General features: G+C 35.9%; 1 protein-coding gene across 1 annotated transcript; it reads left to right on the top strand.

The window, feature by feature from the left end:
- Window positions 1–14,119: 14,119 nt before the first annotated feature.
- On the top strand, window positions 14,120–89,525 carry LOC145666977 (zinc metalloproteinase-disintegrin-like 4a). The gene is made up of 15 exons (XM_081734637.1): window positions 14,120–14,285; window positions 21,239–21,314; window positions 27,150–27,232; window positions 32,360–32,472; window positions 33,839–33,891; window positions 51,852–52,016; window positions 54,573–54,742; window positions 59,733–59,942; window positions 61,821–61,919; window positions 63,739–63,898; window positions 64,601–64,741; window positions 68,503–68,678; window positions 77,268–77,445; window positions 81,081–81,270; window positions 85,442–89,525. Exons 4-15 carry the CDS (start codon window positions 32,385–32,387, stop codon window positions 86,323–86,325), a joined length of 2,514 nt encoding a protein of 837 aa, XP_081590763.1. The 5' UTR covers window positions 14,120–14,285; window positions 21,239–21,314; window positions 27,150–27,232; window positions 32,360–32,384; the 3' UTR covers window positions 86,326–89,525.
- Window positions 89,526–135,521: the final 45,996 nt, after the last annotated feature.

Below are 135,521 nucleotides of genomic sequence, written 5' to 3'. Positions count from 1 at the left end.
ATCATGTAGGGTGTCTTTCTATATAAATTTTGACCTGACAAATCGATTCCTGTTGTCCATTTTCACCTACGATGAATCGTTTAGGAGATATGAGCATTTAAAATTATTATACGGAAAAAATCTTAGTCTTTTTGCATCAGCGCCACCTATATAGCAACACATGTCAGTATCATGCATGCTTTTGTGCAGTTAGCATCAAATCGTATCGGGTTAGTGTTATTTGTACAACCGGCATTGTCTCATACGTTTACCGACAAAAATATTTTGTCGTTTCCCGTCTTTTTTTTCCGCCATATTTTAGTTGTTCGTATGTGCTTCAAACATCAAACAAAACAATTTATCCTAGGTAAGTATCAACATTTTAACATTTCTATACTTTACATGTACTTTTTAGTACACATCATAACATTATAATGTAGCTTTACATAGGCATATCTGATAAATCCATTTCTATTATTTCAATTGACACATATTTTTTAAAGAATATACGCCACTGATATTAACAACCAAATTATTCGTTTTCGTTCATTTGGTATTCCTTTTCTCATGGGTTACAACAACTTTTGCAGTTTTCACGTTCCTTCTTTCCTTGTAAATTCCATTCCATTCAGCTAACAATAAAAAAAGGGCCTCAAGCATCATTCAGGTTAACCTTACCCCTCTCACGCACACCAATACATGTATGTGTGTGCTTCTCGTATTCTTTCTCTGTCTCTTTCCCTCTCTTGCTGTTTGCGTCAAACTACAAGCATAAAATCCTCCCGCCCCTCTCTTCTCCTCTCACGCACCCAACGCATTTATGCATCCTTCCACACATTCTCTTTCTCTCTCTCCCTCTCTTGCTCTTTCCGCCAAACTACTACAAGCAAAAACTCCCCTCGTGCCTCTATTGCTGTTTCCTTCCTCCCTCCCGCCACACCTACCACTCCGGTCCCTAGCCTGCACTCAGCGTTTATGCATGCTTCCAGCATTTCCTCCCTCTCTCGCTCTCTTATGCTAGGTAACCTGTCTGTCCAAGTTGGGCTTCTTGCTGTTTTAAATATCCACAAAATACACAGCATTTCTGGTTTCCGTATTTCAATCTTCACAAACAAGTCTCAATGTCTTTTCATTCATAACAAGGGTTCTATTTGACATTTATCCGAAAAAATGTACGTAAGATTTCCTTTTTTTTAACTATAATACATATTCAGTGAAGTCTTGTACACATAATGATTTTTTGATTTATCATTTCAGTTTATTTTTATGCCATATTTTTCAAATTAATCTATTAAAATGCAGCAATCGATGAAATATGGAAATAATCGCTAAACTGTGAAACATAAAAATCCCATGGAAATTATGAATTATATATCAAAATTTTAAGTAAATTTTGCAGTTAGAAACAAAGTTGGTCTCGATCTTCATTGCTCCTTCAATCAAGATCAAAATACGTTACCAATACATATGTTATAAAGCTTCAATAGTGTTTTTAAGGGGGACAAACAAAATTATTTTAAAAAACGGGTAGCAGAAAAGAGGTGAATTTTATTTATCTTTCTTGTTCTTAATATTATTATTATTTTCATTGCATATAAAACTAACTAACTAAGTCTATGACCTATGGAACCCAGAGGTTCACACAAGCTCTTCACTAACTTTTATCTATACCCAATTGTATACAGTTTCTACTTTGCCTATCCTATTTCTACAAAATTCATCTTAATATTTTCCTCCCATTTGTGCATAGGTCTTCCTAACGATCGTTTTCCTATAAGTTTACCAGTCAAGACTTTGAAAGCGTTCCATTAAATCAATATGAACTGTTCACCTAACCCTCCTAGACTTGATAACCCTAACAATGTTGGGTAATCGTATAAACTATGTAGTTCCTCAATATCAAGCTTTTGCCAATCCCCATTCTCATTTCTCTTGGGTCCAAATATTTTTCCTAGGATTCTGTTCTCAAATACTTCCCTCAGAGTAAGAGATCATGTGTGACAACAATTTGAATGCATATAGTTTACGAAAAATTGTCTTTTTTTTCTTCATATGAATATAAAAGGAAAAAGTAGAAGGAAAGCAATGGATAGGAAGAATAAGATAAGCATAATTTTTTAAAAAAAAACAGACGAGTCAAAATTATTTTCCAAGTCTGTCAAATGTATAATAATAATAATAATAATAATAATAATAATAATAATAATAATAATAATAATAATAATAATAATAATAATAATAATAATAATAATAAATATTTAGATAGCTGAGCTGGATTCCAGCTTGCACTACCTAAAATTTGTCTTTTATTCATGCATTTTGTAATTTAATCAAGTTCAAAAAGCATCTTTAGTCAGCAATTGGAAATTATATTTTCAGCAGTCTTCTTAAATAATACTTTTGATAAAGTGGATACTTTCAAATATTTAGGATCAATATTAACAGACGAAAATCATATTCACGAAGAAATTAAATGTCGACTAAAAGCAGGGAATTCGTGTTACTATTCGGTTCAAAATCTCTTGTCGTCGCGAATTCTGTCGAGGAATTTGAAGCTTAAAATATATAAAACGATAATCATGCCTGTTGTTCTGTATGGTTGCGAAACATGGTCGCTTACTCTGAGGGAAGAACATAGACTGAAAGTATTTGAGAACAGGATCCTGAGGAGAATATTCGGACCCAAGAGGAACGAGAATGGGGAATGGCGGAAGCTTCATAACGAGGAACTACATAGTTTATACGGTTTACCCAACATTGTTAGGGTCGTCAAGTCTAGGAGGCTTAGGTGGGCGGGTCATGTAGCTAGAATGGAAGAAAGTAGAAACGCTTTCAAAGTCTTGACTGGTAGACCCATAGGAAAACGACCATTAGGAAGACCTAGGCGCAGATGGGAGGATAATATTAAGATGGATCTCGCAGAGATAGGAATACAAAGTAGAAACTGGATCCAATTAGCTAAGGATAGAAGTCAGTGGAGAGCTTTTGTGAACGCGGCACTGAACCTCCGGGTTCCATAGGCCATAGAGTTAGTTAGTTAGTTAGCAGTCTTCTTGTTATAAGGTTTCTATAGACTTTTTCCCTGTAATTTTAACACCAAAACAATCTTAAATCCCTGTGAAACTAATATTCTTCGCTGGGTCTTTCATAAAAAAAATATATACAATACCTTACTCCAGTCCATTTGTTAACTGCAGTCTTTTTAGAATCCACCGGAAAACTGAAAGAAAAACCATAAAAAATGTGGTCGCTATAAAGCCTTCCAACAACCCAAACAACCAAGTAACCTTAAAACCTGATTTTTCTCAGTTCAAATTACCTAAAGTAATGATATTGGAATTAATAAAACACACAACTTATAATGTCTAATCTAAATTTCTTTTTTTTCCTTTTTATTTCTTATATTTACATTTTTTTCTTTGTGTTTTTTTTTTACATTTTTCGTTTCTTTAATTTTAATTTTTCCACCGCCTCCACTCTTTTTACAGCTAGTATTATCAGTTTTGTTGTTTCCTCATCTAACAGAAACAATTCCCACAGATCATTTTCTTCTTTTTTCATTTTTTTTCTTTTTTCTTCTTCTCTGCCCTTTCTTTTTTTGAAATTAGTTTCTTCATTTTCAACTGTGAACATCATCATCTCATCTAATTCTTTAAATGTAGAAAAAACATCAAATGAAGTCGACGGTCGTGATCCCTCCATTCTGCAAAAAACAAAAATAACAATTATAAATATCAAATAATACTATAAAATTTCACAGGTTATATTTAAACATACGTGCTGTTAAAAATATATTAAAATAAGTATCACCTTATTTTTTTATGTCTCTCAATAATTCATTGAATCAATTATATAACAATCAATAACAATTCACTGTTCTATTCTCAAAATAAATATCTAGTGTACATTGAATACTCAATTATTAGTCTTATAGTTATTTGTTTAGCGCCTATAATTTGATCTGTCAAAGTTATTTCATTATTTACATATCAGTTCTTAAAACTTGGATCTTCAATACAAATAATGACTCTAATTATTTTTTATTTGTTCTCTTTTAAGCAAGCTGCTATTATTTATTTATTTATTTTCCATCAGTAAAAACTCTGGGGATCTAAGTTCCCTAAATCATGTTTATAACGCAATTCACCTATATTTCCAACAAAAGTAATATTTCATTCCTTCAATCATAAACAAACTAATTTTTTTCTACAATTTTTATCTTACTTTTAAAAAGTAACCTACATATAAGTGTCTACAAGACCTTAAAAATCACCAGTTTAAAACATATTCTAACAAAATTACTTTGTAACCCTCCCAACAAAAAATTTGTATGTTTGTCTTTGCCTACATATTCAAAATATCAAATAACGTATGTCCTTATTACCATTGTATGAACATATTCGTATCATTTATATGAAATTCTACAAAAATTAAGCAAGAGTTTTTTCTAGGAAACAATACTAACAAGACAATATTCAGTTATCATTACGTTTTTATTTTACTTTTCCTACACAAATCCTAAAGTAATTTCCTCTAGTACATTTGCTTCATAATTCTGTTTTTTGCTTAAGTTATCATCATCGATATTTTACCTTTATTACCAGGTCACTTGCCACAGCTAACAAGCTTGTATGCTCCACGATCCTCCGCTAACCTTTTCGTCTTCGCGTATAATCTTTGTTTTAATATCACTCATTAATTGTAGTCTTCTTCGCCCCCTCCCTTTCTTTCCTCTCAACATACCCTCTACGACATTCCTTAACAAGAGATTTGGTTAAGTAATCTTATAATAAACAATAATATGTTCGTTAACTTTTCAAAATTCTTCCGTTTCCTTCCACATCCTTAATGATCATCTCCTTTTACCCTAACGCGCATTACCGTGCAATATAAAATGCTAAGTGCCATAAAAACAATTTAATATTTTCAATAAATCAATATAAGAAAACAAAATTCAGTTTTCCTAAAAACTACTGTTGTTCATAAGCTCCTACATGGCTATGCGGTTAGCGTACGCGCATTTCGCATGGGTAACCAGCGTTCGGTTCCCGGGGCAAACTCATGTGGTTCCCATTGCACGTAAAGTTGTAGCTCCACGTCTCATATTGCCTCGCTGCTCAAAGGTACGCTAAACTCATAATCAACTTAACCCGAGTAAAATCTTCTTTATACCCACATTTTAAATACGGTCATTTGATTTTTTCTATACTTATATTTCAATAATATAATTCATGAATTTACTTTCAGTCTGACTAAATATTTTAGCCCCCCAATGCTTTTATGTTTCCTGTATTTTTATTTTTTTATTCTTTCGGACATAAGGGTAGTTACATAAAGCTATGCTAGAGGTATAACGCAATATATATATATATTCCAAAAATAATAATAATATTTAAGTCGCAAGCACACTCCCTCAAATAGTAATATTCCCAATAAAAAGTCCATATAGGTATTAATTTCAATTAAATTTAGGCATTAAAACATTTCTCTGCACGTTATTAGTTGAATCCATACTAATATTACACATGCAGGGTTTTCCCAATTCTTTAGCTAACAAATATAATTAGTTTTAAGACATAATAAATTACTAATAATTCAATTATCTCTTTTGCAAAATAATTATGATATACACTTGCACCTACATTACCAATTTTCATGTCATAAATGTTGGTGAGTGTTTCCAATATTAAAAAACTGTCATCGCCAAACTACTACATAATAACAGTGTGTTTAAATCCATGGCACTATTACGTAACCTTCTATCTACACGCAAAAATATATGGCAAACTACACTTTTCCAATTAAGATAGCGGTGCCTTAAACGTAAAACAATTCAGTTCAATTCATCACATTCACTCAACTAATTTCAATTCCACATTATCTTACATAACATTGCTTTTGTTTTTTCCAATTCATGAATTAACTAAAAGTATAAATTTATATCCTCTTTCTAATAATAAATTCCAATATTTATTAACGCCATGTTGCAGTACCTTAATACTATAATGCGCGCCTCCGGTGCTTGAAATCTCTCATACAATCCCAATCCGCAACAACTCAAATTTATGCTGCGCAAACACCATATGTGTAAGTTTTGTCGGGGTTCTCCCGCTTCCTCCCACTTTCTATATACTTTTTCAAGAGCTTTTTGCATAAAACAAAACAATATAAAAAATTCATTACTCATTATCATCATCATCATCTCCTTTAGCCTAACAGAAATACACAGCAAAGGTGTGCGCCCTACTTACTAGGTCACTGTAAAAAGGCATGTAAGTACTGCCATATCACATCTTCTTGTTTCGTATACACTATACAAAACCACCGTAAGCGTGGGTTTTCTTGCTATTCTTCCCTTTCCTCCCACTATCTCATTCCACCATTTCATCCATCTCACATTATTACCCTTTAGCCTAACCCGCATAAGCGTAAAACGTCAAACTTAAAAATTTTATTTTCTATAGCATTTATAAACTTTTATCTTTGCTTTCCTTTCGTTATGTTCGAACGGTACCTCAATGTTATAACGCTCACCTCTGGTGCATGCAATCCCTCCTTCAATTTCCCGCAAATTAACTTTCTGTTAAAACAACATTCTGTTAGTGGATTTTCCCGTTTTCTCCCACTATCTCATTCCAACAATTGTTGAGTTATTATTTATTTACATTAATTATGCGTTACTCTTAGCCTAACTGGTATAACCGTGGGACGTTAAACTTAAAAATTTCATTTTCTATCTTTCCATCGTTTCCTCCTTTCCTCTACATATGTTTCAACGGTACCTCAGTGCTATAACGTTCACTTCTAGTGTCTAAGGTATCTAATTCAATCCCTAGACATGTAACTTTTTAGTGGACAACATAAGGTCCATGGGTTGTTTCACGTATTTCTATTTCCTACCACACTCTCATTCCACCGATTTTTCCATGATCATTCATTTGCCTTAATCACCCGTCACTCTTAGCCTAAAGGGCATAATCGTGGTACGATAAACTGAAATATTCCATTTTCTATGGTATTTATAAGCTTTTATTTTTCCATCGTTTCCTGGTTTCCTCTCAATAAAACTAGGCTACACATACTATACTCAAAATGTTCGCAACTAAAACTAATCTTTTCCAAAAAGTCAATTAAACATAATAAGCTCCGCAGCTTTCCTCTCTTAAGTTTAAAAATAAATAAAATAATTTATTTCTTACCTCAAATCTCGAAATTCCTTTCAAAACGCTGTCAAAAAATCGATCCAGGAAAAAATCTAAAACAAAAATAAAAAAAATAATTTAGTATAAATTCAACACCTCCTTCACAAACACACAATATCATTCTCTATATAGCATATATATATATATATATATATATATATATATATATATATATATATATATATATTAAAAGTTTAATAAAAATTACTTGGGTGGTTTACAATTAAGTTCTATGCTATTATATAAATTTAAAAATTAATTCCACCATCAGATTTTCAATATTTCTCATTTATTTTTCTTAAAAGTCAATAAATAAAAATAAGCTCATGTTACAATTTACATTAAAAATGATATTATATTCTCACTTCAATTATCTATAAAAGTTAAGTTCTTTCCTTATTTCTTTATAGAATAAATATATAAAAAACAAAATTCAACTTACCTTCCAAATATAGATATTTTCTATCAGCTAAAAACTCCTTTCCTTAACTATCACACGCAAACGTAGTATCACCGAGTAAACTCTAAATACAAATAAGCGCGTTCTCCAAAACAATATATTTATATTTTTTCACAAATAAAAGAGTCAAACTAACGCCAAACATTTTACGCTTTCTTTTTTTTTTCAAATCTTAGCGTCCCCCTGCAAACACTTACATCCAATTACTGTATGTCTTAAAGCAATTTTTTCTCTGTAAAAGGCAAAATTCTTTTAAAAGGATGCCCCCTACAACTTCCCTTCAATACAACAGAAAATTTACGCAAGTATCTCTCTACAAACAATAAATTCTCACATAAAAGAAACTCTTTCCCTTAAATACAGCTTGTAGCGTCTAGATACTTCACAATAGCCAAAAAAATACAATACACTTTTGTAGGTTCTGCAAAACGAAAACGAAACCAAAGGTTTGCCTTTTTCAGTTTTATTATCTTATTCACCACTGGAAGAGCTCTTTTCCGTCTCTCTCTGTAAGTATGGCACCATACACTGACATTTTTAAAACTAAAAATCTAACTTACATTCCAATACAGCATACTCCTTCAATACTAAGGTGTTTAGCTTTCGTTCTTGAAGTCTCAGCTTCAATCACAGTTTACACCACATACATATTTTAATATACACCCAATATAATCATGTTCTTTCACTAATATATTACATATTTATACTTTACGTTATACAATAATCCATCTAGGGTACCAAAGGTTCAATCCCCGAGCCAATCAATTCAACTTTATGGTAAACAAAGACCGTGTTCGTGGGTTTTCTCGCAATTGTCCCATTTCCACCATTTCATTCATCACTTATTATCGTTGTCTCCTTCACCCTAGCCGTACACATATCAAAGGTATGTACCCTAACTAGTACATCAGTGTAAAAAAAAAACATCTAAGTACTCTCATCATGCATTTTCTCGCAATTCTTCCGTTTCCTCTCACTTTCTCATTTTACCATTTTTACTCATCCTCTCCCTTAGCCTAACCAAAATAACCATGCATCGTAAACTCAAATATTTCATTTTCAATATTCCAACTACAAAAATATAAGTTTGTAATCATCCGTATTATTACCTTATTATTCACTAGGTCCATGTCTCATATAGCTTCGCTGTTGAAACCAAATGCAAAACTACCATCAAGTCAAGTCAAAATCCATTCAGATCATATTGTGTTCCTTCGAATTCTCAAAGTATTTATGATTCTTCCCAAACAATATTAATCCCATTATTACATCACTAATAAAATATTTATCATTAATGTTTCACACATCCATGGTTCAATCCTCAGCTCACACCATATATATATATATATATATATATATATATATATATATATATATTCTCACATTTTTAATCTATTTTTTTCTCAACTATAATATATTATCGAACCAATCTTGTCTCTTCTCATCTGCATCTTTTCAACTATTTGGCATAAAAATTCAACTAAATTAAAACTTCAAACAAATCTATAACCCCAAAATATCTATATTTCTATTGCAAATATTATCTTATTTTCCACGTAAGTTTCTCACACTCCTTTTCAAAACTACAAAAATCCATTCATGATAGTATCCCTAACTTCAACAATACTTTTTTTTCTTTTTTTTTCTCCCTCTGTTAAACCATTGACATAATAGCAATCTCACTCACAACCTGTCTGTTTTCGCCCTTTCGTTTTTTCACAAAAACAAGTACAAAGCTATTCTTTAAAGTTAACTAGAATCTTTTCCAGAAAAATGGCTTTTTTCTTTCTTTTCTTTTTTCATTCTATCGGAGTAGAAAACATTTTTCTCTCTAACAAGTCAGAAAAATCTTTTTTTTCTAAAAAGAGTTACGTTCAACTCGAAATTACAGGAGGTCTCAACCGTCAACAATAAATGTCACATACGTTTTCTCAAATAACTTTCTACATCCTAACAACTTAAAAGATCTTTTTTTTTCAACTATTTCAATTCTTTCTTTCTTTTCTAAAAAGAATTAGACATACAGGTGAGTCGCAACCAACATGACATTTTCTCATCTGCACAAAAAAAAAAAGTTTCGTTTTCTATTGTAGTAATTTTCACTCTACATGCCAAATTCCTTAACTATTCCCACGTTAATTTAAACTGGTCCTTTGCTCAAAAGGACACTACACTTCCCCTATGCAATTATATGCCCCGTCTCTCACTATGGGGCAATGTAACACGTAACATTTTCAAGGTATTTCTAAAAATCTCTGTTCTCAAAATAATGAGCGGTACCTCTCCATAGGGTGCAAGTTACAGTCCCAATTAAACAAAATCTTTTTACTCCATGGGCAGTACAGTTCGCTCCCCACCTCCAAAAAACCTGGACCACCCAAAAATTACAGCACACCTGTGTCTATGTTTCTTTCGTTACTCCCTATCAATGGGTTCTCTTTCTCCTACACCTTCCATCTTAGACAGTCAATATCTTTTAACAATTGTTCTTTATCCAGAGTTTCCCATGTTTCTAAAAGTCATTTCACATGTTTTTTTCTCACCTCCTACGGTTAGACTATTTTCAAACATCCATATCTCACATTAAATTGACAGCTCCTTCTTTCCTTAATTGACACAATGATTAAATTACGAGACAGCTCCAAAAGAAGCATCTGCTACGATTACAATGGTGTTTGTCGGCAATCCATTGTTTTCTAAGAACACCCACGTTGGATAGATTCAGCCCCTAGACTACTCGCGCACGACACAGAATTCGACAAACTACAAGAGAACTTTATATCTTCTTTTGATATCATTAATCACCTCGGAAGTATGTGCACATCTTTGAAGTTCACCCTGTGTATATATTGTAACGTACCACGTGCTTGTGTTTATAAACACCTAATATACGTATATATGTATGCATTATTTATGTTATATAAATTATATATTTTCCCAATGAAGGCTTATTTTGAAGAAAATGCATAGAATAGGCAACATTAGGCACTAAAGCAATTATTTAGGCAGTAAAGGTCGAAATAGGCAAAATAGGCAAAATAAAACTGGCTTTAATCGAAACTATAACCCCCTATACAAACTTTAAAACGTTATTTTTGATCATATCTTTAATGTTAAAGAATAGGCATTTTGCCTAACATCCGGTCTCTAGTCATGACATTTGGATGCACGGCAACAAAGTTATTATGTTTCAACTGTCAGTGTGTTGTGTACATCGGTCGGAAAATGAGTTTCAAACAACGAGCTGCAATTGAGTTTTGTGTTAAACTGGGTAAAACTTTTAGTGAAACGCACCAAATGCTACAAAATGCATATGATGATGAGTGTCTATCCCGTACGCAAGTTTACGAGTGGTTCAGGCGATTCAAATCGGGTAGAGAGACGCTGGATGATGACGAAAGATCAGGCCGTCCCAGAACCGGATTATCGGAAGAAAACATCGAAAAAGTCCGTGAATTCATCAAACATAACAAAAAATCGTCGGTGAAAGTTATTGAAATGGAATTAGGCGTTCCTCAAACAACCGCATACCACATTTTGACCGAAGATTTGGGCTTTAAGAAGGTTAATTCGCGGTTTGTACCACACAAACTCACCGAAGACCAAAAAGTTGATCGAATTGCGCATTGCAAAGACATCGTTAAAAGTGCTCGGCAGGATCGAAACTTCTTGAAATCGATTGTAACTGGTGACGAGACGTGGTGTTTTGAATATGAGCCCGAAACAAAGCGGCAAAGTGCTGAATGGAGAGCGCCGGATGAAGGAACACCCAAAAAAAGTCGCTTGGTGAAGTCAAAAGTTAAGGTGATGCTGATTTGTTTTTACGATTCAAAAGGAATTATCCACAAAGAATTTGTTCAGCCCGGCCAGACAGTCACTGGAGAGTTTTACTTAGGCGTCATGAAGCGTTTGCTGGCAAGAATTCGTCGTATTCGGCCCGAATATTGCGAAATCGGCAGTTGGACTCTTTTGGACGATAATGCACCATCACATCGTTCGCGACTTGTAACTGAATTTTTGGTCAAAAATCACATTATTCGGTTGCATCATCCGCCCTATTCACCAGATCTCGCTCCGTGCGATTTCTATCTGTTCCCGAAACTGCATTTGGCGATGAAAGGAAAATGGCACGCATCGATTGATGCCATTGAGAAGGCGACGACCGCCGTCCTAAAGACCATTCCAATAAAGGACATGGAGAAGTCGTTTGACAACTTGTTGGAGCGTGCAAATATGTGTATCGATGCAGAAGGGGAATACATTGATTAATAAAAATGATTTATTCCAAAATGTACATTGCTTTTTTATTTTTTTTAAAACGTTCGGTTTCTTTTGGAATGGAGGGTGTATTTACTGAGGTTTCTCGCTAAAGCGCTTCTTTACAGTCGAGCAGCCAAGCAGTAATATGTATAGAAAACTTTCTTGACGGTTGGAGGTTTTCTGTACATATTGCTGCGTACATGTACAGTGTTTTTTTTTTCTGTTCATTGTAAGTCTTGGGTGAACTAATTCGTAGTACCAATAAACGTACATATAAAGTGACTACTACCTACAGCTTTTTATTTTCTCACTATATCCATTATATAGAGCACTTTTTTTTTTTTTGTTAACGGGGAACCTATCTTTAATGCGAAATGTTTGCAAAGTACCGTTTGATACCGTTAAAGACAAGTTTTACTGTATATTTACCCTGTCTATTTGTTTCTCTCTCTCTCTCTCTCTCTCTCTCTCTCTCTCTCTCTCTGTGTGTGTGTGTGTGTGTGTGTGTGTGTGTGTGTGTGTGTGTGTGTGTGTGTGTTTGTCATGAGACAAAAAAAATCTCAAAAGCTAATTGTTAGATCACCATAAATTGAATCGAATTCGTTAATCGAGGTGATCCATCCACCGGAAGTGGTAGTAATCAACCATTTACTGCTGAACATTGTTCGAATCACTATACAGTTGAACACCGTTGCATACTTGTGGACAAGTTTGCACTGCATTTCATGGAGTTCGTCACTTAACGATCTGCGTTGATGGTTTCATCTTGCCTGAGAAAGACTCATGAGTCACTCTTACTATAGACTGCCATACCAGCAATGGCACTTTTAATGTGAAGTGAGAATCCGATGTAGGGAACCTTCCCGGATATTATTTACAGGTTATATACTTCGGACGGCAGACGGCATCAACTGACGTCACACACATTAGTACAACTTTTTTCAACTTACCAATTGCACGATGAGGCTGAACGACAGTTATATGGTGTATGGCTAACTCGTCTTCAATGTCACTTTTCCGAGGGTGTCTGCTTCCATACTGTTCCTGACGAACTCATACGAGCATGCCATTTGTCGGTACCTACGAGACTTCTTTTGCAATGCTGTGTCACCGGCTCGAAATTTGACAAACCAACAGCGAAAGTTGTGCTTATTCGTTGTTCTTGACCCAAATGGACTGTTAATATTTTTGCAGCTTGCAGTACAGAATGGCACAGTAAAGTAGTCTTTCTGTCAGTTTTGTGTTGTCCATGGTGTACTTTCATACGACCATGTTCAACAACGCACTACCTCCTGACTGTCTGAGTACACCAGCCTGTTTGCTGGACGTGTACAAAGTATCTTTGCCAATTGAGTGTTTTTCATGGTGTACTTTCATACGACCGTGTTCAACAATGCACTACCTCCTGACTGTCTGAGTACACCAGCCTGTTTGCTGGACGTGTACAAAGTATCTTTGCCAATTGAGTGTTTTTCATGGTGTACTTTCATACGACCGTGTTCAACAACGCACTACCTCCTGACTGTCTGAGTACACCAGCCTGTTTGCTGGACGTGTACAAAGTATCTTTGCCAATTGAGTGTTTTTCATGGTGTACTTTCATACGACCGTGTTCAACAATGCACTACCTCCTGACTGTCTGAGTACACCAGCCTGTTTGCTGGACGTGTACAAAGTATCTTTGCCAATTGAGTGTTTTTCATGGTGTACTTTCATACGACCGTGTTCAACAATGCACTACCTCCTGACTGTCTGAGTACACCAGCCTGTTTGCTGGACGTGTACAAAGTATCTTTGCCAAATGAGTGTTTTTCATGGTGTACTTTCATACGACCGTGTTCAACAACGCACTACCTCCTGACTGTCTGAGTATACCAGCCTGTTTGCTGGACGTGTACAAAGTATCTTTGCCAATTGAGTGTTTTTCATGGTGTACTTTCATACGACCGTGTTCAACAATGCACTACCTCCTGACTGTCTGAGTACACCAGCCTGTTTGCTGGACGTGTACAAAGTATCTTTACCAATTGAGTGTTTTTCATGGTGTACTTTCATACGACCGTGTTCAACAATGCACTACCTCCTGACTGTCTGAGTACACCAGCCTGTTTGCTGGACGTGTTCAAATTTTTGCAACGTTAGGTATAAGGCTTTTCTCCATTCCTCTGATATGTTGGAGAGATGAGACTCCCACCAGACGTCAATACGGACATTAAATTCGCACCAACCTATTACATTTAAGCAATTTATAAATTCTAGTCAAGTGTTACTGTCCCATATTTCTAAACGTGTTGTTTCTTTTTCCAGGGCACGTGGCTTCATGATTTAACTGTGCTGTTTGATTCGAATGGAAAAGAATTTGTTGTTGATCTTCAGTTAAATAGGTGAGATAAGCAAGTGTTAAAGGATGATCCCTTAGGCCTTACTTACTCTATTTGTATTTGTAATAAAACAAGGTATTAGTATATTCATAGATATTTACAAAAAAAAAAGAAAAAGAAAGAAAAAGAAAAGGAAAGAAAAAAATCCTGTCAATTGCAACGTATTGCCTTTGTAGAAGCAATAGAGGAAATGTGATAAGGGGGGAAATACAAATTACTCAAACTAACTGTACCAAGGTATAATCTAGGTCATAATGCGATAATTTCTTAGTTTCTGAGCGTAATCAAAACTGAAGTTTGATATTTCCCAACTAATCACTTTATTGTATTAAGTGATTTCAGATATAATGATAGTTTTAACAGGAAAAATCTATTATTATTATTATTATTATTATTATTATTATTATTATTATTATTATTAAAGTATTCTACCTTCTGGCAGGTCCTGGGAGTAATGATTTTTTTTTTAAATTATAAATTTGGGCCTGAAAATGTTTCTTTCACGTTTTCCGATCTTCAGCTTCCTCTTTTAGCTCCCAATATTTTCATCTATTTTTCAAATCATCAATCAGCTGTATTCTTCTTCTTCCTATTCCTCGCTTTCCTTCCATCTTTCCTTCTATGGCGGTATAAAGAAGACAATTTCTTCGCAAGATATGTCCAATCGAATTGGCCTTTCTACGAAAGATGTTGGCAAGAAACGTCCTCTTCTCTCCTATCCGTTTTAAACATCTTCGTTTGTTACTCTTTCAGTCCATGTTTCTTTGCCATATTCCACCAACACCACATTTTAAAGCTCTCTAAGTATTTCTTTTCTAACTTCCGTAATGTCCAAGTCAGTGAACCATAAAGTCCAATACTCCATATATAGCACTTGACCAACTTCTTACTAAGTCCAATATTCAGCCTCCTTGTTAAGAGTGATCGATCTTTTCTTATTGAATGCTTCTTTCGCTATGGTTATTCTTTACTTAATCTCTTTGATGCAGTAAGCGACTTTCGTCACTATATATATATATATATATATATATATATATATATATATATATATATATATATATATATACCGACTTTTGAAAAGAGCTAAAAAAAAGTAGAAAACAATTTGAAAAGCTCTGAAAAGCATAAAATAATTTTTAAAAGCGCCAAGAAGTTAATACAATCAATAAAAAATTAAATATGTGCCAATTCAAACAAATTATTGTCTAATATAAAATCATACTTTTAATAGTAATTTTATTAGTCATTAATTTGATTAGCTTGACACAGACTTCAAATTCTTTTATTGATATACATAAAAGTAACCAAAAAAGCTCTGTCGCTTTTTGTGAAGGTTTCTGTTCAATTGGCCCTCACACCGTGAATTGAATATAAATGGAGATAAGGCGAAGGTAAGTTGTTTGTGTGGGTATATCCAATATACTACCTGGTTGTGGCAGTTCAGTTACACCGTGAACTTGCGTAAGGACAGAGTGAACATGGGACCTCCACAGAGCGTCATAAGGGCGTGTACGCTGTACGAGTTCAAACTGGGGTCAAACGCCGCTGTAGTGGGCCGGAAGATATGCCAGGCCTTTGGTGAGAGTGTAGTGACTACGCGGACAGTACAACGGCGGTTTAACAAGTTTAAGGACGGTGACGAAACACTCGAAGACGCATTATGTGAAGGAAGACCAACACATCCGCATGCAGCAATTGAGGCGAACAGTGGACAGACATGTGAGGAACTTAATTTATAATAAAGAATACAGACAGCCTTGTAAGAAAGTTATGTTTAATTTAGGTGAGGAACTAAGATTACCATTCAGTGTATGAGTGGAGAAACCAGTCGGCAGCACCACAATTAACTTGGGAAGCACTACAAGTTGGGTCGTTGGGTCCCACATGATTTGACTCCGGGCCACAAGGCTACTCGAGTAGACACCTGTGTTTCTTTGCTGTCTCGTCTGAGGAAGGAGCCATTTCTGGACAGGGTGCTGACATGTGGGTCCTGTACGAAGCTTCACGGCACCGTCATCATTGGTTACCATCCCATGAACCGGTTCCAAAACAGCCGAAATCAGCACTGCACCAGAATAAGGTTCTCTTGTGTATTTAGTAGACTGCTCGCGGCATCGTGTATCAAGAACTGCTACCAGCTGGTCAGAACATCAATGCAACTGTGTACTGTCAGCAAATGAACCGTGGTCAAGAAAAACTCAAAACTCTGGAGCCAGCACTTTTGAACCGCAAAGAGGTCCTGCTGTTAAAGGACAACGCTAAACCCCATGTAGCTAGGGACACCATTCTACGCCTTGGATGGGAAACACTATTGCATCCGCCATACTCCTCGGACATTGCACCGTCCGATTATAACCGGTTCCATTAGTTGGACAATCACCTTAGAGGACGCCAGTTCAAATCGCTAGTAGAGGTGCAAAATTGCGAAATGTACTTCATACCTTCTTCGCTTCACGGTCCATCAAGTTCTACCGCGATGGAATCCATGGCCTTCCAGAACGTTAGCAGATCGTCGATGCTTATGGGGACTATGTTTGATCTTCCAGGTACGTCTTAGGTGACATATCGATGTTCGAAGGTGGTGGGTGAAAAAGCGATACAACTTTCCTGGTTATCTTCATAATAATAACTTTTAGAGATTTTTTTTGAAGTCAGTTAATAATTTTTAAATAAAAGTTCGTATTTTCTGGGTTTTATAGCTTTTTGAAAGCTTTTAATATCCTAACTATATATAAAACTACATGAACTGACATAAAATAAAAGGGTACTTCCGATTGAAGTAGAAAGTTGAAATTTGGCATGATTATAGCTTTCCAGGACTAACCCACAGGAAAATTGCCAAAAATGAATATTTTTAATTGTTAGGAGGGTCTAAAAGGGGAATGAAGAAATTCCCATGTTATTTAAATGGGCTTTTCTTGGGATACAAAATCTTACCTTTTAGATAGTTCAAATACGAAAATAAACTTAAAATTTGGTAGAATTATGGGTTTAAGAAGTGCGAGGCCGTAGGTTGAGTAAGCGCGGGGGCTAGGGGTGACCCCCCAGCTGCGCCAAAATTCAGGAAATGTTAAGAGCAAATAATCGAAATTTACTCTTCATGCAAAGGCTGATACGTAAGAGATGCGAGGCCGTAGACAAGCAGTCGTGGGAGTCTGGCCATAGGTTAGTTTTACAATATAAAAAACTACATGAACTGACATAAAATAAAAAGGTACTTCCAGCTGACGTGGAAACTTCAAACTTGGCAGGATTGTGGTTTCCGGGACTAATCCACAGGAAAATTGCCAAAAGTGAATATTTTTAATTTTAGGGGGTCTAAAGGGGGGATGAAGAAATTCCCCGTGTTATTTAAATGGACCTTGTTTTTGGACTATAATCTCATATCTTAGGTGCTTGGAATTGGAATAAAACTTGAAATTCGGTATGCTTGTACGTTTTTGTTACCATTACCTAAATAAATCACTAAAAATAAAAATAAAAAGTCCAACTTTAGAGTGGTTTTACGGGGAACTGAAAAATCTTTCCCATGTTACTTATATGGGACACTTTTTACATCCCAAAATTAATGGGCACTTCCTGTAGGGTTACAACGACTAAATTTGACATGGTTGTAGGTTTTCGGGACTGGGGCAATCCAAATGAAATCGACCAATTTCCAGATCAAGGGTTGCTGACAAAATTTATTTATTTTTTATTTTTTTTTTACCTAAGATTGTACCACATCCAGGGAGTCGTAAACGGATATTCATTTATTTTTTAGCCGCGCAGGTTTATTTGTAGCGGCCATTTTGTATAGGCGCGTGTGCGTAATTTGCACTTTTCAGAGGATTCTGTTAAATGCTGTAACTTCTTAGGTTTTAAATATAATGAGTTCAAACCAAAACCACATGAAAGATAATGGAATGAACAACATTCTGTGTCCTGTGGACACTTGGGACGTACTTTATAGAACGTCGGTGCAAAAAGCTCTGAACATTGATGTTGGAAACCTAAAAATGTTCGTTTTGGAATGTATATTTTGAAACGAAATAAATGATTCAAATTCAATTTTTTGTCTACATAGAGACTAGATAATAGACAACGTCATAAACAAGTTTCAGATTTGAGAACCGTATATTTGATTTTTTTGAAAACTTCTAAACACTGCGAATTTTCGAAAATTGTGTATTTTCACCATCAAATATCTCAAGGAAGGACGCTTATGAAAAATCTCAAATTTGCACAAAATAGACTGAAATATTTATTTGTAAAATATGAACAAAATCACGTGAGTAATTTTTGAGAAAATCGTCCGAAAAAGTTCACCCCCAAGAGTAAACCACCCCTCCTCGATTTTTCCATAGATATACCGCAGTATAGGGTTGTTATTGAAAATTTGATTTTTGATGATCGTTAGAGCCATTTTTTAAAAAAGAAAATCGCAAATTATGATTTTCATCCTTCAGTAAACTACCCCTAATTTTAGGGGTAGGAAGAAAATTTTTAAAAAAAACTGGAGAACTATGTACAGAAAAATTTTAAGTTTAAAATTTGGTATCAATACGTTGAACGGTATGATCTCTAGGCAATTGTATATCAAGACGAACAGACGGACATATTTCGAAATATCACTTTTTCGTTATGTACAGGCCATGAAACGTTGTAAATTCATTGCAATCTTGAATATTTTTCTCCACCACCATACTTTCTTCTCTCATTTCGTCGCTCGAAAGTAAAAACTCATCAAAATGGTTAACCTATGTTGAAGTAATAGTTTTACATTACATTCAATTATATTACAATACCTCGAGATGTCTGGAGGGAGACGATACCACAAGAGGGCACCCGCCCTCATGTCCCCTCTAGCGCCACTTGTATATTGAATCACAAAGATATTTAAAAGAAGAGGAGCGCGAATCAAAAGATCTGTTCTTGTCAGCAACCTGTATATCTTCTGAGGTACACCTGTTTCGTTACTTGAATTGTTACTTACACTCTTGATAGTAAATGCTTAATTTCCTTAAATATGCTATCAGCAATAGAAATGCCTGAATACTTACATGTTACTGAAATCTCAATAGTAAGTGAAAATTACAGAAATGTATATGCATCTTTTCTATTTACATACAACAAGTACAAATAACTTTTCATGAAGTTAAATTATGAATTATGGGTGTTACATTTGAAATATTTAGGAATAAAACAATCTGTCAAGGAGGAAGACCTCTTGCATAATGAACTTGTCAAATGTCCTTCACCATATAAGTGTAAAATGAAAAGGTAAAACTTACAATTCGAATAATGAGGATTCTGGCAAGATGTTGACCATGGCAAATGCTTCGAACTTTTGGGGAATTAACGAGACCCTAGATATTCTAATCGTTTACGAAGTTTGATCAAGTCTGACTTTTTGTTTACTTTTTGATTGGTTTATGCATTTTCCAGTTTTGACATTTCATCTGTATGTTTTCCACTTTTACTATCTGTTTTCACTTCCTTGAAAGTGAACTTGCTTATTTTTTTTTTTGGGGGGGGGGATCTAATACTTTTATATTATATTTACAATAATCTAAAAATTTTAATATACATAGATTTTACTAAATTATATCACACACCAACAAACGAATCATTTGGAAATACATACAATTTCATCAATGCTTAATTCGCAATATACGTTATACAGTATATAAGAAAATCGAGGTGTTAGAGCGATTTATGTAAAACAGGTTGAACAGATAAGCAAACTTGGCAGATGGGAGCAAGGGCGCCGATCCTGAGGGGCCTAGGGGGCCCGGCCCCCCAAGCTCATGTGGGCCCCTCATTGTATTTACAAATTTACAAAATTTGACATAATTTGAATGCAATTTGTCTTAAAATCCTCATATATGCTTTCTGCATCTGAATGGACCCCCTCAAATTTACAGACAAATCGGCGCCCTTGGATGGGAGAAATCAACATTATTTTCAAATTGTACGAAAGAAAGCAGTCTTCTGTAGCTTAACACCTGAGTTATAAAATTCCTGTGCGCAAGGTTACAAAATAGAAACATGCGTATGGAATAATCCCATAAACAAAAACCTAAGTGTACTTTTTAAGTTACACTGGGCGTTAAGAAGTTAAAATAAGACCGAGCGGAGTGCCGGTTACGTCTGTGCTAGGTAACTTCCTCCAGGTTCACTCGGTCGAAGTGTAGGCTTCTCTTGGAATGTTAGGCAACCAGCAGTTCACTTTTCTACCGCGGGTTGCCGGGTTATCTGTTCTCAAATGATTAATTTCTTAACCCATGGGCAGATAATAATCTAACTTTTATGATCAATTATTACTGCCCATAATAAGAGTTTCATTAAAGTGAAAGATACTAACCAGGCCGCGCCAAGGACTGTCTTACAAAATTCCATCAAAATTGATTCAATTGTTTTGGGATGGTGAGCACGAAATACTGAAAACGTGAAATTACTGGGCATCCTGTATCGTAAACTGTATGTATATGCCTGTTATGCTACTACCTTCCGATCGACTAATTACAAAAGAAACCAAGCTTTATTGAATTATAATTACTACAAATATTTTCTTAGAACTACAGGTACAGAGTATCTCAAAAGTTTGGAATCATATAGATATTTTATAGCACATGTTGAAAATTATCCCGTATTAAGCATAATTTACAGATTCAGCAGTCGATTCTATTCCATTATTGGTTAATAATGTAAGCATAGAACTTTTGACAAGCTTAAGTAATTCTGGATAAGAGCTAAAATTAAGTTACTCATTGTGATTTCAGACTTTAAGAATACTTTGCTGATAGTTCACTATTATTATTCTGAACTTTAGATTTAGGTTAAATTTTATTATAAATGTGAGCTGATATAAGATTTACATGCTGATGATAAATTTAAAAGAAAGTAGGTCATTATACGGTCATTATTTATATATTATGTAGAGTACAATCCCTTACACAATTAATTATTTATAGGGATCTTATTACGAAGACTTATTTTGAAAAATTTCAACTGAATGGGAAAGATGTTATCAACAAACCTATAGATAAGGTAAGTTTATTTTTTTAGTAGAATAGACACGAGCAGTGTTCGTACTTTAAGGGAAATTCCCTAATCTAGGAAAATTTTGTAGGTAAATTTAGCAAAAAGCGACTTTTAGATAATACATGTAAATCTAGGGACATTCTTGCGCTGACATTGACCAATATAAATGCTTATTTTTTTCTTTCTGCTTCAGAAATAAACTAATACAATACCAATAGTGTGTGGGGGTTCAAAGTAGGGATGACCACATTTTCCGGAAAAACGGAAAATATATTTTCCGGAAACCGGAAAATTGAAAACGGAAAATTTTCCAGAAAAACGGAAACGGAAAATTTTCCGGAAAACGGAAAAATTTTCGGAAAATTGGAAGACGGAAAATGTGATTTCCGGAAACCGGAAAACTCTTTTGCCGGAAATGGCCATCCCTAGTTCAAAGTAGCATAATTTGCACCCATTGTTGGCTGGGTATATTTGTGTGTGAAAAAAGTGAAGGAAAAGGTCGAGGGAAATTTTCTTCAGGAAACCTACAAACACTGGACACGAGTGCTATTACACAGAGTCTTAAAGCCTTAATCATACGCACATCAGAATGGGGACTCAGTGATAGATACAGTAGGTTCCTGGTTTGATCCCAATCTTATAACTTTGTGGTTAAGAATATTGTGTGCGTGAGTTCTCAAGATTTTCCCTCCGACAATGTTCACCAACTCTTTACTACCATTTCATCATTAATCATTCAGTCCCTTTAGCCGGGACATAAAAACTAAGTATTTCAATCAAGGGTCCGCAGATTCCAAACCTCCCCTCCAACTTCGTAACTCGTCAGGCATTTGTTCACTTTCTTAATAAAATATACTTAGATGTAGCCTAAATATTTGGTCTGACACTTACTTTGTACTCTTACTTTTTTTATAAAAACAATTTAGTTCTATTAGTTTTTTTTTTCTGGGAGTAAAGGTAACAATAGTTAATTTTTTTCGCACGTAGAATAACAACAGTTGAATACTACATGGGCGTAATGTCTTGTAGTATTGGACTCACAACCCTTAAAGAAAGAAAGAAAAAAAAACACCGTCTAACGAAAATTTCTCGGTGTGTGCCTCATTTCAATTCTTTGAACATATCTGATAAATGTCTACAAAAATTTTACTTCATTTAGTATCGTCCTCAAGATCATTATCACATTATACGAGGTGTGGCAATAAATAACGAGACTGGTGTCATAAATGTGATGTATTGCAAAGAAAGTTACCATTGACTGTTATCCCCTTCAATATACTCCTCTTCCCTATCTATACACCACTGCATACGTGCCTTCCATTGTTCAAAGCAACTGTAGGTCATCAGATGTCACACTGTTCAACAACTCTGCCGTTTTTCGTTTCACCTCTTCCACAGACTAAAAATGTGTTCCCTTCAATGCACTTTTCACTTTTGGAAATAGATAAAAGTCACAGGGAGCTAGGTCTGGGGAATACGGAGGATGGTCGAGCATAAGAATGCGCTTGGCTGCTAAAAGCTGCTTCACAGAAAGGCTATTATGGGCAGGCGCATTGTCTTGGTGGAGGATCCATGCATCGTTCTTCCACAAATCCGATCTCTTCTTCCTTATTCTTTTCCTCAGCTTGATTAGGACTTCTTTGTAGTAGGTCTGATTCACCGTTTGACCCTGAGGCACCCATTCAGTCATGATGATACCCCTGATATCGAAAAAAACGATGAGCATTGCCTTCACTTTCGACTTGCTCATTCGTGCTTTTTTCATTCTTGGCGATGTGGAAGTCTTCCAGTGCATGGATTAATGCTTAGTTTCGGGGTCATACTGGAAAATCCGTTTCATCACATGTGATGACACGTGTTAGCAAGTCTGGTTCTGCTTTGAGTCGCTCCATGACGTCAAAGGAAATGGTCTTTCGAATGTCTTTTTGCTCCTGAGAGAGGTTTTTCGGGACAACTTTTTGCACAAACTTTTGTCATGCAAAATCTGTCTTACTGTCTCTTTGTTAATGTTCATCATGTCTGCGATCATCCGAATGCTCAGACGTCTGTCTTTCCGCACAAGTTCATTATTATTATTATTATTATTATTATTATTATTATTATTATTATTATTATTTTTTTTTTTTTAACATTTTCGTCCGTTCTTGAACTCAAAGGGCGACCAGGTCGTTCATCATCTTCAACCTCCTCCCTATCTTCTGAAAATCGTTTGTGTTATTCGAAAACTCGCGCACGTGACATAGCATTATCAGCATACACCTCTTTTAACATTGCACAACATGCCATCGGTGTTTTGTTTAATTTCACCAGAAATTTGATGTTAATGCGCTGCTCAACTTTACTGTTCACCATGATTCCGGCACTACTTCTACAGAATACTGTCCTCTTCATGCAAGCCTGCAAAGAAAAGAAAAGCTTTCAGAATCATGAAACAAACAGTGGCTTCTCATGAAGATTCAATATCAACAACACATCATTAGCTACCTCCCTCCCCCCGACGATCCTGTGCGACAGGAGGTGGGCAGTTTCGTTATTGAATTGCCACACCGCGTATATTTAGCTCTTGTAACATATTACTAGCTTCTCTCTCTGAATAGTATATTATTTGATTTCCCTTTTAAGTTTAATTTTTCATTTAAATTAATAGGTAGAGTGTTTGTTGTAGTTAATGATACTTTCAGACCATTGACATTAAAAATATTGCCCACACAACAATACCTGTAAATATGCTCTGTATGTACAGTATGTGATAACGGTAATTTAAAGTAAAAGCCAAAGAATTAACAAAAGTTATTCATTTACTATACATGCTAAGTGTTGCTTTGTTCTACACAAATGTAGTGGGAATCATCTATTATAGAGCATTTCCACGTCTAAAAATACGTAAATAATAGTATGAATAAAACGACCTTACTTTAGAACCAATAATTTATGTATCTGTATTTATTGGAGTACTTAGTTTTCCTTTTACTCTAAAATAATTTCAATGTTTATCATTTTACTTCCATTTTACATATTCTTTGGGCTATAAGAAGGTATAAAAGTTAAACGAAAGATTTATCTCATTTTTATCCGAAACATACAACATACTCGTGTAACAGGATACTTTAGCTTGTTATACTGTAGAAATCTAAAAGTCGAATGATTACTGGGTGGGTTTTCCAAAATAAAGTCTATGCTCGAGAGGTTTTGCTGAAATCCATATTAATATAACTAGTGAGGAATGTTTCAGCAATATGGGATAAGAAACACAAACAGCATCATAATAGGTACGTTTAAAATAGAGGATAGAAGAAAATAGCAACTGAAATGGGGATGTCAGATAAGTTATTCATATTTATTTGAGAATTATACTGTAGCTTATTATTGAACTGAGCGAAGCGAAGCTCTTATACTCGGGTTAGCCGTTTGTTATATATGACAGTGGCGGTTACATGGGGGGGGACTTTCGGGTTAAAGTCCGTAAATTGTGGAATTTCTAAAGGAAAAAAGAAGCTACTGTTAATCATATCTATGCTTAAAAACTCCAAGGCTCCCACCATTTCCGGGATTTATAAGAAAAAGTTTTATTGTAAGTTCGTTACTGATATAAGGTAAAGAAATACCTGTAAAGACAGGCACGTATCCATAGGAAGGAAACGTCGAATACTGGAATTGAAGTAACGAAACTTCACTTGTTGAAGTTAATACCTCCTCCACCTCGAAACCTGAAGACATATTTTTTATTATTATTATTTTATTTTACTGGGAAATGATTTCTCGCCTGAGTGGTGAAAGAGAGCATTTCTTCACAGAAAATTGAAAAAAGGTAAAAGTGTTTGATTTATTGATAGAGATGAACAAGAGATGAGACTCAAATATTTTTGCGAAACAAGAGACGATACTTTAGCATTTCTCTTGTCTCGTCTTTGCGTCCATCCCTATTTATAAACTTTGATCCTTTCAATTTCAAAATGTGGTTTCGCAGTGATTTTTATGCAATAATTTCACACGCGTCACAATAAGGTTTCTCCTCAAACTGAGAACTTACAGTGAGGGTGCAACCTCCTCGCTATGTGCGCCCTTCATGCATCCATCTAGACATAGACACCGAGATAGCGATCGCGACTTCAACCTCAACCTCGATCGCAAGGTATCTCCGGTATGTCTTTACCCTAACACACAGAGACAAATAAAACAACCGATGTGGCCTCGCCCCTTTGGTTCGAGCATTCTGGGGCTCAATTCCCGATGGGGATAACCGGTAGAAAAGGTGTAGCAGCTTTTTCAGGCCAGCCATCCCGAGTGAGACCTGTCCTGAATTTCTTCACTCACACAATGCAAAGGCCGGGATGGCACCTAAGATACAGATCCCAGACCGCTTCTTTCCTGTGTTTCTTCTCCTTTTCTCAGATAGTGTGCTTACCGAAGACATCATTCCTTGTACAGATGGCTGAAATGCCCAGAAATACGTATAAATAAATTAATCTAAAATAGAAACAACAGACGAATGACGGAAGTAAATAATTTTCTCTTGTACTTCTTTATCGACTATACTAAGATTTTAATTGCAAGTTAAGGATTGGAACGAACTTCCTGTTGTATCAGCGGTTTAACATTGCAATGTGATATCAGTCTAGGAAGCGTAGAAAGTTTCCTATAGTCTATTTCCGGCTTTTCAACATCCTGTACACTTTATCCTAATCATGCAATGTTAATTTATTACTTGGTGCAAATAAATAAATAAATAAGCCTTCTTTTTTTGTTTTTAATGGATATGAGCTTCCTCGGATTCCATATTCCTATAGATGCACGGATAACATACCCTTACTGCTGAAAAGAGGCTTTTAAATTCCAACTAATCCGTATTGTTCCATCACTAATCGGCAAAATAAAACTTCTTTCGCTCCCATCAGTCAAATTGGATGTTTCTTATAGATTTTGCCCTGCTGAGTTCAAATCAGAAAACCATTTTCTTCCAATTCGTACCATTTTTTCAGCAGGAGTATTTTATTTTGTACTTGTCCACAACAAAAACGAGAATTTCATTTCATATAATTTGCACGATGTCAGTATATTTTGAACCAGAGATACGCATAACATGTTACAATAGCATAGAAAGTAAAACGAAATCACTTATCAGAAGTCACCCGGCCTTCCTGCTCTTCTAGTAATAATCAGTGGATATCTCGTGTGTCACTATCCAGCAGAAGTCTGCCAACATGCTCTCACTCCATTTTCCACTCTAAGACTTTTCCATATTTGCAATTTTGTGATGAAACATTATAGTTTGTCCCAAGAAGTAAAGGTAACAATACAGGAAGAAAACTTCAGTGACATATTACACCTCATTGCTCAATATGTTGTAATTAATCCGTTCAAAATATTAAGTGATTTCTGATTACCTAGAAAATTATTGCACAAATCTTACGTAGAAATTTAATAATAATCTATGGATCTAAGATGTGCTACTAAGGGTAATCATTGCTGATTCATCTAACAGGAATGAAATAAAGGTAACTCTTGTCCTAGTTAGGTACTTTCTACCAATGGGGGGAAGAGGGGCATAAAGTCAACCTGCGACCAAAGTATTCCGCTTCAGAAGATGTATCTCCCTTGTAAGTGGCCTGATTTGGAATAGCAGAAATATGATAATCCTGTTTATATGTATATGTATAATGTATCAAATGCATATTAAAGAACACATATTGCTATCTTGATGGTCTTTGTACATTACTGTTACGTGTAATATAAATATAATTACTGTAATTTTACAAACTTTAGTATTTATTTTATGCATTACTGATACTATAGTACAAACAAAAATTGAAAATATTTTTGGTTTTATTTTGTTCTCTGTAGGATGTTGATTTGTGTTACTACCATGGAAGACTTCGTGGAATTCCAGACTCTTGGGCTGCAGTATCTACCTGCAATGGACTCAGGTGAGTTTGGTAGCTTTAGCTTTATGTATACACACAGATAATGTAGAAAATAAATACCAACATATAGTTATTAACAAAATAAACTCTTATTTTGTGTTACGCATAGTAATACGCTCTACTAAAGACAGCAGAATCAAGCGAAACGTAAATGGGCTCGTCTTTAAAAGCAGGATTAAGAATGTTTAAATATATTCGTCTAGATGTTTATGTAACCCATAACTCTAAAATGTTTTGAGGTTTACATATTAGCGTGGTTTTGATATTTGCATTTCTAGACCTAGTAACCATGAATCCCCAATTTTGCCTCACGACGTTGGGTGGAACCGAAACTTAGGAAACACCGGCCAGGAATCGAAACCTGGGACCACGCGGACTGAGTCCAACGTTCAACAACTAGACTATGGAGTTCCCTGAATTCCAATCACGGATCTAAATTTATTTCATTCACAATTTTTTGGTTCTACATCATTTGAAAGGACATCCGCAGCAATGCACACAACTAAATACGAGTTTGCGTTTGGCCAAAAACAATTATAAATGAAGCATAACCCGTAATGGGATAGGTAGGAATTTTAAAGTTACCTTTAGTTAAGTTTAGTTTAGTAGATGTATTTGACTAGGTCCTCTAAACAATAACATGGATCTTTGCCATGACCACTGACAGTAAAAATCCATGTATAATGAGCATTCCTCCTAGTTCATATAAATAGTACCAGTTTTTGAAATATTGTCCATCTCCGTCCGAGATATATGTCACATTAGTAGGAATAATATTAGTATGAGATTAATCTAATTTACAATTTATCAATGGCTAGTAATGCATGAGAAGTCATAACAAAAATCCTTGGATATAACAGAAAAACTCTAAATATAACCATATACGTAGGCCACGCATGTAAAATGGAAATTTGATAGTGATACCAATGGTGTGATTGGATTTTACTTTGAATCTCAGGTGGCCAATCACGTTTACCAGTCTGTTGTACATAAACAGTTGAAGTTCAAAATGCACTAATAATGATTTTATGGTCTATTGTATTAATAAACGTAAAAATAATAAGAGAAGTACCGAACCTTTCTACAATCTTGTACCACATCAATATCGTATCAAAGAAGCTATCGTACTTACAGGTTGGAAGTTGGAAACAAATTTGTGTCCGCAAAATATTCATGCTGCCTTAGGCCGAAATTCAAATTAGTACCATATTTCCAATTGCTATCGTAATAAAATAACCAAAATACTACCGATTTCTATAATTTGCTGAAATACATTCTCTGAAAATTTGGACATATTTGAAACTGGAGTTTTGTGTTAATAAATTTTCAAAATGGCAGTTGTTTTTATTTAAAAACTTGAGATAGATTTTTTTTAAAAAAAATACAGATGATCAAAGAGCTCTTTAAAACATGCATGATCATAATGTCTTTCCACCAGAACTTGTTCCATTTTTATATCTCTGCTGTTGTTGTTTATATTAACGGAAAATAATTTATATGCGTGGTTACATACCTGTCAGAGGCTGAATCTTCCCCCTCCTTGTACTCAGTGGCGGACCTAGAAGGTAAAAACTGGGGGGCAGCCAGTACCCAGATTATAATAGGTATATATAAACTTTCAAAAATATATAAATAATAGCTTAAATTATTTTGTCATTGAAAAAACTGGGGGGTTTAGGCCCTCCCGGCCCTGGCCTAGATCCGCCTTCCAATGCCTACTTTTCTAAACTATTTTGGGAGTATTTACGTATGAATGAGAGGATTTACGTATGTTATGCGGACTAAAATCTGTGAAACTCGATGGATACCAGTTTGATGATTTGAAACAGAAATAACCAGTAACCGTACTCTTTCTCTCTCTCTCTCTCTCTCTCTGCTTTTTTCTTCCCTTCTAAGAGAAGTATCAAAACATGATGAACCACGTATCTAATTATTTTTAACTGTGAAGTCCATATATCAAAATTCATGTATGTACTCTTCAGTGATTCCAAGATATGGATATTTTACTATAATGATTGCCCTCTTATTTCTTCCTATTTCTCATCGAATTTCCAAAAATCCTTCCATAGTAATACCTTACGTTACAAATCCTACACACTGTCAAAATCTCATGTTTCTAGTTAAGCACTTTCGCCGCGGCATTGATCAGTCACTCACTCACTCAGGACTTCTTTTATACATAAAGATTCCTACAATAGTTCTTCACTAAAACTATATTAAACATGCACTGAAATGTCAAAAGTCATGGGATAGCGTAGACAACTTGATAGCCCAGGAACGCCGCGGAAAAACGGTCGAACGGCGTAAAGCAATTTCAGTGCTGTCAGTTGGACTTTTATATACAATGAAATGTCGTGTATTGTAGTGATGACAACCCGACGGGAATTATCGGAATTCAGGTGCGGGATGATAGTGGTGCTAGACGAATGGGGGTATGCAACTTCGCAAGTCGTCCTGACATTGAATTTTTCTCAATCCACAGAGCCAAAGATGGACCGTTGGAGGTATTACGACCTATCAGGAACAACACAGTGTCCGCCCATATGTGCTGAATGATTGCGACTGGTACGACTGGAAAAACATACAAGTAACAGTGCGTAAACTAACAGCACTAATCAATGCAGGGCGCCCAGCAATGTGTCTCAGTGATCAAAGCAGTGAAATTTGATCTCCATGGAATACCACAGACGTAGACCGACACGAGTGCAACTACTATCTGCTGATCACCTGCAGCTGCGACTCACGTGAACTTGGGAAGCCGTGAATTAGACTCAGATGATTGGCAACATGAAACGTGATTAGATGAGACACGCTTCTAGTTGGTACGCAGTGGGACGGTGGGGTTTTATTGTGGCGCAGATCCCATAAGGCTGTGGACCGAAATTGTCAACGAGGCACTGCCCAAGCTGACGATGGTTTCGTAATGGTTCAGGGCGTCTTTACATGGCATGGTTTGGATCCTCTGGTCCGCTTAAACCAAACACTGACTGATCATCGCTATATTCAGCTACTTGGTGACCATTCCTACTACTGACTGCTTGTACTCTGCTAACATTGGAACTTTCCATGATGACAATGAGCCATATCACCGAGCCGCAGTGGTGCGCAATTGGTTTTAGGATAATTCTTGCCACTTCCAACACAAGATTTGTTCCTATAGATCCTCGGACATGAACCTTATCGAGCACATGGGGCAGGCACGTAGTCAAGGGGGGGTCCGGACCTCCCTTCGAGATCAGAAATGAAAAAATTAAGGAAGGATAAAACAAAATGAAATGACAAAAAGAAGGATCAGCGTTAAAAATTAAAAAGAAAACTACAGGAAGCTTTTGCTTACTCTTTCTTATGAGGAGATCTGTATTACTTGCATTATGGTGGCGAGGTAAGTGAGGTATTCTGGAAGAGTCAGGGAATTTGAAATTTCAAGAAAAGTTATGGAATTCTCAGAATTCCTGCTACTAGTCAGGGAGATTTCAAGCTTTCGAAAGCATAAGTGCCGTTGTGTAACAGCGTGGACATTTTTAATCATAACTTTTCGTCATCGCATCCTTGCAGTATCAAACATGTTATTTCAAGGACAATATTCTGTTGCTCCTTTAACCTGTCATTTGGAACCGACAGTAGTAGACGGAATAATAAAACAAAAAATTATGTTGAAAGAAAGTTCTGTTAGCATTTGATTCAACAGAGAAAGGAACGCATATATTGTAAAACTAGTTGAATATACACATGCTTCGCACAGGGGCTGTATTTGGAAGTCATCGCCTGTGGGAGTATCACCATTGATTTCAGCGACCGCGAAAATATGAATTCGACACTAATAGCTCAAGTGGTAGAGCGTTGGCTTCGCATTCGGGAGGTCGTGGCTTCGAATCCCGCTGCCTACCATCCTGACTGAGGTTTTTCAGGGTTTCCCTCAGTTCTACCAGGCAAATGCCGGGATGGCACCTACTAAACAGGCCCTGGATGATACCTTCCCAAATCCTTTCCATTGTTAATGTTGTTGGATATCCAATATAAAATAGCCTCTGAGCTGTATCTGGTGATTGTTAAATAAATAAATATCTGTCATTTTCTACTACTTTTACATGTCCCGGTAAACGCCCCTCTGAAACCCCCTGGTTCGAATTTCGACAAAAACGTTTAACTCTGGTCTGGAGCCTGGACCAAGGTATTCGTGACTAAAATTTGGTAACTCTCGGTCAATTTCTCTGGTTCCCAAGCCGGTTCCGGCAAACGCCCCCTGAGACCCCACTGTTTCGAAATTTAAAAAAAAAACGCTTCGTCTTGATCTGGGGCTTGGGCCAAGGTACCCCTGACCAAAATTTGGTAACTCTCAGACCACTCGTCTGGTCCCCAGGCCACACACAGACAGACAGACAGACAAACACACTCTTTATTTTATTTATATTAGAGGATAGTTTACAAGACAGTATTCAGTATGTACTTTTTATAATAATTGAGGTCATAACGAAAGGAAAATTGTTATATTTGAATAACAGGAGAAGGACGTAAATATTGCAAAATCTTTTTCAATACTTTTTTTTTTATTTTGCTCGAAATTTATTCATAGTTTGTTATTAAAATACTTGCCAATATATCCTCATTTTATTGTCCTAACAAACCAATATATGTTGATAGTAAAGTAGTTTAGATTGATCGAGCTCCTGGACCTTCAGAATTTCGTCACTTCTCCCCCCTCCCCGTTACGAAATCCTGGCTAAACGAACCAATATATGTTCCAGTAAAATAGTTTAGAGTGATCGAGCCCCTTTTGTGATGACCACAGTATTTCATGTCACGGACTCCCCCCCCCCCTTCACGAAATCCTGGGTACGTGCCTGCATGGGGGATACTATAGAACGGGCCAGCACTACACTAACAACCACTGAATTATGGACGCCAATAAAGGCTGCATTGCCACAGATTCCTCCAGTGAACTACTACCAATTTGTCGCATCCCTGTCAAGTCAAGTTGCTGCACTTCTCCATGCTCGAGAAGGACCAACACGTTATTAGGTAGGCATCCCATGACTTTTGGCACTTCAATGTATAAGGTAATATTTACTTATTATCGCATGTTATAATTATTAAATATGAGAAATACCATAACTATTTCTTATCTTTCAGTGGGATTATATTTGATGGCGATGAGATGTATTATTTGGAAAGAGCAAGCCACACAGAAGATGGATCTCATTTCTTTTATAAGCATTCAGATTTGAACACCAGCTACATGTGTGGTAAGAAATAGTTTAGCTATTTTAAACAACAGTTTTAATACGTTGTATACTTAATAAGTTGTATTTATATCATAAAATCATTTTATGCTTTATTACAAACGGGAAGAGCACAGTGTTTTAGTTATCTTAATGACAGGCTATAGCCTAATTGTCTTGACATTTTCACTATGATAAAAAATTTACATTTTATGGAACAAAAGATTACAGGAAGTTATTTTTTATTCATAAATGAAGAGTTTGTTCTCCTTCCTATTGGTTATCCATGCTGCTAGCCAGTCAGCCTGAATGTTTCTGTGGATAATCGTATCAGACAAAGATCATATCCGGTTGCAATGACGTGAACAGACATCGGGAGAGATAGCTGAAATTCAGTTTAAATGTAGAGAAGACTATGTATATTCTATATTCGAAAAGCAAATTGTCCTAAAATGGATGAAACATAACCAAAAATAGCATGAAACATTAAAATCAATTAAAAACAAATATTTCCTCCACTTATCTCAAAAACCAAAAGAGGAAGATGCCTGAAAATCAGCTTAAATGTAGAGGAAACTATGTGGATTCTATATTCGATAAGCAAATTGTCCTAAAATGGATGAAACATAACCAAAAATAGCACGAAACATTAAAATCAATTAAAAACAAATATTTCCTCCACTTATCTCAAAAACCAAAAGAGGGAGATGGCTAAAATTCAGCTTAAATATACAACAGACTATGTAGATCCTGCATTCAAAAAATAAATTGTCCTAAAATGAATGGAACATAGTCAAAGAAAATCACGAAACATGAACAATAAAGTCAATGGTAAATCAACGAAAGAAAATGAAGTCGTTGACATATGTCCAAGATTATAATAAGTGGATGACTAATTGAAAGCTTATTACAAGGGCATAATGAAGAGCTTTAAAATGATGAATAGCACGTAAGGTAAATATGAATAGAACATTATGAAAAGCCAAGTTGTTTGTGTAAAATCAATAATAATGATGGTCTTCGAATTACACAAGGCGCGATGGTTACGTGCTTGTAATATCTCACATCTTGATTTGGAATTTCGATTTAGTACACAACGTAACTTTTGACCTGATCCACGCGACACAGTCTGGTGCTTACGGCAAACTAGATAGGCCTTTTGAGATGTAGTACTTCATAAAATGATCAGGGTTTAATGCTTCTGTAATGATGAAAAATAATGGAAATGTTAGAGTACTTTTATGTCCTATAACAACAAATTTTACCATTAGGGAAAGCTGAAGGAATAGAAATAAGGCTTAAGAGATAAAAAGTGTTCAGCCTATATATTTTGTTATAGAGCCACGTAACTTAAAATTCTAAATGCTACTCTTTCCTGGTTTATTTTCAGGAAATTCAGAACATGGCTTTTTATCAGAGAGGACGTTTAAGAAAATTAAAAGGGTAAGTACAACTAAAAACTAACTGCTAAAAATTAAGTATGAAATACTATATATTAATAAGTAATTTCCAACATTTTAAAGCGGCAACTTCTGGTATTAAGAGAATTGTTTTACATGTATAGTAACATCATTAATGCTGTGTAAACTACTACTAATAAATAATACTGAACTAGTTCTTTTATGGATATTTTTATTTCTTAGATTTAAGATGACTTTATTGCAGTAAACCAAAATCGTATTTCTGTTTTAGACGATACTGTAAAAAGAATCCCTATACTATAAACCCAGAAATCCTATTGAAGTCTTGCTTATATAACCCTATCTTACTCATCTTTTTGGCGAAGATATATTAAGATATGATTGTCAACTGATATACACGTACTCTTGTAGGGGACATTGCGATACAGTTCCTTCCATAATAATCGTTAAAAAAATAGCAAATGTCATATGAATAACGGAAAGTTTACCAATTACTAACAAATTGAATGTCATATTTCTTGTAAAAAGTTTAACAGGCTTTGGAGCTATCCTAGCTAGTCTACATTATGTGCCAGTATTGAAATTATATCTATTTGATTGATAGGGATGTTTCCGAAGTTCTTGGAGTGTCGCTGAATAATATCATAATCGACCATTGCTGAAATATGATAACACAAGGCTACTGTAATAAAAATCTAAGACAAAGTTTAAAAAAAATACAAGTATATATTTTATAAAAAAAATACTCTGTTAAAGGAAAAAAAACTCTGAAATTGCAAATATCATTTTTGTACTGTTATTTTGTGACAATTTAAAAATGTGAATATTAGGTAATGGAAATCTAAATGTAACAAAAGAATTTTTAGTGTCGGGCGATTACGTATCCTCTCGTGTCAGTGGACCTCAGGGTTCAAAATGATGCAATTTATCAAATATAAAAAGGTACACTAGAGGACAGAGGGCATATTAGGACTCAAAACAAAAACTCCCAATAATCGTAACTCGAAGAATGGGTGGACGACGGAGAACTGGACTCAAATCCTGTTTAATGTAAGTTGTATTTTTCATTCACAAAACACTGTTACTTTTGGTGGCCCAAGCTTTTAGTTTTGGTTTCCTGCAATAAAGTTAAGCCTCAAAATTAATGGCTATCTCTTTTTATATGTAATCATTAAATTGATTTTTGTAACTGCCTGTAAATAAAACATTGCACTTTGGCAAAGGGGAGAATAAAAACACTTGTCTGTCTGAGTTGGTCCTCCCCGATAAACACCACCTTTACGAAGACACTTATGTGTCGGGTGGGGAGGATTGCGTGTTACAGTGAAATTTAGAGCTGTGTCGGTGGTAGTTCACTATCAGAAGGGCCACCCCTACCGAATTGGTCTAAATGGAGTAGCCACACGAAGAATGTTCTGGGAGAAGGCAGCAGTTCTCCAGTAGCCAAGTTGGCGGAAATCATAGTGATTGGTACGGCAACTTGGACATTAGTCCCAGGCGTGGTCAGAGTGACTTTAACGGCTGGGATACTGCGGGGTGGAAGGCAACGGGAAACCACCACTCTATTTTCCCTAGTTTGCCGGCAGCAAAAAGAGAACATATGAACAATGGTCTTTCGCAGGTCAAAATGTAGTTCCGGAGGTAAAATATCCCCCCATTCGGATCTCCGGGAGGGGAATGGCTTGGGAAGGACTATTGGACGAGAAAGTAATAATGGGGGGAAGACAAACAGAGAAAGAAAGACAAGGAAGAGCAAAAGGTTTAGGATAGGGACATGGAACGTACGTACTATGTTACAGGGAGGAAAATTAGAAAATCTTAAAGAAGAAATGAAACAAAATAATTTAGATTTGGTAGGAGTTTGTGAAGTTAGATGGGAAGGTAATGGGGTATTGAACAGCGAAGGATATAGAATGTTTTACTCAGGTAATGAAAAGGGCGGTCATAATGGCGTAGGAATAATTCTTGGAAAGCGCTTAAAGGAGAAGGTAGTGAAAGTAGAGTTTATTGATGATAGAGTTATGATGTTAAGACTTAAAGGGAAAACGAAGGATCTAGTGGTGATACAGACATATGCACCGACGACTTCGCATGCAAATGAAAAATGAAATGAAATCTTTGAGTTTTACGTCCCACGGTTATGTCGGTTAGGCTAAAGGAGACGGTGATTATGAGAGATAAGTGAAATGGTGGAATGAAGAAAGTGGGAGGAAACGGGAAACCCCGAGAAAACCCACGAGCACGGTGTTTGTCCACCACAAAGTTCACTTGGCGGGGGCTGGGATCGAACCCGGGACCCCAAGCACCAGAGGTGAACGCTCTACCACTGAGCCACCGCGCCCCCTCGCATGCAAATGAAGAAGTAGAGGAAAATTATGAGAAAATAGAAGAAATTATAGATAGGGAGAAGAAGGGTGCATGCATAATTCTAATGGGAGATTTCAATGCAGTTGTGGGAGAAAAACAGGAAGGTAGTATCGTAGGCAAATATGGTTTAGGCGAAAAAAATGAAAGGGGAGAGGGACTGGTAAATTTCTGTAGACAGAATTCACTAGTAATTGGGAACACTTGCTTCAATCAGCACAAGAGAAGAAGATATACATGGAAATCACCAATAGACGGCGGAAGATATCAGATAGACTATGTTATGATTCAGGACAGGTATCGGAATAGCTTAAAGAACGCGAAGACCCTTCCCGGGGCTGATATTTTCTCTGATCATAATCTTGTGCTGGCCGAAGTAGACTTCAACTGAAAAATGTACGCAGAAGAAAAGTAGGTAACAAAGTGTTGAATACTGAAAAGTTGAAAAATGAGGAAATAAGAAATCTTTTCGCTGAAAAATTCGAAGAAAAATGTTCAAACGAGGAACGGATAGGCGCAGGTAGTAACGCACGGTGGGAACATATTAAGCGTTGCTTACAGCAGGCTGCAGAAGAAGCAGTAGGTTACCACGAACACAAAACTGCTAAGAAACCATGGGTTACAGAGCAGATGTTGCAGAAAATGAGGGAGAGGAAGATGTGGAAACAGGTTGATACAGAAGAGGGCAGAAAGATGTACAGAAAGTTAAATAATGAATTACGAAGAGAAACAGACAGAGCGAGGGAAGAGTTTTACAAAAGAAAATGCGAGGACATAGAAGAATTAGAAAGAGTTGGGAAATATGAGGAAATGTACTCCCATGCGCAAAAAATATTGCGCGTATACTGTAACTCACGATTTTTCGCAATTATTCCATTTTCCTTATGTTTATGGGTAAAATTTAGTTATTAGTATGTGGAGATAATAGAAAGCAATCCATCTAAGGTAGAGATGCAAGGGCTCGGAAAAAAACCGGCTTTTTTGGAAAAAAAACTCGGTTTTTTCTGCTTTGCTTTTTTGCTTCGGAAATTTTGGGCTTTTTTCAAAATACTGCTTTAAATTGATAAAACAGACTTTGTATCGCTTCTCTATAACACAAAAAATCATTTAATTAGTGGTTGATGCTGATAATAATATAAAACATCGAAAATTAGCTATGAATTTCGAAAAAATATTTCAAACAATTTTTCTTCAACATATTTACATTATGAATTCCACAGGATTAACCAATGCATATAATAAGAATTTTTTAACCTCCTATATACAAAAGTAAGCAGAGTTGGCAAGAACCGTGGTTGTTTTTGAAAATACCAAAAACCCGTTTTTGGGGGGATGTTTAAACCAGGCTTTTTTGACTTAGATTTTTTGCTTTATGTATTTATATTACATATTCACAGAAATAGCCTAAGTTTGTTTCGCCTTGATGTTATTATGCAACAGCGGGGTTATGCCGGAAGAACTCCCATAAGCTTAAAGAAGTGCGGTCAGTAAATTTCTTAAGTTGAGAATCTCCCGCCCTAGCCATTGGGAAAATCCCGTCATTACTTGAAATGGAAGACAATAACGGGAAAATCCTGTTATTGCTTTGCATGTAAAATTTAAAGGTCAACGTACCATAATCAGTACGCTAAAACTGAGGTATTAAATTACAAATTTAGTACCGGTACGTAGATATCATTGAAAGTCCAATCCAAGCTAATGTTGGAAGCTACGTAGGCAATCGATAAATTTTGCCAATTTCTATCAATATATTTAAGCAATATTGGCTTCTTTATAAAACAACACGCATTTAGGCATGTAGAAATATACAATTTGGTTTGTTTCGTATATTTAGGCTTAACATCCTTACGAAATACCGAGGTTATCAAGGAGAAGACTTTCGCTTAAACTGACATCCGAACCGCTACTTGGGTTACGCATGAAAGAAGGATTGTGGTTCGACCGAGAATTGAACATGGGACACCTTGATTAAAAGGTGAAAGGGAAATAAAACTATTGCAGGTAGTTTGATATCTGGAAACGTTACCATGAAGTTCACACGATTCGCATTTTTCATTCTTTTTATTTTTGTGGTTTAAACCAGTTATTAAAAAAAAAGTTGGTGTAAATCAACCAACCCTAAAAAGTAAACACTTCTTTTTAAAGAATACACAAATAACTAGCAAAATAGTATGTAGTATTTTTACTTCAAAATATTCCATACCCTCTTTTTGAAACAAAATAAAATTAAAATAAAACATAAGAGAAATACTTAGATTTATATGATACACTTAAAGGCTGCACATCTAGAGCTTTTGGTTCTGTATATTCTTGAAATTCTACAGTTAAGTTTTATAGAACCACCATCACAGTTTACCCAATCCTCAAGTTTTCTGAATTTTTAACAAGAGGGATTCAACATATCATTACGGAACTCCCCCCCTTCCCCCCAAAAAAAAGACTACGGAATATATTTAAGTTAAGCTAAATACAACTGCACAACAAACATGACTGAGTGATTAGCTTTTGCGCTTCTATCGGGAAGTCCGGGATTCAACCAGCATTCGACCATTCTGACAAAGCTTTTCTTCATTCCATCTGTGAATGTAGAAATAGTGCGTGTACTGTGAGTTGGGCGACTTCCTTTTTTATTGTTTTTAAATCGTTATTATTACTAATTACCAGCAGTGACGGTTTTGCGAAGGTTAGGGGGGCGGTCTTTCGGACTGAAGCCCGTTCCCCAAAGTTACGGAATGTCTGCAACAAACGAAATATCTATTATTTATGCCTTTACTCATAAACTTTAAGCTCCCGTCAAATAAAAATTACGAGTGTTTAAAAAAACTAAACATTAGTAAGAAACCCTTCCCAAAATACTTTTCTAAATCCGCCACTGATTCTCAGTATAAAATGATTTTTAAAGTTGTATCCGGAAAATTATTGCTAAACATATAAACGAAACGAAATATTAGTTATGCCTGTATTCATAAACTTCAAGCACTTCCCAAATAAAATTAGGACTTTTTAGGAAACGAAACAATCAGAAAAAACCCTCCTAAAGTACTTTTCTAAATCCGCTACTGATTATTTGTATAAATTGGTATTCAAGGTTGTGTCCGGAAAATTATTGCTAAATCACTTCACAGCTACAGTATAACAGAAATGTGGAAGTACGGTTTGACGGATATGTTGAAAAACGTACGCTTTGACGAATAAATAGAAAAAACGGGCAAGTTTAACTTTTGCGCTAGAAGCTAGAGTACTAAAAGCTCTTAGAAATGAAACACGGATGACAAACTAGAGAAGAAAAAAGATGTCGATAACTCAAAAGTTAAAATAAAGTTAAATAGCCTCTAAAATTACCCTCAAATACTACATTCTTCATGTTAGCTTTAATTCGTAAAACATGTGCTCCATCCATCTTGATGGTGAATTTCAGAGCGAAATATCACATTCAGGTCATGGAATTTTTATCTAACTATAGAATATACTATAAGAAAGCTATTTAGATAGAAAAATCATGAAGTTGAAAAAAGCCAAAATTTCCAAAATTCTCGTTTTTTTCCCAAAAAAGCCGGCTTTTTATGTGAAAAAAACCATCGATTCAAAAAAGCCGGCTTTTTTGCATCTCTAATCTAAGGAGATATTTCCAAAAAATATAATAAAATAATAAAAATATAAGCAAAAAACAAAATTATGTTCGGTTTTGTGTATACTGGCAATAATGTTTTCGAGGGATTTTTTGCAGTAGCACAGCACGATTGCAGAGGGAATAACTTTAGTTGAATCAAGGAACTGGAAAGTGGACTAATATATTGCATTTATTGGCTTAAATCTAGGGTGTAAATTGTCTACCAAATATAAATTAGCTTCTGTAACCAAGATGTTATACGGAAGTATAGAAACAAAGAGAAAAACTGTTGTCTTAAGTTTGGAAGTGACATGCTCTATAGCCATGAGCATTTATTTGTTAAGAAAAGGACAGGCAACAAAAGGTAGTCTGTGTGGTCAAGTGGGTAGAGTGGCGGACTAGTAATTCTTATATTGTTTTGACACCAGATCGAATCCCATGCGATCCCATCCAATTTTTTCTTTAAAAAACATTGTAGAAAGTGTATAATTTTTATGTTAATAAGAACCGAAACAATATAATAATGAAATAACTTTTTGTTTTTTCTGATGACGTATTTATTTAGAATTAGTGTATGCTGTTGTATAGCTTCTTTTATCATCCTCTTTTCTTGAAAAAAAAAAAAAAATTGTCTCCAATAAAGTATGAAAAATATATATAGACAGAAACAGACATCTTAGTATCAAACGTGATTAATCGTGATGAATTAAACAAGTTTCCCGTTGTTAAAAAAGAAAACTATAGAAAATTATTGAATTTGGTCTTTAGGTTTTTAGCATGCTATATATATTCTTTATAAGACTATACTTTATAAGGGAAGATGTGCGATCATACCCACAAATTTAGCTAGTGAGTGAAAGATGTTTTCGGCACAAATATTTTACAGGTTTAGGTGCATGAAACACCAATACGCCATGGTCTCGACCTTCGTTTATTCCACATTATTATCCGACATATCATAGCAGGTAAAAAGCAGCATCAATTGGCAAGAAGAACTGCAAGTTGTGGTCTGTTTTCGATGCTCCGGACTCGATCGCCTAGCACGCCCGTCTATACCATGACTCATACGTCTATCATTCAGTGCAGGCACGTATCCAGCTTTTCTTTTCGGAGGGGGCCCAACACGAATTCTCGTAAGCATGTAATTCTAATGTTTCAAAAATATCAATAATAATAATAATAATAATAATAATAATAATAATAATAATAATGCAACAGTTCTGTATTTCTCTTAAACGTTTCTTACTTTTCATTTATGAACCGGTCAAACTGCATTGTAACACAAACGAAATCAAAAAATATTTTCTAGAGACATGTAAGGAAAACTGTCTGCTACGTATATCACATAAAAAAATAGCAAATGGCTATGAGTGTATCGTTCTAATACAGTAATGTTATAAACAAAACGGAAACGAAATTATAATCCCATTTAAAAGTGTGCTTTAATTCCACCTGGTTTCAATGGCATTACGGTATATTCTTACAAGTAACACTCCGATTTTGATAAAATTTGGCAGGTAGATACTACACATAAAATAAACGAATACATGTTTCTTTTTTTCTGCGGAAAAACGATTTTAGGGGGCAAAAGCCCCCACCCAAAATTTTGAACATTGACGCCCGAAAGACAAAAACAAGTGGACCAAAGTGAACGAAATTGTGCACAGATATGGCAGACGTAAAATGAAGGAATACGTGTTTTGTATTTTCCTGGAAAAAACGGTTAGGTGGGGCACAGACTCCTCCAAACCTTTGATCACGAAATATCAAAAGTGCTAGTAACAATATGTCAGATGTGTGTAAAGGACGAAGAATTCCAACGACACTTTGTGTATATACGATACGCAAAAACTAAACGAATTCCTTTTTTTTTTTTTATTTTCTGGTGAAAAAATGGCTTTTGGGGGCAAAAGCCTCCATCCAAAATTTTGAATGTTGATGCCCGAAAGGCAAGAAAAAGTGAATCTAAATGAAAGAAATTGTGCCCAAATATTGTAGACGTAAAATGAGGGAATACGGGTTTTGTATTTTCCTGGAAAAAAGAAAAGAAAAACGTTTGGGTGGGACACAGACCCCTCCAAAACTTTGATCGTGAAATATCAAAAGTGCTAATAACAGTATGTCAGAAGTGCCCAAATTTACATGAAGAATTGGAACGACACATTGTGTAGGGACAATACACAAAAAACAAACGAATACGGTTTTTTTCTGCGAAAAAATGGTTTTAGAGGGAAGAATTCCCCACCCAAAATTTTGAAATTTAAGGCCAAAAAGGCAACAAGAAGTGCACCGAATTGGATGAAATCGTGCACACATATTCTAGACGTAAATTGAGGTAATTGTGTTTCGTATTTTCCTGAAAAAAAAAAAAAAAAAAAAAAAAAAAAAACGGTTGAGTGGGGCACGGATCTTCTTAGTTGGTTATTACGAAATATCAAAAGTGCAAATAAGTATACGTCAGAAGTTCCTAAAAGTATGGAGAATTGCAACGAAACTTCGTATAGGGACAATTTGCAAAACAATAAATGAAATGTGTTTTAATTTGTACGGAAAAACAGTGTTGGAGCCTAGAGCCACTCCGAAAAAAAAAATATTACCGTAAAAGTGCAGGAAGGAGTGGACCGAAGCAAATGAAATTGTGTGTAGATATTGTATAGACTGTATGTAAAATAAGGACTTTCGTGTTTTTAAGATGTCCCTATCAATTTTGGCACATCAACAGCAAACAGGAAATTAATCGGCACGTGTTTTTGTTTATGCGGAAAATCATTGTAAGGGTTAAAGTTGCCTCGTGAAATACTATAAAATACGCTATGCTGTTTGTGATTGTTGTTGATCTGCCAAATTTGAATAAATCTGATGGAGACACTTGTGAAACAGGAGAGGCTTTATTTATCATATCCAATATCTATAGACAATTTCATTGGCTTCGGTCCACTCCTTCCGACACTCAACACCACGGTCTACTCAACAGTATTTTTCTTTTCAGGAAAATACGAAACACGTATTCCCTCATCTTACCTCTACAACATTTGTGAACAATTTCATTCAGTTCGGTCGATTTCTTCTTCCCTTTCGGGCGTCAAATTTCAAAATTCTGGGTAGGACCTTTTGCCCCCTAAGACCGTTTTTTTTTTTTCACAGGAAATAAAAAAAGCCGAATTTGTTTATTTTTTGCTTATTGTCCTAACACAAAGTTTTGTTCCAATTCTTCATGTAAATTTGGGCACTTCTGACATACTGTTATTAGCACCTTTGTTATTTCATGATCAAAGGTTTGGAGGAGTCTGTGCCCCACCTAACAGTTTTTTCCAGGAAAATACGAAACCCGTATTCCCTCATTTTTCGTCTAAAATATCTATGCACAATTTCATTCACTTCGGTTCACTTTTTCTTACCTTTCAGGTGTCAACTTTCAAAATTTTGGGTGGGGGCTTTTTCCCCTAGAACAGTTTTTCCGCAGAAAATAAACAAAAACCGTATTCGTTTATTTTTTGCGTATTGTTCATACACAAAGTGTCGTTGCAATTCTTCATGTCCTTTACACATATCTTACATGTTACTAGCACTTTTGATATTTCATGATCAAAGGTTTGGAGGTGTCTGTGCCCCACCTAACCGTTTTTTCCAGGAAAATACAAAATACGTATTCCCTAATTTTACGTCTGCAATATCTGTGCACAATTTCGTTCGCTTTGGTCCACTTGTTTTTGCCTTTCGGGCGTCAACTTTCAAAATTTTGGGTGAGGGCTTTTGCCCCCTAAAACCGTTTTTCCGCAAAAAATAAAAAAGCACTTATTTGTTTACTTTATGTGTAGTATCTACCTGCCAAATTATATCAAAATCGGAGTGTTACACTGGGGAAGTGTTACTTGTTAGAATTATAACAACAACGCATTGCCCACAGTTTGAACACTGACTCAAAGTAATCTGATATAAAAGAACCTCAAAAGGAAAAATGTAGGTTTATTAAAAAGTGTTTGAGGTTTGGAAAGGGACAGCTTCCAGGACCTCACGCTGGATACGTCCCTGAGTCAATGCATTATATTTGTTTCTTGCAAAACATGATTATTAGATGAGTAATATGTAAAATTATATCATAGTTTGACTTTTAATAGGTCTTTCCTTAACACACCCATATTATCCGGCATTCTGCCTGTCTGTTTTATGTCGGATAAACGAAACTCTACTGTATTTCCAAAGATAGCATATACACAGGGGCTAGCGGTCTGCACGGGCCGGAATTTTTAGAACGGACCCTGCCCGTCCCCTTTAATTTATAATCTATAGGCATTAGCGGATTAAGGGCGGAGCCAATGGAGCCCAGGCTTCGGGACCCCAAGCTCAGAGGGCTCTTTAAAATCCCTCTGTTTAACAGTAAAATATAGTAATCAACTTATATTATAGGCTCCAGACCAATGCTAATTTTTTTCCGCTCGTTACGCTCGCGGTATCGCTAGATTTAAGTCTTTCCATCAGCAGCATTTAACTGTTAATAATGAATGCAATTATTTAATTGTTAATAATGGATTTAACTAAACTAATTATTGTAAACTTGGAGCACATTCAAATATTACAGCATAGTTCTCGGCTGTGGAAGGCTGCAAAGAAAATTTATGCACTGGAACTATTCTTAACATAGGGCCCCCTTAAAATAGTCGGCTCTAGGTCCCCAAAAGCCTTAATCCGCCCATGTCTATAAGCAATATTTCACGAAAAGCATGTATTTTTTAACAAATGTGTTTGTCATCAAGTTTTCATAAAGTAGTCCCTTTCTACTTTAAGCTATTTCAGAGGCCACGGTGTTTCAGTGGTAGAGCGTTCTCCTCTTGTGCATGGAGTCCTTGGTTCGATCTATGCTCGCGCCAAGTGAACCTTGTGCTGGACACTGTGTGCGTGAGTTTTCTCGGGGTTCTCCCGTTTTATCCCACTTTCTTCATTCGACCATTTCATTCATTTCTTATCATCACTGTCTCCTTTAGCCTAGCCGGCATAACGTGGGACGTAAAACTTAAAGGTTTCATTTCAAATCATTTCAATCAAAAAACAGTTGTAGGAAGTATGTCATTTCGAATAAAACAAACTACTATATACAATTCTGAGTATATTATTCTTTTATGAAATTCTCGCGAACCTTATTTCTAAATCGAAGGGTAAGAAGACTAAATTCACTCTCTTATTGTTATAGATCCATTTCAATTGAAGCAGTTGGAATAGTTGGAAAAAATTAAAAAGCCATACCCTATATTCCAGTGTGGCACAATTGGTATAACGCGGCACACTGGTGTGTCTAGCAAAGTGAACAGTGTGACGCAAACTGTTTCCTATTATTTGCAAGAATATTTGTCGAGTTTCTGTTATTTATTATTATTATTATTATTATTATTATTATTATTATTATTATTATCAACGATTCTTCCATGGACAGCTGTCTGTATACGGTTAAGCAACCACAAGTATCACATTGAGGGATAATGCAAAAGTCTATTTGCTTGTATATTCTATCGGGAATAACTGCATCCGTCTAGAAAGCTAGGACTAACAACAAAGGGATCCGATGTTCTGACCGCACACCGCCCCAAATCGTGAGTGCTACAAGTTCTCTTCTACGCCTTAGCACAATAAGGGCTGTTGCGTTAAGGGAGAGAGAGAAACAACTTAATTCCATTGCAGTTATATGCTTATTAAATGTTAACTTATGTTTATAAATTATGTAAATGATCGTATCGTTTTCTGTTTATTATTATTATTATTATTATTATTATTATTATACATTTCTTAATAGGTTGATTGCCACGTGTATGGAATTCCATACACACGGCTCTCCTGTGCAGCAGAACGTGATGATTTTCCATACGCAAACAATGTAGATATTCCAAGTTTGTTGTGTTCGTTTTATAGGTGTGTATGTAATTAGATACATATGGCGTAGAAATCAAAATTTAATATCCATGCCACGTATATGCAAAACCATACACAAAGAAATTTATGAACAAAGACATTGAGTTTCAGTTTATCGTCTCGTTCAGCAACGAAGCTATATGAGACTTCGGCCTACTGATTAACGTGGACTCTAAACCACGTGAGCTCTCGCCGGGAATCGAAGCCGTGTCTTCCACGCCAAAGGCGCATGCGCTAACCGCATATCCACTAAGGAGCTCATGAACAGAGACATTTATGGGCTAAAACAAAGGCGAAAACAAAGATGTGTGATGTGATTTTGAGTTTATCGTCTCTTTCAGCAGCGAGGCTATATGAGACGTGGACCTACTGATTAAAGTGGAATCTGAACCACCTGAGCTCCCGCCGGCTGAAAACAAAGAATGTTCATTTCAATGCAAACCTATGTAGGCCTACGGACTTCAATATTCGCCCTCAAACGAAAGTGAAGACTATCCATGATTCGCAGTATTAAACTCTCTCTCACCTCTGTATTCTCCTAACATGTCTCCCAGCGATTACGACATTTTTTGGCGTCTCAATCACTTCTTATGTTAGTAGGATAGCTTTACCTAGAGGCCACTGATTAACCTGGCATTGTATTTTTCACTTTTTTACCTTTGGAATTGACAATCATCGTTTGGACATTTCAGTCGCACCTACCTAATATTAACAATGTTTCTACGATAATTTCGTAACATTGTATTATTTCTTTGTTGATTAGCTTGGTTAGGCTTATTTAAACACTTTTTTTCTTTGCACCGACGTGTAACATCTCTTGGACGAAAATACACTAGCTCTCACTGGAAATCAAATCCAGAACCAATGCACTTGAACCATTTGACCACAACAAGGCACATTTAAAAAGAGGTTTCGATTTTGTTCGGAAAATTGTGATTAGGTGTAACATTAAAAATACATTTAAGAAAGGGTACGGAGCAAACGCACTGTACTTTCTCGCTTGAATTTCTTACACTGACTCGTGTTAGGCTGCAACTATTATTGAAATATTTATTTGGGAAATTGCGAATAAAATAATATTTTGGAAAACTTTGCTAGAAGAAACTTCAGGCCCAAAAATAAAGTACCCATTGGTCATATTTTGGTTAGAAATAACTTGATCCATATATTGGAATTATTAAGGATATAATTGTATGCGAACTATAAGCAAAAGCGTCTGAGTAATTTCTGAGAAAATCATGAAAAAAGTCACCCCAAGAATAAATTATCCTTTGTGGATCTTTTCAGGACAAACAAGCTATGCTATATTGTTAGTGTTTTCATAAAACATTTATTTATGAAATACGAACACAATCGCCTGAGTCGTTCTTGAGAAAATCGCAGGGTAAAACTTACTGTCAAAAGTATTATACCACTTCTAGATTTTCCGGATGAGGGAATTATACCATATAGCTAGGTTATTTATGTAACATGTATTTATAAAATATGAACAACAAACATCTCCTGAGTTGTTTTTAGGAAGGTCATCGTTAAAAGCTTACCCCCAAAGGTAAACTCTTCTATCTGTAATTTTGACAGTATATCGAATAATTTTTAAGCAAATCGTCGGGAAAAATTTCACTGTCAAAGTAAACTCTCTCTTTCGGATTTTTCTTTTTGGAACAAGCGAGTTATGCATATTGTAAGAGTGTTACAGACAATATTTTTACTGAAATTAGAAGAAATTTGTCTCAGTTATTACTGAGAAAATTGTCAAAAAAAATTCCACCCTTGAGAAAACCACTTCTTCTGTATGTTAACGGAATAAACGATTTATGCTGTATCTTAGTTTATTAATGAAACATTTCTTTACGAAATATGAACAAAATTGCCTGAGGCATTAATGGGAAAACCATCGGGGGAAAGCTCACCCTAAGAGTAAACTACTCCTTCGAACGAGTTGTCATATTGTTAGGTTATTAATAATACGTTTATTTATGAAATGTGGTTGAGAAAATTGTGGAAAAAGAACGCATACCATACAGTAAATTACACCATATATATTTTCTCAGAAAAAATATTCATATACGGTGGATATTTGTTAATAAAATATATATTTATAAAAAGTAAATAAAATCGTCACAGCTTTTTTTCTTGAGAAAATTGAATTATTTTAAATTTTAATCCTTCAGTAAATTACCCTTACTTTTAGGTGTCGAAGGATATAAAATTCGAAAGATAGTATGTTATTAAAACGTTATGTCTAGAATTCGGTCCAGATACGTTGAACAGTATGGCCTCTATTTGAGTGCATGTAAAAGCGTGACGAACCGAGAGACGAATAGATGGACAGACATCGAAAAATATTTTTTTCGATATGTAGGAGCATTGTAGCTTGAATTCATTGAAATCTGGTATTCGGTTTTTATAACTATCACCACACTTTCTTCTTTCGTCGCTCGACTGTGAAAACGAATAGGCCTATACCGACACGTAAGGTGATAATTTGTAATCCCAAAAATTTAATTTGTTATGTTTAATGTGTTGTCACGCTAGAAAAAAAAAGCTTATGCATGTTACATCATTTTATTATCAGTTTTTCACGCTACTGTATAATTCGGTATGATTATAATTAATACCCATGGCATCTTTTGGAAGCATTCGTGTTCCTCACAAATAGAGCTGTTAATTTAGTTTTGTTTAAAGAAAGCATCCTTTATTTCCTTACACAGACTTATGATTGCATTTGTTGCATTTGTGGATATGAAACAAAAGGAGAGAGAGAGAGAGTCAATACTCTAAAAAGAAACACACACACTGAAACACTAGAACAGTAATTTAACATCAGCTTTTTTTTTTCTTCATGACAACGAGCTATCGCTGTGACTGTGTTCGCCACGCTGTGTGTAAGGCAGCAGGTCGCGCATGTTTTGTTTTTTTACTGTTCCTGACTCACAGACACTCGCAGTGAGTTGAAGTTACTTCTGCTGACGGAGAGGGAATGATTAAGCATATCATACCATAAACTGAAAACAATCGCTATTAGTAATAATACACTAATTCTAAATAAATACGTCATCAGAAAAAACAAAAAGTTATTTCATTATTATATTGTTTCGGTTCTTATTAACATAAAAATTATACACTTTCTACAATGTTTTTTAAAGAAAAAATTGGATGGGATCGCATGGGATTCGATCTGGTGTCAAAACAATATAAGAATTACTAGTCCGCCACTCTACCCACTTGACCACACAGACTACCTTTTGTTGCCTGTCTTTTTCTTAACAAATAAATGCTCATGGCTATAGAGCATGTCACTTCCAAACTTAAGACAACAGTTTTTCTCTTTGTTTCTATACTTCCGTATAACATCTTGGTTACAGAAGCTAATTTATATTTGGTAGACAATTTACACCCTAGATTTAAGCCAATAAATGCAATATATTAGTCCACTTTCCAGTTCCTTGATTCAACTAAAGTTATTCCCTCTGCAATCGTGCTGTGCTACTGCAAAAAATCCCTCGAAAACATTATTGCCAGTATACACAAAGCCGAACATAATTTTGTTTTTTGCTTATATTTTTATTATTTTATTATATTTTTTGGAAATATCTCCTTAGATGGATTGCTTTCTATTATCTACACATACTAATAACTGAATTTCACCCATAAACATAAGGAAAATGGAATAATTGCGAAAAATCGTGAGTTACAGTATACGCGCAATATTTTTTGCGCATGGGAGTACAAGGAGGTGAAATCTATTGAATTTCGGAGGAAACAAGGGGGTATTATGATGGCAGTAGAAAATAAGAATGGGAAGGTAGTCAGCGAGAAAAATGAGGTCATAGGAAGGTGGAAAGAATACGTTGAAGACTTATATGAGAGTAGGGATAGACCGTGTAGCATAAATGTTGAAGTGGAAAATGAAGTAGGCGAGGATGATAAAGGATTTAGTATTCTTCGGGGTGAGTTTGAAAAGGCTATATCCGAGATTAAGAATGGAAAGGCAACAGGAATAGATAACATACCAATCGAATTCATTAAAAATATAGGAGACAAGGGAAAGAAAGAATTGTGGCGACTATGCAATGAAATATATGAAACAGGAGAATGGCCAAGAGACTTTCTGAAAACGATCATGATACCGATGGCTAAGAAATCAAACCCAAAGAGATGTGAGGATTATAGAACTATTAGTCTCATATCTCATGCAGCTAAAATTCTGCTCCGAATACTGAACAGAAGGTTATATGGAAGAACGAATAAAGATGTTGAGGAAGAGCAGTTCGGGTTCAGAAGAGGCAAGGGCACAAGAGATGCTATTGGATTATTAAGGGTGATCGGTGAAAGATTTATAGAAAAAGGGAAAGAGGTGTATGTTGTATTTATTGATCTAGAAAAGGCTTTTGACCGCGTGAATTGGGAATTGTTGTTGGGAGTTCTAACAAAGATAGGGTTGGAATGGAAAGATAGAAGACTCATAAGAAACTTATACATGAACCAACAAGTAAGTGTTAGGATAGGGGAAGAACTGACGGAAGAGAGTGCAATTGGAAGGGGAGTTCGACAGGGATGCTGCCTCTCGCCAACACTATTTAATGTCTATCTAGAAGAGATAGTGAAAAAGAGCCTACATGATGGTGATGACATTTCGGTAGGAGGTAGAATGATTAGATGTATAAGATTTGCAGACGATATGGCGCTTGTTGCACAATCTGAAAAGAAAATCAATAAAATGTTAGAAAAAATGAGGAAGGGCTTTGAAGAATATGGGATGAAAATAAATGTTAGAAAGACAAAAGCCATGGTGATTGGAACGAAGGGGTCTGTGTCAAATATAAAAGTAGGAGGGGAGAAAATAGAACAAGTGAATAGTTTTCGATACCTGGGTAGTATTCTTAGTAATGACATGAAATGCGAACGTGAAATAAAAGCAAGGATAGGAATGGCGAAAGAAGCCTTTAAAAGAAAGAAAAGTCTGTTTTTTGGGACCTTGAACAAAGAGTTTAGAAAAAGACTCATAAAATGCTTCGTGTGGAGTGTTGTACTGTATGGGGCGGAAACGTGGACATTACGTAAAGGTGACGAAAATCGACTGGAAGCCTTCGAAATGTGGGTGTGGAGAAGAATGGAAAGAATTAGTTGGGTCGAGCGGAAAACGAATGAGAGAGTGTTAGAAATGGTGGGTGAGAAAAGAACACTTTTAGATATTATTAGGAAGAGGAAGAGAAATTGGTTGGGACATTGTCTAAGAAGAGATTGTATCATGAGGGACGTCCTAGAGGGTATGGTGGCGGGAAAGAGAGGGAGGGGGCGAAGGAGACTACAATTAATGGATGATATTAAAACAGAAAGATCATACACGAAGACGAAAAGGTTAGCGGAGGACCGTGGAGCATTGAAGCTTCTCAGCTGCGGCAAGTGACCTGCCAATAAAAGCAGAATACCTATGATGATGATAATTCGTTTTAAATACCATCCAATAACTTAGTAACATTCATCCTCTCAATAAAATCTCGCCACTATATTACCGCATTATTTAAACACTACATACCGCTCGCCGAGTGAAGGGTTTTCACAGACCAGCACTGGGAACTAATTACTTCCACATGCATTTTATTCCTCTGATCTACCTCACTGCGATTATCATTTCTTTCGAGAACCGAAGGAATGTCTGCGTAGTGTACGAATTCAGAACTTAAATTATATAAGTCACGCAGTAGATCAGTGGATAGATTAAGTTCTCAAAAAATTGTTTGAAAATGTCTTGAAAATTTTAGTAACCCACTGGAAGAAATTGTTATATTGAAAAACTACGATGTAACTTAGATAGTGATAAATAAAATTTTAAATTTTAAACGAAAAATCTCAGAACTTTCGAAAAATTTCTCTCTCATTCTGATTCCTAATACTTCCATTCTAGGATCTATTGGGAACAAGAAAGTATTTTGGAAATTCTAATTTATTCTACTTGATCTAAATAAACAGTACTACTAAGTTGCTCTTACAAATAATTTAATTATCATTATTGCATTATGATCTACAAGCACGAATTAAATACTTAAATTAAGAAATTACTGAAAAAAATACTATAAAAATGATTTCGTTTTGTCTTATTTTAGAAGAAGCGTAGCTCTGAAGTGATTGGAGGTCCACATAAAGTGAACAAAGATTCACGTTTCGTGGAACTACTTCTAGTGATTGATAACACAATATACCATGACATGGGGAGAAATTTGGAGGCAGTCTATCAGTTTTCCAAAAATATTGTTAATATAGTCAATGCCGTAAGTACGTTTACATTATTTTTCAGTTGACTTTCTTTTCTTTTTCTTTCTTTTTGTGTATTAGAACATCAGGAAAGTTAACAAACAGGAGACAACTAGACAGTTGCTTATATTAAAGGTGTAAATGTTTTAGAATTTACAGTTCAGCAAAGGTCATCTGGAATATATTACTATTAATACTATTACTTCCCTTCAGGTTTTTACATATTCTCATTTTTACAGAGGCTCGGTAAATCCTTGGGGTATATAGACACAAGGATAGAACAAGAAACAATTCAATCCCTACCAAGAAACCGCCTAATAGTTAGGTAAACACCCTTCAAACTACACCACTATATTATTATTAAGTATTCTGCTTTTTTGAGGTCGTGGGACTAATGAGTTTCTTTCCTTTTCTTTTTTTTTCAGTTTAGGGTTGGGCCTGTAAACGTTTCTTCCACGTTTCTCGATCTTCAGCTTCCACTTTCAAGTCCCAATATTTTCTTATCTTTTTCAAATCATCGATCAGTTGTGTTCTTCTTCTCCCTACTCCTCGCTTTCTTTCCATCTTTCCTTCTTTGGCGGTTTGAAGAAGACAATTTCTTCGCAAGATGTGTCCAATCCAATTGACCTTCCTACGAAGGATGCCGTCGAGAAGTGTCCTCTTCTCTCCTATTCGTTTTAAAACATCTTCGTGTGTTACTCTTTCTCTCCATTTTATCTTCTCCATCTTTCTCCAACACCACATTTCGAAACTCTCTAAATATTTCTTCTCTAACTCCCGTAATATCCAAGTCTCTGAACCATACAGTCCAATACTCCAGATATAGCACTCAACTAACTTCTTCCTTAGTTTAATATTAAGGCTATTCGTATAATTACCAACAAAACAGGGGCGGCTTGTCCGAGAAGCCACATCGGTAAAAACTGACGTTTATTGATTCAGACTAAGAGGAAATAAGTTTGCCTAATCCTCTAATTCTTGTATATAACAACTAAATCATTAGATAACTTTTATCTTACCTTATTTTGGAGCGATAAAATATTATACTGTACTGATGTGACTCCTTCACGAGCCGCCTCTGCTAGCAAATAAAATTATCATACAGGAAAACGTAATCAAAATTGATGTTTTCTTAAAGATTTGATTTTGAGTTTGGTGTCCTTTTCAACAGCGAGGCTAAATTGAGACGTGGTCCAACAACTTAACTTGGGAAACTTGGTATCCGCACCACATGAACTCTAGCCGAGAATCGAACCCAAGTGTTTTCTTAAAGAACTAACGATCCTCCCACTGATAAAAAAGTGCCCATGCTTGCATAGGTTTCTAATTGCGATTTTCATACTATTAAGAATGCTGAATCCAGTGCAACGATTTTAAAAGATATTTATCCATGTGGAATTATTCTCTTGTTTCATTTTGTCTCTGAATACCAAGTTACATCGTTGGGTTACGTTGTTGACAGTGTGTAAGAAATAAATTTCTTTAATGTTTTTAAATAGTATCTCTTCACACTAACGTAGAAAAACACTTTAAATGTGTCCAGGGCTACCATTTTGTCGATTTATTAAAAGAAAAGAAATACATCTTTTGCGGAAAAAAGGAATATGTATAACGTAAAACGCGTCAAAAAAAACATAAAACTTCGTAGAAAGCGCAAAAGATTTGGCAACCATAATGGTGACAGGCAAGCGAGAACATGGATAGCAGAGTTGATGGTTTGGCAAGTACACTATACGCGAATCCATTGCTATTTCGTGCATTACCAACACTTCTTTATAAACCTTTCTGCCGCCTTTTCTCGCTTACCTTTCCCTAGCCTCTACCTGTTTTTCCGTGTTGCTCCTACGAAAGAAAAGATTGGGACATGATACATTGACTAATTGGAAATAACTATCCCAAGTGCACGGCTTCAATGCGTTCGCAACGCGTTTTTATGGTTCATGCGTACGGTTGGAATACGCTGACCATGTATTTAAATGTGGATCGCTAATCGCAATGCGCTGCAAACGCAAAAGCAATAAAAACGCACAGAATACGTCGGCTCCAGCGTATTTGGTGCGTTTCGGAACAATAGACTGCCTGCTGTTTCGGAATCAGTAAAAGATGTATAAAGGAAGGACAAAAAAGAAAGACGTGTGGCCAGGCAAGGGGATTTTTAGCAAGAAACAGCTGCTTGGAAGATGCTTTATGCAGAGTATTGGAACTCTACTATTATAAAATATGTACGTGTATAACAAAAGAAAAATCACAAGGAAATTCCGAAAAATTAGCTAATCACAGAAAAATCTATATGTAACACAATAGGGTTATTTCTCGTGACTCACATGTATGACAATAAGGGTGTGGCAATAAGGCCTGGAAACAATGACTGGTTCACAGTAAGATTTATAACTGGCAAAAGTAAAATTACCGAGTACCTACCTAGTTCGCGTTCGCTGCGCGGGGTACGCATCCTCGATTAGCCATAGTCTAAGTAGCAAAGTACGCGTACCATAATTAGAGTTTAGAAATGTGTAACAATAATTACATTGCATTTGGAAATATATATATGCACTTTCTTTATTTGTTAAAAGGTATACATGTCTTTAAACATATACATCTCTCTGACTGGCGTCGTTGTGTGGACAGAAGGAGACCAGATAGAGATATCTTCCAACGGTGATACTACGCTGGAGAAATTTTTGGAATATCGAAGAGAAAAATTAGTTCTACAATACCCAAATGACAACGCACAGCTTTTAACGTAAGTATTTAGTGAGTACTTAGAATTACACATTGAATTCTTGTTGCTTTTCGAGTTCTTATAAGCATGGTCAGCTCAAACATACAAATAGTAGAAGATTTCGAAAAAAAAAACTTACTGAGACGTTGCTACGGTGCAATATCTACACAAACATTTTACTAGTGGTGGCAGCTGCTTAGGTTGCATGATTGTCGAATAGACCGTTTTTTTAAGTAGTTTTGTTTATCAAAACCTTTATATATATATATATATATATATATATCATCCTGTCTGTTCATGTGTCCGGGAGAGAAAGAGTCACAAGAGTAAATTCGTTGATGGATGTAAGTATGCCTTTAAGACTGTTATGAAACGTAAGTGTCATGTATTGTTGTCTTATTTTATTACAAGTGTATCAGAAAAATTAGTTGGTGCTTTTGTTTCTAATTCCGTAAATGAAATGGAGCATATTAACAATTAAAACGTAGGTTATGCCTTACTGTATATGCTATATTTCATTCAACTTGCGTTTAGTAAGATCGAAGTAGAAGTTTTATATGGAAATAACTTTTAAACCTACATGGAACATCAATTGTTCTTCATCTCTGAAAGTGAAACAAATGAATTTTATAGTAATAGTGAGTGTAAACTTGAATCAATAAATATGAAAACACAGAACATATTTTTATCTGCATTTTGTAAATATTGAAGTAATACTCGGGAGCAAGGAGCGCACCAGCGTGTAGGGACATGCCTTTGATATTGCAACCACTACATTTACAGTCCACTCACTCTTTATTGCACTTTATCATACCCAATGGAAGACAATCTCGTAGTTTTATAAGATATTAGTAATGAATTCATCTTATAAACAACATGGAACACTATAACTGAAACTTTTTTCCCATGGGACATGTCTTAAAGTAGGACAGCTGACATATATAATTCGTCCCATCCCATTTGTTTTCGTCAGGTGTAAAAACTAAGTTTAAAAGGAAAACTTACAGAAAACACATGCTGCGTTACTGAAAGTTGAGGAAGACTAACCTTGGAAATCTAAAGAATTTTCATTCTTCTTCTAATCTTCCACGAAAGTTTTTAAATTTATTTTTACGGACTGATGATGCCAAAAGCGTTGGTCGAAATATTAAGTTTTCCTTATCCAAGACTATATATATACACTGAAATACTGTGCCTATAAAAGTTCCTCAAATACTTCGCAACATTTAGTGATAATTTTAACAAATTTTCTGGAAAACAAAATTATTCGAGTTGAATTTTCTGGAAGACACAATTCCAGTAAAATTCTATTTTCAAAAGCATCAAAAAATGGTATGAGAAATTCAGAGGTGAAAGACTGCAAAGCTTCTCAGTCGGGATCTATGAATCATGTTAGGTAAGCTTACTGAAGCAGCTCCCGCAAACCTAGAGCTTTCAGCCTCTCGCAATATCCATTTAAAAATAATAAAGTATAAACTATAGGCTTCAGCTGCATCGTCATCTCAGCAAAATGGCATAGACATGCATTTTAAGATGCAAGAGAGGTGTGAAGTTGACGGTTTTTCGTACACTCACTTATCCCTAGCGTCAAAACAAGTTTCCATCTTTTTGGAAAGGGAATCAGCATAGCTTGCGCATTAGGATGGCCCAAAAAATTCAAATTTATCCCACAACCCTGGGCACCATCTCATTTTTTTTACTGCAGCTAATAATAGTAAATTGCCAAAATTTCAATGTCCTAGGTGGAATAGAAAGCAGTGCTCAACGTCTTACAAATTCGAAAAATTGCATTATTTTATTTTATTTTGAAATATAAATTTTTAATTATGTATTTCTTTCTCCAAATGCTATTTTTGTGAAATAAATATCAAGAAAACTGTATAAAGAAGTAAAAAAAACAAAAAAAAACATAGAACTGTCAATTTTTGGTCGTGAGAACTGTTGTGTTGCAAGTTTAAACATCAAGAAAACTGTATAAAAGTGAAAAATGAGAACGGTCAATATTTGGTTGTGAGGACTGTTGTGTTACATGTGATTGTTGTGGAATATGGACTGTGTGAAAATATGGCTTTGTCATTAACTTCAACACGTCAAGCGGACAGTGTATTTTTGATAGGTATCAGAGACGTAGAACCAATATCTAGATTTAATTAGTTACTAACTTTAAGGCAAGTTCTTCTCAGATTTCAGTTTTTTCTACATGAAAAAAATCTATAAAAAAATGCACGTCACAGCACTATAAACGAATTAATTTCAGTGTGGAAAAAGGCAGCCACACTGATACCTACTAGACTTACAAAACATTGTGTTGATAAGCTTGAAAAACTACACTCTGAATGGCTGTTGTTGAAAAAAAATAAAGGAAGAATGTCTGATGCCCAAAAGAAACGTGAAACATCATTTCAAGAGCACCTTGATAAGATGTTTGACATTGCTCACAATGAAGTACTTACTATGTGCAAAGTAGATGAAGACAGGAAGTTTTTAATTGATCAAAGGACAAAAAGAAATATGTTTATTTCATCAGAAGACAAGAAATACAGCAAGAAACAAGCAAGGATTATTGAAAGAAGACTGAAAGAGCAAAACAGACTTGAAAAAGGTACAGTTCAAAGTTTCTCGTCCCTGGCATCCTCAACTGTGACTATTTCAAATTCAGAAGACGATTCATCACAAAATTCTGATCCGGTCAAAGATAAATCAGAAGAGCTGTATAGTACGTATAGGCCATCATAATCTTTGAAAAAAAAAAAAAAAGGAAATCTCGTACAGATTTGCAGTCTGAGCCAATTGCAAAGAAATTTTTATTTTCTACACATGCCACTAGTGAATTAGATCGCAATAAAGTTTCCGATAGGGAATCCTTAAGATTAATGGTCCCTATTGCAGCAGCACTAGGTCATGACCCCAACTCATTGCCATTATCACGAAGCACTATTCAACGCAAATGGAAAGCAGCAAGAAAAACTGTGTTTGAAGAAATAAAAGAATCTGTTTCGTTTGACGATCCAGTCATTGTTCATTGGGATGAGAAGATTCTTCCCGAAACTTTAGGCACTGATAAAGTAGATCGTTTACCCGTCTTAGTATCTGCAGATGGTAAAGATAAATTAGCTAGTTGGTGTGCCAAAACTTGTAAGTGGTACTGGCGCAAATGTAGTTTATAATAAACTAACTGAACGGGGTTTGCGTAACAAGATAGTAGTCATGTGTTTTGACACTACATCAGTTAACACAGGATTGAAAAAATGGAGCCTGTGTTTTGCTGGAACACAAAGTTGAAAAAGAATTGTTATGGCTACCATGCAGACACCACATTTTAGAAATTGTTCTCAGTAAAGTATTTACTTTCTGCTTTGGAGCTTCCAGTTCCCCTGATGTACCGTTATTCAAAAGATTCAAGGCAGCATGGCATTATATACACCAAGAAAATTATCAGCCTTTGGGAGATATTCCTGACAGTGATTATCTTAAACTCTCTGCAGTCAGTGTTTTATTAGTTGCCTTAGGAAGCAAGAACCAGTCCAGAGATGACTATATGGAGTTAATAGAGCTCTCTTTACTTGCTCTAGGCCATACTCCAGCCAAAGTTCATTGGAGAACTCCAGGTGCAGTACACGACGCGCGTTGGATGGCGAAGTTGTTATACGCTATCAAAATATACTTGTTTCGTAATGAACACTGTTTCAAAACCACACAAAAGGAAAAATCTTAGTTAGAACGCTTTGTGAAATTTGGAGCTCTTGTGTAAGTCAAATATTGTATTGAAGCACCTGTGGCTACAAATGCTCCTTGGTAAGATCTTTCCCTGTGGAATGACATGACAAAATACCATAATATTGATCCTGAAATAAGTGATTGCGAAAAATGCCTTCAAACCTCATCTTTGGTACCTTTCGGATGAACTAGTTGATTTGAGTTTATTCTCAAATAAAGTATCCAGTGAGGGCAAGGTGGCAATTGTCAATAAGATGAAGTGTGAGCATGCAGACCGGAAGGTAAGAGGAGACTCAGCTCTTTTAACTAATCAAGCTGCTTTGGCTGATTTTGCCTCAAAAAGATCAGTCCAGTTGTTTGATAAGTTAAAAATAAATTCAAGTTTTTTGACCACACATCCGGATAAATGGAGCAGCAATCAACATTACATTAGAGGGGGAAAATAATCAAAAACTTCAAAAGTTGTAAATGATATAGCTGAGCGTGGAGTCAAACTATTTGAAGACTTCAATAAGCTTATGACAAATGATAAAGAAAAAAAGCTAATAGACAGTTGGTTCCGAGCCAGACGACAAAAGCAGTTGTTGACAGTTTGAAGTAGTCATCTTCAAAGGATTAATCCGTTTACTTCTTCTACTACCTAGTACATTCCCTTACAAGATTTTTGTATTATTGCATTATTTGTTGATATTCTACTAGGAAATACACGTAATTTACTACTTTCCAGCTAGTTGTACTTCATTGAAACTAACCTAAAAATCCCTATTTTTGGATTTCAATCTTAATATATGCCTTTGAGCACTGTCTTCCAATTGGAATATGATCTAATTTTGCCAGCAGAGTTGTTTCATTACTAGATATGTAAACTAATTTTGAAAATTTGACTATATAATATGGGCCACCCTATTGCGCATCTGAGGGATTGTGTGACTCCCCTGGCGGCTTTTAGTAATCGTATGCTTAGTCACATCTTTAGAGACAACATAACACTACACATTGCCGCAATAGGTAAATTCGAATTTTAGAAAACAGCGTAAATAACTACTATTCAAATGATTACAGCGTAAATAACTACTACATCTAGATGTATAAGCATTACAATTCTTTTTCTAGTATTTAGTTACATTATTATTCATTTGTTTGTTATGAATGTTCTTGAGTTTATTACAACCTTCCTACACTTTATTTTTTTTAATTCACTGTCATACAGCTATATGGTGAATTAAACATTATTCTTAAGATCTAACTTTTATTTCGAAAACCTATTTTCAAGATTTTTTTTCTTTCTTTGCAGCGGAAAGGACTTTAATGGCGGCGTTGTGGGCAAAGCCTATACGTACACGATGTGTAGCTATAAATACTCTGGTGGAGTAGATATAAAACACAGCAATGTTGTAGGTTTGGTTGCACTCACAGTTGCTCATGAAATGGGACATAACTTTGGTATGGAACATGACAAAGAGAATTGTGGATGTGAATATTGCATCATGGCTCCATCTGTCATGTATGAAATTAGTACTCTACTTTCGAACTTGGTCAACTAAATTGTTTATTTTGGTTACTTATTTGTACTATGTTTATTTATTTATTGTTTAAAAAACTCATACCTTGAGTATAGAGAACATGCCTTACATAGAAAATGAAATAATTAGCTTCTGATCTGCAAACTATGTTGAGTTTTTTTTTTTTAATATCAATTATCCGAATGATAAAATATCTTGCTCATATTCATGTTAGAATGCTTTACTATTTGAAACAAAAATCACAAGGGTCTATATTGGAAACTAGAGTTAAAGAAAAAATTCCCCAGGGTCAAATCTACAGGTTCGACTACAGGCTAGATAAATTTGTCGCAAACAGTATTGGAACCATGCATTTATCCAAGTTTTTCCTGCCTCTCAGTATTTATTAGAAGAGCCATTTAGATTGAAGTGGCAACATATCTGGAAAATGAAAATGAAACGTTTACTCATGTAAACATGGTTAGGTTCCCTCGACGTAGTCCCACCCTACATAGTGAACACATTTCCAGAAATCTCAAATAAGTTAGATACTGTTGAGAATCCCCGTTTCTGACAGGATTTCGAGAGTGTGTCCTGAAGCACAAACAATGCTGAGAATATCACGGAAACAAAGCCCTAGTGAATTTAAGATAATAGAGAAATTACATGATTGCATACGCAAACTTCAAATTTACAGTAAGGAATACAAAATGAACTTCTAATCTATTAACTTTAATAATAATTTAATGTTCTGAATTGTTCATTTTTAGTTACCATAAATACGACGTCCATCATTACTACTTTTTCTAGGTTTGAATACCATCATATGGATATTAGAACGGTTGGGGCATGATGCTTTAAATGGACACAGGAAGCATCCATAGAAGTTGATAAACAAATTACTCTTATCATTCAGTTTAAATATTATTATTAGGAGATAGCGAGATTTGAGTACATTGTGTAAATTAATAAATATATGAATGAAAACATATTCCCTAATAAAATATTAATTGTGGAATATAGGAATACGTTAATATGAATTATAAAATGAATGGTGTACTAACTGATAGTAATACATTTATTTTACTTCCCTTAATCTTAATGTATATACATATAAAAATGAGTCATTATGTTTGTGACTTAATAACTCTTGAACCACCAGACCGGTTTCAATCAAATTTTCAATATAGATGAGATTCGGACCTGGGATGGTTTTTATCGTTTCACTTTGACGGTGCAACTTAGGGGAGGGGGAGATATATAAAAATAATTGAAAACGACCGATATTAGTGTTGAATCTATAGTTTCCACAATAGCTGGGGTGAACAGTGACGCTTCCGATGCCATTTAAATCCTAATTCAGCCCCCATTAATACTCCTAAGGGGGATGGTGACGTAAAAATAATTGAAAATGACCGATATTAGTCAAATTCCTAGTGTTTGGGATCCCTAAGTTGATTGGTGAATAGTGACAGTGAATATTCTATTTTTATGTATAATTTGGACTAGTTATTTTATAGAAAATATGCCTATTAATAATACTTACTATTTATCCAAATCTCAAATTAGATTGCTTCGTTTTGCGGCTCCTAGCTTTTGCAGTATTAGTGAATACATACTTTATCTTTCTAGAGTACAGACGGGAGTTATTATAGATTACTTTTAAACGTTTTCCATGTTTGTGGTCACTCAGCCACGCGTGCGAATTGTTGACCTGATATAGTATTATACTTGTGGGGACCGAGCCAGGATACATTAATTTTTTAGTTTGTTTCAAAATAACATCTTAACACAAAATCACAGTAATATAGAATAGTACTACAGCAATAATAAAAGTATTTTTGTATATAAATAACTAACATATTTCATTAATCTTACAGAACAGAATCAGTAACTGAATGGAGCGAGTGCAGCGTCAAGGCCTTGACTGATAGTTTCAAGCGTGGATTTGATCATTGTCTACGAAATAAGCCAGATAGGTAACGCCAATGTTTGATTTGAAGCTAGTGATAGTATCGGTTCATTAACTTCCTAAAAATATTTTTGGCTCTCCAAAACGATACTCTTAATGGCCGACTTCGTCCAAGAAACAAGAGAGAAGTGATATACATTCTTAGATAAACAACATAGGGACTTAATAAAGCTTACAGATCTCTATCTTGCCTTTAAGTGCATGGACTAGACATCTTAATAAAAATTGGGCCCACTAACTTATGGGAAACTGCTATACTTATATAAGATTCCAATTATTGATTTACAGTTATTATATTATTATTATCAAATAGACTTACGCGATTACGCTCAGACTAGAGCTACTTGGTTAATTTTTACTTTAAACGTTCCGTTTTAGCACCAAGGCATTATGAACTACTTAACATGACATCCGAACCACATGGGTTTCTTCCGAGAATTGAAGACACATGCGTTTCCCACACAAACACGAGAAAGTTCATTGCATTTTACATCTTATTCTATAGCTACAATTTTATAATATTCAATGTCGAATTACAATGATTAATATTTGTGATAGTTTCCAGAAGTATTATTTTCGTATTGCTTTCAAATCTGCTGCTCAATTTATATCTTTAACATGTTTCGGTAAATTATTATAAAATGACATGAACTGCTTATTTTGTCCGTTTGCCTAGTATTATACAAATGTACTTCTTTCCTTAGTGTTAGTAATTAATATATGTTTTCTGTATTACCTGACAATGATTCTGAATATATACCTACAGTGCCGGAAGTTGTGGAGGTGAGAGAACAACTTCACTCCTTTTAACGTCCCCGCCGTTCGAGGGGACCACTTCAAGACAGAACTTTCTTACTCCATATGATACGATACGAACATGAATGTGTAAATAAAGCATAAAATAGTTTCAACATAAAAAAAATTAAATGAAACGAAAATGTGATCTGGGCCCATTTCCGTAAAATGTCTACTATTTTGATCCCAAAAAATAATATACAGGGTGTCCCACATAAAACCGGTACGCCTCACGTACCAGTTAATCTATTTAAATTGCTTGTGGGGTCACAACACTGTCTCTAAAGTTGGCTACACTATATTTTATCGGAAAGTTGAATGCAGTAGTGTGGTCGTGCGTCAGATGTTGTGAGAAACTCGTACTGTTAGTTAATTCATTGTTGCTGCTAAAGTGTTACTTGAATCTTGTGCGTGAGGCGTACCGGTTTTATGTGGGACAACCAGTATATTTCTTACGACTTTTAAGTTATGTTAAATATTGTTCCCTCAATTTAACTATTGAAGAATAGAATGGGCCCCCATATTTTCAAAAGATCTGAAAATAATTTAAAAGTGCTGTTCCTGTCACATCATCTGAACAAAATATATTTGCATAAGATGAATCATAAATATAATCTGGGCCCTACGCCAACTGGGACTCAAAGTTTGTATTTCGTACTTTTCTAGAGGACCAAATAATGCTTTCCCTCTCCCAGGAGTTTCCAAATTACGACGCTGTATACCTATGTCTGGAGTTGCTCAATAGTTCTGAGAAACCAAGCTCTAAAACGCTAAATAAAACTGGCCTATCCTACCTCAATTAGTGAAACAGAAGCATTGAAGTGGGAAAGAAGAATTCGGGTAATTTATAATATAAGTCCAGTGGCCAGATTTTTATGTTATTCCTACGATGTTTCGTGCCTACTGATAATTAGTATGTATAATTTAATTTTAAAATACCGTTACATTTCACAATACTTTAATTAACGGATGCTTACATTATTTGTATATGTTTTAAACTATATTTGCGTCAACTTTTTTATATTTTAAAGATTGTTTGGTGGCCCGGTGTGTGGCAATGGTTTCTTGGAAGCTGGCGAAGAATGTGATTGTGGATTAGAGGAGAGTTGTGATAATCCTTGTTGTAATGCAACGTCTTGTACGCTGTACACCAATGCATCCTGTGCTACGGGAGAGTGCTGTGACCTCAAGGTATTTATCTACTATTCTACAGTTATCAACGAAAGTAACTGACAAAAGAAGAGTATTGTAAATGAATTGGTTCAACACTATGTAGACATATGGAAAATGGGACATAAGAGTTAAAGCTACAATTCTGACAAGTGAACAAATTATTTTTAACTTGTACAATATATGCTTTTAAAATAATCTAACTATTCTGCGATTGCTGGAAACATCGACTAAAGTCCTCTTCTGGTATCTTCCGAAGTTCAGCCGTCGCGTTGGTTTTGATCTCTCGTAAGGTGGCGAAACGGGTATCTTTGAGGTCTATTTTTTGCTTTGGGGAGAGTAAAACATCTGACGGTGTTAAACTTTTTAAGATTATCAAAGTCTCTGAAGCAATTTTTTTTCAATTTGCATTTGATTGCGCGTTGCTCGATCTGTGAAATTGTGTCAACTAATCATCACACACTCCTCCGTTCAGCTACACTACTCGTACAATTCGGCAACGTAGGACAGTACTGCACCAGATTCATTGTGATTGTATGCAAATGTCAAAACTACAACATTCCGGGAACTTTCTGACTGTCCCTCGTACATATTGATTGCAATATACATCACTTCGTGATGAGATTTATTTGTTTTCTTAAAGCACAAGACAAAAAGAGTATTAGCGCAATAGTACGACCTCAATAAACAAGATGTTGCTAATTTCTTCTCTCTCTGTTGCAGACATGTACACTAACGGAACCAGGAACTGAATGTCGTTCAGCAAATTCTGAATGTGATCTTCCAGAATTTTGCACAGGAAAATCTGAATTTTGCCCAATCAATGTCTTCAAGAGAAATGGAGAAAGGTGTAGTGATGAAGAGGTATGTGTATTTTGTGTTGTTTTAACTCTTGTCATTACTTTTCTGCACTATTCTCGACTTTGCCGCATTTATCTTAAACAGCACTAGTTTATTATTATTTTAAATCGAAAGTTCTGTCACTAATTACCAAAGTTTCGTTTCGAGACATGCCTTCATTTTATATACGAAAGGTAACATCAGAAAAATAAACACACTGCTGAACAAGACTGCACTTATTTAATATAAAAACACACGTGACGTTTCGATCTTCTAGCCAAGATCTTGGCGAGGATCTAGATGAGAAACTTGGCTAGAAGATCGAAACGTCACGTGTAAATGTGTTTTTATATTAAATAAGTGCAGTCTTGTTCAGCAGCGTGTTTATTTTTCTGATTTTATTCGCAAGACGTATTACTATGATTGTGTGTCAGTTTGAAAGGTAACATATAACGATATGCCACATTTCGAATTATTAAAATTTTTATAGTATACTCCATTTAAAAAGGATTATACACACACGTTTTAATCACTTAAACACACTATATATTTTGCAAAAAGTGTTAATAACTTTACAGTAATGCTATACACATCCTTATTATACGAACTCTTGCTGAGTTATATGTTGATGATTACTTATAAACAAGTACATGGTAACGAAACTATTACCCTAGTAGCCGGATCACTGTCATAACAACCACTAAACAAACATTTTAACTTAGCGACGGAAAAATAAACGATTACAGAACATTACTCATGACATTCACTATGACATTAATTGTTCTTCTATTATATAGCTAGTGCCAGCTGAAATTGCACTTTTGCTCTGAGTATTAAATAATATAAATGAAGTGAACACATGGTAATTATTGCTGTAAACTCTGTTGTCAGTTTTGAAAAGTGTTGACAACGATACTTGAGAACATGACACTACCAGGACAGTTTGACCAATGGCACTGAAAGATGATAGGAATATAATATGATTTAGGAATGAGAACAAGATTTGAATTGAATATGGTTTTGGAAGTTCTGAACAAGGTCAAATGCGGTTAAAAAGATCTCAGTGGAATTTACATTCGAAGTTATGCACTGAAATATGCTCAGTTTAAAGCTACACACTAAAAGCAGCAAAGTACACTCACTTCTCAAAGAATATGAATATATATATATATATATATATATATATATATATATATATATATATATATATATATATAGAGAGAGAGAGAGAGAGAGAGAGAGAGAGAGAGAGTGAGTACTGTGATGCCGAATTAAGACAACTGAATAAAAGAAAAACTAAATTGCTAATATTTCTCCAGAAGTTTATGGTTTTGCTATGTATTTGGTCTAGGAATTAATTCGTGCGGTTGGTACGCACACATTGAAGCTGTAGTACAAACACAAAATACATAAATACCTTAAGAAAAATATTGTCCATCGCTAGCCACCACTTTCGCCCATCTGTCAGGCAATGTACGGATTCCCTGGCGAAACAAGTCCTCATCCTTGGAAGCGATCCAGTCAGAGACCCATGTTTCGATATCTTCTGAAGAAGTAAACCGCTGTCCAATCAAATCGTTGTTCATGCAATCGAACAAGTAGTAGTCCGAAGGAGCAACGTCTGGTGAATACGGCGGGTGGGGTAAAACCTCCCATCCGACATTTTCTAAATAGGTTTTGACCGGTTTTGCGACATGTGGGCGAGCGTTATCATGTTGAACAATAAGTTTATCATGTCTGTTCTCCCATTCTGGTCGTGTTCTGGCCAGAGCTTGCTTCAAACGCATTAATTGTCGTCGATAACGTTCTCCATTCATAGTTTCACCCGGTTGCAGCAGCTCATAGTACACCACACCTTTCATATCCCACCATATGCACAGCATAACCTTTGCACAGTGAATATCTCGTTTTGGTTGTGATGGACCTGGTTCACCTGGTTTCACCCAGGCCTTTTTTCGTTTAGGGTTCTCGTAATGGATCCACTTCTCATCAGCCGTAATAATTCGATGCAGAAACCCCTTTCTGCTCTGTCGTTGAAGCAGCAATTCGCAAATGGTTTTTCGTCTTTCAACGTCTCTGTCTTTCAATTCATGTGGAACCCAATGTGACATCTTTTGAATCATTCCCATGTCTTTCAAGCGTTTGGAGACTGTTGTTTGATCAACGCCTAATGCTGCTGCAAGTTGTTCCTGCGTTTGACACGAATCCTGCTCGAGCAATGCTGTCAATTCTTCGTCTTGAAATTTTTTTGGCTGTCCAGCTCGCTCTTGGTCTGCCAAGCCGAAATCACCACTTCTAAACCGTGCAAACCACTTCTGACACGTTCGCTCAGCTAGAGCATGGTCACCATACACTTCCACCAAAATACGATGACTTTCAGTCGCACTTTTCTGCATGTTAAAGTAATGCAGCAGGACACCCCGCAAAAACACTTTATCAGGCACAAATTGCGCCATGTTCACTTAACTACAAACTGGTGTTGTTGCCGCTTTAATCCACTGCCCTATACTACGAACGATACGCGATGACAGGGGTTTGCAACACATGTGTGGATACACGGAACTGTGGGACGCTCCGTTCGTTGCGCCATCTCTTGTCCACCCGCACGAATTAATTCCTAGACCAAATATTATTTATGATTAACATAAAATGGGACGTACACAAAAAATATTGTAGTTATAGGCCCAGCAATAGCCATTTTTTGAAATTCAAACATTGATGATAATTTTTAAACTAATATTTATATTTTGTTTATGGTGAAATGAAAGAATAGAGTTTTGGGGGAATGATTTTAATGCGTTAATTTTATGTTTATTTGTGTTTATTGAAGCTTTCTAAGCACTTGCTAACGACTAGCCATTGACAAATATGATACGAGTATATTAAACTTATGATGTGAAATAGAAGTTTTGTTGGTGATACACTTTTGTGTTTTTTAACGGTGAGATTGGTTCCAAAATGTTGATATGATATTTTTGTTTCAACTACTATTGCCTTAGGAAAGCGAAGTAGTTTTGTTTCTTGACTTGAGCAGAGGTCATAGACTTTTTGTACTTGTGGTGAACACGTATGTGTACTTATGAATTTACCTTTCTCAACTGTTTTTTCAATGCATGAACTTACACGATGACTTGTGAAAGGTAAATAACTTTAGTACTTGGAAATAATGTTTAAAACAAAAATACATAACAGTTTTTACACTTAAGGTATTTATTAATTAATAATTACGAATGATTTTTAAAATATCTTAGGTTTCTTTTTACTGTTTTCTGAAAGTTATTTAAAGATTAATAAATTAAAAATACAATCACGGACAAAAGTTTAATTAATTAAGTTGTATAGCATCCGTGACAGTATATAGTGTACAAAAAATGTAGGCTCGTATTTATGCTTAATATTTAAAAGTTGACCACATCCTGCAGTTCTGGGTTTGAGGTGTATGAATATAAATATGACAATCACGGAGAAACAAAATTAAGAAATAAGCACAAATACAATGTGCATTTTGCTAGTTATTTGCTTTATTTTCTATTCTTTAATCATGAGTGCCATAATCTAGAAGTTATGGCACTCCTATTGTACGAATACTGGGGATAAAACTACGTGTACTAGGCCTATATAACATTTACTTTTCGTTCTTAATTTTATAGAAGTTGATACTAATTTTGCTATTTGTTTCTTAGCTACAGTTTCGGAAAAAGTTAAACTTTTAATAGATATACTAATCCTTCTTTTTCTTTTTCTAAATAAAAGATAATTAATTTTCTCTGATCATTTTATTAAAGGGCTTCTGTTACGAAGGGACATGTGGATCTCATTCGCAGCAGTGCAAGTTGTTATGGGGATCAAACGGAAAGAATGCTGAACTTAAATGTTATAATTTTAATTCCGCCAAAGGAAGTTACGCAGGAAATTGTGGTTATAATCATGCAACTGAGAAATTTGTGACGTGTGACAGGGCGTAAGTACAAATTATTATAATGGATTACCTATTTGCCTCTACATTCAGTTCTAAATTTAACTCCTTTTGTTATTAACATGTGAAGAATACTAACTAATTAGACTATAGCATTTCTAATAATATCAAACATATATATATATATATATATATATATATATATATATATATATACAGGGTTTTCATAAAGTCTGGACGGATTTAATTTGCTTATAATTTTCATAAAAATGCTCATAATGAAATCAAATAAAGTGCAAACGGTAGCGGAAGGATTAAATTTTTAGTTGGCAACACTGTTAGATAAGCGGCAACTCTGAACACGTTGAGAGAGGGAGAGGGAGGGCAAGGGTCAGTTTCTTATGTTCTGTGGTACGCAGAGCTAAAATCACCAATTCTGGTGTGTCGAAAGTTCACCAAAGAGTTCAAAAAGCCGGCACCGACTGAGAGTGCAATCCGAAAGTGGCATGCTAAGTTCTTGGAGACAGGAAGCGTCCTGGACAGTCCTCAGAGTGGGAGGCCGCCAACATTCCAGCGCCGCCTACGCGAATGTGTGGACGTAAATGGCGCCCAATTGGAGGTGTGGCGGTGAATGAACTGAGCTGGTGCAGATTACAGGTAAAAATTTAATCCTTCCGCTACCGTTTGCACTTTATTTGATTTCAATATGAGCATTTTTATGTAAATTATAAGCGAATTAAATCCGTCCATACTTTATGAAAACCCTGTATATATGTATATATTGTAATATCTCACGTGGTATTGTGTACAAACAATACTTTACGCTTGGGTTTACAAACACCACCACATAGTTTTACGTCAGGATACTACGCACCACGTGGATTCAGTACAACCACGCACAACGACGGACTTCTGGCTCCTTCTACGAAGCAGACATCGGAGCAGCAGCACAACCGCCGCCTGGAGCCCTATAAATTCGGCAGACTCCAGCGGACCAGCACCGAAGCTGAGAGGCGCTCGTCATGGTTGTGGATACCTTGTGGTGTTAGACGAAGCAACCATTGATTAGAGCCACTATACGCCGCCCACAAGAAGAGCAGCAGAATATAACCTGCTGCAAGAAGTGAAGAAGTGCTCCAGTGAAGTAGTGCTTCAGACAAATTATAACAGGATAGTCTTTTCAGATAATCCTTTCTTTAGAGAAGAACTGTGGATAATAAAGTTATAGTGCTAAACACACACATTGCATACACTGCTTCCTGATGAAATAGATATTGCTTTCCGTCAGCTTGACCCCCTATTGTGGACCAAGATTCGCTCTGGCCATATAGACTGAACAGGCTTTGCCGCCAGTCGGCTGACGGGATCACAATACTATCTCGCTGGGATAGCGTAGAGAAGCAAATACACAGCAATTAGTGAACTGGCCCTTTTCAGGCCCACCAACCCAATTAGTGACTGTAGCCCTTATCAGGACCAGCAAACCCGCAAAGCCCTTATCAGGACCAGCGAGTGTGAGAGAAGACGAACTGTCGTTAGAAACACCCAGAAGAAAGCCCATCAGGGAGAAAAAACCTACCAGAAGACCAACGTCCAGGGGCGACAAACGTGAAGTGAGAAAAGAAACCCATACAGAAATGACCGCCGGGGAGATCCGGAGAGAGGCAACCAGCCCAGCAGTACTAGAGACACTCCCAGAAGCACATAAGCCAGTCAATGATGACTACCTGATGTGTCCGCCCGTGAGCATCTTGAAAGCCAGTCAAGAAATCAACATCGAAGCCATCATCAAACAGAAGATCGATGCAGAGGATTTCATGTTGCTCAGCATGGGTGGAGGGAAGCATCGTGCTTACTTCAAGTCAGAAGCCACAAGAGAGATCTTCCTAAAAAATATTCAAAAACAGCGACTTTGGCCCACAAGCAATCATACTTGGACGTCTCACAAACACAACAGAAACGACTCAACCAGAACGACCATCCACAGGACGAGAACAAAGCATCACGTCGAAACAGCTCACACAGGAGAGACCTCAAAATTCTGTCTCTTTTCAGGGCCACCAGAAGCACACAGGTGGATAACCACGCACAGGTGAAAACCCCTTCCCATACAGGTGAAAAACCAATAACAGAGGTTCAAGAAGTTGAATTCACGCAGGTTCAGCATAGAAGAAGAAAACTATACACTGAAGAAGCCGGAAGCTCAAACACAAAGACCAGGACACAGGAAGACAGACAGCAGCACGCCCCAGAAAGGCAGGAGAAAAAGACTCCAACGTATACATGTGTTATACGCGGGTTGAGACCACAACCAACATCAATAACATCAAAGAAGCATTACATAAGCAGAAAATAAGGTTTAACAACCTCATCCGCATAAACACAAATAGTGGCTCGGCACCAATGTTAAGGCTTTTTCCCAAACATTTTGAAGACATCAATAGACTCAGAACTCAAGGACTGGAAACTTTAAAACAAGCGATGCAAAGTAGAGAATTCCCGTCAACCTCCAAGTTCGATGCCCTGCTGGAACTGTTACCAGTATGGGCATCTGAAATTTCAATACACTAGCCAGCGAGTCTGCTTCCGCTGTGGAAACTCACACCAAGAAGATTGTATGAAACCAGTTGACATTGGCTATTGTGCCACTTATAAGCAAAAAGGACACAGAACGGGAAGCAGCACCTGCCCCCAAAGACCACGAAGCATCCCCCAGCAGAGATACACTAAAATCACAATAGAAGAAGCTCGCCCTATCAGACGTACTGGTCCTTCTCAGGACCATATCGCCACAGAAACAGCAGTAAACGCCTAAGAAGTGAACATACCAGAAGATCATCCATCTGTCCTAGAAGAGAAAATCACATCTGCAATAGAGACGGCCACAAACAGAATTATCACATGGGTTACAACCATTCTCACAGCAACCGGTCATCATGAAGAACGCACCAAGATGTAGACAATTATACAGATATCCACAAAGAAAGTCTTCGCAAAAACAGTGAACGCCTTGACAGCAGCCAATGGTTCAATACATGTCACCCAACCAACATATGCAGACAAGATAAAATCCAGGGGCAATCAGTCGAACTCAAAATATAAACCAGCTTCAAGGAACAAGGAAACAGAAGTGGCAGCTGTAGAACAAGTGAATTGATGCTGAAACCAGCGGACAGTTGACGACACATGCACAGACAAAGGAAGATGAGGTGGCTAATTTGCATGCTAAAAATAACACAGATTCCCACTAACAATACATTCCCCACTACAGACAACCAGATTTGTATATAACATAATCAGATAGGCTTTAATATAACATAATAATTCATTATTGACAGACACATTTACATGGAGTTTTGCCACCCTTCTATTGTGGTTTTGCCATGTAAATACTATTGCATGCAGCATGATACAAGGATTGCAGATACAAGGCTTTTTTCCCTGGCTTCCAGGTTTTTTGTCCCTCTATCAAAACACAAATAACTCTTCTCTCGCGCTTTCCTATCTTTTATTTTACCCTTCTTTCTTTCTATTTACACTTTATCTACAGATACGCGAGTAAATGTCTTTCGAAAAAGATAGAAACTGCGAGACACACCCACCGACAGCAGCTTTAGGTTACCAACTGCATGGGGGGGCGGCATGTAGAATGTTGGTTGATGCCTTATCCACTATCCAGGGCGCGGGCTTTCCCGAGGGGGATCCTTATTTTTAACTTTTCTGTTTCTGGACCAGCACCAGTTCTCTGGTGTCCTTCCTACGTTTGCCACGAAACATTAGGAGTAACTTAACCCCAAGCCTCTAGTCTGCTACGGGACTCCTGGCTTAGCCTGCTACGGGGCTCTGTTGGGAATCCTACCCCCAGTTGCTTAGCCTGCTATGTGGCTCTGTGACTACTAATCTCCTCACTACTTGCCACGGAGCTTTGGGATTCCTTTCGCCACTCTGCTTACCCTGCCACGGGGCTCTGTGGAGATCCTGTCTGCGACCTCACCTATTTCTAACCTAACAAATTTAGAGGAGAATAACTTTGTAGTATTTCTGTTATTTAGTGAATTTTATAATAGCCGGTAGTGTGAGTCGAATCCGGACACTAATTCTATTACCTTGCTCTACCTGCAACCTATATGGGACAGAGTTTTACAATCAAAGTGCCAATGTTTGTGACTTCACACCTCTTGAACCACTTGACCGATCACGATCAAATTTTCAACATAGATGAGGTTCGGGCGAGCCTGGAATGTTTTTATTATTTTTACTTTGGTGGTGCAACTTCGAGGAGGAGGAGATATTTAAAAATGATCAAAAATAACCGATATTAGTTTCGAATCCATAATTTTCGGAGTCGCTGAGATGAACAGTGACACTTTCCATGCCGGTTAAATCCAAATTCAGCCCCGAAACTTGGGGAAAATGGAGGGGGAGATATATACAAATGATCGAAAACGACAGATATTAGAGTCGAATCCATAGTTTTTATTCCATTCTTTTATTCCTTTCCTCTTTGTAGAAGCCATAATTTATTCCCTTTCCTCTTTATAGAAGTCATTCTTTTATTTATTTTGCTCTTTATAGAAGTAATTGTGACGTTCCTTTTCCTTTTTATACAGGTCATACTTTTATTCCTTTTCCTCTTGATATGTCATGCTTTTATTCCTTTTCCTCTTGATATGTCATGCTTTTATTCCTTTTCCTCTTGATAGAAGTCATGTTTTTATTCCTTTTCCTCTTTATGGAAGTCGTGCTTTTATTCCTTTTGCTCTTTATAGAAATCATGGTTTTGCGAATGGTTTTTATTTTGTAAGTTTGTTAATGAGTGATTTATACTGAAGATAGGCCTTTCTGTGAGTGGGACAAATAGCCTCGCCAAATATAATCTACAATCAATCATTACTCTTCTTTGTTTTTGTAAAAGTACAAAAAATTAACATACTGAGTATAAAATACAGTAAACTTACGCCTTAACGGAGAGAATTTGAATAGTGTAGCATATAAAAGGCCATATCAATCAAATCATTGCATATGTAGAGATATCCTGTTGGCTTATGATGGTAATTTCAGGCAGTTTGGATCTTTGACTATGAAGCAACAACATTCAACAGAAAAGCAGATTAAGCTGCAAGCTTTTTTCACACTTTTAATATTCAGTTGTAAGGGTTTTGTTTTTGTTACTAATATCGTATGTACACTAAATAGTTTACACTTACATTTTATAACAACTAGCCTTTGGCTAGATGGGGGCTCCGCCCCCAGACCCTCCTGTTTGCTCGGCCTACCGCCTCGCATCTCTTACGTATCAGCCTTTGTATTAAGAGTGAATCTCGTGTATTTGCTCTTTAATTACATTTCCTGAATTTGGCCAAGCTTGGGGGCTTCGCCCCCTGACCCCCGCGCTTTCTCGGCCTAAGGCATCGCATCTCTTAAACCAACAATTCCATCAACAATTTCAAGTTTCTTTTCGCATTTCAACTATTTAAAAGATAATATTTTGTATCCCAAGAAAATGCCCATTTGAATAACATGGGAATTTCTTCATCCCTCTTTAGATCTCTTAAAAACTAAAGATATTCATGTTTGGCAATTTTCCTGTCAATTAGTCCTAGAAGGCAACAATCATGCCAAATTTCATCATTCTAATCCTGCCGAAAATACCTAAACATTTTGGGGTGTAGAAGATGACCCATATAAATAACATTGGAAAAGACTTTTCGGCTCCCCATAAAATCTTTGCACGGTTGAAAATCTTTATATTTGGTCATTTACTTAAGTAATGCTAACGGAAGATGCAAACATACCGAATTTAAAGTTTTTCTTCCAATTCCAAGCACATAAAATATGAGATTATTAGTATAAAAAAAATCAATAACATGAGGAATTTCTCTCTACCCCCTTTAGACCCCTAAAAATTAAAAATATTCACTTTTGACAATTTTCCTGTCGGTTAGTCCCAAAAAATCATTGTAGCTCTACAGGAAGTGCCCAATAATTTGGGGTGTAGAAGATGTCCCATGTAAATAACATGGAGAAGATTTTTCAGTTCCCCATAAAATGACTCTAAAAGTTGGAAATTTTTATTTTTAGTGATTTACTTAGGTAATGCTAACGAAAACGCAGAAGCATACTGAATTTCAAGTTTTTATTCCAGTTTCAAGTACCTAAAACATGAGATAATAGGTTAAAAAAAAAAGCCCATTTAAATAACATGAGGAATTTTTTTCATACCCCTTTTAGACCCCCTAAAAGTTAAAAATATTCACTTTTGGCAATTTTCCTGTGTGTTAGTCTCGAAAACCTACAATCATGCCAAATTTCAAATTTCCACGTCAACCGGAAGTACCCCTTGATTTTATGTCAGTTCATGTAGTTTTACATATAGTTAGGATTAGGATTTCAAGTGTATTGTCCTACTTTAGGTTTTGTTCAGAACAGAATTCGCAATTTTACGCATACTCTTTCGCCCTAACTTGTCAGGTAAATTGAGGGTTTAATGTGTTGTTAACATCTTGTCAAAGAGTTTTATTAAAAAAAAAAAGTTTTAGAAGTTATGCCTTTACTCTAGGCAGCAATGTGTAGGTATCTGGAAATCGTGCGATTAAATATAGAATTTAAAACAAGGTTTTTATTTCCTCCAATCATTGAGTATTATTCATCTGTATGGAATATGGCAGTACCTACTAATTTATCTCGCACTGACTCGGTTTTAAACTTCTTTCTTGCCATAGTTAGATTTAGAATTCCTGGTAAAGTTGATTCTGAATAGTTATCATCCCAGCTTAACCTTGGTGTTTCTCTAAAGCGAACTCTCTCTCTCTCTCTCTAAATTTACTAATTTATGAGACTTGAAGATTATCAATTGTTAAGTGCTCCCTGTTTTACAGACTAGCGCAAAGTTATAACACAGTTTCAACAGATTTCAACATTTTTACTACTGAACGAAACTTTAGAAATCAACTGAAGAGAATACTATAAATTTAGAGGTGAACTTTCTTTTATATATATCTATATCTCATCGAAAAGTCGAAAGTCATGAGAATATCCCGTGCAAACACGCCCTTACGGATCAGAGTAGAACAAAGAGAACTTGAAGATGTCGATCATTTCAAGTATCTGGGAAGTATTTTGACGAGAGACGCTTACTGCATCAAAGAGATCAGGTCATGAATTGCCATAGCTAAAGAAGCATTCAACAAGAAAAGATCACTCGTAACTAGCAGGCTCAATATTGGACTAAGGAAGAAATTGGTCGAGTGCTATATATGGATTATTGAACTTTATGGTTCAGAAACTTGGACATTACGGATATTGGAGAAGAAATATTTAGAGAAGTCCGAAATGTGCTGTTGGAGGAAGATGGAGATAAAATGGACAGAGAGAGCAACAAACGAAGATGTTTTAAAACAGATAGGAGAGAAGAGGACACTTCTAGCCACCATCCTTCTTAGAAAGGCCAATTGGATTGGACACATCTTGCGAAGAAATTGTCTTCTTCACACCGCCATAGAAGGAAAGATGGAAGGGAAGCGAGGAATAGGAAGAAGAAGAACACAGCTGATCGATGATTTGAAAGATAGGAGAAAATATTGGGAGTTAAAAGAGGAAGCTGAAGATCGAGAAAAGTGAAAGAAACATTTTCAGGTCCAAATCTAAAAATTTTAAAAAGATAAATAAAAAATCCTCATTAGTCCCAGGACCCGCCGAAAGGCAGAATACTTAATAATATATATATATATATATATATATATATATATATATATATATATATATATGGATGTATATACAGGGTGGTAGGTAACTCCACCGAAAAACTTTGGGAGGCGGTTCCTTATACTAGATGAATGAAAAAAAGTTGTAATAAACGTGGGTCGAAAAACGTCTCCTTTCCGAGTTATGAACTACCGAAAATTCGAAATATCACGTTTCAAAACGCTCTGGCTTAGAAACTATAGGGGCTATCCCAAGCGGTTTAAGGGATTACACAGAAACTGGTATACGCTCTAACTAAATATCCATGTTTCAGAATTCACCGGTACCAGCGAAACCAACACACTATTAGTACTTAAAGGAGTATCCCTATACTTCAACTTCCTTTTTACAGTTTCTTTCACCGATAACAGAGGATGGTAAAACATGGATATTTAGATAGAGCACATACTAGTTCCTGTGTAATTCCTTAAACCGCTTGGGATAGGTCCTATAGTTTCTAAGTTAGGGAGTTTTGAAAAGGGTTTTTTCGAATTTTCAATGGATCATAACTCTGAAAGGAGACGTTTTTCGGCCCATATTTATTAGAACTTTTTCTTTCATTTCGTATAAGGAATCGCCTCCCAAAGTTTTTCGGTGGAGTTACCTACCGCCCTGTATATATTTGTGTTTTTAATGTTGTTGTTGTTCAGTTTCAACCAAATAAATAACCTAGTACTGTATGAAACTTAGTGAATAAATAAATAAATAAATAATAAATAAATAAATAATAATAAATAAATAAATTCGGTGTTATCAGATGGAGCGGCTCCATAAGAGGCTTAATACGTACTGTTAATTATTTTACTCATAGGTATGCTAAAAAAAGATCATACTTAAGTACACAATAGTACTAATATTTAATTTCTTTCTCTAATTCGTTTTGTTAACCAGGGACATCTTATGTGGACGACTACACTGTTTCCCAACAGAATCTAAAATGACATTTGGAAGTCAAACAGTAACTAGCTACCGCATGTTGGAAAATTGTGCGAATGCAATTATTGACTTTGGTTTAAATGAAAAGGATCCCGGATTAGTGCCGAATGGTGCCAGCTGTGGTTATAACAAGGTAATATCATTCATTGAACATTCCAACAACATTAGAATGTTTATTTCACCTGGCCACATTATATTTTATTCAAACCTTTATCTTTTAAGTTTTATTATTATTATTATTATTAATAATACGGTAGCGAACAAGCTTTTGATCCAATTTGTGAATTCTGATATTCAAGTTCATAAAATCCAGGCCCGTATTTAGGTAAGTGCTATTCTGTGCTCGAGCACAGGGCGGCAAAATTTTGGGTTTTTAAAAATGAAATGAAATGAAATCTTTAAGTTTTACGTCCCACGTTTAAAGGAGGGCTAAGGGAGATGGTGATGATAGGGATGAATAAAATGGTGGAATGAAGAAAGTGGGATGAAACGGCAGAACCCACATACACGGTGTTTGTCCACCACAGAGCTCACTTGGCGCAAGCTGGGATCTAACCAAGGACCCCATGAACCAGTGATTCACAATAAAATAATATTTAAAATTAGCAACCCGCAGAGCCCCGCGCAAGCGCGAGAAAATATGTTAATGTGTTTAATTCGCTCTAATTACAGTAGTTACAAATTAGCTAGCTTATCTGATTATTTTTAAAAAGTCATCCTTTCCCACCCTTACCCAAAGGGGTGAGGATGAACTTGAACATCATAAAAACTGATACCGATAAACACAGCGACCTCGAAAACTATGAATTCAACACGAATATCTGTCTTTATCGATTACTTTTAAAATGTCTCCACCTCCCTAGGGAGTAGAGTATGACCTTGAAGTTGAGTTGGATTATAACTCTTACTATTCATCTCACTGATCCCAAAAACTATGAATTCAACTCTAATATTGGTCGTTTTCGGGGGGCGGCAAATTATTTAGAGCACAGGGGGCGCACAATATATAAATACGGGCCTGGTAAAATCTGTAGCTATATCAAAATAGCTGGCTACATTTTCATAGTCGACTAGGATTTTCAAATCATATTTTGTTATTACCTATGTGAAAGCCTTTCAGCCCGTATGAAGAACGTAGTTTCAAAAATTTAAGATGTTCATTTGTATAGATTCCACTGGATATACAAAAAATAAAGAAAATTACCCCGGCCTTGAAATCGTGTTTCCTTTCACTGCTTATCGTACCCTTAAATAATATAAGTGTGTTTCAACACTCCTAAGTCATTACTTTTGTTTCAGAAAAACAATTCTTTTTCTATTATTGTTATTAAAAAATAATAACATTAATAATATCCATCAAAGCTATTAATACTTTTTGAAAATAAGATGTTTATAATGAAACTGAAGGATTTCAAACTCAGTATTCAAATATACCAATTGTTCCACACTGACATTTCAAAACACATTTTTTGCCAATGAATAAAAGGAAGAATAGAATTATTAAAAAAACATAAGAATATTAACCTAGGTACGTTAATTAAAAAACAGTACCTTTCACCTGCAAAAGCACATCTAATTAGCACTATATCAGGGTGTCTATTAAAATTCCAAAATGAAATTTCGTGACTTTTTCGTGACCTTTTCTTCACCAAATCATAAAATTTCCTAACATTTTCAAGAGCGAATTTGCGTGCGAGTTAGGCCGACTTTTCATCCATGCGATAGAAACGTACTTTGCTTGCGATTTGGTAGCGTCTAAAGCCCACCACAGACATTTTTGGTAGTGAATTTTGACATTTTATAGAACGAAATTTTCTAATCTGTACTTACATTTGTACCGTTTAAAAAAATCGTGACCCTAAAGCTAAATTTCGTGACTTTTTCGTGACTTTCATGACCGTTTTCTGATTTCGTGACATTCGTGACTTTCGTGGCCGATAGACACCCTGTATATATATTTCCAATGTACAATTCATTGCATGTACAAACTACTTAATATATTCCACTATTTTGGTACTAGTCTCTGTGATAAGTTATCCACATTGTTTTAGTGTCATATTTATTGTAAATCTGATGAAAATTATTTTTGGACCGCCTCCTGCAAATCTCCTTTTTACTCGACTTAGGCGTTCGTTTGTCCGATATACTTTAACCGTTCTTAACCAAATTTAACATGGCAATTCGAGAGCGCGCACTAAGTGTAGTAAGGAGTCGCATGTCCCGATCGAACATACCATTGAGGAATAATCACCGAAAAACGGAATGCCCATAGAATTATCGCTTCGCTCGGACCTCCTCCTGCAAATCTCTTTACTCGACTTAGGCATTCGTTTGTCCGATATACTTTAACCGTTCTTAACCAAATTTAACATGGCAATTCGAGAGCGCGCACTAAGTGTAGTAAGGAGTCGCAAGTCCCGATCGAACATACCATTGAGGAATAATCACCGAAAAACGGAATGCCCATAGAATTATCGCTTCGCTCGGACCTCCTCCTGCAAATCTCCTCTTTACTCGACTTAGGCGTTCGTTTGTCCGATATACTTTAACCGTTCTTAACCAAATTTAACATAGCAATTCAAGAGCGCGCACTAAGTGTAGTGAGGAGTCGCATGTCCCGATCGAACATACCATTGAGGAATAATCACCGAAAAACGGAATGCCCATAGACTTATCGCTTTGCTCCAAATTTGCAATTAATGCATATCTAGTTAAATGATTATTAGTGTTGGATAAACTTGGTGCTCTATGTTTCTTATGTTTTTTTTTTTTTAATAATTCTATTCTTCCTTTTATTCATTGGCAAAAAATGTGTTTTGAAATGTCAGTGTGGAACAATTGGTATATTTGAATACTAAGTTTGAAATCCTTCAGTTTCATTATAAACATCTTATCTTCAAAAAGTATTAATAACTTTGATGGATATTATTAATGTTATTATTTTTTAATAACAATAATAGAAAAAGAATTGTTTTTCTGAAACAAAAGCAATGACTTAGGAGTGCTGAAACACACTTATATTATTTAAGGGTACGATAAGCAGTGAAAGGAAACACGATTTCAAGGGCTGGGTACTTTTCTTTATTTTTCTGTCTATCCAGTGGAATCTATACAAATGAACATCTTAATTTTCGAAACTACGTTCTTCATACGGGCTGAAAGGCTTTCACATGGACTTAATAAGTAAACAGGTAATAACAAAATATAGATTTGAAAATCCTAGTCGACTATCAAAAAGTAGCCAGTTATTTTGTTATAGCTACAGATTTTATCAGGCCCGTATTTATATATTGTGAGCCCCTGTGCTCTAAATAATTTGCCGCTCCCCGAAAACGACCAATATTAGAGTTGAATTCATAGTTTTTGGTATCAGTGAAAAAAAATCGACATACTTTAATGATGAATTTGAAATCTTTCATTTTCACAGTGAACAACTATTCTTGCAATCAAATTTCATTATATGGATAAATGGAGGAAACAACCGATTTTTAACACACAAATTCCTCTATAGGTAATAATACAATGAAAGAAAATTATCTTCAAGAGTTAGGGAATATATAACTTTTAGGAAGCGGATTGGGTAGAGTGCTGCTAACGCAGCGACATGGTACGCCGAAGATCTCGGGTTCGAGTCTCGGTCCAGCCGTGCATTTTTGCATCTTTTTCATATATTGCTAATTTCAAATTATTTCTACTGGCATAACAAGTTGTCTACTTCTAGAGAATATTTATTAATACATTTACATATTGTTATTTTTACAATTACAGATGTGTGTAAATCAAAAGTGTGTATCAGTTAAAGATGTTCAATCAAACAGCTGCCCTGATAACTGCAATGGAAGAGGCGTTTGTAACAGCAAAGGCCATTGCCATTGTGACGTAGGTGCTGCTCCACCATATTGCGATGCTCCTGGGCCTGGAGGAAGTGAAGATAGTGGTCCAGTCAGTCATCCAGATGGTAAGTTGGTTTTAGTTTTTCTCTTTCCATGTTCATTCCAGTTGATTTTTCGTATCAATTTCATGCTTTTTACACATTAATTTTATAGAGTTTAATAAAGAAATATGGTTTAAGTTTCTAAATTGTAATGTGTTCCATAAATGTTGAAAACTTAAAAACTGCCTATTCGGATGGGATATGGTTATTCTTTCTCAAACCAGAAAAATGAGTTTACATATTGAATATACAGGGTGAACTTGAAAGATGTGCACAAACACCGGAAGGTGATTTGTGACATCAAAGAAGAAAAAAATCCCCTTGTATGTTGTCGAATTCTGCGTAGTGTACGAGTGACAGGGATGCCAACTTGGAATCGAAACTTGAATCCTGACAATTCGAATAGAATAGAAAGATGTGCACATCAATGCACCACGGAAGAGAACTTTTTGTCTTCTTTTGATGTGACGAATCACCTCCTGAAGTGTGTGCATATCTTCTGTTCCGTTGCAATTGTCACGATTCGATTATCGATTCCAAGTAGGCAACCCTGTCAATCTTACAGACGCGGAATCCGACAATATGTAAGAGGACTTTTTGTCTTCTTTTGACGTCACGAATCACCTTCCAGAGTTTGTGCACATCTTTCAGATTCACTGTATGTGGTAAACTATATATGTGTTATATAGTTATATGTGTTACATATATAAACTATATATGTAAACTATAAACTATATAAAATAATATGAAAAGTTAGCGAAAGCGTATAAAACACATTTTTTCTTTCTTTGTATTCTGTTTACAGTCATATTATTTTACTGTAAACTGTTAACTTAAGTTTGTTGATGAGGATAATTTTTTCAACCGAAACATCACGTTAATTACATGATAATAATAGTCGTTTGTTGTCAAATATACCACCATCAACACTTTACAACTAAGTAATTTTAAATGTTATTAATGTGTTTACTCCGCTAAGTTTTAAACATTAATTTTGAGTTCACTTAATTTTTATTCTTTTTTCCCTTACGTACACTCTTGCTGATCATTACGACCCCAGAATCATTCTCCACGAAACTCTTTCGACTTTCAATCTGACAATGTAATAATCTAACGTTTCTTTTCTTCCTCCCTTCCTGTCTAATGAAAAGTTAGCGAAAGCGTATAAAATACATTTTTTCTTTCTTTGTATTCTACGACACTGTTTTTAGCAATTACTGGTGAATTATTTCCTTTCCATGCGAACTTACGGATTTCTTTGTTCCAAATATAAATTATGTATGTAATTATATCAAGGGAATATGAAAATCAAAGTAAAATATATTTAATTATAGTTATGAACGAAAAGACACAGAAGAAATTAAATAAAGACAATTAGCTTTCAATACTGAATGTCCCGTCATCAGAACATAGGAACGGAACATATCAGTACTAGGTAAAGGTGTCCGATCAAAAATTGTCACAGTCAACTATGTTGGAAGTTGCCCACCAGCACAAATTTCAATGGAGACGGAAGATTAATCAAAGTGAATTTTTTGAGCTCTCCACCGAGAATCGAACCCGGTAACACATGCACGCGCTAGCCACTAAACCAGCGTGAAAGGTTTCATATTTAGGGGTTTCTTGAGATGGAAAACGGATAGGCAGAAATAGAACTTGTAAATAATACACAGCAAGGGAACATTTATAGATAAGGGATGTGTAAAAAAGGGACACATATTAAGATAGGTCCGTAAATACCGAAAGGAAAATTTTTAGAAGGCAAATATCATAAACTAGTGTGCATAAACTTTATTTAATACGAAATGTTAACGACATATAAAATCGTTATTATGCATCCAGGCGGTACAAGAATAGTGTATTCAAAGCAATTTTCGTATTCAAACGGCGTCCTGAAACGACTAAACAGGATGAGTAAGTCATAAATTTAAAAACATCAGATGGAAGATGCTGGAGAACAAATAGATTATTTCCATTATTTGAGTAAATTAAAGTGTAATCGCTTACGCACTTCATCAACAGGCTCATGAACCTATTTGAGGACGAGAATTGTTTCCGAAGGCACTTTTCCGGCAACTCCTCAACATATCTCATAATTTTTTACTTATTTATTTATTTTCGTCTTTAACATTTCATTCAAAATAACATTTTTACATGCTAATTAATAACATTCACCATTAGTAAAGTTCGAATTATCGGACAAAATCTTATTTTCCTTCAGATGTTTACATACACAAGTATTTCTTTCTTTCCTTTCCGTATTCTATTTTATATTTTCACAATGCTTTTACCATTGTTTCTACTAACTCACAAAACAACTCAATATGAATAACGATGCTGTTAACACTTGCAATTGATCCTTCAGAACCTTCGCCTTTTGAACTCTCAACGCTCACATCTCCACAGTTTTTTTTTTAAAAATATATATATATACGAGGCGCGTTCTTAAAGTAACATCCGATTGGTCACTGTGCGTGAAGTAGGGAAGGCCACACTACCATCTTTGCACAGACGTTCGTGGTAAATCAGTGTGCATCCAGCCGTGGTAGAGTGAAGATTGTGTGATCACTAGTTCCACGTTTGTAGCGTCTCGAAGTGTGTGCTGCTGTAGAAAACCCGCCAAGTGCGAGGTGTGAGCCGTTATACGTTTTCTTACGGCAGAACAATATTCGGCAGCAGCTATTCATCGGAAGTTTGTGCCGTGTATGGACCAAGTGTGATGAGTGAACGAGTTGCTCGTGAATAGGTTCGTTCATTTAAAAGTGGACCAACAAACATTCATGACCAAGAGAGGAACGGTAGGCCATCAATTGTCACTAATGAACTTGTTGAGAAAATTTACTTCCTGGACCTTACAGTCCAGATTTGACACCCAGCGACCATCCCTTCATGCATATGAATAAGTGGCTTGGATCTCAGCGCCATGGTGACGATGAGGAGCTTAAAGATGCGGTCACAGAAAGACTCAAGGCACAGGCAGGACTCGCGGGAGATTTTTATGCTGATGGAATTTCTAAGCTATTTCAGAGATATGATAAGTGCTTGAATGTTTATGGAAGCTATGTTGAAAAATAGAACAAAGTAGTAGTTTTCAGATGTATATAATAAATCCTTCTTTGTACTTTTAATTTATTAACGAAATCGGCAAACGTATATCTATTAAATCAGGAGACACTCGAACCAAATCTTTCCTAATTCAACGCATTAGCATGGCCATTCAACGAGGGAGAACGTAGCCGTTATTATGGGTACGTTACCCACTGGTAAGGAACTAGAAGAAATTTTTCTTTTATAATTTTTGACGGCGTCTAATACACTAACAGCATTAAATTTTGGAAAGAAAGTTAGAGATCTAGAATACATTTGCGCCCCAAATCCCCTGGGAGTCAAAGCGTTAAACAATTCAATTGAACTTGAAGAAAACCAATTCTGTTTTTAAATTCTCAGCAGAGAGCACAGCAGGTCAAATGTAATGTCCTAAAGGAAAGTGGAGTTGTTATCAACAGTTTAACTGATTTTGAAAGTAGTTCAATAGTGTTATTGTCATTGTTCTCTTTTTGAATATCATGTAGCTCTTATAAATACCACGGAATGTTTACGTAAGCATCTCAAACATTGAACTTTTCTGTATATTTACGTTATGTGAATTGCAAAATATTTATTATGTATGTTCGTTCATATACTTTAAAAGTAAATTGAATTTTGATCTATTGTTAAACTGGATTAACTACTTTTTCTATTTTTTTTTTTTTTTTTTTTGGTAACCTTTATTTCTGAAGATCGGATTTTTATGTATATAAACCCCTAAAATATGTATATAAACGTGTAATAGAAAAAAAATGTATAATATTTACTATACATTAAATATTCTAAAAATCTTAATATATATATATATATATATATATATATATATATATATATATATATATATATATATATATATATATATATATATATATATATATAATGCAATCCAACAAGCATGATTTCAAACCAAGATCAGTGTATCTTCGCCATAAATGTGTTACATTATTTTATCTATAGATAGTACGAAAAAGTTTCTGAAAGAAGGATTTTTTCTTTCTATTATTAAGAAGGTTATAATAATTTGTAGCATACTATTTAGTACTGTATCTGGCAAGGCTAGTAAATCTTGAGTGCATACCATCTTTTCATTATTCCTTATCTTTTACAGGTAACTACGACTTCATGGCTGCCATGTTCATCATATTCCTTGGAATCGTACCATTTGTATTGATCATAGCCCTGCTAATATACCAAGTTCATACGAATGGAAAACTTGATTGTGACTGTATTAGCGAAATCAGAAATGCACAATGTTTCAAAAAGTCAGAAGGACTACAGTTATGTTTTTGTTTTGGATCTATCAATCATCAGAAGTCACAAACAAACAATAACAGTAACAGAAACAGTCCAGTTGAAAGAGTACGGAAACATTCCCGCTCGTCTGAAATAATCATAGTTGATAATTCGCTTCCACCTGAGATATCTTTCTGCGGTAAAGGAACAGTGTCTGTAGATATTGGTTGTTACGTTCAACTACAATCAACAACTAACGAAAGAATAGCTAAATATACTCCTATTGATTCTCCACACAGAATGCGAGCTACTAAAATCGGTTCTCCGCACTCTGACAACAAAGCGAACGAACAGAAAATGAACAAAAATAGAAACGGAGAACAGCTGGGAAAAAGAGATAGTTGGTGGTTAAGACGATCTATCTCCAATACATCTGATAACGTTGAATATTGTGTTGTTGCTGGAGAGAGTCCTGAGAGAAGTATAAATCAAACAAAAACTGTTCGACTCCCACCGTCCCCCCCTCCACAAACAAATAAACCACATATTCCCGGGTCACCATATCCAAGTGCTAAACACAGAATACAACCAAAGGATTTCACGTCGAATCTCTCTCCTGGTGTTCTTCAGAGATTAAGTAAAATATCAAGAGGAAATAGTAGCTCCACTGATTCTGTTCAGGAGTCTACGGTAAAAAAAGACAGCACACCTCCGGCTCCTCCTCCGCAATCTAAAAAACCAAATATCCGTGGCAGGTGAAATACCAATTGAGTACAGAACTTTACAACTTTTACATTCTTCCAACTGATGCATTTTATTATATTTGATTAATGGTTCAGTACTTAATTTCTTAACTGTTAATATAAGTTTGTCAGTATTAAGGAGGCAGACTACTAAATATTTTTCAAAACCTAACAAATTTTTCTTTTGCCATTTTTTCGTAAGTGGAAAGAGGTAATGAAATTTAAGTTACTACAATAATAGGTAGTGCTATTCTACATCTAAAAATACGAATCGGAAGAATAATCAGTGTTGCCATCCATAGAAATTACTGTGTGGCCAAAATATGAATTACCCACAAATCTAGGTTAAGACAGCGACTAGAAAAATGAACTCAACGGTAATTGATGACTTATCATGTTGTCTTGGTTCCTTGTTTACTACTTTTCAAGTAATATTTGTACTTATCCTGTAATAACTTATACAAGTTATTACAAAATAATAAGTTATTGTTAGGTTTTGAAAAATATTTAGTAGTCTGGCACCTTAAGTTACTGAATAAGGCTTGTAATGTAAAAAGAAACTAGGTTACAAAAAATTAAAATAGTTTTAAACTTTCACGGCGACTGTTATAATCATTTAGGAATGACGACATATATATATATTTACAAGGTATCATTGTTAGTTGCAACAACTATGTAAAGATCTGAATAGGAAAATAATCTAAGCCTTCTATCCTGACAAAAACTGACCGTTGGGACAACTGAAATATAGGTTGAAAAAAAATGTTGTGAAGGAAAAATATGGGCAAGTCTTATATTATTATTATTAGACGTTAACTAGCACAAATATATCTTGGACGCATATTTAAATAGTTAAAAATTCACTTATACAGGGGTCCAAAAGTAGGTATACACCCCTGCATTGATCAAGTATAACATTCTAGTTTGTGAGTTTACTTACTTCGACTGTTCCGAACTTAAGGTATGAGTAAAAAGACTTTAAGAACAAATAATAAAGAAACTAAGTCTACCTGATAAATAACAACAAGAAATGATATTAAATGCAATGAGCTGATCAGTACGGTACTGTATATCTACTTTCGGGCCACCCTGTACATACCCTATAATAGCGTAAACAGGAACAACTGTTTCAACGAATCACTGTCGTCTTCATAAGTGTGCTGAAAACGAAAGACTAAGCTGCTTGACCAATCACACTTTTAACACTATAGTAGTCGCGTGGAGGAGAATGATCCTCCAGACGGTTTTTTTACCCTTTCAGTAAATACTGTTATTATTACAATTTATTACCTTAATAGATCCTATTCCATTTAAATGTAGTTAAATAATCCATTGACATGGAATTCATACACAATAAACGTTAACTGTATAAAAATTAGAGTAAAATATATTAAATTTTAAATGGAGGACTATTGTCCTCCACGCGACTAATGCCGTTCCAGTGAGCTACGCGACCACTGTAGTGTTAAGTAGCCTCCAACTCATCTATATGTATTTTCCATCATGCATAAGAGGGAGACAACATAAAAATTGATTAGTCGGTTGAAATTTAGCGTCCCTTTCAGCAATGAGGCTATATGAAATGTGAATCTACAGTTACGTGGCGTCCGAACCACCGTAATGCGTTCACATTTCAAGGCCCTCCCACTGGGAATCGAACCTGGGACCTCATATACCAAAGGCCCGCGTTCTATCAAGTAGACCAGCGGAAAGAGGTCAACTTCGGTTGTGTCAAGCAGCTTAGTATTTTGCTTTCAATCACATTGGTGAAGAAGACAGAGTTTTGTTTCAAACAATTTATCGCTGTTTACTGTATTATGTAATACTAATCATCGTTAATGCTACACAGGGATGTATAGGTGGCGTGATCGTATTCGTAATGTAAGAGAACCCTCTGGTAGTGAACACGGGCCAGTTGGAGAAGAAACTTTAATGTGTAAAGATGGAATGGGGCGAAGGAAGAACACGGTTGCTGTGATTGCCCTGCACATGGTTTAAAAAAAAAAAAAAAAAAAAAAAAAAAAGTGGGGAGGGAGGCATATTCAACCTCCTGCAACATTGAACACATAACGCTGCGATTTGATTATCGTGCCATCGCAAGATTCTGTGAACTTTCCTCTGTCAATGATCGCCCAAGATCCGGACGTCCAAGCTCAGCACGGACACTAGGGGTGAGGAAATTGTGAGAACGCATAGGAAAGAATCCACTCCGGAAACAGAAAATTATGGTGAGAGCTACAGATGTCGACACAAACAACGTCTCGAGTCATCAGGGTGAGGGTCTATCATTGGACCAGGCCATCGTTTGAATGACAGGTTTAAAACCATCAGGCATAACACTGCTCCAATGGTATGCAAACAATGGACATGAAAATATCCTTTCCATAGATGAAAAGATTTTCACCGTGGAAGAAAAAAAAATAGCAAACAGTGTGAAAAAAATCTATGCTAGGATATCTACAGAAGCGAACACCACAGGTCCAGAGAGGTCATCAACCAGTATCAGTGATGGTGTGTGTCCAATCAAGGGAATTTTATTTCTGTTCACAAAGGGTGAAAACTGGGGCCAAAACTACCAACGGACTGTTTTGAAAGATGTGAGGCCTTTCAATAATACGTTGTTCGCTGGAAAGCCATGAGTATTCCAGCAGGATTCAACTCCATCCCGCAAGGCACAGTAGTGGCTGCGCGATAATGTTCCTGCCTTTATTGACGCTAAAGTTTGGCCATCTGGCAGTCCAATCTTTAGTCCACTGGACTACTGCTTGTGGGAAGTTCTTGAAAGGAAAATCTGCAATAAACCTCACCGCAATTTGGGACATTCAAGACAGCGAGAGATATATCCATTGATCAATTGTGCCGCAATTGACGATTGGCTCAGGAGACTTGCATTTGTCAAGGCCGGAGTAAGCCATTTCGACTGCTTCAGCACTTTTCTCTATTTCAGGTAATAAATGTATATCATTGGCACACTTTTGTTTCTATAATCGTGTTCTCAATCCTGACTAATGTTTGTGACAGAATTTATGACAGAACTAGGTATAGTACTTTGGTCAGATTTTGTTATTTATTCTCAGCTCAGTAAAGTTTAAATTCCTTACATTCTACTCATATGTAATAACTGTTGCGAATAGAATTCCGTGTTTTATATATGAATATTTCAAATTTGTAATTATATTTATTTGTATGTAAACTAATTATATTTTAACACGGATTTTTAAAAAAATGAAAAGACAGTACTTTTATTTTCCCCTGAAGATTGAAGAAAGGAAAAAAAAAAGAAAAGAAAAGTTTCGACTTATTTATTGTAGTCAAACTCATAGTTGAATACCAAAAGATTAAACCAAATTGTCTCTTTTTCCTTCGACTTTGTTTCGCATGGTTTTCATGCTTAATTATTTTGACTGCCCAGTAATAACACACTGGTCATTTTGAATACGACTCCTGGTGGAGTTCTCCTGTATCAACCTTATACCAAACTAGGGGAAGACGTACCTGTGAACACTTTTAAAGTTTTCGAAATTTTGGGGCTAATATTCAGCACTTTACCCCCCAATTTTTGTCATATAGTATTTGAAGTGTCATCTCTTCGCTATCAGATAGGATAAATTTTTAAACGTGTTACATAATTACAATAGCTTTTATAAGATATAGTAAGGACATATTCGTTTTGTTCACAGATACATTATGGTCATGTACCATTGAACAGACCCTCTTGTACCTTTGAACAAAGTGATAATTACAACGTTTCTGCGGCAATAATATAAAAAGAAGCCCCAAATATTAACAGTTATAAATTGCAATAAAATGTTTAGCTAGAAAAAGTTCCCCAGAATTGAAATTTTATTAATTTTAATTCAAAATAGAAGGGAAGTTCTAACAAAAACTTGTGAACAATAAACTTGAGTTGATTTTGAGTTTAACGTCCCGTTCAGCAGCGAGGCTATATATGAGACGTGGACCTACTGATTAACGTGGAATCCGAACCACATGAGCTCCCGCCGAGAATCGAACCCGAGTCTCCCACGCCATAGGCGCGTACGCTAACCGCTTAGCCACGGAGGAGCTCAAACAATAAACTTGAGTATATACAACTTTTAACATTACCTTGCTTCTTTAAACCCAATACTTGCATGGAAATTTACCAACTAAATAAAGGCTAAATCTACATTGTGGATTTCAGTATTTTTGGCTACACTGTGAAGTCCAACATAAAATTAACTCAGGAGAACATTGTCTGCAAACTAGTAAACCTAAGTTAATTCACTTTGGATTTACTTAATATTGCAGTTGCTACCACTGAAGTTAACCTCAAAAATCAGTTGCTTACTCTGCCTTGTAGTTGATCCAAATTTCGACGTTGGAGATAACTTCACAATAATGTCGGATCCCATAACATCAAAACTTCCTCACAACTGCACACAAACTTTTTAGTATCCCCAACACGTTTCAGGGACCTAATTTGAAAATCTGTGACTTCAGCATCTACAATTTCACCAACAAAATGTTCAGTGTCTCCTTTCTTCTTTAAGAACAGTACTAACACAAAATCACTAATAGCACAACTGCTCGTTCGGAATTTCCCAATTTCTTCTAAACATTTTTCTGAATTAAGGATAGGTCTAACTTCCCCCAAGGCTTTGAAGTCTTCATCACTAGTGCTATCATGCAAACTAATGTCCGGAAGAAGATCATCTTCTGAATCACTTTGCAATAATTCTTTTAAAATTCGAGGTTTCCACAACGGTCTCTGTTTCCTACAATTGCGTTCTGTTTTCTTGTCTATTTATGCTTCTCTTTTTTCGAGAGCTTCCTTTGCAGGGGTGCTTGTAATAATTCTTGTTCTCCCAGGTTTTCTTCCTCTCGTTCCTGTCTTCCGTGGTGCTGCTTTTGGGTAAGGTCGTATTTGCACAGATGAAATGCTGGCTGTGGCAGTTGCAATAGTACTCGCTGGAAGATCTGGTAAAAACCTTACTTGACACGACTCTACATTTGTATATCTCTCTGTAGGGCAGTGGTGCCCACCCCCCCTCATGTCCATGACGCACCCCCCTCAATTGTCTACCCGTAGGTGTTCTTCCATGAAAAAAAAATATTTTCGATTAATTTTTACACCTCCTCAAACATATTTATATAGATTTTTAACCCCTCCCCAAATATTTCAATGACGCAGTTTGCGTCATAGCCCCCCCTTGTGGGCACCCCTGCTGTAGGGGATGAAGTTTTACCTTCGTTTGGGCTCTCCGGATGGCTGTTCAGGTTGAGTGCTTGTAGTTGGTTCTTCTGGAAGAGTTCGAACAGTAACGAAGGAACACAGAAAAATATTATCTGTGAAAATACTAGGGTTCAATGCGAAAATTCCAGTTGATTTAACTAGTTATATTACTAGTACTGAATGCTCTGTTATACACTCTCCCTACAATCTCTGCAATTCCAATAAAAGTCAAATGCCAGGATTGTACCTTTGAATAGTATTATTTATCGCTCAAAGGTACGACACATTAATGTTCATAGGTTCAAGAGGGTCATCATTGCGAAAAAAAAAGTTCTCCACTAGCTTAAATATTACACAGAAGTTAATACTAAAAATGCCGCTGTACTCATCAATGATTCTATCCCAAATTCCGGCAAATAAATATCAAGTTGCGAAAACCGAAGAGCACAAAACTCAAAAGGTAACTACAGAAAATTTTCGTTTTGAGGATGAAAAAATTAAAACGAACATTACTCGGCACAACAGTCAGTAAACAACTGCCAATCGCATTTGTAGTGCCCTTTCTCCCTTCCTCTTTCAAACGAATTTCAACGATTGCACCTAGATAGCTCTGAAATTGAGAAAAGTACAGATGTTCAAAGGTACATTGTTTCAAAGATAAAACACCTTCCCCTAAAAATAAATACGAAACTTTTATTGATGGACTGAGCACAAAAGAGAACAGAGATTCGACCAATAAAGAATTCATGGCAAGCACAATAGCATTTTTTGGTAAGAGCTTTCTTTCCATACGAGATAACCACAGTTCCCTAGACACTACTAAAACAGTGACCTACGTCGCTCAGTCATAAAACGAGTTTCCATCATTCCTAGTTGCTATCACTCAAGTTAGGGCATTGTTCCCTCAAATGACATCTTTTACCCAACAACACTCGTTACCACCACCTACGTCATTGAACACTATTGTAACCCTTAAAATATGTCGATGCTAACATTACACATTGAATTTCTGACGAAAACTATTCTCTGCTTATATTCGTCCTTGTAGGCAGAACTGAAGAAAAAAGTGTCAATAAATTAGTTGAGAATTTTTTCTTGTCGACACAGATCACTGTCCAATCAAATCATTAAAAGGTATTTCCTGCACAATGTTACTTGATGAAATTGAATGTTTTTTTTTTTTTAAATTTATTATATAGTTCAAAATTTTCATACTGTGGTCTTCGAGGTCTGTTCTTGTGATCCTCTTACATTACTCCAAGCAACTCAGAAAAATAAATAAAATTCTAGTGAATTGCGTGTCACACATAATAGCTGAAAATCCAAAATAGGTAGACTATATAAATAATAACTTACAAACGACACCGTACAAACAGCATTGCATTTCCTCCTCTGTCCGATTTGGGTGATTTTTGGATATGTTGTAGCTGAGGAACCCACGGTCAATTGTTTATATGGAGCCAACTCCCTATGATCAACCCTGTGACCTCCAAAGGTCACCAAAAGCCACACCGTTACGTGGACTATCGTCATTTACCGTAGCCAGTATAACACACAACTATCTTTTGTATGCCAAGTTTGAACCTGTTCTACCAACACCCGTTGTGACATTTGGTGACCTCTGGAGGGCACAGGGTTGGTCATAGGGAGTTGATACCATATAAACAATTGACCAGGGGGTGCTCAGCTACAACGTACCGGTATCCAAAAATCACCCAAATCGGACAGACGAGGAAATGCAATGCTTTTTGTACAGTGTTACCTTTGGTGACCTCTGGAGGTCATAAGGTTGAGCATAGTGAGTTGGCCTCATATAAACAATTGACCAGGGGGTCCTCAGCTACAACATATCCAAAAATCACCCAAATCGGACAGACGAGAAAATGCAATGCTTTTTGTACGGTGTCCTTTACTAAGGTAAGGGATCATACATTCGTTCGAACCTAATAAGAGTTCAGTTTATAAAATTAACCTTCTAAATTATCCTTCTGGGTACCATGTTAGTTTAACACACAGGTAAAGTTCATTAGTCACAGAATTTCTTCTTTCTTTACTGTTACATCATGTCAATGCGTTTGAAACAGGAAATTTTAGTGTCGCGCTTTTAATTTTCTCTCTATCAAGTTTTAACGGAGTAAATAAATACTATAAATCACAAACATACATATTTACATATAATTTACAACAACAAAATCTACTTATTATATTTTCACATTATATATAGACTTTGGTGCATGAAGAAGATACCTCCAATTGCTGATTTGATTCACAATATTAATAATCTGTTAAAACGCAATTTATTTTCATTTATCCTCCAAACATTTTGTAAATCATTTCTTTGCAAAAAGTGTGGAGGCTAAAGTAGAGTAAATAGATTTCTAATAATATTTTGTTTCAATCCTGAACCAAATGTAAAATTGGAGCTGTTCTCTTCTTGCACCGACGTAGTTTCTTTTACTAAAGCATTTTTGTCCTTAAACACTACTCTAATAGCTCTTGGAAACAAAAAATCTACAGTAATCATAGATAGGATCTACAGTGTTATTTCCTTTCATGTCTTTCTTTCCCTTTCGAACACACTAATTAAACATATTATCGTGACACAATCAGAAAAAAATAGTGAAACGTGCAGTTATTTCTCCATTAAAATCGAAGTGTTTAAAATAGTAGGAACCTAGGCCTGAAACAAGGAGATGCGTTGTCGCCATTATTATTTAACTTTGTGCTGGAATACGCCATAAGGAAAATCAAAGATAACAACCAGGGCCTAGAGTTGAACGGCATTCACCAGGTTATGGCATATGCTGATGATGTAAATTTAATAGGGGATGATAGGAGAACAGTAGAAATAAATGCAGAGATCTTATTAAACGCTTGCAGGGACATGGGTTTAGAAGTAAATGCAGAGAAAACTAAATACATGGAAGTGCATCGGGACCGTAATACGGCAAATTGTGGAGGCATTAAAATATTAAATAATACTTTTGATAAAGTGGATACTTTCAAATATTTAGGATCAATATTAACAGACGAAAATCATATTCACGAAGAAATTAAATGTCGACTAAAAGCAGGAAATTCGTGTTACTATTCGGTTCAAAATCTCTTGTCGTCGCGAATTCTGTCGAGGAATTTGAAGCTTAAAATATATAAAACGATAATCATGCCTGTTGTTCTGTATGGTTGCGAAACATGGTCGCTTACTCTGAGGGAAGAACATACACTGAAAGTATTTGAGAACAGGATCCTGAGAAGAATATTCGGACCCAAGAGGAACGAGAATGGGGAATGGCGGAAGCTTCATAACAAGGAACTACATAGTTTATACGGTTTACCCAACATTGTTAGGGTCGTCAAGTCTAGGAGGCTTAGGTGGGCAGGTCATGTAGCTAGAATGGAAGAAAGTAGAAACGCTTTCAAAGTCTTGACTGGTAGACCCATAGGAAAACGACCATTAGGAAGACCTAGGCGCAGATGGGGGGATAATATTAAGATGGATCTCGCAGAGATAGGAATACAAAGTAGAAACTGGATCCAATTGGCTAAGGATAGAAGTCAGTGGAGAGCTTTTGTGAACGCGGCACTGAACCTCCGGGTTCCATAGGCCATAGAGTTAGTTAGTTAGTTAAAATAGTACAAAACTTCCCTAGAAGAAAAAAAAAAAAAAAAAAAAAACACTTCGCTCTCTCCCTTTAAATAGCCTTTTTTTTTTCCCCCAAGCCATTCCATTCCTATATTCTCATGGACAAATGGTTTATGCTGCCGCGAGGTCATTCAGATTCGAATTTCAGTTGAAGCTCATGTGGTTAGAAATATATGTAAAGTTAAAAGTCTACGTCCCACATAATCTCAAAAAGAGGCGTTTAACTCTACAATAATCAACAAATCATCATAAATTATTCTACTGTAATCCGATTCCTTAACTGAATACAGGGCATGTACTGGAGTTCACTTGTAAATTTCCGGTATTTCCAGTGTCTTGCTACAAAAATTTCCAGTATACTGTACTACGCTGAACTTTAAAAAAAAAAAAAAAAAAAAAGTGCCATATGACTCCATTCTGTGATATTTAACAGCCTGTAAAATATGCTAAAAAGCTGTTTTCTTCAATATTCTAATGAAAAGAAGGCACAGTGGGTTAAAACTAAAAAACAGAAGAGTGAGTGTTTTCTGGACATTATTTCTTCCAGAAAGCCTGTCGTTAGCCACACTTACCTGTTGTTTGTGTTAGCCTTCACTCACTCCTCACAGCACAGCATTCCTTACATGGTTCACAGTATTACGTATGTTTAGTCCTATATTTTACATTCGAATTAAATTGGTACAAAAGCTGTTAAGTGGAAGACCAATTAAGAAAATACCAAAGAGTAACATGTTTAATGTTCATGCTTACATATTTAAATGTGCTACTGTCTTGACACCAAGAAAGATTGATGCCAAAATTAACTAAGGTCTTATAAATACTATCCAATTTATTTTTCGAATTAACTAGGTTTTCAATGGTTGGCCAGTTAGCCCTATCACCATGACGGAGCTGCCATCCTGAAGGGTCTCACAGGAAATTTAAACATTATTCCAAAATTAACATTATTACAGTATTACAAAATAATTTCAAGTATATTTACAGTATTTCCAGCAGATTTCCAGTATTTCAAGTACCAGAAGTCACCCCGGAGTACTATAAAATAGATTAATTCTAACGTGGTTGTGTATTCACATTGACTTAAAAAGAAGCAAATGCTTAGCTAATCTAGTTAATTCGTTTGCTAAAGACTTGCAATGAGCTTCCTATATCTTACGAATTATAAATTCGTCTTACATAAGACACATTTATTGAAGAGTATATTTGTAAAAAGTTGACCATTTTCTGTCTTAGCATTTGCATAAGTGCCGATGCACTACAGAATCAAGTAGGCCTAATGCTTCCCCTATTCCAAAATGAAAAACAGAATGGAAACGATAACTGGCAATTCATTTTGAAAGCAAATAACTCGTTGGGACATCGGAGTGCTTTAAATTAATTAAAAAAAAAAAAATCTTATTTTGTACAGTCTTGGACGAAAGTTTTATCTTTTCTCATACATTTTATTTTCAAGTTATATTAGGAAGTTCATCAAATGCATTGATCCTTGGAAACTTCGAACAATAATATATTGTCCATAAAACTATTAGCATTGTTTAACGAATTCAAGAGTGACAAAGAATTTTTTTTTTTAAATTAAAATGACAAAAGCTATCATTACTTAACTTTACTGAAGATCAAAACAATGACTATTTTAAAAAGGCGTTTACTCATAGGAGTTTTGCGAGACATAATATTATTAATCCTAAGACAAAAATCATCTGTAAAGAAATTGTACGTGCATTCGTTCGGCAAGAAATAATAAAACTATTTCATTGCTCGTGAATAGTGATGTCTCAGAAGGACATGTTTTCTGCTCTACCACAATTGTTGGGTGAATGAATATGCTATGATTTGAAAGTTACCAGCTCAAATGTAATCGGTTATGATTATATATATATATGTATATAGAAAAGATATTGAGGATATCCCAGCTTAAACATGGAAACTGTATGCGTACATTCTATTATTAGAAATCTGTGCTGATGTGGATATTCGCATTCATTTAATTTTTTTGCGGATGGCTTTTATTTTCTTGGTGGATGAAATTACAGATACTCGCGAAAAGCCAATAATTACTGACGACTTGTTTTAATTGTGTTTAGTACAACTACGGGTAGAGTTTCCAGATTTTCTAGAAAGATAAAAGGAAATATTTTACGATTTTCAGGGGCAAACAGGAAGATGTACGTGAGGTTCAGAATTTATATATAACAAACATAACTGGTTTTACATAGTGACGTAAAATAAATTTAATTCTGGAAATTGTGAGTTTAATTAAATATAACTGCAACACATATCACAAAGAAAGGTATATTACAAATTCCGGTGAGAGCTCATATGGTTCGAATTACACTTTAAGCTATAGGTTCTCGTTTAATATAGCCTCGATGCTGGAAGAAACGCTAAAACTCAAATCCAAGAAAATAAGTATTGTACAAATATATGTTGTCTTTAATTGCACTTTAATTAAAGACTTGAATCTTGCAACAACTTCACACTCTTTTATTTATACGAAAAAAAAAAGCAACAACTTCACACTCTTTTATTTATACGAAAAAAAAACTGTTGCAAAACATATCAAAATACACAACCATTTGAATTGGAGTTTTACTTTTATTAGTTGACAGTAGCTTCTGTTCCTAACATCATTATACTTCGGTTGATCACATCGAGACGCTATTAAGATGTTCGAATCAAACTATTCCTAAACGTACTGTTGAGATACAGATAACAAGAATTTTAGGAATGGTAAAAGAGAGAAAAAAACATCTAAAGATTGCGATCTTGGCCAATAATCAGTTTTTAGATCAGGGGCCACACAACATTTTTGAACGACCCCTAAATAGAGTTTGCGGATTCCTACGGGATAAGCACATCATACTGAGTTAACTGATGGTTTGGATTTGGCTTCACTATATGTAGTTCTCCAGATATAAGGCCCACAAAAAAATTTTTGTTGAAATATATTGGATCTTTTGAGCGAATCGGATCAGGAGCCACACAATTTTTGAACGCCCCCTAAATCGAATTTTCGTATTTTCTACGGAATAAGCACATCACACTGTATTAAGTGATAGTTTGGGTTTGGCTACATAATATGTAGTTCACCAGATATAAGGCGTACAAGAAAATTTTTGATTGAAATATATTCGATCTTTGTGATCCAAATCCGCAACCCTGTTGCATTTTCTGTCTGAAAACTATATTACATCGTTGAATTATGCTGTTGACATCGTGTAACAAATTAATTAGTATCTCTAATAATAATAATAATAAAAGTATCCAAGAGTATCATTTCTTTTATTTAGCCTATTAAAAAATCTCCCTTAGCCTAAAGGACATAATCGTGGGACGTTAAGCTGAAAGATTGTTCATTTATTTAAAAAACGGAATGGAAAAAATAAAAAACCGTAAAACATGCGATAAAAAATAAAACTTATGTAAAAAATGTAAGATCTGGCAACCCAAATTCGGATGAACACTGAAAATGAATTTCACTGGATTTCCTTTTCTTTTCTATGTGAGTTTATGTTGAGACGGCTCATTTATATTTTTCATTGACCTTTGATCTTCTTTCCTCCCTTGCGTTCGGACACGGGTGTTCATGCCTTTATAACAAGTGACATTATTTATAAAAAAAAAAAAAAAAAAAAAAAAAAAAAAAAAAAAAAAGCAGCTGTTTGACAGATACGGTATTATCAAATTGATACTTTCTTTGTCGGAAATCTTTATCTGAAAGAATCTTAACTAACTATATATTTTTTATATTATTCTCGAAATTTGTGTCTGCAAGAATTTTGTTGGATTTCAGTTATTTACAATTTGAAGGATTATCTTTATTTGAGTTTACCCACAAAACTACAAAGGAAGCATTTATGTTAGGGATTACCTTGGTATTTTTTGAATTATAAATATTATAGAATAGGATGACAAAAAAGAAAAAAAAGACACGGTAACATGGCATAATTTGACAATTTATCTAGGCACTATTAAATAATGTAATGTCGTTATTTATGCCAGTAAGAAAAAAGTAACCTTTTATTAACTACTTTCCGAAGATCATCGAATTTCGAAACATAAGAGCTCATTACAGAGTTCTGTGTTCGAAACGAAAATATGGAACTATTTTACAAAATTTCGAAATCTATCCTAACGAGGATTAAGCTATGTGATTTACGAAAACATAAAAATTATATAAAAAATTGCGAAACAAGGGCGGAACTTAAAAACAAATATCTGCGTCTCATTTGCATTTTTCTCAAGACACTGAACTACATTTAAAAAAAGAAGAAGAAAAAGAAAAAGCGGACAATCCGGTTAAAAACGCACATTTGGATTATACAAGGTGTATCAAAACAACACCGACAACGTTTGGGAGGTGATCCCTGACACCAGATAAGACAAAAAGTATAGACCAACCTGGGTGCCCATATGCTTCCTTTCGGAGTTATAGGCTGCCAAAAACATGAAAAATTGAAATTTAAAGGTCCATAGCTCCAAAACTATGGGACCTACCGTAGTCGGGTCTAGACTTCACTTAGGAACTAATACTTGAACTATCCAAAAATCCATGTTTCAGAATCTTAAGGCACTAACGCAGCAATTTTTGCAGAGGAAGTTTGGCTAAGGGCATATAATTTGAAGTACTCACCAACTACCTCTATAAAAATTGCTGCGTGAGCGCCTTGTATAAGAACTAAATAATCTGCACATATCTGTTTTCTCATCTGTGGATGCAATATTCTGTATCCGCGCATATCTCTATCTAGCCTATTACTTCACATACAAAAAAATAATAATAAAATAAAATAAAATAAAATAAATCATTTCTACGGAACTTATTTACACATCAAAACTGTAAATGAAGCGATAAGGTAGGAAAAACATGGGTTCATTCAAGTAGACGGTTCTATCAAATAGATAATTTAGAGGTAAATACGATGTGAAACATTTTTCGTGAAGGAATGAGAGTGAATATAAATACGGTAATTACAGTTGTGCACAGGATGTTGAAATGGATTTTGTAAGATAGTATTGTAGTCCTACGTACAAATGTGCTCTTCCGCTATCCTCGTTTATGCGTATACCTTCCGTCGCTTACGCGTCTGCTCCCTACCAACGCACTCCCTTGCTTCCGCTTGAGTCTCCCTGGTGCGCTCCTGCCCTGACTCGGTTAGATAGCATTCGTACTTTTTAGTGGCACATAGCACGAGTTGGTCCGTGTTTATGCCATACGTCCGAATTGTATTTATACTGAGCCCTTCTAAAGTCAATCTGCAAGTAGTAATGGAGCTCCTCATATAGTGCATGCTTTACTAAAAGAAATATAAAGCTCTAACCTAACCGGAAAATGTACGAAAGAAATGTGTCAAAATTCGGTAGAATCATCTGCTCGAGTAATGTCAAATGAGATTATCAATGGTATTAAGAGGCGGGTTAAGAATGTATTTGTAGACATAATATAAATGCTGGACTTATTTTATTTTAAATTTTCGCTACAGAAGGCAAATGCTAGTAACTGCAAAAGTAAATCAATTTTTCCTCGTAGCCTCTCCCCTTTTTTTAACATCCCGTAAGTTAATATGGAATCCAAAATGCATATACTTTAAGTGGGATCAGCACCCAGGTCTCCCATGCCAAAGATAAGTCGTAACAATCTAGTTATGAGGAAGTCCGTTTCTCAGAACGTGTGATGTGCGACGGATATCAACGAGTAAAATCAATTGAAATCACTTATGCTCGTAACATCAAAACTAATTAATTAAAACAACTAAAACTGAGATGCAATCACAATTACGTAACTTTACCATGCATCAACGCACTAGTTTCCGCTCTCTCTCTCTTTCTTCTTAAAACCCTTTTATATACATACACAGACAGACAAGGCCTTTGCTTTTATATGCATTATATTACCTGTAATATTTAATGAAAAATGAATCCAGCGTGTTCATACTTATCGCCTCAGTGCGCTGTATCAACGAACCTGTAATTATCTACTTCAATGAATCAGCAGCTTGTATTTATGAAAAAAAATATATTTAAAAAGCGTTGAATTAACATTTACATAACCTTATTACCTGGCCAATTCTCAAGTAAATTCATAAATCAATTCATATATGCAATGAGGCTATACTTAGTTATATTAGAAGCGCTGTCTGCAGAAACTACCTATCCGTTTGTTTATGTTTCTGCACCATCTTAATGTTCTGCTGCGGAAGTGACGACACAATTCGGGACACCAGACACACGGGAGCTCATTGGCTGTGACTGCCCTCTATATGAGAACTGAACGGCTGCGCTGGGGATCAGTGTGTTGTTCAGTTGGGCGAGTAAGGGGAAGATGGAGAGTGTGGTGAAGTGGTGTACATTGTGTTGTGTAATTTTTGTGATAATTCGTGCTATCAAGAGTGAATATGTACAGTTAAACAGACCAGGTAAGTTTCTGAATCTACATCTGCCAGCACGGACATATCAAAATGTGATACGATTGCTGTGTCAGCGTAGAGATTTATGTTATTTGTTGACTGAACAACTCTGTATTTATGCTAGGTTAAAATATCAACAATACATTTTCTTCTTTCAGTTTACCATTTAAATCTGTGTATGTTGGTTAGTAATGAATTCGTTTAATAATACGAATATAGGATTTTTGTTTATTTTGATTTACAATATTGTCCGAATTAAGGCCGCGCCTTTATTAAGAGAAAATGGTTTTTCCGAGAGAAGTATTCCGCAGCCTGCGGTGGACATGCGCCTAAAAGCGGGGAGTGACATTCGGGAAAAAAAAAATTGTGGTGGTTACGCAAATAACATATCTGGCGCTCTCTCAAATCTGATAGTTTTATTTTTCTTTTTTAGTTTTCTTTCTTTTTTCTTTCTATTTTTTAAACTCAAATTGTATTTTTCTATAAACATTGTCTTGAAATTTTATCATCGATATACGTAAAGTAATCCCACATGTTTAAAAAGTATTGAATTTAATAGCTATTGTTTTTATTTCCCATGTTATGTAAACAACTTTGTAACTAAATTCTGATTGATGGATTTAACAAGCGAAGGAGACAGAGAAAACGTGAGGAAATAGTAATAATGAAATGTGTATCTAAACTCTTAATTTTTTTTTTATTTCATCGCCGATTTATTTTATTTTTTTTATTATTTGTTATTAATAATCATAATAGTAATCAGGGACATAGCTGGGATGGATTCTGGGAGTCCGGATTCCCCTTGAAATCTCAATTTTTCTTTAAATTTAGTCTAATTTTAAGGGGAGGTTTTACAAAAATTAGTGTAATTTATCTTCATATTGAATTTGGACCTTCCCGAAATAAATTCCAATGTACATATCTGATAGTAAAAAGACAGGAGGTTTCTTCGTTTATACTTATTACCGCTGATCTTAAAACCTGTCAAGCCATCCTGAACCTTAACTCTGGTATTTACAGAATTTAAAAAGAAAACCAAATGGAGTTTAATAAAACAAGATTTTTGTATTTGTGTAGTGATAGTGTATATGATAATTACTGTATAGTTCTCGAGAGATTATGTCTACAAAGGATAGTAATGTGCATGGTTTTATTTTTTAAGCCAATACTATTTGAAGGCAATATCCCAGCATTCGTCTGGTAGGACTATACTTCAATCAGTAAGATACCTGGTAACCTAGGACTATTGAAATGAAATGAAATCTTTCAGTTTAACGCCCCATAATTGTTCTTTTTAGGCTAAGGGAGACGATGATTAAAAACAAGTAAATGATGGCGGAAGAATTGGTGGAATGAGAAAGTGGGAGGAAACGTTGAGTACCCCGAGAAAACCCATAAGCACGATGTCCACCACAAACTTACTTGACCGAGGATCGAATCCGGAACTAAACGAACCAGAGGTGAGCGCTTTACCACTGAGCCACCGTGCCCTGGATGTTAAGTCTCTATTGTAATTAAAGGATGAATATTCTGAAATTGCGGATGAAGCAAATAATTATAATAATACTTATTTACTGTTTTATATAGGCATGAAATAATAGAAGTAAGCCATTTTTATCTTTGTATAGCACAAATAAATATGGTAATGAATACCAAAACAGGAAAGAGTAAGTAATAGAAAGTATATTAACCTAATAAAATATAAAAAAAAAAAAAAAACTGTAATTCTGCAGGTTGCCTAAGCTGGTTTAGACTGTGCCCATGTGAAGCTTTTTATTTCGGGCTGCCGAAATGAACCTTCATTTTTATGTCAAAAAACACAGTAATTTAATTTTGCAGAAAATGGCTCATTTCCTAACATATCTTGTAGCCAAATGGCACACATATCCTGTTCATTTTAAACGTTCCAAACCGAACACTATTTTCCTTCTACTTTTCAATGATAAACCAAGGGTGTAGCGAAAATAATATTTCAGAACCGATGCTATGAAACAGATGTCTCATTGATGGACTCCTTTCCTAAGCTTGAAACCATTGTGAAAAGAGAAGGCAGAAAAAGGAAACTACAGAAACTGTGTGTTATTGCTATTGGTTTAGTTTCTGAAAAGGAAACTAAGGTCTTGATGCGCTTTATTTCCACAGAGTGTCTCATGAGGACAATAGTTTTTTGCCGTCAATTCTACGGGCACCCTCCAGTAATATAGTGGTTAGTTCGTGATGGATTGCTTTGCATTGTTGAGAACTTAAAGCCACCTGAAAGGAAACTTCGAGTTTCTGAGGAGACTTTTGTTGCTGTGAAGTTTAAGTATCTGTAAGATCGAAAGATAACTTTATGTCATGAAAGAAAAATTATATACTGTTTTCTGTTGCAAAAATAGCTTGTTTCGATAGTGAATTTTGATCACTAATGTATCATGTTGTGGTATCTAATTTTTCGCTTGCGTCACATTTCTTTGATTTTGTGTTGCAAACTGCAGTGTGATATTGCTTTAGAAAACGATGGAAGCCCTTCAACTGCACTCTTTCCCCAAGAATAAGGATGTTTATTTACTAGTTTCTGGAATAACAAGAATTTCCCTAATACTTCTGGATATCATGAAGTTTCATATCCTTCAAGGCGGGTCCTAGATTGGAAAAGGTTGAAAAGCACTACATTACACCATAATTCACTAAATATCGAAATATTCATGCGAGTAATTACAGGTTTCAATTACACTGGAAGTACACAACCAGTGATTTGGGTTTCAAAGTCCGGTCATCTTATCTTCGGTGTTTCTAAAGGTCGACATATTCGAAATAAAGGCTTTTCCAGTATATAGTTTTATTCAATAAAGCCTGGCCATCTATACCTATTTAAAAGGTAGTTCTCACTACTGAATGTAAGACAATTTAATGTTTCGACGTGAAACGTGGGTCTTAAATAAAATACGTTCTGAATGTATTTTATATTATAAAGGAAAACAGAGATTTTAAGAGGGAGATGGGCTACCAGGATTTTTGGGGGGACAAGACTGTACGTGTAGAAGAACTTCATTAATATTTCAAAGATGCTTGTTTTATTTTTATAAAAGACTAGCTAAAATACCGTTCTTCGCCGGGGGACAATGGGTTTATAAGAAATATTTGAATTATCTTTTCCTTAGGGCATTTATTTTAATGAAGATGTAATGATAGAAATACAGATAATATACTTTCGGCATAAATTTTGAAACACTATGTGTCCACAGAATACAATCTTTAATCAAAGTGATATCATTAAAAAGCCTTCCTTCAAATCAGGCACGTAGCCAGGATTGCGTGAAGGAGGGGGTCCGTAACAGGAAATACTATGGTCATCACACCAGAGGCTCGATCATTCTAAAAAAAATTACTGGAACATATATTGGTTCGTTTAACCAGGATTTCGTAACGGGGGGGAGGGCATGAAATTCTGAGGTCCCAGGAGCTCAATCAATCTAAACTACTTTACTATCAACATACATTGGTTTGTGAGTTTATGTTAGTAAGTATTTTAAGAAACTATGAAGAAATCTTGTAAATTTACAAAAAAAAAAAAAAAAAAAGAAAAGAAAAGAAAAGAAAAAAAAGAAAAAAATAGAAAAAGATTATACAGTACTTACATCCTTCCTCTGTTTATTCAAATATAACAATTTTCCTTTCATTATGACCTCAACTATTATTAAAAAAAGTACATATTCACTATTATAAAAAGTACATACTCAATAATGTCTTGTAAAATATTTTGCAATATCTGCGTTCCTTTTTCTGTTGAATCAAACGTTAACAGAACTTTCTTTCCACATATTTTTGTTTTTATTATTCCGTCAACTACTGTCTGTTTCAAATGACAGGTTAAAGGAGCAGTAGAAAATTGTTTTTGAAATAATATGTTTGATATTGCAAGGATGCGATGACGAAAAATTATGATAAAAATGTCCACGCTGTTACACAACGGCACTATGCTTTCGGAAGCTTGAAATCTCCCTGACTCTTCCAGGATATATCGCTCACCTCGCAACCATGTATTGCAAGTAATACAAATTTCCTCATAAGAAAAATTGATTGATTGATTGATTGATTTTAGTTTAGCGTCCCTTTCAGCAGCGAGGCTATATGAGACGTGGACCTACTGATTAACGTGGAATCAGAACCACATGATCTCCCGCCGGGAATCGAACCCGGGTCTCCCACCTCATAAGAAAGAGTAACCAAAAGGTTCCTGTAGTTTACTTTTAACGCGTATCCTTCTTTTTCTCATTTCATTGTGTTTCATCCTTTCTTAATTTTTTTCAATTGTGGTCTCGAAGGCGGAGGGGGGTCCGGACCTTCCCGTTGGCTACGTGCCTGTTCAAATGGGTGCTGACTATCATCCAAAAGTCATTTCAAACAGGTCAGCCATTTTCCCGACCCCAGAAACTATGAATTCGACACAAATCTACGTCGTTTTTGACATTTTATGTTTCACTTCCTTCGACTTCCGAAAACTATGGTTTGTACACCAATATCAGTCATATTGTACTTGTAACATGTTTGCATTGTTTTTGCATGTCGAAATTTCCAGCTCTCACTGTGTGGTGGACATCATGTCTGTGGATTTTCTCGTGGTACTCCCGTTTCCTCCCACATTCTCAGTCCACCAATTCTACCATCATCATGCACGTATTCATCTGTCTCCCTTAGTTTAAGAGACATAATCGTGCGACGTTAAACTGAAAGATTTCATTTCGTACTCTCATTATTTTTTTCTTTTTAGATTGAAAATTATGTCGGTCAAATTTAGTTAAAATTGCTCTAGACGTCCTGGAGTTACACTGAAGTATACGATTACATTCATACACGTACATCTATATATATATATATATATATATATATATATATATATATATATATATATATATATTATATATATATATATATATATATATATATATATATATATATATATATATATATATATATCTGTCTATATATATGAGCGAGCAACACCTTTGACATTGCTCCTGGAAATTCCCAGTCGAGCTGACATATTTGTTCATGACTTTTATTTTTAGATCCTTCTCACCTACTACGCTGAAGGTGGCTGAACTTGGACTTTAATACCATCGAGAGTGAGACTCAGGGACACCGAGAACTATGGATTCCGTAATAATATCGGTCGTTTTTGATTAATTTTAAATGGTAACCTCCTCCCACTGCCTTATGAAGTTTTGGGGGGTTAAACTTAGACTTAAATGGTATAGGGGGTGTCACATTCAACTCACGTACCCCAAGCTATCGGATTCGACACTAATATCAGTCATTTTTAATTATTTTTTCTTCATTTCACGATTTTCTCCTGCGGTAGTAATCGGGGCTGAACTTCAACTTAAACGGCATCGGTAGTGTGACACTTCATCTCATCGATCCTGAAACTATAGATTCGATATTAATGTTGGTCGTTTTTGATCATTTTATGGTTACCCCGTCCCATTTTTCTCTCTCTCTCTGTCTCGTTCTAGGTGGTCTTACTCACAATGAGGGCTGAATTAGATTTAAAGGGCATCAGAACTGCCACCAATCAACTTACGGACCCTGTTGAAAACTGTGGATTCGACACTATTGTAATATTGGTCATTCAATTATTTTTACATGTAAACATTCCCGTCTCAGGAATATTGATGAGGGCTGAATCTGGATATGAACGGCATCCAGAATGTCAGTTTTCATCTCAGGAATTCGACTCTTTAAATTGTTTTTTACATGTCACCATATCTAAAATTATTTAAAAGGCATCGGAAGTGTCACCATTTTTGTCAGTGACTGAAAACTAGGGATTTAACACTAATATCGGTCATTTCTGATCATTTTATGTCACCTCTAATCCCCCCTACCTGTGCTGAGGGTTTAACCCCTACTCGGGACTAAAGTTGGACTTAAAGGACATCGAAACTGTCACCAATCAACTTAGGGTCCCAGTCCCAGAAGATTGTTGGCCGTTTCAACAGTGAAACTGTCAAACCTTCATTAGCATGCACGCAGGCACTGTCAAGAATCGACTTTTACATCATTTCAAAGGGATAGCCACTTGTCATTATTACCAGAAGGTACAAAAGGAAGAATGGTCTACTTTTCTGTTGAATAATGTCATCCGTAGATATTAACCTAGCAGGAAAGAGGTTGGTTCTATTTCTGTGCTAACTAACTGTGTTAGTTTTGTGCTTAATCATTTCTGTGATTTTTCATTCAATTTTGACAAATGACTGTGGAAGAAAGTTGGTGGATGTGTATCGAGGCCAGAAATTTAAGTTGTTATATGACTCGAACGGGATGACACAGTTAACTAGAACGTGTGATGGTATCGTACAATCAGCCGGAAAATCGCTACCAATCAAGTGGAACGAGTCATCCGATCACTACGATCATTATTCTTTCCAAGCAAGAGAAATTTAGCAAATACCTTTCTACCTTTCTGGACAAATTTGGAAGGTCTCAAATGTAACGACTTCGCAGTGCGACCTCAGTATGAGAGAGGAAAATGGGGATAGAAATTAAATGAATTAATTTGAATTTCAAGAGAGCTCTGTCTTCTGTAGCATGTGAACTTTTGCCAGACATCGAACCTGGATTCCTGCATTAAGGGCGGGATATAATAATTTATCTGCGAGTGATGGGCGAGGGTGTCTAATTTGTGATTAGCTGAGGAGGTTTTGAAAGAATTCAAGATGTAGGTAAACCAAAATATTTGAATTGAATTAAAATAAGTGTAGCGTCCTGTTCAGCAGCAAGGCGTTATAAGACGTGGACCCAGTTCCGAATTTATGTATAAGCTAAACAAGCTATAGCTTAGGGCCCCAAAAACTTTAAAGGAAAAAAAGCTGGATGCATCTTTTCAAAAATAAGATTAAAAAAAAATCTACATATATCAACAGTGTCCTTCTATGATGTAAGTAATTTAGCCCCTCCTTCTAGCCCACTCCCGAAAATGTCAGTTGACAAAGGACTGCTTGACATATACAGTAAAATGCCCGATTATTATCAATAACTTAGGGCCTCACCAAACCTAAATCGGACTCTACGTGAACCTGCAGCTTGACGTGGGATTTGAACCACTTGGGCTCCTGGCGGGAATCCGGGTCTTCCATGCAAATGAGCCTACGATATCCACATAGCCAGGAACAGTGGCGTAGGGAAGGGGGGGGGCCCGGAGGGGCCGGGCCCCCCCCAAAGAGGTTCGACAATGTACTTTGGTACTTTGATGTTTGTAATATTTTATATATTTTTATGTTTATATATTTTTTGTTTGTAATTTTTCTATATGTGCCTATAACAGCACTTGGGCCCCCCCCAAACACACATCCTGGCTACGCTACTGGCCAGGAAGTTATGTGGAAATAGATGTTCATACATGATAAGAATGAAAACCTGAGAAGTTGACTGTACACACAAAGGGAGAGAGGATTGTTGAAAGATTTTTTTTTTCTTTAAGCAGAAAGAAAGCAATACCAGGCGAAAGATTTCTTCGCTCAACGCGTCTTCTTCGTCTCAACACATTTTTTTTCTTTGTTTTGCTTTGGTGGATTAAAGATAGAGAGTGTGGCATTGTATGGAACTGAAGCGTAGAGTCTGAAAGAAAGAAAAGGAAGAATGAATGTCTTTCCAAGTCTGGTTCTGTAGAAGAATGGTGAAAATGAGATGCGTGGATAACGTATCAAATGAAAGAACACTTATGGGAAAAGAAAAATGGATAAGAAGCATATTGGAAATCATTAATAAGAAAAAGAAGATATAGAATGAAAAATGAAATCTTTCAATTCTACGTTTCGCGGCAGGGATGATTACAAGGAGGCTTAATTCCCCCAGGGCATAAATCTGATCGTGTTCATACATATTATCGGTGGCTACAGCTCAGCCTGAATTACCAGTGTTTTCGTATACCAGAGCGCAACCCGCAGGGGGTCCACCGGGTCGGGACCTCCCCCAAAAGACTTCGTAACTGAACATTGGGAATGTGCAGGAGACGTGATTTGAGGCTGTCCCGTCTTGAAAATTTGCTGTGAAAGTGATGTCTTGACTCGAAAAATGTATATTTCTCTATTGGAAGAGCTGTATCTCATCTCGTCTCGTGCGCATCCCTACACAACATGCCTTTGTATAATTTCTCAGTAAGACTTCATCAAGATTTAACTCAAACGGGAGAAGATTGTAAATAGAAAGTATAAACCACAGCGAGACCTCGAATAGAGGAAGTAGCTGAAAGAGGAATAAGGAAAAAAAAAGTTTCCTTATTCATAGCCTTTCCTTCTATAGTTTGAAATGCAATGTAGGTAATAAATAAATAATCTTTTGACAACATTGGAGAATACATTCAAGAATGGGAAAAGCCGTAGAGATAAGCTGTTACCTCGATGACTGTCAGTGCTGCTTTCGATGTGTAAAACTTCTCTCGTGATGAAATAATTAATTCTGCTGAAAATTTCAGTTCGATTTCTACTTCGGATGCCACTCTAAGTTGTAGGTTCATGTCTTGTATTATACCAACTCGAAAATGCTGAAAATAAGACACTAGAGGGCGCAGACAGCTGTATAATTCAGTAGCTTTTGCCCAACTGATGTACACTCATATCCAAAATGATTGTCGCATATCTATATAACTGTCTTCTTGTAAGAATATAATTTGATAATGATGTTGCAGGGTACTTTTAATACTGATACTATGTGTATAATCGGGAAATGTATATTTGTGGTAAATTTTATAGGAAAAGAATTATAAATGCGAAAATTAGAATGAGTAAAACAAAATATTGCTAACTGAAAAATAAAATTTTATTTTTGTTTTATTGTTCTTATTTACTGCTCTTTTGACATGAAATTTGCCACATACACGTCTTTGACAATTGTACACATACTAACATTATAAGAAACACCATGCGAATTCGTTATCAAATTATATTCCTAGAACAACATATTTATAGACATGTGACAATAATTTTGGACATGAGTGTACCTGTATGTTCCTTCTGTGTTACGTACACTACTCAATGTGTCAGTCAGTTTTAATGTTTTGAGCAATTTATTTTTGACCATCACGTTTTATCTATGCAAGTCTCAGTTTGCGGACAGGTTGATGTTTATAATTATGTGTGCAGGAACGCACTAGAACTTTTTGTTGGGAGAGTTCCAAGGTTTCGAAGAGGTGTCTAATACTACAAGCCACTAAGTCTATGTAATATAGAATGGATATTATTGTGCATAAAAAAAAAAAAAAAAACTATAATAGATTGTAGAATAGTTTCACCCATACTTTTAGAAAAAAATGAAATGAAATGAAATCTTTTAAGTTGTACGTCCCATGGTAAAGGAGACGGTGATGATGAGAAATGAATGAAATAGTGGAATAATGAAGAAAGCGGGAGGAAACGGGATAACCCCCCCAAAAAAAACACACGTACGCGATCTTAGTTCACCACCAAGCTCACTTGGAGCGAGCTGTTATGGAACCAAGAACCTCATACACCAGAGGTGAACGCTCTACCACTGAGCTACCGCAACCGCTTAGAAAAAAAATGGTAGAACTTGCTTATTTTTATAAGAGAAAGAGTACAAATGAAGTGGAAAAATAAATTTTCGTGCTATATGAATCATTTTCCTTTTATACAAGTATAGTTTTACTGAGAAAATGTATAGAAATGTATGTTCAGTTAAGAAATGGAGAGGGTTTGGATACCCATGGATGCGCCCTTGTATCTATGTTACCCTTTGAGTAAAAAGCCACTTCCATCTGTATTGATTGCCGTCCACGTGTTTCTGACCATAATTCAAGATTCTGCCTCCCCTCTATTGATTTAAAGAGTTAGAATTTCTGAAGCACCAACTTTTCTCTTTGCGTCTCTATGGTGATGGTATCACGGTTGATTTTTTTCTTTTGCTTGCCTAGCAACCGAGTAGTAAACATCTCTCCTTGAACCACAGGGGGTTTCCTTCTACATGCTTTATACTTTTCCCGGCAGCTGATTCCTCCATAGGGACAGTTGCAGTTTATCACTGGCGGATTCACGGGGAGATCAGTAGGGACGAACGACTCCAAACACAGCTATTTTTCTTAGGTCTGTAAATTGCCCCATACACGCAGACACACGCATGAAGAAGCCTTCCAACATGCATGAAAAATGATAAAACCACAGGAAAGTTGATTGTGTATGGCCTCGTTCATACATGTTGAAAGTTCAATATCTGTTAACATGCATGATGCTTTTGCCGTTCTTCATGCATGTTTACCATGTATGTGCTCGTTCATGCAGGTTTGTTGTTTTATATGTAGGTCCACCAGTCACGACAGCGGAAGAAGTCACGTGACTGTCCTCCGAATCATTCTTCTAGTAAGTTGGACGGCAAGTTGGTACATGTGTTGACAAAAAGTTCTTCCAACATGCATGACGAAACAAATCTTTCATGTATGTAGGTCGTGCAAGTGTGTGCGTCTATGGTCCCCATAAAATATTGCACTGTTTCGTTCTGATTTGACGTACTAGTCTATATTTGAAGCCTATGTTAATTGAAGGGGTAATTTGGATAAGGGCATATCGACCTATTTCCTGTAAAATGAGATATACATATTTTATGCAAGTTTGGGCACGTCCGCATATGTCTAGGTGGTATTAATGTAATATCTCTGCTCCGTACCGAACGCCTGTCTCCAAAAATAGTGTGTGAATACGTTGGTTAGTTGGATAAGGGCGTTTGTTTTTTGGCTCTCCTGAAAAATTGAAGAAGTGCTAGTTACATCCTTATTCAAATTTACCCCTCAATTGTCCAGCAGGTGATCCGCCCTTTCAGTGACTCTTCTGCATCCGCTAGTGCACTCCATTGAATACAACTCCCTTATCAGGGTGGTGGAATTCATTGGAGAATGCTCTTCTACTTAGCCATTGTGCTGCAAGTTTATTGTCTGATCTCTAAATTTATTGAAATAAAACCAAACTTAATGTAGAACGGAGATCGAAGTGAGACGGTATGCGGTGGTATTTCATACCGCCTCTGCTTTTTCAGTAACCAAGGCATACCGTCACTGGAAAGTGGATGCTAAATGCACCTTTAATAAATTCATTTTTATACATAGTAGTTGACGAAGAGCTTTGCACATCAAAGGTCTTATTTCTTATGTAGAAATAATTTCTAATTTGATAACACCAACATTGTTATATGCTTTGTTTCTAAAATGAGGTCTACAAAGAAGTCCACAACTTCCTCCTATGCAAGAACTCGTGTTGCTTGTAGATAAGTGTCACATAACAGAAAGGAATAAATCATGGGCCCATTCCAAGCAAAAAAAGCAGTGTAACTGAGCCGACTCGTTTAAACCGAAATCGAGAAGTATTGTTATAAGTTCTGTTGTGTCTACAATGATAAATATGTAACTGGGTCCGGTATTTACGGAAAAAAAAAATGTATGTAGTGTATGCAATTTGAAAAAAAAAAAAAATATGTTGCTTTGTTTGTGTTCAGTTATTATGTGGTTTGTAAAGAGGAGTACATTGATTGAGCTTTCATTAAAACGTATTTTTGCGTCTTTCTAATAATTGGATAACAAACTTCCGGCGGTCTGGAATACCCCTCAGTGGAGTGGGGAGTCTCGCGGAAAATTGTTTAAAAAATGTTAATAGGAAAAAAAAATCTGTTTTAGAGCATTTTTGTGTATAATTTTCTACAATGCAACGTAAGGGGATCTTTATTTATTCTCAGAAAGATGAAGGCTTGGGCAAAATCTCTCCCTTCCCCCTGTAAGTACAGAATTCTCCCATGGTTTTGAGTCACTATGTAAATAGAAATGCAATCTTTGAGGCAACGTTCCCTCACTGTATTTCAACATTTACATAGCCGGTATGTCGAGTCAAAATAACAATAAAACGTACCACCTCTGCTTTTTTTTTCCCACTTTGAACACTGGTGTAAAGTGATAGAGAATTCTGATAATTCATTGAAGTGCTTTAGTGTCTAGGGATGCGCACGAGACGAGTCGAGATAGGATTTTCCTGACTAAATTCGAGTCGAGGCACGGCTCTTCCAATAGAGGAATATACATTTTTCGAGTCTGAGACATCACTTTTACAGCACATTTTCGAGACGAGACAGCCTCAAATCTTGTCTCGTGCGCATCCCTACTAGTGTCATTTCACTCTTTGTGAATTTTGTAGGAGACCTCATTCTCGAAGAATTTATTTTCACCTGAATTCTCGGAAAACTATCTGAAAAGGTTGATAAATTCCCTTCATTATGTTCATACAATCACTTCATCAATTTGTAGCTTCTTTACTATGTATCACATAATACTAAAACAATGCGTGAGATCTAAGTCTCAGAGAAATTTCCCGTCCCAACTCGAAAACGAGACGAGGATTGCCATGTTTTTCGTTTGTTTCGAATTTAAAAGTTGAGTTAGTTGATTTTCAGTTTAACATCCCGTTCAGCAGCGAGGCTATATGAGAAGACGTGGATCTGCTGATTAACGTGGAATCCGGAACCACATGAACTTCCGCCGGGAATCGAACCGCCGCTGAAGGCAAGTACGCTAACCACTTAGCCATGAAGGAGCTCTCAAATTTAAAAGTGTACATTTCGTGGGCTACACTATTTCGATGCCTGATACTGATATTTGACATCTGCGTTACAATGATGCGCGTTAAAACAGTATTTTTTAAAGTCTCCTTGGGGCTGTTTTAACAAGGTTCTACCGATTCTAGTATTCGGAGATGGATTTTTTTTTTAATTTAAACATTATCTCATATACAAGGACACCAGACGTCCCTTTTAGCCGGGACAGTCCCTTTTTTTCAACCGCTGTCCCGTTTTTATCTGATTCTCAAACGAGACGTCTAAATGTCCCGTTTTTAAGCAAAATGACCCAGGTGTCCCGTAATTATTATTCAAAATGTAAATGGTCAATGCAAATTCTACACTCTTTCGTACCAACACTCATTGGGAAGCTTAAGCCGTGTCTGGAACTTCTGAATATTCAAATGAGAATTGAGTGTTCTGTGGTTCAAGTGGGAATTGAGTTCGATTTTTGAATGTTCAAGTAGTTAAAAGTATAGTTGGGTAGTACTTAAGTTAGAGACGGTGTGTTATCATTCTTTCTTGTGTATTTTGTAAATTAAAAACACTGTTGAGTCCCAAAATACAATCTGAAAATCACATATTTACCCCCACCCCCGCGTCGCCGATTCGTATGTGTCCCGTTTTTGCAAGTAAAAATGTTGATCACCTTGATTTCACGATGAAATTCGGCGTAACCAAAACTTGGGAAGTTTTATTCCGTAGTTTCGTAAAACAATTTTTCCTTTTTGTTCAATTTAAAATGATCTCCACATTTAGTTTGTAGTGTGTCAGAAATGGCTGTATAAAACGTCTCTGATGGTCGTAATTTTCGACTTTTCATTGTGTTTCGCTTTTGCGTGAATACAATTGCAGCTGACAACGACAGAACAACTGCAGCATCTTTTTAGACTTTTTTAAAAATACATATATTGTCTCTCTTTTGTATGGTTGTTTGTTATTTGTTTTGAATAAATGAACTTCATTGAGGATTGAACACAATGGGCTTATTGCCCTTGTAATTGACAGCGAAAGTCGATGACGTAGGTTGGTGATGTGGCGCCTCCAGCGAGTTGTTGACTGTTGCCAGAACTTGTTGTATAGATGGGGTTGCTAGGCAACGGAGGAAGGCCAATGCTCAACAAGCTTCATCATAGAGATTGTTAAAGAGTGGGACGTCATTCCAAAAGAAACACAGCAACGTTCTTTGTGGTTTCTCTTGAGGCAATATGTTCAGTATTTACATCGTAATTTTATTTATTGATTTTGTATTCATTAAGCGTAATTTTGCATCGTTTAAAATATATATATATATATATATATATATATATATATATATATATATATATATATATATATATATATATATATATATATATATATATATATATATATATATATATATATATATATATATATATAAAACCGAAAACCGAATAAGAACCGAACCGAACCGAAGAAAAATAAGAACCGAAAAATATTTTCAAAACAATAAATTTATAAAATGCACTAGAGATTTTTATGGCGGGGTGCGTTATTATCCTTATTAATAAACGTTAGAAAAATGCACTAATTGTAACAAGGAGATATGTATAAATAAAAGTGACTGTGACCCGACCGATCTCGATTAAATTTTCAACATAGATGAGGTTCGGGATGGAATAGTTTTTTTCATTTCTCTTTGACGGTGCAACTTAGGGGAAGAGGAAGGAGAGGTGTGTATATATAAAAATGATCGAAAATAACCGATATCACACTGGAAAAAAATTCTGTACTTTAAATTACCACATATGTAAATCATTTAATTGTGAATCAATGTAAAATTATTTACCCTTCGTTTTGTAAGATGATATACAATTTAGAATAAATTACAATTTTTTACAAATTTACAGTAAATTTATTAGAAAATATATTTTTATTGATAAAAATGTAATTTTTCACCTTTTCGTAGTATTAATTTTACTTTATAATGCAAATTGATTTACATAGAAGCTTGGCAAACAGGTTGCCACCGATTTTTGTAAATTTACCTATGAAAGTGTTTACAGTGTAGTGTCGAATCCATAGTTTTCGGAGTCGCTGAGACGAACAGTGACACTTTCGTTGCCGTTTAAATCAAAATTCAGCCCCCATTAGTACTCCTAAAGGGGAGATAGTTACATGTAAAAATGACCGATATCAATGTTTAATTCATAGTTTTTGGGGTCCCTAAGTTGATTGGTGACAGTTTTTGTGGCCTTCATGTCCAAAATGAAGCATATACTCCCCGTGCGAAGAACTGACATTCGGCAAGTTATATATATAATTGTCCATATTATAGTCAATAGGCTAAAAATAATGATGGCTCAGGTTTGTTTAGCGTCTTGTTTCAGTACTGAGGCCATTTGAAACATAGGCCTACATTCTTCGTAATGTGTTCAAATTTCAGTGTTCTGTCACCGGAAATGGAACCCGCGACAAAGTGTCTGAGGCACTCTACACTCTTAAGATATACAGGGTGTCTCAAAAGTCCCCTGACATATTGCAATTCTATTATCAGAGTTACAACAAAATGTGAGAGGGGAAACTATCTCCAAATAGGATGTTTTCAGTCTAAAGTGAAAGATTTTTTTTTTTTTTTAAACAGACGGTCGTTTGGGCTGTACATTCTTTATGTGTCCAACATTACATGAAAGTGCAGCGTTGCCATTTACCTGGATCCACAACATAAAGTGAATGAGAACATGTTCGAAAAGGGGGCTGGCCATCGAAAACACGTTAGCGTGAAAGACGGTCACTTCATTCACTTATGTTGTGGGTACTAGTAAATGGCAACGTTGCATTTTCATTTAACGTTGGTCGCATAAAGAGTGTAGAGCCCAAACGGCTCGTCCGATTGAAAAAAAAAATCACTAGATTGAAAACCATATTTGGGGATGGTTTTCCCTCTTACATTTTGTTGTAACTGATAATAACAGAGTTAGGGGACTTTTGAGACACCATGTATAGGTGTTATACAGATATTTGAGATTAATAATAAAATTCATTTATCTCCCCTCCATATGTTTATTTTTACTTGAATAAAGTTTCCAAAATTTATTATTATGAAGTAGTTGTTAAGTACGACCTTCACGATAGCCTTATAGGCACAAATAAGTATTGCGTTTTGTCCATTAGCGTCTCCCTGAACCCACAGAGTGGTATGTGTTATGCGTCTGGTGTGAAAGATATGATAGAAGGTTGCCTGTTGCTGCCATTTGATTCTTTAGTCATGGCGCCACTGGACGTTATTGAAAAGAGAAAAGAGAAAAAAATATTATACATTCTGTAGTTTACTGATGCTCCTCTCTCAGTGTGGTCGGGTGGCATTTTTATACTTGACGAATGGTTCCATTTAGTCCATGTGCGACGGTTAATGGAGAGAGGGCAACTATTGTATAAGCTTTTTTTTTATTCTGGTCTCATCGAGAGAGGAAGAGAGAGAGAGAGAGAGGATAGGCTGGCAGTCTGCGTTTAGTTTTACAATTGGGCATCCATGACTCATATCCTTTTGCTTTTGGTTGGACTGTCTGGTGTGATGTGGTGCGATCCAGCAGAGCGGTTCAAGTACCTCGCCTTCATTTTGATTTCGCAGAAGAGGACGAGTGAACGAATGATTTTGAAGAGGGAAATTGAGAATTATAGGTTCGGCTTTTGTATTACGTTTCATTCGAAGAACTCATGACAGCAAGCATAGGCGTTAGCGAAATCAAGGGAGGAGTGGTACTCCCACTAGAGAAAGTTCTGAATAACATAATGGCCTTGATTTTCAGATTCCGACGGATGGGAGGTGATTAGAGGTGTTCAAAATGTGGATGTTGAAAAGATTGAGAATATATAAATGGGTGCGACTAATGAGATGAAAGGTTACAATAATAAGGCGTTTTGTATGACTTTGGAATCTGTTAACCTAGCGCGGCCGGTCCTTAACTGACCTTCCACTTTTTCACGACCTTTACGAAATTTGTGGAACCAAAGAGTTACTGTGCTGTGATTCACTGCACTGTTCCCTTTCGCATGTAAAATCAATTGGGTTGCTGCCACAGCGTTATGCCCGTCTTCGAATTCACACAGTAAGAGTTCATTTATCAATTGTTGTTGAGGACTCATCGTCATTGCCAGAGGTTCTCAACCTTTTCGGGACCAGCGTCCCTTGGGGAAATGCGATTTTTCTGAGTGCTTCCCGTCATCTTAACTCAGACCACTCACAGTGACGCAACTGCGCTAGTTGTCGCCTGGGGCAAAAACTCGCCTTAGCGCCCCCCTGACCAACCACGAGCCCCGTTTCCCCTCCCTAGTTACGCCATTGCGCACCCACTTAGGTGGATGTTATTTTAATAACACTTCTCAGATGAGGAATGGGAGATATTATTATTATTATTATTTAATTGTAAAAACTCAAACTTCTGATGATGTAAAATGCTTAATGGCTTTCGTTCAATAATAAAAAGAAAGTCTAACAGGACATGAAATCTCAAATGTCCTCAAAGTCAGTGGTTCTCAACTAAATTCCTATCACGACCCCCATTTTATCACATCCTCTTGCCAGCAACCCCCTTATAATTTCTGGTTTGTAATAAGCTTGTGTGGGATTTTTAATATACTTATAGTGGAAATCTCACGATATCCATCTATTTCCATAATAGTAGACTCCATTTCTTATATATTGTGGATACAGTAACTTCCCTACAAGCGAATGGATTAAAACTAAATTTGGTCAGTTCGTTCATATTACGAATATCGAATCCGATCCGTCATATTGTTTCAAAATGGAGTCCGTTTGAAAATTTTAAAACTTCATAACTCCCTTAATTTTGGATCATATGGTAAAAAATGAAATTATTTCTAATTTTGGTTTAAAAACACTTGGACAGTTGTTAAAAGAGTTATTGAGCATTTTAAATGACTTGATAATGTGCATCACGAAATTGAACCGGACATAGCCGCACTAGTGAAATCACACCATGCTCAGGTATTTCATTAGCTTTGAATTTTAATTGTATTTCAATATACAGATTTTGTTGCATTTGTATTTATCTGGTATTTCAGTATGCAGTTCTTATTAGTTTCATATCGTACGTCTTTCATTTAAATTGATTTTTAAACAATTTGCACCTGTTGAAAATGTTTAGTACGACTATTTTTTGTTCTTAACAGTATATATAAAAGTAATATATGCCTATCAGGACAAAATTCAAAATAATTTCCGTTATTAGATTGTAATTATATTTATCTCTTCCGCTTATATTCGCGATCCACATGTAACCCTCTCGCGACCCCCAGGTTGAGAAACCCTGCTCTAAGTAGTCAGGGAAAATCAAAGCAATGACGATACTAACAATAAAATCCGTCACTGCTTTCGAAATCCTTCCAGGACTCGTTCTTTTCCAGAAGCTTTCACAGTCCATTTGTAGACCTAACTGTTGTGACGCTGTATCATTTGCTAGCATTTTCCGAGAGAAGTTTGCAAAACTAGTACTAGCGTACATTGTAACACTTCGTATATAAAAGAAACCTATTTTTCAGAATTGTTACACTATTGTTATTGTCTTCATATATTTATATGGAGGAGTGAGGAGCATGGAAAAAAGGATAGTAGAAAATTCTGCGGTTTTTGCACTTTCCTCTCCGGCCCCGCTTCCCTCCTTGTAACAGAGAGCAATGCGTGTTTCCAAATCAAGAAAACAGAAAAAACTGTCTCCTGCAATGGAGAGGTGCCAACTTAACCAGCGTACTAGGTCAAACAAATCCAATTATATTCCTGTCTCTAATTCAATAGTCATTTTATCCTCTTGCTTCTCAGGCGCCAATATGACTCTCTTCTTCTCGCAACCATTTCTCAAAATAATTCAGGCCAACTGGAAGATGGAACACTTTGTGCTATGATTACACTTCCACAAAGGCTGAAACATCAAAACTAAGGAGATGTCGTCATAGGAATTGCTTGAGAAAGGATCTGCTGAAATGTTAATACGGTAAAACTGCCGCATAATGCAGCATGCGTATAATTTAGTAGTAATACGGTACTTGAAAGGCGACGACTCTGTGGTAAAGTTACAGAAAATCCAGATGAACAGTACTGTTTCAGAAGCTATGTATAAGTTTGAATTAGTTTATAGAATTGCCGGACAGATGGCATTAGTGTGAAGGTGAAGCAGTAAGTTAATTCAGGTTTTAGACTGAGAAAAAAATGTTTGAAGAAGCCTGTTTATAAAATTTAAAGGTGTAACTGTTTTTTTTAGAATAACTCTATTTGAGAAATAGTTTCACACCAAACACTATGTGATGAAGTCTCAGGTGCACTCTCAGAAATTTTTGTTGGAGGGAGGAAAAGGGATCCAATATTACAAGACACATTTAACCATGAAAACGATAAGGAATTTTCAAGTACTTCTACCTATATTCTCAAAGGAGAATGATAGTGCTAAGTTTTTATACAAGAAAAGAAAGAGTACAGATGTAGTATAACATCAAATCTTGAGTTCATACTGATCATTTCTACATTGAAGCAAGTACGAGTATGGTTTTATTAACCCTTTGTAAGTGTAGTGAATTTCTGGAACATTTTTAGTGTGGCTGGTCTCAGAGACCGGGTTATTCTTTCGTTCTCCTGTATGACTTCTTTCTCGTTATTAAAGCTAAATATTGTTGTATTATATTACCAACACCTTTATTAATATACAACTATGAACATTTTAAGTATTGACTGTAAAATTACTTTTTGAGCCATAAATGTAATATAGACAGAAAAAAAAACTCAAATTTTGAATATTGGCAGGAGAGAGAAAATAATTACAGTGAAAGTAATTTATTATTATTATTTTCTCACATTCCTCTTATGAACGACATTCTTTTGTACGTTTCTGTATATAAAAATATTTTTAATTTTCGTTCCACAGAACCTGTGAATATTTCAACTAGAAATGTAGCCAAATAGACGTAATACGACCAAGCAGAGACCGCATACTGACTTCCAGTCGCAACGATAATGAGGAACTCACTGACACACACATGACATTGAAGCAGGTTGCGTGTCAACTCCCACCATCTTTTCCGAAAAAAAAAAAAAATGAACCCCAGCCGGAATCTGAGACCGTGCCACACTTACGAACGATTAAGGAAGTATAGAAAAATTTGTCGAGTTAACAAACAAGATTGGATGGGGTCTAGACTGTGAATCCCCATGAGTACGCCCCTGGAAAACAAAACACAAGTATTAAAAACAAATTACGAAGGCTTTTTTTTTTTTCGGCGATAGTTCGTTCAGATCCGGTGGGCCCCATCGTGGGTGCGCCTCTGTAAAGCCTCATAGCTTCGAAAAAATGTTATATGAAATCTCTGATGTAACGCTCTATCATATTTTTGTGCCTTTAGGCGAAATGAAAACAGATGCTTAATGACAGTTAATAATTAAGAAATAATAATTTGAATGAAAATGTGGGAGAAACTCAATAAAACCCACTAACATTTTGTTGCCCTTTTTAAACTGACGTGCCCTGGGAACGAACTATGGACCCCTAACACCAGACGTAGATGATTAAACCAATTGAGTTAGTAGTTTTGAAAAGATCATGAGTCAAAAAAGTAAAGTTATAAGAAATCTAAATACAGATGTTTAATTTTTGTACGAAATGAACAACTTGTTATGAGCAATTAGTGTTCCAAAATAGATAAGCAAATAAGTTGGATTTAAAGCGAAATCTAAATTTTCTGTCTCATGACCTTTTCAAAATTAATGATTCAATTAATAATCAGTGATTATTGTAGTTATTCCCGAAACACCTTGTAAGTACAGAAATTAAGCATTTTATTTGTTAGTAGCCAGGAAAAGAAATTTCTAGGAGAGAAATTCAGTTTAGAAAAGTTTACACTCATTGGAAGAGGATACATAGTTCTGTTTGAATAGGCCAAGCGAGATGCAGATTCCTCTTCATATTGGCCCCAGATGTATTGCCGATTCATAATGAATGTAAACATCCAATTGGGATCTCCCAATAATGGAATGGTGGGGTCTCCAGAGGTCATGGTTCATTAGAAGGATAGCATCAGCTGTGTTCAGTTAACAGTATGACAAGATATGCATCAGCAGCTCCTGCCTTGAGAGTAATAAGTGGATTATATATCAATCCAGAGTAGTTGGATAATCTCTAATTGGAAATCAGCCGTGTACACATAACGAAGGCCTCTGTAGCTGACCTGTGAATCGGTTCCATCGACATCCATTAATGGCTCTGATTACAGTGAATTTGCGTGTGATAAATGGTCCAATTAGGGCCCTGATTTTTAAAAAATTGCATACACAAGTGAATATTTTGAGTTAGTGCATATTCTAAAAGAAGTCGCGTAACTCTGAATATTTTTGAAGTTACGAATCATTTTATTATTTACAATGTCCTGAATCGGTATAACCCTTAAAAAAGTATAACCCTTTAAAAAAACGAAAATACACTTTTCTAAAGGGTGAGACATAATCTATGGCGAGTGAACAGACTGACGCAACATTGCCGTGTGGTAACCGTGGCTAAGCAGACGGAGTACAGAATAAACGAATGCATAAAGTGAATGTATATAAGACATGGCAACACCGCTGCTCTCTCATTTGCTGACAGCGTTTAAAGGCAACTCAGAGCGCCGCCTTCAAACGCATAAATGCTGTCCCGTAGCATACTATTAGAAAACGATACTGTGTATCGAGAAATTCATTTCATTCATGTACCTTTTTTTGACAGTTGTTGAACCAGTTAAGTGTCTGGAAACTCAGGATGCATCTCGGTACGAATCAATTGAACGTCGTAAGAATGTAAAAGCAAACCGTTAAAATCCCGACAAAATTCATGAACACAATGTTGTCCATCTGAAATTCACATAGGCTGGGATCTAATTAAGTACCTCTCGTCCCAGTGGTGAGAATTCAATTACTGAGAGAAACCTCCGATGGTTTCTGCTATCTAGCGAGAAGAAAAACCTATTTTCTGGCTAATACGAGGTTGTTTTCAGGATTTGCTTACAATGCCTGGAGTCGAACCAAGGATTGGGGCCGCGGTGGCTCAGTGGAGAGCGTTCACCTGTTGTGCATGGAGTCCTTGGTTCGATCCCAGCTCGCGCTAAGTGAGCTTTGTGGTGGACAAGCACCGTGTTCGTAGGCTTTTCGGAGTTTTTCTGTTTCCTCCCACTTTCTTCATTCCACCATTTTATTCACTTCTCATTATCACCCTGTCCTTTAGCCTAGCCGGCATAACTGTCGAACTTCGAATCAAGGATCCTTTGCAGTATTACAGTTATGTATGATTAACGAAATTTTATTATTTTCTATCATATTTAATTAATGCAAGTGAATTAATTAATAATAAAATAAAAAGGGTTTATTTGCTATTAGCGGATTAGGGTAGGTTTTAGTGTGCATCGAGTGAAGTTTGAGCCTTGGTCTGGTGGAAAATTTTCATATCCCTTTGGTAACAATGCATAAACTGGAGTCGTATCGAATTGCTTAATAAAGTATCGTAAAATACTAACTTACTATTTTTCCATACAACGAACAAAAAATTGACAGCTTTATCTCGCACAGATGGGATAGAGCAGTGCAGTTGAAATTTAACACATATGTAAGGGTTTTAAAAAAATCAATGTATCTTTGTTAAAAATCACTCATTGATGTCTTAAAAGTGATAGCACAGTGTGCATTGACAACCAATTTCAAAGGTATACATTCTTTAGATAAATCCAACTGAAAGCTTAACGGCAACTTTATTCAACAGGGCTTCACCTAAACTTCAACGTACAGTCCCCTTTCATCATTGAATGTAACTTATCTGTATGGATTAAGAGAGAAGATTCCCCGAACCATTGATTTCAGATATCTCAACACCAAAAGGTGGCAACGACATTTTTTTTTTTTTTTAACCCTTGGTTGCTGAGGAAGCATTTTCATTTCCGGATAATTAGTGACTCGAGTGCGCATCCCTCTTCATTTCCGCAAACAAAATCAGTAGCTTTGTTAGACATCAAAAGGATTTCGAGCAGAATTCAAAGGAGACGAATGAGTGCTTCATTTTCTCTCTCCCACCTCCAGGAGGAGATTACATTAACTACCCATGCGTTACGCATAAAATTACCTTCACAATTATATAGTCTTAATTATACGTTACGGTGCAATTATTGGATTCACATCCTAATCAATATCAGTTGCAGTGAAAAAACTACCAGTATCAGATGATCTTATACAATTAATTACGAGGGGTGTTCTAAAAAAGATTCTTTTTATGTTATTCAGTCTAACTTAACGAAAATTTATTTGTAGACTAGCATCAATTATCCGCTTCGCTGGGTTAAATTAAGAGAAAAAATAGTAATGTTTCGTTAGTCAGTCACTTTTTACTATTACTAAAACGCTCCTTGATATTGGTCATTTTGATTATATATATATATATATATATATATATATATATATATATATATATATATATATATATATATATATATATATATATATATATATATATATATATATATATATAAAATATATATCCCTTCCCACAATTTTTGCGGGACTTAATTTGCATTTAAATGGCATCAGAAGTGTCACTGTTCATCTCAGCTATCTCAAAAACTATAAATTCGACACTAATATAGGTCCTTTTCGGTCATTTGAAAATGTCTTTTCCCTCCTTTAAGTTACATTATCAAAGTCATGTGTCAAAAATCATCTCATGTTCGAACTTCATATAGGTTGAAAATTTGATTGAGATCGGTCCTGTGGTTAAAGCATGAAGACGGTCACTTTTATTTGTATTCTTTTTACATATATATATATCTCTCCCTCCCGTAGGTTGCACCGTAAAAGTGAAATAAGGAAAACATCCCAGGCCTGAACCTTATCTATGTTGAAAGTTTGATCAAGATCGCTCGGGTGGTTTAAGAGTTATTAAGTTTTATTCATTTGCATGTATTTCCCCTCCCCCTCCCTTAAGATCTGTCAAAATGAAATGATAAAAAACTTCCCAGGTTTGAACTTCATATATATTGAAAATTTGACTCAGATCGATCAGGTGGTTCAAAAGTAATTAATTCACAAACATAGCCACTTTTATTTTTATATTTATTGATTTTTGTATATCTTCCCCTTCACCCCCTCCCCTACATTGCTCCGTCAAAATGAAATAATAAAAATCATCCTAGTCCCAAAACTCATCTACATTGAAGATTTGATCGAGATCGGTCGGTCGGTTCAAGAGATTAAGTGTCACAAACATAGTCACTTTCAATTTTATAATATAGATTAATAACATGTCTGTCTTGGTGCAGGGTTGAAGATTTCGGATTCTGCTTATGTACTACCCGAGAAGCGGACATTTAAAAATAATGACTCGTCTAGAAAATTGTATCAAGAGTCCGTGTGAAGTGAGGTCAGGGGTGCAAAAACCTCCTGTGGGGGCAAAAACACTACACTGGCTGACATTCATAGGCAGATTGTAGATATATATGGGGGGGGGGCTAAACTTCAAAGCAACATGTAAGGAAGTGGTGCCGTGCCTTTAAAGAAAGACGAACCAATATTGTTAATGACAAACCTAGACACAGTACTTCAACCACTGACGTTACGCTTGGAACGATTAGAGCACCCCTTCTACAGCTTTGACCTAGCCCCAGTGACATTCACTTTTTCCCTGTTCTAAAAAAAAAAAAAAATGGCTGGCCACCAGTATCTGACATGTAATTATGTCAAAACCGCTGCCTCACGGCGGCTACGAGAACTTGATGCGGATTTCTTGCAATTGGTATAGAAAACTCTATCTGCTGCTGTGATCAACGGTTGAACAAAAACTGTTATTACACCGAGAACTAGTGTTGAGTGCCCTCTATCATCAGGTATGATGATCTTCCAGTTATGTCTCACACGTTAGCCATAATAGGCTTTGTAACTTTTTTATCGACTCTCGTAAGATAAAAAGAAATAAACTACAATATAAACTAATGTTGACCTTAGAATCTGGAGGTGGCATCAACATTTAATCGTTGTTCATATTATAGTCTTAAGATGTTTCCCAGTGGCACTAGAAAGCTTCTGGAAAGTTTAAATCTGTTACTAGTGGGACTTGAAATCTTAAGTGTATTGCCAATGGGACCAAGAAAGCTTAAGTCGGTTGCCAGTGGAGCTACAAAGCTTAAGTCGGTTGTCAATGGAGCTACAGAGCTTAATTCTTTTCCAATAAAAGTAGAAATATGAAGTCGGTTACCAGTGAGACTAGATATCTTATATTAGTTGCCGGTGAAACTAGAATTCTTGGTGTTTAACCAATATTGCTACACAGTTAGCCGTGAATATTTTTCGCACTGTTTACTTACTGACGTGATTGACTTACACGACGATTCATACAGATTTCGATCGAGGAATTTTGGGTCGAAAGACACTATCACTAATCATCATAACCATTTGTTTAGGGAAGCTAGACTCTCACCGAAAGTCTAACCAAGGACCACGTCCATCGAAGATGAATGGAAATCTTGATACTTCGTTGGTTGGCAGTCGATAAAAAAAACTTTGTTGGTTGGAAGCGTTGAGATGGAAACCGTTTCGAAAGTTAAATGCTGAATTCTGATAGTTCTTAACGTCTGGGATATTTTTATTATCATTAACGAAAAAGACTTGCAAAGTTACGCAACAAAAAGCAAATTACTACGAAATATAAAGAAAGTAAATACTACTCCCTTTGCTAAACTAGGCATTGATTTGTTTATAAAAGATTACGAAGAAAAGCTTATATTGATAATAATTTTGAATAATAACAACTACAAGTCCGAAGTTTACGTGTTGGACGATATGTGTTGGGTAAATGTTCCGTCGTGTTATGTTGAAATGATGAAGAGAGTTCTGGGACAGTTTACACGAGCTCTTTCTCTGAAGTTCCAAATCCCCCGACAGCAGCGCCTGCCAGTCCTAACAAAGCACACAGGAATGTAAACACACGTATCGAATCTCGTCCTTTTGTTAGCACAAACCATCTGTTATTTCTCATTCTGTCTCGAGGGAATCCTGGTTTCCATAATTTTAGAACATAACGTGGTTTTGGCTCCTAATTATATATATATTTACTGGATTGAAGATTATTTATAATACTCGCCTTGCAATTGAGGAATACGAGATACGAAAACCACAATACCATTCTTCTGATCGGTATTTAATTTGTCATCAATCAACGTATCTATTATAGAGTTGAATAAACACTTCCCTTGTCGTCGTCGACTGCTTATGTGATTCTTAGTGCTATTGCAGGCAATGGCGCCACAAGTAGTAGCACACTCCCGCCATTTACAAATCTATGTAAAAAGTACTTGCGAAGTACTACCAAGAGCGTTTAGAGTTTAATGTCGCTATTGTCGATCAATAGCAAGAGAAAAATTATTTATCCGATTTTGTAATTGGTATCATTGTTGCAATCTCAGATTTATGATTGAATTAGAAGTAAAGGATTAACAACACTGCATTAATTGTAGACAAATAGCTATAAAAGGGCCCTCAGTCGGTGGCAACTTTATCGTCGGAGGCTTAGCTCCTTGTGTGCTAGAAGATTCGTTATCGAATATTTATGTTCCCCATTCATTGAGCTGCAGATCCTTGGTTTCTTGTTTACCAAGTTCCGCATATGGTCTCCTACCTTTTCAACATTATTTTCTGCACAAAGGTGATCACTAATAATAGTAATACTTTTCGACTGAATATTTGTCAAGAGCAGATATTGACTGCGCGCATATTTTAATGTTTGAGAAATATTAATTTGCGGTCAACACCAAAGCAATATGAGGTGGGATTCGAAATCAAGAACATCACGCTGTGTGTACCACGTTTATTGTTCAGTGTATAACGCTTAGATGGCATATTCTTGTACATTGCTGAATGCTTTAATTGTTTCAAGAAAATTGTTATGACTGAATCTAATACTTCACGTTACTTAAAAGTAACCATGTTGTAGAACAACTTTCCATCCAGCTGACCGAGGTGTGATATGCCAGAGCACATAGGATTTTGTCACAGATATATCTGGATTTCAAACCAAGGTCATAATCAGGTAACTCAAATTGCTTCTTAGTTGGCTTATAATTCAGTGTGTCCATCGTGAACCAAACTCTGGAACGCTAATTGTTCATTCGAACGCATAAAAATATTTTGTCATTGAAACGAATTGGCAAAAAATTGCACTGGTACCATTTAGCAGTGACATCACAAAGTCCATTTAGGAAGGCCTTAAATCTTCACGAAGAGAATTCAAGTCCTCCAGTGGGTAATAAAATACGCAGAGAACAAAATGGTCTGTATTACACGCAAAATATACTTTTTAAAGGTATATCTTTGTTACGAGAGAGTATCAGAAACTAAGGTTACAAGGCCGATATTTCATGAATTTCGTCTGTTGTTGAGGAATGAGGAGTGTGCGGTAATTGTAATACATGGAGTTGACAACTGTGCAAAGTTTCAGCCACCTGTCACCTGTGGCGCTAGTTGTATGTAAACACAATTAATGGCGACTCAATTGGAAAACTGGTCTCGCGAAAACGTACACTCAAGTATTCGATTTTCGTGGGCAAAACATGTAACCACGACTGAAATTCGCCAGCAGCTGTAGAGGTTTACAGAGAGACTGTAATTTCTCGTCAGCAAGTCACAGAATGGTAAAAAAAAAAAAAAAAAAAAGAACGTCCCACGGTTATGCCGGTTAGGCTAAAGGAAACAGTGATGATGAGTAATGAATGAAATGGTGGAATGAAGAAAGTGGGAGGAAACGGGAGAACCCCGAGAAAACCCACGCACATAGTGATTGTCCACCACAAAATTCACTTGGTGGGGGCTGGGATCTAACCCCGAACCCCAAGCACCAGAGGTGAACGCTCTACCACTGAGCCACCGCGGCCCCTCACACAATTGTGTTGAAAGCTTGTGGCTAGTAGGGAAAACGTCACCATCGATGAGCGCAGTGGCCAACTCAGCACGGCATCAACAGATTTGAACACAGCTCGCATGGAGGAGTTGATTCAGAGCAACAGGAAGATCACGTTACGGCATGACAACGCGGCTGAACACGCAAAGACAGGATTTTTACCAGGAGAGAATCTTCAAACTCATCCCTCGTTGCGACAAGTGCCTCAACCGATATAGAGACTATGTCGAAAAATAACCTAATGTATGTTGGCTGTATTGGTTGTATGAAATAATATATACACGTTTCACTGCAGGCTTTGTAAACTTACTTTCTGATCACCCTTTGTATTAAAGGAAATCATTGTATCATGATTTACAATACAACATATCTGAATAAAACCCTCTCTGCTGGTTTACTGGCCAGCACGCGCGCCTTTTGTGCGTATGGTCCCGGGTTCATTACCGGTAGGAGAAAGTTGAAATTTGAACAAATTATGGTGGTTCGGATTCCACCTTAAACTGTAGGTCCACGTCTCACATAGCCCCGGTGCTAAAAATGGCTCTGAACTTCAACAAACATGTATTTTTGAATTGATACTAAGATATATATATTTATCAAGATTCTGAACATTTTCTTCCGAAGCGCTTCTATTATTTTTCTTAACTGGGTAGAAACGCTGTGTGTTTCTGAGTATATTTGATAATTATACATATGAAAGTTGGAAATGAAACCTATAACTACATAATATTATCCAAGAAATAGCATTTACTTAGAGTAATTTTAGTCCAAGCCACATAAAGTGAATCTCTAGGCGACGCTATTGGCACGAAGTGAAGTAGAGCCTTAAGTTGCTGAAACTGCAGATGTAAGAGAGATTAGTCACATCATGTTGTGTCCGTCGGAAGAACAAGAAATGCTTCATGACATTCCCAGAGTTGCTGACTTCACTTGAAAGGCCTGGAAGATGAACAGGCGCTGACGATGCGGAAGAATTCTGCCGAGTTCAAGGCATCCACACACACAGCATCCCTTAGCAACTTGTTTTGACATGGACGGGCTTTGGAAAAAGAAAGAAAGAAAGAAAGAGATGACCTGTCTGAGGTAACCTACAAAGTCATTGAAGGCTCACGAGTCTTTTTCCTTTGGCCTTCAAGTGTCTCGTTTCAACCACAAAGTACCATTTTCCTTTTACATTATATTCTATTTACAATGGCTAGGCAACAGCGACAGGAAAAAGTCTGTCAAACTCACTGAATTCAATTCATGCGTATTAGCACTGTTAGCATTAAATCTCGGAGAATAATATGACAGAAATACCTAACAGACAATAAATTGTTGAATACTTGCATTCAAAAAATTCAATAGAGGGTCGGATCATGCATATAAATCACAGTTCCATATAAAATCGGTTGCATGATTTTTAGAAGGTATTTAAAATACGTAGTGTAGCTCCTTATCTACCTCTATTGGCTACAGCGTGCCAGTGGCGTTCGCAGAGTATACATTAGTCACTTCCAACTGATTGCTTTGTGACGTCACGTTTGATGCTCCTGTTCTCAGTAAACCATACGGAGAGGGAAAGGAGTTGGTAATTAACATGACTGTTATAAAAGATAGTGCTTACAGGAAAACATGAACATCGGTGGCGTTGTTCATGGTTTTTCAGGCATAATATTCATGCATTGCATTCATGACTATGGGTATAGTACATTTACTCAACAGAAGTGCAGTTGGGCAAATTTCTTTCAAGTTCCCATGCCGATTTTTGGAACAACATCCCTTCCTCTCTTCATCCCTCTTTTGACCGCATTTGCAGGGTTGATAAAAGACAACATTTGGAACTGTGGCAAGTAAGACTCCACGTGGAGTTGACAAACGACTGTCGATTGTTTGAAATGCGGGTTCTGTTTGGCCATTAAGTTATCGAGGGGTGTTTTCCGCAAGATCCCTCGGACGATGACTTATGACCTATATGGCACGAACCACCACAAATAGAAGGCAGTATTCTTTATATACAACTGGCACTTCGGTTGAAGAAACGAACTATATACAGCCAATACGTGCCTTACTTCCTTTGCTCATTGCATTTTTCGCGCTGGTTTTTTTCAGATCGTAAAAGTACTTCTACGTCATCCCTTGGCCAGTTGTCAATAACTTGGTGTTACACATAATACTGACTGGGATGCCCATTGTGTAGAAATTAATGGGGAAGTTTTAAAATATGTGCAATCCTCTGTGGGTTGGGAAAATTCAACCCAACAAGCATCTTCCGAAAGTAGACTTGTAGCTAAAATCGTAAGTCGCAGTCCAAAACGGGAAGTAAACCCGTTTTATGGAAATAAAAGGAATGCAAGGGAAATAAATTACCTTATATGATTTTATATAACTTGCTCCACATTTTAAGCTGTTTCCCCACTTCCATGGAATCTAAGTACAGTAACCATCCGAATTACGTAAGTCATGCGTTTCATAAATCTTTACGTAACTTGAAATTCACGTAAATCAAATTTGTATAAACTGCTTCAGTATGACTTCGTAAGAAGCTATAACGTTTTTATTATTATTATGTGTATGTGAATACATACTTATGTATATTGTTTGAACGGTATTGTTCTATAAATGGAACAGTATTTGGTTGGGTATGAACTACAGAAGCATGAAAATTATGCATCATATATATATATATATATATATATATATATATATATATATATATATATATATATATATATATATATATATATATATATATATATATATATATATATTCTTTGGTATAGAAAACATGTATATAACGTGTGTCGTTGTATAATGTAATGGATGTCAAAGCCGCAGACATATTTATATGCCCTAAAATTTTAGATAAATTTTGATATTTATTAGTAACTGTAAATTGACCTAAGTTGGGGTTATTGTATTGGAAATAGGTATGGTACGCAAGTTTGGATCGAATATCAATGTTAACGGTACAAGAAAAAATAATTCTGGAATATATATATATATATATATTATGTGTCATTTGGATACAACTTCTCCAAATAGTTTTTGTGGTGAATCTAACATATTTTATTTGTTCAAGTTTAGCGTTTCTCTTGAGCACGAAGCTATATGAGACGTGGACCTACAGTAGTTTAAAGACGGCGTTCTATGAGCAATACATTGTCCAGTGAACAGAAGCTATAAAACTTTTGCAGTCAGCGACTTTCTGAATATTAGGAATTAGATTTCTAATCTAGGCTTTCGGCATCTATGGCCATGTTAGCTCGTGACGTATGAGGGATGACGCCTCTCAGCGATGGCGATCACACTGCCCTGGGAATTGGGGAGGAAGAAAGGAATGGGAAAGCGGCCTGGGATCTTTTGATAGGTACCGTCCTGTATTTGCCTGGAGGGGATGAGAAAAACCCCTGGATGTCTGCCCTAAAAAAAAAAAACTTAAACTTTATCGACGATTATCTCCACCGGGAATCAAATCCGGGACCGCTAGTACCAAAGGCGAGAACGTTAGCGACTAAGCCATCCGGAGCCACGGGCGTTCTGAAGATTTATAAAGTTAGGGGTGTAGTGTCGAATGGATAAGGATGATGTACCGAATAACGGGATGCAGTTTCAGATAGCTTTTCTTGTAATGTAACTTCCAAATGAAATTAAGAAAAAAAATAGTGTTATTTTGTACATACATTTATAAAACTAAGCGAGAGAAGCTTTCCGAGAAGCAGGACCAGACTAGAAAGAATTAATCAAGAAGCGAGACGAGACGAGAGTTATAGAAAAAAAATTAGAGATGATACAAAAAAAAAATCCTCGTCTCGTGGTCAACACTTGTATTCATGTAAACGAAACCAAATGTGTCGTATTAACAGTGATTTCACTGTGGCTCATAAAATCTAAGCGCTTTGTTTTGTAAATATTCATACTGTAGAGCAGCAACTCTCAACCTTTTCTCTCTCTCTCTCTCTCTCTCTCTCTCTCTCTCTCTCTCTCTCTGGGGAACACCAAACTACGTTTCAAACTTTTGCGACATCCCTACATGTGAATATTTTCCTAGGTGCATAAAAGCAAACACACAAAAATACATACATTTTTTAAATTATGGAACGACCATGAGATACGAAGTGTGAGAAATAAATGTGAAATCAAGTTGATTGGCGATAAATTTTTATTTTCTTCTTTAATTTTCTTTCCGAAAAATCTTAGAAGACTTTAAAAATCTTCCGACATACGACCTAGCGGTTGAGAAACGCTGCTGTAGAGAGTCTACACTGACAAACAAATATCCGCTAGCATTTCGTAAACAAAACCAGATTTACGTAAATCCCTCAAGGTTCCTGTTGGCTCTAGCTGAGGGATCTACCAAAATCAAAAATAAGGTTGGAACTAACAAACAACCGTAATGCAAATGTTGTTCTGCATTGCTACGTATCAACATTGGTAACGAATCTATATTTCTCTACAACATTTTCATTTAGTGGAAAATATTCCAAGGCCGGTGACGCATTCTTGTGTGTAAATGATGCATCCAAGGCTACAAAAAAAACCTTTAGTTGCTAATGATTTATAGCATTCATCACACTTTGTAGGCAAAGACTGACACAAGAGTCCATGGATTGTCACGGAATTATGGATTTTAATCAGTAATCCTAGAAAGAGAAGGCCAGGATTAACATAAAAACTCTGCTTTGGTGAAGTTTTATATTCCAGTAAAATTCTTGCATAAGCTTTGAAAGCATTCTGATATCTGAATTTACATGCGACTAGCACAGAACGATTTTGAGTTTAATGACCGTGTCTAGCACCGAGGTTATGAAGGACGGGGACTGCGTTTAACGTAGGCTCCGAACCACGACTGGGGCATTTGAAAGACCCTTCCCCTCCATACTATCTCGTCTACAAGATAGATGGATTGCAGGACCATGCAGCGATTACGGCTTTGGACAGAAAAAAATGGAAATGAAATGAAATCTTTCAGTTTTACGTCCCACGGTTATGCCGACTGGGCTAAAGGAGGCAGCGATGATGAGAAATGAATGGAATGGTGGAATGAATAAAGTAGGAGGAAACGGGAGAACTCTGACAAACCTCATGCACATGGTGTTTGTCCACCACAAAATTCTCGTTGCGCGAGCTGGGATCGAACTAGGGATCCTTACACCAGAGGTAAACGCTCTACCACTGAGCCACCGCGGCCCCAAAAGAAATCGAGAAGTATCTAATGATATTGTATCATATAGCATGGGTAGAAGTAACTAATTTGATCTGTGTTAGGGTAGGGAGGCCGATATGAGCATTCTATTATAAATATAACGGAGATTTGACTACTTTTCGCAGTGAGAAATTAAAACACTATTATGGTGAAGCTGTACTCTTAGTGGTTTGGACATTGAACAGACGTTCGCGTGGTCCCGGATTCGATTCACGGCCAGTGTTTCCCAATTTTTGTCGTCCGTCCAGGGTCGTGAGGCAAACTGGGGAATCACGTGAATAAAAGACGTGACGGCCAGTGTCAGAGACAGGCCGACGCATCGCGCTGAAAAGTGTTAGTCGCTAGACTGGACGTAGCCCAGGCGGCCGCTAACAGATGGCGTTAGCGTTAGAGCGTTTGAGGCCCATAATGGGATGTTACGACAAGTAGTTTGGTTTTATGGTGAAGCTGGACCTCATTTGGAATTCTTGGGCTGTGCGGTAAGACTCTACAGAATTATTTCGACGACTCCGGCACGGAAAAGAATGATGTATTCAGCAATACGGTTCTTTACACATCTTCCCTTTCAAGTTTCCTCAGTACCCATAAAGACATGAGTGAACCTCTGATCCTTATTAGGCGTAAGTTGAACGAGAGAATAAAAAATTAACCCAAGGGAGATTAACTTGGATGAGTACACGCTTTTCGAACTATCCATCTCGTCTTCGTAAAACTATTATCGGTATTAAAATCAGTGAATGGTTTACTAATATGGGCTGCAAGGGACAAATAAGTAAATGGAAGTTTCATCGGTGCTAAAAAGAAATCCTTATTCTAGATTAAACCAGTTCAGGGAGGTTGCTGTTTCCTCCTTTCTGTTTCCAAATTATTTGTCAGATCTTCGTTTTGGAAATTATCTCAGGTTGTGTTCACCTTGATCCAATGGAACTTTCACATCTATTGATTAGGGAGGAAGTAGACCAAAGCCTGTATTTAAAGAGTTATCCCGGCATTCACTTGGTAAAAGTAAGGAAGACTCAGTCAGGGTAGCCGGCTCCCGGATTCAAACCCAGAGTCTGTTGATTGCAACGCAAGAAATGACCTACCATTTAATTGTATCGTATCATTATTCCAGTTAATTCTATTATAAATGTTGTAATGATTTTTTTTCCCACTCGTTGATACCGTGTAACAAGTGCTTTTCAAGTCGAACGGGTGTTTGCTGGAAACCAGCCAGTAATGTAACATTGTGCATGTCTTTTCAAGAT

Source organism: Thermobia domestica, chromosome 12, assembly GCF_964235325.1.
Source record: "Thermobia domestica chromosome 12, izTheDome1.hap1.1, whole genome shotgun sequence".
Taxonomy (NCBI): Eukaryota; Metazoa; Arthropoda; class Insecta; order Zygentoma; family Lepismatidae; genus Thermobia; species Thermobia domestica.
Note: the sequence above shows the minus strand (reverse complement) of the source record. Positions and strands in the feature narration are given on the sequence as shown.

Excerpts from the sequence above, each read along its gene's own strand:
- LOC145666977 (XM_081734637.1), top strand. The coding sequence starts at position 32,385 with ATGTATTATTTGGAAAGAGCAAGCCACACAGAAGATGGATCTCATTTC. Across the intron at positions 63,899-64,600 it reads GAGAGTGCTGTGACCTCAAG|ACATGTACACTAACGGAACC; the intron begins GTATTTATCTAC and ends TCTCTGTTGCAG. Across the intron at positions 81,271-85,441 it reads TCCAGTCAGTCATCCAGATG|GTAACTACGACTTCATGGCT; the intron begins GTAAGTTGGTTT and ends TATCTTTTACAG.